Below are 144,179 nucleotides of genomic sequence, written 5' to 3'. Positions count from 1 at the left end.
CATATTTTAACTTTACAGAAACATACAGACACTGGATGTTGTCATCAGTGATGTCATCAGTGATGTTATTTGAGATGTCATCAGTGATGTCATCAGTGATGTCACTGACCATGTCATGAATGATGTAATATGTGACATCATCAGCAGTGGATTGCGGGTGCACGATATATAGTTAGTGCAACTAACTATATATGGAATTTCAATGGTTTTGTGTGAGTAAAATAAGGTTTTGTAAATGCGAATTCCTAACTATATATGGTCTATAACCTATGGTTTTTTCAGTGAATTTTCAAGGTTTTGTAAATCCTAATTCCAAACTATATATGGTCTATAACCTATGGTTTTTTCAGTGAATTTTCAAGGTTTTGTAAATGCTAATTCCTAACTATATATGGTCTATAGCCTATGGTTTTTTCAGTGAATATACATATATACATACATATATAAACATATATCATCTGTATATCTATATAAATACAAACATAAATGCATGCATACATATACTTATATGCATACAGATGCATGTTATTTACATGGAAGTTGAAAAAACACTAATAAAAGCAAAGCTAAAAAGCCACCTCATTACAAACAGAATGGCTTTAACTTAAACGAGGGCGAGATCTATTGCATTTTCAATGCTTGTTTACTTTGGTTCCATCAAGAAGGCATTCAGATGTGTCACACATTTGCCAAAAATTCTGAATGTTAGCACTCTAGTTGCACATTAGATCACTGTAGTAAAGCTACTGCTCACCAGGAACGTCTGCTGCTGGTATTCAAAGTGCATGTTTCAGTCTGCATGTCAGAATTTTTTTAATGAAATAGAAGAGGATTTGAGAAGTCACTCAAAATGATCCCAAATTTTTCTTTCTGAAGCACTAATCATACTTTCTATGGCAAAATTAAGCCCCTCATGTTGTTCCTTTTTTAATTGAGTGTTTTCAGACTTACCACTTCATTCCAATCAAGATGGCTTCTGGTGTGCCATACTTTTGTCATAAGTAAGACTGTTAGCGCTCTAATTGTTCTTTAGAACACTCTGGGACATTCTGTCATTGGGCTATACTTGGGGTACATCTGGGTGATATTTGGGCTACATTTAGGCTCTTTTGTCTCTGGTGGCCATCTTGGGAGACTGTATGTCAGAATTTTTTAATGAAATTGAAGAGGGTTTGAGAAGTCACTCAAAATGTGCCCTAATTTTTCTTTCTGCAGCACTAATCATAATTCATATGGCAAAATATACCCCCTCATTTTGTTCCTTTTTAAATTAAATGTTTTAAGAGTTACCACTTTATTCCAATCAAGATGGCTTCAGGTGTGCCATACCTTTGTAATAAGTAGGACTGTTAGCGCTCTAGTTGTTCTTTAGAACACTCTGGGACATTCTGTCATTGGGCTATACTTGGGCTACATCTGGGTGATATTTGGGCTACATTTGGGCTCTTTTGTCTCTGGTGGCCATTTTGGGAGACTGCATGTCAGAATTTTTTAATGAAATAGAAAAGGATTTGAAAAGTCACTCAAAATGTGCCCTAATTTTTCTTTCTGCAGCACTAATAATACCTTCTATTGCATAATATACCCCCTCATTTTGTTCCTTTTTAAATTAAATGTTTTAAGAGTTACCACTTTATTCCCATCACGATGGCTCCAGGTGTGCTATACCTTTGTAATAAGTAGGACTGTTAGCGCTCTAGTTGTTCTTTAGAACACTCTGGGACATTCTGTCATTGGGCTATACTTGGGCTACATCTGGGTGATATTTGGGCTACATTTGGGCTCTTTTGTCTCTGGTGGCCATTTTGGGAGACTGCATGTCAGAATGTTTTAATGAAATAGAAAAGGATTTGAGAAGTCACTCAAAATGTGCCCTAATTTTTCATTCTGCAGCACTAATCATACTTTCTATGGCAAAATATACCCCCTCATGTTGTTTCTTTTTAAATTAAATGTTTTAAGAGTTACCACTTTATTCCAATCAAGATGGCTTCAGGTGTGCCATACCTTTGTAATAAGTAGGACTGTTAGCGCTCTAGTTGTTCTTTAGAACACTCTAGGACATTCTGTCATTGGGCTATACTTGGGCTACATCTGGGTGATATTTGGGCTACATTTGGGCTCTTTTGTCTCTGGTGGCCATTTTGGGAGACTGCATGTCAGAATGTTTTAATGAAATAGAAAAGGATTTGAGAAGTCACTCAAAATGTGCCCTAATTTTTCATTCTGCAGCACTAATCATACTTTCTATGGCAAAATATACCCCCTCATGTTGTTTCTTTTTAAATTAAATGTTTTAAGAGTTACCACTTTATTCCAATCAAGATGGCTTCAGGTGTGCCATACCTTTGTAATAAGTAGGACTGTTAGCGCTCTAGTTGTTCTTTAGAACACTCTAGGAGGCTGCAGTAGAACACAAAGGAATCAACTGACAGTCTCTGTCCTTGTTGGATGTACATGTTTTACTGAGAATGTCAGACTTCATTTTCACATGACTGAGAAAGATAATGTGAATTTACAGAAAATATGCTTTCAGTTTAGCTTATAGATCCCCTTCCAAACCACTGTGGGAAAATCATGAGATATTAGTTTTCTTTCAAACAATATTCATGATATCACAGCAGAAGGTTTTTTCACATGGTAAAATCACCCTAGAACCCACCACAATTCCTAAAACGAGTATGGTACCATCAACAAATGATTTATAATGTAACTAAAGTCCTAAAACCCTCTATTAACTACAATGCTTTTCAATGAGGTGCTATCATGTATATTGGTCCCAAGATGGCTGCCAACACTTCTTGAATGAAGTGCTGACAGCCAATCAGATCAGATGTGTGGTTAGGCTCCGCCCAGATATATATCTTTTTTTGAACCTAAATTACTCAAAATCCATGGGAGCACATATATTGAGACCTAGCAAAGGCACATCGGGCTAACAGTCCCTACAATTTTGCCAAGTTTCGTGCAAATCCATTCAGCCGTTCGAGCTAAAAGTGAGGCCAACCGCCCTATGGAAATTAACATGGGAAAAACGCGTTTTGGGACCCCCCTTTTTTCTCGGCCCCCCTTGATGAAACCCCCCCAAATTGTCAGGGGCTGCTCAGAAACAAAATGTTCCATTTTCCTGAAAATTTCAGCCAATTCCGTCCACAAATGCCAAAGTTATTAGACATAGAATTTTCAAAAATCCCATAGAGAAAAAATCCTAACTATATATACCTACTGGCGATCGCCAGTAGGTAATATATATATATATATATATATATATATATATATATATATATATATATATATATATATATATATATATATATATATATATATATATATATATATATATATATATATATGGGAGAGGTGACTTCTGCATTGAGTACTGGGGTATAAGGTTGCTCCTTTGCACTTTATTCAAGTTTTTCTTGGCATCTTGCTTGGTTTTATGACTTTACAACACATGCCTTTAACATGCATCATTTACTGAACATGCCTTTACCACACAAGGTAAGTAATTTAAAATTATTATAATTATTTTTGGGTGGGAGATGCCCCATCTTAAAAAGATATATTTATATTACATATATTTTTTCTATTGGCATTGGAACCCCCCACATCCCCTTTTTGTAAATTATATAATAAAGTATCCTGCATTTGCAACAAATAACAAACTAGGTGTTCAAACTTTAATATGGATCTGCAATTGTGCACATAATGTCTATTACACATTGTTTAGTCAACTTTCTTTTAAGTTCCTACATCCAAAGTTAATACAATAATAATTATTCTGATAATTGATTTTTATTTCACTAAGAGGGTATTGAGTCAAATTTTACTGTCACTAATTCTATTATGAAGCAATCCAGAACTTCCTCAAGAAAAAATTCAGGTTGGGGATAGATTGCACTAAGGCATGTCATAAACTTTAAGTATCATTTGAAGGAATTCAGTATGATAACTGAATTAAAGATAATGGCTCTTTTATCAAATTTCTGCAGCTGTGTGGTTTTCAGGAGTTTCTGGTTGTCAAAGTATACACCCTGTACAAGCAGGAACCACCACTCTAGTCAGGGTAAGCTAGATACACACTAAAAGTTAACCTATGCTCACCCTCTGGTAGCGTAGCACAGAGCAGACAAGCGTATCTATCTAAAGAGGCAATGTGTATGTAAAGTATTTATGCAAAACACAGACACACAAACAGAGTAAAACTACAAAAGTAGGACCAGAGTTATGAATTTTTAAAGAGTAATTCAAAAGTAGTGCTTAGAAGCAAATAGTGCTTACAGGTTACTTGAGATTGCGCTGGATTGGGGTAAATCCGAAGTTCAGTCTGACCATGATAGAGGGTAGGCCAGCTACAGGACTCATGCAGGTCCCACTGAAATGGCCTTGCATCGAGCAAGTGTCGACGTTGGGGACTCAATGCGTCAGATCCAATCCATGGAGCAGATGGAGGCGTCGCCGATAAACTTTTTTATGATGCAGGCACTGCATCATCATTGAGTTGCGCTGTCTACCATGGAGTTCTGGACTTTTTATTAAGGTCCAGAGGTGTCAGGGACAACACCCGAAGACCCCTGAGTTCTACCTGTCTTGGTGCACAAATAAACAGAAACACGGGCTTCTCGATGGTGGCGTCAAAGACCAAAGGTTTATTACTGCAGGGACACAGAAGTCACAGAAACTACACACGGGCAGATTCTAGGAGCCTGTTCGATTTGCACACAGTGGGTTGCTCCTTAAATACAAATTTTTTAGCTGGGGGCAACACTCTCCACATACTAGTACGTTTCTTAACCTTTATGTCCTAAACAATAAATATTTGGCGTTACACAGGAATCGTCAACAATATCTGATGTCAAAACATTACGAACGAGAGGTTCCCACTGTTCCATCATAATCCCATGTCATCTTTTCATTCAAGAGCCGGACCGCCTCATCGTAAATTTCGTTGCCTCCCCCTAATAAAGGCCCAGAAGGAAAGGAGCAGAGCCAGGTGCGGAAGATAGAAAAACAGGATAAGAGATGTTTGTGGGTCGTAAATGGGCAAGGCTACCAACTTCAGCCGCCTAATCATGATCAGGCCAACGAACACGAGAACCAGTATAGCAGGACTGGCCTCAGGCAGAGGAGGCAACCTTTGCCGAGTCATGCGGCCACAGCGTTTCTGTCCTAAGGTGCACGTGTCACTAGCAAGGTGAATCGCCGGCTAAAGCCTACGTGTCCTTAAGTGAAATGAATTGATCAGAGGTCACTGTGTGTCCATTGACTATGTGAGGGCAAGAATACAAGATGGATGCCATAATCTAAAATGGACACCATGGGTGTATCGGAAATGTGGTTATAACAGAAGTGCTCTTGCTCGTAGCATAGCGAAAACACCAGGATATACTATATGGATCATTTGCGGTTCACTGGTACCAAAATTATGAGTTTACGACAATGTTGAAAACACGGGTTCAAATCGTCACAGAACCTCAGACCCTCCTTTTGCCCTTACATAGGCAATTACTCAGTCTATGTCAGAGTCTATCTCGATGTTCATTAGGTCAGTGATATGTTGTTGCAGCATCATCCTTTCTCGCACCTTGTCTTCAAACACAGGCGGTTTTCTAAAACAGGTTGCAGCACAGAGGCTACATAAAGCGGGACCACATTGGATAATAAGGCAGCACGAGAATAGGAATACTAAGATAACACCAACGACCATCAGAACCTTCCATCCCCACGCTGATAGTAAATTCCAAAGCCATTCCATTAAGGACCAATTTCCCTTGTCTACGTGAATAGAGTCAGAAATCTTGTGTAGCTTAGAAATTGCTTCGTATACGGTCGGATCATTATTTGGGATATAAACACAGCAGCTCCATTGGACCCTTCTGCATACCCCACCTCGATCTGCAAGTATTACGTCAAGAACCATACGATTCTGTAACGTCCTGAGACGATCCGCCTGGAGCTCCGCTGTTAAATTACTAAGGGCACCAGCAGTTTCTGTAATAGTAGACTCAACTACCCGTGTTAGTTGACGTAGATTTCTACTATTGGCCATAGGCCCCCAGAACGGAAGGAAACCTTTGAAAAAGTCTCTGGCTTCCTGACCAGCGGTATCTTCTTTGCTGAAAACACCTCTTGCTACTCTGGTCTTGTGATAATCTGAGGAAGCAGTGTATGTCGGAGGCAACAGTCGAGCAATATAGCATGAACCTGAAAAGTCAGCAGGCAACCATGTGTATGCCCTGTCCTGACAGATGAAGTAGGTACCCTTAGCAGTTAGGAAGGCAGGGGAAGAGTTTGACGGATACACATAAGTCTCAACACAGTCACTCTTCCCTAGCCGAGCTCTTGGATTTCTCCCATTACCCTGCAAGCAGAATTGACCTCGGTGAGGTACGACCCAGACTGGAGTGGAGCTCTTACGCTTGCTTTCACCCAAACTAATGCTATACTCCGTAGAATTCCAACTCAGATAAACTCGAAGCTCATCTCTAGGGACAAATGGGGAGTTATTGACGTCTTTAATCATGTCAGTTATTCCCTTTATCAAGGCTTTATTAACGGAACTATACTTAGCGGAACGTGGCGGACGCGGGGGATAGGTCTCGAGAGCATAGACAAATACAGTCTGGAAGGCCCGACATGATCCATTATAGCTAAAAGGCAAGACCAGGTAGGGGATGCCTTTATCCATAGTGTGTGGTATCAAGCCACAAACTCAGCAGTTTGTTGTGTTAACTACCAGTTGGTGTTGATGCAAGAGCTGTACAAAAGTGTTATTTATGAATTCCGAGCGTCGAGCTTGCTCATGTTCAGGGAACGGATGAAAGGAATGAAAAGAAGCAACAGTAGAAGAAACAAGATCAAGGGGAGGTACTGTAGTTGTTATCGGTGAAAAAATTAAATGGATACCAAAGACGATTCTACCCACCAACGTTATTAAAACAATCAAAAACGTAATTGCACATTGCATCAGAAAACATTTGTTATGAAGAATCTTGTAGAGTCTATTTCTGCGAACATAAATTACATTCTCTCGGTGCAGCCCAGGAAGCTCCATTTTCTACAACCGCTCACGACTACTGATGATATGTACGTAGTTGAAAATGCCTCTATCAGCCCTGGGAGTTCCCAGAACTGACAGAAAGACCGACCTTGTGTCTGGCCCCCGCAGATTCAACTAGGCACAAAGCCACGACCCTACGGCTACCCAGACGGCAAGGTAATAAGAACAACAGAAATACACAATATTCAGCAAGCTTCCTGGCTGGAGGCAATGTATCAGATCAAAATATGAAAAATAGGCAGTTTCCTGCTTTATTAGTCCTTAGAATGAGAACGTAGGTTGTATCTCAATTTTCCTGGAGTAGTTTGATCCGGAAATAGTCTATTTTCAGCAGGAGTTACAATGTTTGAGTTCGCAGAGTACAAATGTTCATTTGATGCAGTGTTCTGTTCAGTGATCAAAGGAGCAGCTTCAGAAGGGGAGTCAGAGTTCGGCGAATCAGTTATCAGTTCTGCATCACTGAAAGGGACATATCTAGGAACCGGTTCTGTGTCAGAGGCACCAATTCCTTGTCTCACCCAATTATCATAAGGGAGTGGAAGGGGTACACGCTTAGTATGTGTCACGTGGACCCAGTTTTTCCTTCCAGCCACACGTACAGCAGTCCTTGTTGCCAACAGTACTTGAAACGGGCCGACGAACTTGGGTTGAAGGTTCCTGGTCCGTCCAAAGTTCCTGATAACAATGTAGTCGCCGGGTTTCAGCTGATGACCTGGACTCTCCGGAGCCTTTGGTAATGCATCGAAAACCTGTTGGTGAATGAGACTCAATTTAGCAGTCAAGTCAAAAAGGTAATCAATTAGCATTGGGTATTCCAGTTGTTTGAACTCCCTAGGTCTAGGTACCCCCCAAACATTAGCAGGGCGACCGAACACAATCTCATAGGGGCTAAGCCCTACTCGGGAGTGCACAGTCGCTCTTGTGGATAACAGGGCCAAAGGTAGTGCGTCAGGCCAGGACAAGCCCGTGGAAGCTTGTATCTTGGCCAGTTTCAGCTTGAGGGTGCCATTGTACCCTTCAACTAAACCTGCTGACTGGGGGTGATTCGCACTGTGAAACTTTTGCTTGATTCCCAAGCCTGCACACACACTCTGCATAACTTTCCCTACGAATTCACTCCCATTATCTGACCATTCAATCCGTGGCATACCATACCTGGGGAAGTATTCTTTTAGAAGGGTTTTGGCAGTGGACAAGGCAGTATTATCTTTTAGTGGATAGGCTTCGACCCACCTTGAAAAAGCACAGACTACTACTAGGACGTATTTAAGGTTGTTACATCGATCCATGTGAATGAAATCCAACTGAATCACTTCGAAGGGGCAAGAAGGAGGAGCGAAGTGACCAGCGGGTGTGGGGATTCCCTTGCCAGGATTATGCATCAGGCATATCATGCAATTTTTCACCACTCTTTCTGCACACTTACTAATTCCATCATTCTTCCAGACTGGAGCCAACATCTTACAAATCCCTTTAGAACTGATATGCGCTGCTCCATGCGCCATCGTTACCACCGCAAGCACATACGCATCAGGCAACATCCAACGCTGCTGTTCCGACAAATCAATCCAACATCCACTTGAGTCTAATTTACCCGTTTTCTCTTTCCATGCAAGCTTTTCCTCATCAGTCGCTTCTTCCTGAATTGCTTTCACGCTTTCCACTGTATCCTCACACATTCCTGATTCAGCAACCCATCTTGCAGACATTGCAACATACATCCCACTCATCGTATTCCTAGCTGTCTGTTTAGCTGTCTCATCAGCAAAGGCATTTCCGCGACCAACATCATCCGTGATTGCTCGATGAGCACTGCACTTCACAATCGCAACTTCCATTGGTAAGGTTAGAGATTCCAACAAGTCATTGACTAGCTGACCATGCTGGATCTTAGTCCCATGGGACGTAATAAAACCTCTTTCCTTCCACAATCGGCCAAAACTATGCGCTACACCGAACGCGTACTGACTTTCTGTGAACACATTCACTCTCTTTCCCTTAGCTAAAACACACGCTCTAGTAAATGCAATTAATTCTGCAGCTTGGGCAGAATTCTGACTCACTTTTGCAGTCTCCACAATCGCACTCAAAGTCGGTACTGCATAGGCAGCGGTTACATCACCATTCTCCAATTTAAAACAGGACCCGTCGACATACAACGTGCCATCTGGATCTGATAATGGAGTGTCTTTAAGATCAATCCGTCCTTTTGTTTCCTCCTCGGTTCTGAAACAACAGTCATGTGGTTCAGAATCACTCGACTCCTGACTAGTCGGCAACAATGTTGCTGGATTCAATACATTGCATCTTTTAATCTGAATATGACTTGCTAGCAGTGTCAGCTCATAGCCGGATAATCTAGCACTGGTAAGGTGCTGTGTCTTTGTTCGGTTCATGAGTGTATCCACGGCATGTGGAACCATGACCACTAGCATGTTGTTCATGACCAAACCAGCAGATTGTCGAATGGACGCTGCGGCTGCTGCTGTAGCCCTCAAACAACTAGGCAACGCTCTGGCTACCGGGTGTAATGTTGATGAAAAATACGCAGAAGGAGGTTGTTTATCACCAAATTGTTGCGTCAGTACACTCAACGCGCAACCTTCTCTCTCGTGAACATAGAGTGTGAATGGCTTACTGTAGTCGGGTGTACCCAACACAGGAGCTGAACACAGTGCATTGCGTAACTCAGAGAAACTTTGCTGACATTCGGCAGACCATGGCACCGGACTCGGAACACCTTTTCCAGTCAAGGCCACCAATGGTTTTGCCAAAAGAGAAAAATTTGGGATCCATTGCCTGCAGTATGAGGTAATACCTAAAACCGCACGCACTTCTCTCTGTGTGCTAGGAACATTCATCTGCGTAATTGCTTTTATTCTTTCTGGGGTCAACCTTCTTCCCTCCTTTGACAAGAGGTGACCTAGGTAGGTCACTTCTTGGCAACAATATTGCATTTTAGAAGGTGACACCTTGTGATTTAAATCAGATAAATGATGCAATAGGGAAATTGTAGCTGCTTTGCAAGTTTCCTTGTCATCGGCAGCCACTAGAAGATCATCGACATATTGCACTAAAGCAGAACCAGGAGGAAGTACAAAAGAATCTAACTGACTTTTTAATGCCTGACTGTAAATAGATGGGCTTTCACAATAGCCTTGTGGAGCACGTTTAAACCTGAAGCTTCGGCCTCCTAGAGAGAAGCCGAAAATATCTCTGCTTTCTTCGGCTATCGGAATGCTGAAAAAGGCATTCTTCAAGTCGATAACTGAAAACCATGTGGCTGTAGCAGGAATCAACGTTAACAATGCAGTAATGTCTGGAACCACAGGAAACTGTGGGATCACAATTTTGTTAACCTCTCTAAGGTCGATTACAAATCTATAGACTGGAGGCTTTGAAGGATCAGTGCGTTTTAGAATTGGCAGTACAGGGCTGTTACAGACATTTCCTCTAGTTTCCTCTACTACGTCTTTCTTGATCAAATCTTGCACTATCAATAAGAGTGCACGTTCACCTTCACTAGAGATCTTGTATTGTGGGATTCGTGGAAATTTGACATTTGCTTTCAAGGTTACTACATAGGGTGGAATTTCCAAAAGACCTACATCGTTAGGACCAGTCGCCCAAAGAGTATCAGGGAGAGAACGCAGCTCCGGTGGGAGCGCATCCACTGACAAGTACATCGGGGAGATGATTCTTTTACCCAATGTAAGCTGTACTCCTGACGGAGAACAGTACAAAGTCGCGTATAGGCGTTTTAACAAGTCTAAACCAAGCAGATTTTCATTACAACCAGTCGTCAAAATCAGGGGTGCTTTCAATTGACAAGGTCCAACAGAAATAGACAAAGGACCAGAAACGGGGTTGTGAACAGGGGCGCCTGAAAAACCTACTGAAACATTCGTTAAGCCAGACAAAGGTGCGCCAGGGAGTTTCGCATGTATGATAGAACTTTTTGCTGCACCAGTATCCAACAGAAACGGTTCGACTACACCTGATGTGGCTACTGCGACATAAGGCCCACTCTGATCTACTGGAACTGATACTACTCCCTCTCTTTGTCCATGGCTGTCCTAGTACTCATTTTGCGGAAATTCCTCACTAACTTCACAGTAATCCTCAACGTGATACTGTTGAGATCTAGTTGGTTGTGCAGATTGTCCATTTCGCTGATCAAAATAATTAGAGGGGCGATCATTCGTCTGTGGAGGCATAGCACCTCGTCCTCGACCTCTAGAATTTTGAGTAGAACCACCACGACCTCTCTGAGCTGCAGCAGCATTATTTTGTGCTAGTACTGGACACTCATTCTTATAATGACCTTCCTTTTTGCAGTAATTGGTATTGCGGTCTCTGAGAACCATAGTCGGTCCTCTGGTATGGCCCTTGTTGTGTGTTTGTCTGATTCGTGCGAGGCGGATATGCCTGCTCCAAAAGGACTTTAGTTTTTAAATCTTTTGTTTTCTTATCTGACTTTTCTTTCTCTTCTTTATCCCTATTTTCATAGTACTGGGCAGTTGCAAGTATTTGCGCAGTCGTAGAGACAGCCCACGCACTTTCAGAATCTTTTAATTTATTACTGAGCTCTGGTAACAGATTGTGCACAAATTTATCAACAAATAATCTCTGGCCTCCTTCCGTGCTCATATCCTGACCACTGTGATCTACGAAAGTTTCTTCAAATCTTGTGAAAAAGTCGGAGACGCTTTCGTCTTTCTTCTGCCTGCATGCGGACAACTTGTCCCAGTTAACGCGCAATGCTGGCATCAGAGTTTTCATTAATTAGATTATTCTACCGGGCAAATTAGCAATTAGAGGTTCGGGTTTAGAACCACCAATTTGTTGGCCATCTGCCGCTATTATAGCTGCCCAATCACCACCTAGGGCAACTGGATGATTTTCTTTACGAATTTTAGCCCAAATTGGTTGCGGTACTACATTGCCAAATAACATGTCAATGTCCGCTAAATTCATTACGCAAGCTTCAACTGTCTGGGCCAGCGGGATTTTTGCGCGGATCTGGCAGGGCCTGTTTTACTGCTAGCACTTCGGCTCGTTTCCACGGAATGTGTATCCACACTCTCTGGAACTGAGCCGGAGCGGCTGCAATACCATGGGCCGCATCAGCTTGTATAGCTTCGCGCCATATTGGCGGAACTTCTCTCATAGGATACTGGCGACCTTGTTTTGTTCTACGTTTCTCTAAATCTCTTGGTGAACGGAGGGAAGGATCAAATCTAAAATCTAAAATCAGTTCCACTGCTTCTTTTATCTCCTGACCGACTATCATACCCGCAGCAAATTTCTGCTAGACATGAATTAATTCATCCGGAACTTGTTCAGAATTGTTTCCCTCCCACTCCTCACGTAAAAGGGAACACATGACATCAAACACATAATGTTGTGTCGGTTCATTCCATTGCATAAATGTATCTAATACATCTCGTACATTATACCTTCCAACTTTCGAAATCCACCTGAGGGCTGTAGAATCTAATATTCCCCGTTCTTCAACACTAGGAAGCTGACTACGTCTCTGAACAAATTCAGAGGCAGGACTCCTAGTCAGACTTTTGTAAAAGGGAGATAGAATATTAGAGACAGATTCAGTGATTCTCCGAGGAACAGAAAGCGGAGTCACATAGCTTGCAGAAGTTTGAAGTAGAGTAGTAGTCGGAACAGAAGAAACAGCAATAGTAGGGGTAGCAGGTAAAGTAGCTTGTGAAACAACAGGTATCAGTGGTACAGGCACAGGCAGAGGAGCTGGCAACCCTGGAAGAGGGGGTGCCGGAGGAATATTGTTAACTACAGGGAGTACAGGAGCTTGATTCAGGGGAGCAAGAGCAGGTATACCAGGCTGTCCAGCAACCGGGAACAAAACATTCGGCAAAGGTGAAGCTGTAGCACCCTGTGCATACGGTGGAGGTGACCTCAGTAAGTAAGACAACAGGGGATCCTTCTCAGGGTCCTCTACTGTCTTAGTTGTACTTGATGGCAAGGCAGGGTAGCACTTATCTATCGCTAAGTTACGCTCTCTATTGGCTACCTCTATCGCTTTCTCAGATTCATTGAGTTGCAGCTGCTTGGCAGACTGTTCTAAAGTCAACTCTTGCTCTTTTTGCTCTTTCTTTAACTTTTTAGTCTCTCTCTGTTTGGATTCTTTTCGCCAGCAACGGAAAGAATCAAACATTGCCGGCCGGGCTTTCTTCCTAAACAACTTCATTTCTAAATTATCGAGAATTTCAGGTTCAAAACTACCATGTAGTGGCCAACTAAGGACACCATCTTTCTCCGTGTAACGGATCCATACCTCATTATAAGATATAGGACCCACACCGTACTTGCAATAAAGATCATAAAGAGGAGTTCCAATCGGAGGAACCAAACATGAGTCCTCCAACCGGGAATCCCTGTTGCAACCAAAACATGACAACATACAGTTTTTCCGACTTACCATTTTATAAACCGGAACACAGAACAAACACAAACAAAGGTGCGCACTCGAACTAAGAACTTAGGCCTACCAAAGTAAACAAATGTATCGATACCCAAACTAAACCAAAGGATTATCGTAACTAGAGCAACCAGTGATAATCTTACGAGACCAAACCAAACCAAAGAACTAAAAGGATTTATCCAAACAGGAGCAAACCCTTACGAAGTAACCAAACAACTAGCAACCACTTAATACTTAACTGAGGCACTGAAGACGTCACCAAGGAGAAACCCGTCTCGTCTCGCCGTACTAAGGTCTGCACCTCAGGTCCAAGACAGGGCGACAGTCAAGGCAGCGGACCACTGCAGCCGTCCGAACGGGAACCCTCGTGGAAGAGAACGTCGGGCCACTTTTGCGATATGCCGAGATCGATGAAGTGGGGCGCCTCCCTCTGGAATCTTCACACGAATCTTCTCGAACTCTTCAGGCTTTTGGACCGGTACCGAATGACGTCGCCCCACTTTGGGCGCCAATTGGAGTTCTGGACTTTTTATTAAGGTCCAGAGGTGTCAGGGACAACACCTGAAGACCCCTGAGTTCTACCTGTCTTGGTGCACAAATAAACAGAAACACGGGCTTCTCGATGGTGGAATCAAAGACCAAAGGTTTATTACTACAGGGACACAGAAGTCACAGAAACTACACACGGGCAGATTCTAGGAGCCTGTTCGATTTGCGCACAGTGGGTTGCTCCTTAAATACAAATTATTTAGCTGGGGGCAACATTCTCCACATACTAGTAAGTTTCTTAACCTTTATGTCCTAAACAATAAATATTTGGCGTTACACAGGAATCGTCAACAATATCTGATGTCAAAACATTACGAACGAGAGGTTCCCACTGTTCCATCATAATCCCATGTCATCTTTTCATTCGAAAGCCGGACTGCCTCATCGTAAATTTCGTTACCTCCCCCTAATAAAGGCCCAGAAGGAAAGGAGCAGAGCCAGGTGCGGAAGATAGAAAAACAGGATAAGAGATGTTTGTGGGTCGTAAATGGGCAAGGCTACCAACTTCGGCCGCCTAATCATGATCAGGCCAATGAACACGAGAACCAGTATAGCAGGACTGGCCTCAGGCAGAGGAGGCAACCTTTGCCGAGTCATGCGGCCACAGCGTTTCTGTCCTAAGGTGCACGTGTCACTAGCAAGGTGAATCGCCGGCTAAAGCCTACGTGTCCTTAAGTGAAATGAATTGATCAGAGGTCACTGTGTGTCCATTGACTATGTGAGGGCAAGAATACAAGATGGATGCCATAATCTAAAATGGACACCATGGGTGTATCGGAAATGTGGTTATAACAGGAGTGCTCTTGCTCGTAGCATAGCGAAAACACCAGGATATACTATATGGATCATTTGCGGTTCACTGGTACCAAAATTATGAGTTTACGACAATGTTGAAAACACGGGTTCAAATCGTCACGGACCCTCAACCATCATCAAGCCCCTCAGTCCGACGAAGCAATGTCCTCGATCAGCTCCTGTGTCGACATTGACAGGCATTTTATCAGTTCCAGTCAGTGCAAAGTCCTCACTGCATTGATTTTGATGCTTCTGTACAGCGGAAGTCACCTTTGAAGGGCCCAGGACTGGATTGGCGCCATTCGGCAGGGCAGAGCTCACAGATGGCGTAGTCCAGGTGCTGTTGCAGGGTTGAAGGAAGTCTTTGATGGCCCTGAGTCTTCAGAACAGGGGGCAAGCCAGAAAGCCATTAAGTCCCTCTGGGCTCAAGTGAGATGCCCTTTGTGTGGGAAACAAGACCCCGCCTTTTCGGGTGTATGTGTCAGCTTTCAGCTCTCTTCCTGCACTAGAAGGGCTATCAGAATGCAGATGAATGCAGATGAGTTCTCTTTCACACTCACCCTTCCTCTGTCTGTGGATGTCTAGAAGAAATGCACAAAGTGTCACTGTCACCCACTCAGACGTGTATTGGAGATATCTACAAGGCACACAGATTAGTATAATTGTAATGGTAATCCAACTTTACAATTAAAGAATATTTATCATTACAAATCATTACATTCCAAATATATAAACATGATGGAGCTACTCCTTTCTGATCAGGAATTACAGCTTAAAAGTTTATTAAGGAATTCCCAATGCCAGCCTATGAGAGGAGTAGGCCTCACAGTATTATAAAAGGAATGTGGGTGTTTGTCATTACTAGGATATGCAAAACCTAACAGAACATGTCCTACCTTTTACTTACACAGCACCTTGCCATTTAGGGCTACCTAGGCCCTACCTTATGGGGGGTTATGTGTAATAAAAGGGTAGTTTAAGGCTTAGCAAGAAGTTTTAAATGGCAAATTGAAGTGGCAGTAAACTGCACCCTCAGGTTCTGTAATGGCAGCCCAGAGACAGGTTGGAAAGGCCACTTGTTTGTGTGAAACAATCAGTGCTACAGGCCTACTAGTAGCATTTAGTTTACAGGCCCTGTGTTTATTTATAAGTGGCTTACAGGTAAACTAAATATGTCACTTGGGTATGCACCAATGTTACCATGTTTAGGGGAGAAGCACATGAACTTTAGCGCTGGTCAGCAGTGGTAATGTGCTCAGAGTCCGAAGCCCAACCAAAATATACAGCAAAAATTGGAGGTAAGCAGGTAAAACATTTGGGAGATGACCACCTTAAGAATGCCAGGTTTAACAATATATTTGACCACATGCAAGAAACTTTAGAAAGGCCACATGAGTCCACTGGGGTGAAAATAAATCAATGGCATATGCCATTCTAGTACTACCAGAGCTGGAAGAGAATGCTTCCAAAAAAGTCAGGGGGAGTAGCTTGGATATTACAGTTGATAGTTCTAATCAAACAAAAGTTTGGGCACTGGTACATATCATATTGGAAAGTTCAAATTAGAGTCAGGTCCAATTTTTATACATGTACTGGAGGTTTCTAATGCTTATAATTGTGCAATGTGGTACACTAAAGGAAGAGTGGGCAGGATGTCAGTAATTGCTTTTCAAAGCAATATGGTACCAGAGAGAACCAACAGTGATATTGCGTGCTGGAACAGTCTTTTTAAACCAAAGAGTTTTGATTGAATGAATTGGATTGATTTTAAAACTATTCTGAATGCTTTTAAGACAACCGCTATTTAAATACAACTGCTTTTAATAACAACTGTTTTAAAAACTATGAATTGAATTTGATTGTTTATTCACTGTGGGGAATCCTGACTCACGCCGAGCAGTAGAACAGCTGGCAGGGTGAGGCAGGACTAGTGAGCACAGTTGAGAGGACCTGTCCTCGTGGGGAGTGAGGGACAGGTCAGCGCTTTAGTTGTTAGTCAAACGCCTACGTATGGCGCCTGCAGCGCGGACAAGCTAAGGAGAAACTGACACAGATCAGCTACAGGGTACCAGAGAGAACCAACAGTGATATTGCGTGTTGGAACAGTCTTTTTAAACCAAAGAGTTTTGATTGAATGAATTGGATTGATTTTAAAACTACTCAGAATGCTTTTAAGACAACCGCTTTTTAAATACAACTGTGTTTAATAACAACCATTTAAAAAACTGTGAATTGAATTATATAATTTACTCACTGTGGGGAATACTGACACACGCCAAGCAGTACAACGGCTGGCTGGGCGGGGCAGTACTAGTGAGCACAGCTGAGAGGACCCGCCCTTATGGGTAGCAAGGGACAGGTCAGCGCTCTAGTCGTTAATCAAACATCTACTTACGGCACCCGCAGCGCGCCTAAGGTGCGCCTCAGGCAAGCCCGTCCGCGTCCAGACACGGCCAAGGGCCAGGTACTATGCTGGAATTGACCTAGAAAACTTTAAGCCTATTACATATGATCGTGCAGAGCTACTCTCATTGAGATACTCTGGAGGAAGTTTAATTCAGGAAAGGCTGAAGGGCTACTACACTCAGACAGGTCCACAAAGAGTAAGTAGTGGAAAATGGGACTTATTAACAGTAGATTCCTACTTGCACACCCCACAGAAATCAGGATGCCAATTGAGAATGAAGAACTTGACATTCTCTTCATGAGTGAAACATGGTTGAAAGCCTGTTCGTCCCCTGACATAGTCCAAGCAATACCCCCAGACTTCCTTATCCGAAAGCAAGATAGGATGGGAAAAACAGGAGGTGGTGTAGCAATCATATACAAAAACGATTTTGAATGCATGATCTCTCCCATCAGTATTACCAACAGTGAGGCAGTACAATTAAGTGTTAAACTCTCATGTAATAGCTCTATTTCAGGCACACTGCTCTATAGACCACCAGGATCCTCCACCCCATTCCTAGAGGAACTACCTGGTTTATTAGCAGACATGGTGGCCAGCAATGGTTTAATCACGCTACTGGGGGATTTTAATTTCCATCTGGATAAACCAGATTGTACCACAGCGATAAAACTAATTCATGACATGGAGGCCATGCAATTGAAACAATTGATAAATACAAGCACTCATGTGAAGGGTCAAATACTGAATGCCATTTTCTCGAACTATCATAATCTAAAGGTAGGGACACCAATACCAAGGCTATGGTCGGATCACTATTTCATCCCGATTACAGTTGAAAATCCACAGGCACGACACACTAGTCACAAATCAACAGGGATTAGGAATAAATGGCCAAAATCTCTACCTGACAATATGAGGAATGAACTGGAAGACCATGCCCCAGGCCTGACAGATGATGTAGAAGAGCCTGATAAAATCTGGGCCGAATGGCTTAACAAACTAGCAGCTCAGCACCCACAAAAAAACAGACAAAGTAAGCTCCATGTGAGGAATAAAGCGCCATGGTTCAATAAGCAATTAATCCTGATAAAAAAATCTTGTAAAAAAATGGAAAGGCTCTGGAGGAAAAACTATAATTCTGTCATCAAAAGCCAATATATCAGTTGGCTATCAGACAATACAATAGGGAGATGACTAAGGCTCAGGCCAAATACTTTGAAGAAAAAATCAATGCGGCGCATGATTGCTCAGAAGAACTATTCACAGTGGTTCGCTCCCTAACATCCACTAATCAAGAAATGAACCTCCAATATTCCTCCAAAGAAAGGTGTAATCAGATGGCGATTTGTTTTAAAAACAAGGTGGAAATACTGTATGTGAACATGCAACAAAGCAGAAACAAAAGTTGGTGCTTACCCCAATATTAGCGAGAACTTGCGAATTAAAACAGGGGGGACTAGATGATTTTGCGAATTTACAGTTCTACAAAGGATTAAATCTGGCTCTCCCCAAGATCCAATTACACCAGACATTTTGTTACATGCTGGTGCAATAACAAAATCAGCCACAGCAGCCTTGGTATCGCTTTCTCTGTCCCACAACCTGATCCCAAAATCATGGAAACGTGCTAACATACGGCCATTGTTAAAGAAACCACAGCTGAACCTGAAAACTACTGACCCATTTCACTCTTACTACTGCTAGGCAAAATTACCGAAAAGACCGTGAATCAGACCCTTTCCCAATATCTTGAAGAAAATCAAAAGCTACCCAATACACAAATGGGATTCCGTCCCCAACATAGCACAAAGTCAGCTCTGTTGGTGGTAACTGAGGAATTAAGGAGAGTTCTAGACCAGGGGTGCACAGCGGCTATCCTGCTCCTAGATCTGAGTGCCGCATTTGACACGGTGGACTACTGCACATTGATCAAGGGGATCAAGGAAGCAGGTATCACAGGTACGGCGATAAAGTGGTTAACCTCATTTTTGGAAGACAGGTCCTTCCAACTTTTGGAAGGGGAACATCTATCCGATACCCTCCAAATATCATGCAGAGTCCCGCAAGGCCCCGCACTAAGCCCCACACTTTTCAATTTGTACATGCAACCATTGCCAGGGATAGTACAAGAATTTGATCTATCCATAGTGTTGTACGCTGACAATACACAACTAGTATTATCAATGACGAATGACCCCCACTCCCTACTTAACAACCTGGGTCCATGCATTACCCGAATAGCTGATTGGATGTGTAAGTGCTCCCTGAAACTTAAAGGGGATAAAACGGAGCGTATATTCCTTGGAAACAAAATCGTTCCTAGGAATCTTATCAACTGGCGACTCAGCTTGGAGAATCCCCCAACCCCCAAAACTGCCATAAAAACCTGGGAATCTGGCTAGATGAAAATTTAAGTATGGAGACCCAAGCAAAGAAACTCTCAGGCACGTGCTTTGGTTTACTCCATATGCTCCAAAAAATTCTCCCTATCTTAGCTGAACAATCCCACAGAACTGTGGTCCAAGCATTAATTATGTCACAGCTGGAATACAGGAATTCTTTGTATCTTGGCGCACCCAAATATGTCATTAACCGGATGCAGGTAGTACAGAATGCTGCAGCAAGGACTTTGCTCCAAATCCCGAGACAGCAGTCAGCTAGGGCAGCCCTGAAGACACTACACTGGCTTCCATTCCAGGCTAGGATCAAATTTAAGGCAGTTTTTGGGGTGCTAGGTGGCGCTGGACCAATATGGCCACGCTTACGTGAGGCTCCGGCCCTTCCGAGCAGTTAATTATCCTCTCATACCATCCTGCTGCATATTTCCCTGCCATCCTTTCCACCGATTGAACCATGAAGTTGAGAGGTATCCGCAGATATGAAACATGCCCAATTACCTGTGACGGTGACCGACTAAACAGCACCGAAACCTGACCGTGAGCTGCAGCCCGTCCTTACAGAACCTGCTGCCGGCTGCTGACTCTACGTTAGGCCGAGGACTGGAGGCCTGCAGAAACATGACGGTCAGACTGAGGAGGAAAGCTGGCGGAGGACTGCCTGTTAAACTGCACTGCTTGCGGTGAGTGCCCGGGAATGCTGATGGAGGCGTGAGGGGAGAAACAGCCTGAACTTGAGTGCGGCCGCTGTGCTCACTGACTGCAGGCTGACGCCGAGGTGCACAAAGCCTGCCGCCCGGCTACCGCCGATACCAGAGGCCGAGGACCAGAGGCCTGGGGTTCCGGGGCGGCCTCAGCTTGCAGCACTGCCACTAAGGGGTGACGGCCTGAGCTGCCCATGAGCTGAGACCCGTGACTGCAGGCGGGAGATGGAGTGAAGCCCCGACCGGCGCTTATGACAGATATAGCGCTGTTTTGTTGTACTTGCGCGTTGGCGCTTGTGGCCCCCCTCCCCTCTCCCCAACGAAGAGATACGCACCTGGTGAAATGAGGGACTTAAGCTACACCGCAATGCCTGGACCTGCGGAGCTGTCTGTGTGACGCGGGAAATACCCTGAAACTGGCCAACTACGAACGCTGTGCACCATCCGGATCCTACATCAAAGGTGCTGGGGAGCTGGGGGTTGAGGCAGTGCATACCGGCAACTATCCAGCGGAGACGCTGCACCGCCTGCCACCAGAACCTCGCTGAAGGAGACAGAGTCATACCAAGGACATTGCAGGTACACTGGGAGAGGGGAACAATCAACCTGCCGCCACCATCTTGACTTGCCTGCCATTTTGAAGGCCCCCCTAGTCTGCACTTCTGTTCGAGCTTACCACGAACGAGTGCACTGCGGAGGCTGCAGTATATGCACTACCACCACACCGCGCAGTGACTGGGTTCTACATGTGCTCACTGCCCCATAAACCCACCAGACCTGCCTTTTTGGCGTGAGTGCCCGATTAGTTTCATTGCAGGGAGACACTATTACCTGCCACATCTGACCCTCTGAATGCAGCTAGGCCCACCGGCAGCTTGAGGTGGACCGCCCTCTCATACTATACAGCGGCGGCACTCATTCCTCATCGATACTTACCTGACGACGCCATTTAACCTACTTGCCTGACCATGCCAGTCTCCCCAAGAGTTATCTGCTGCGGGAACACTCCCTCCACGCAATATAACGAGTCCCGTAAAAACCCCAGATCCCAATTGGTGGACAACTTGGAGTCCGGAGCTGAAGCCCTGCCCGAAGAAGATTGGAAAACGCTCTTGCTAGGGATGAAACAAAGCCTTACATCAAAAGACTCTAAAATAGACGCGCTCAATATGAGGATGGACACTGTGGTCGCCAAATTGAGCCAACATGACACTCGCTTGAAAGAGGCGGAGGGTAGGATTTTGGACCTAGAAGACATGCAACAGCCAGCGGACGCCAGGTCACGCAGCTGGATAAGCTACTCAAGATAATAGCTGACAAAAACGAGAACTTGGAAGCTCGGTCCCGCAGAAATAATGTGCACATTTTAGGCCTTGCAGAATCTACCAACATGGGCCGCATGGAGGACATGGAGGACTTCATAGAAAAGCTTGTTGCGGATCTCTTCGGCAGGGACTCCTTTTCAGCACACCTCACTGTGGATAGAGCGCACCGTTCTTTAGCGGCCTGTCCTCCTCCCGGCGCAAAACCCAGGCCCATCATAGCTCGTTTTTTAAATTATCGAGACCAAGACATGGTCCTCCGCCTGGCCCAGGAAAAACAGCAGGGACCTTACGAGAACACGACCCCAGTGTTTTTTCCAGACTTTACACCAGCGGTGCAGGAAGCAAGATGGAAATTTGTTGGTGTTAAAAAGAAGTTGCAAACCCAGGAAATTCCCTACGCAATGCTTTATCCGGCAAAACTGAAAATCACACACCGCGGGAAGCAACACCGCTCAGCAGGTTGAAGAATACATAAAGCGCCATAAGAAGGCATCTTCCAGAAAAGCAGATCCCAGAGACCGCTCCAGATCACACTTTCCGCTATCTCAGCAGGACTGACACATGCTGGGACAGAAGCCCCCGGCGGAGCACCTTACCATCTCTCTATGACGTGGCAAACTGATCTGCTTTGGGGATGTATATGAATGACTTACCTTGTTTAAATATGCAATCACTGCCCTGCTCGGACACTCATCTCTGTCCGACGCTTGGTTGTCCGGCTTACAACTGTGGTACCAGTGGTTGAAAGTAGGGAGATGACTGGGCAGGTTGAGTGCCCCTAGTGGTCCTCTCACCCTACAGGGTGAACCCCTGACCTCCCCTTTCTTAGGGTGGGAAATTTCTGTTCTAAGATGTGGGTTGTTTCGAGGGCTGGGAACCTAATGCCCGGCAAGTTGGGGACGCCGGTGTGGAGGCGCGACGACATGTTGTGCAAATTACATGAATATGTGCCGAAGGGATGATAGTACCTAAGCTACACACGAAGTCTAGTATATCAAACGTATTGTTATGTGCTGATGGGGGGTCACTACTCACTCATCAAGGGATATGTGGCATGCACTGGTATTGGGTCCGCGGGTGAGACATGGGCACTGTGAACCATCAAGAAGACCTCATGGAATATACGGGGCCTCAACGACCCCAGGAAGCGCAGGCAGATATTAAGGTACCTGGACAGACACGGGATTGCCATTGCCCTCCTACAGGAGTCGCATCTGATGCCCAGCAACACCACACACTTTGCATCCAGATGGGCTACGTGCCGAACTTTTTCCTCCTACTCTAGCTACTCTAGAGGAGTTACCATTTTGATTAAACGTGGGGTAGCTTTCACGCCTAGGGGAACGGACACTGACACAGAGGGTAGATTCTGCTTGCTATGTGGGCGTCTGCACTCTTATGATGTGTTGTTTGCCAACTATTATGACCCTAATGTCGATAATCCTAATGCCCTGCTTCTATTATGGGGGAAAATCCAGACGCTGGCCATCACATATGTCATCCTAGGGGGAGACTTCAATACTGGTTTGCGACCACAGACGGACAGGTCCAGACCTCTCTCAGCACATTACACAGTCACGCAAAAGACATTGTGCGATATAGTGGATGGCAACGGCCTGATAAACATCTGGAGCTATGCACACCCCACTCTCAGGGAAGGCACGCACTACTCGACTATACATTCTACCTGGGCTCGACTAGATTACGTCTTTATGTCGGCAGGTATGGCACATTGACTGACCCACTTAGCCCGCACGATCTCAGATCACTCCCCTGTCATGATAGATCTCCAAATTCCTCTAGACTGTTCCCATGTTTGAGCTGGCGTCTTAACCCCGCTCATCTTTGTGATGCTGTGTTCAAAGCCGAACTGGAGCAGGACATTCAGGATTTCTTTGACCGTAACCTGTCGTCTGTATCTAGCATCACAACAGTGTGGGAGGCTTTTAAAGTTATGAGGGCCTGGTGTATAGCCAAATGTGGCGGAATTCTTAAGTCCCTGCGAAACGACCTTCACATACTAGAAACCGAACTGCGCAAGCTGGAAGGCTCCCTTAATCAGAGTACGGATGATGGTGTGGCCAAGTCCCGCATGCGGGACAAGCTGACTGAATACGAAACGGTGACAGATAGGGAATGCAAATTTCGAGGGAAACCGCACACAGCACGTATTTATGGGGAGGGGGATTGGCCGGGGATGGCACTGGCAAACTCAATCAAACCCCCCAGATTTGCCAACTACGTCACTGAAATACAAGATGCTCGGGGAAACACATACAAGAACCTCCCAGACCAGCTTCGCATTTTCCAAGAACACTATAGTGCACTATACTCCTCCCACAGAGGGGAGCCACTCGACCTGCCCACCTATTTTGAGGATGTGTCATTGGCTTGGCTAGGAGACACCCAGTTGAAATTCCTCAACTTGGAGTTGGAACTAGATGAGATAATAGAGGCTCTAATGTCAATGAAGTCTAGTAAGGTCCGGGTTCCGACGGCCTTCCAATAGACTTTTATAAAACCTTTGCTCCCCTCTTGGCCCCTATTTTAAAAAAAGTTTTTTATGCAGCACTGGAGGAGGGCCACTTCCCCAGCACTATGCGGGAGGCGCTTATAACTTCCCTGCTTAAACCCGGCAAAACCCCCACGCAATGCAACTCCTACCGCCCCCTGTCGTTACTAAACTGCGACACCAAAATATTGGCCAAGGTTTTGGCTACACGCCTCAATCTCCTGATGGAGCGCCTGGTCCTGCCGGATCAGGCTGGATTTGTCCCGAACCGAGCAACCTCACACAATTTGCGTACCCTACATGCGGTACTGCAGGACATCGATCCAAACTGTGAGGCAGTGGCCGTATTCCTGGACGCCACCAAGGCCTTCGATTCGCTGGAGTGGGACTATCTGCTGGGTACACTGGAGTACATGGGGAAGCCCTTCAGTTTGAGGTAATATGAATTTTTATGGTCAATTGTGTCCCCTAACGTAGACCCCAACGGCTCCATGTACGTGCTTCAAGTACATGTATGTTCCCTCCACAACCAGCTATGAAGACGCAAATACATTTGCGTCCAACTTTAACATGTCCTCTTTCAGATCCACCATGAATGGGTCGAATATTCAGTTCCTAAGTATGCCGTGCCACCGTCTTTACATGGTGCACTTTCACGTTTTCCTGGCTCTGGCGAGCTAGGCCCTGATTTCTGCCATCAAGCCTTTTCTGCCTTCAGCCTCTGAAAGCTGCAGCCTGGATCTGCATCCATGACCCTTACCCTACTCCCTGTGCGGCGAGCGGTGCCCGGCTCGGCCTGCTTGCCTGCCAAGACTGTATTTTGCCTTCAAGTTATCTGCTCCGCTCCTCGAAAATACATTCCTGTCTAGTGATTTAGGAAAACATCTCCCCAGCTGCGGAGCAAAGGGCCCGGCCTTACTGTCTCCGTGCAAGTAATTCATTGCTCCCGTTACCATGGTAGGCCCATGGCCCCCTCGTATTACACGTAGACATGTAGTCGCATACTAGCAGTCAGTATAGAATAGCCTCTGCCCGAGAGACCTTTCCTTCTAGATAATACAGTTCCTCAAACACAAGATATTAGATATGATTTGGGTTTAGGTTGTTCTGACACGCCAGACTCCTGTCTCCACGTATAGTGCTAAATGTCAAGTCCCCTTCACCCTCCAGTTCCACGTCAATCACACGTCATGCTGCTGCGCGCGCATCTCTGCCATATATTTCTGCTGACACTGCAGGATTCCTCTATGGATCCACCCACCTGTGACACTTTCATGTGACGTTGTCTAGCACACACCTCCGTGTACGCCCTCGTGCACGCCTTCTGTTACGTACATGTGTTCTTATCTCTTTTCTCTCAGCTGTTACGCCTTCTGTATCCATCACCATTACATGCATTTACTATATATATTGTACTCTGTTAATAAAGCATTGTCTATCCCTTCCTGAACCTTCGTGGTGATGGAACATGATACCTGGTTCGAACCAATTCCATTTTATGGAATAAAACCCTTATAAACTCAGATGCCACGGACTCTGCCTCTCATTTTTGATTGAGTTATTCTTATTGAACTTTACCGCATAGAAATTCCGCATAGGTAAATTTTATTTACCACATAATTTGGCGCCCGAACAGGGACCCCTCCCCCACCTTACGCGCCGGCGGTGCGTTGCAGGCCTAGTCCCCTGCCACAGCCGTGACGGACAATTACGCGTACCCGCAGGATTTCCTGTATCTCCCTCAGGCCAACGGAGGTGACTGAGGCTGCGATCGACACCCAGACGAGGCGGTGAGGAGTGCGGAGGATCCCGACCAGAGCCCAGCCGAGAGAGCAAGGTCCGAGGTGTTCAGAGGCCCACCAGTTCCGAAGTTCCGAAGTACCTACGTCACGAGTCGAGTCGAGTCCAGTCCGGTCCAGTCCAGTGTCGAGTTTCCGAGGCCTTCCGTTCCGTGCTTCCCGGTGAGTACCGTTGCTGGGGACACATCTAGACGGGTGCATTAATTTGTGTCCGGTCAAGACGGGTTTGGGTACACAGACCCGGTCTGCACTGTTTAGCAGTGTATCTGTACTGTTTAGCAGTATATCAAGTATCCAGTTATCAAGTTATTGTTCGTTTCCGAAATGTTTTAATGTGTTTTAATGTCGTGGTATGAGTGATTGTTTGACTTTCATTACTGTGTTTATTGTATTAGTTGTGTCCAAGTCCGAGTAAGTATCAAGTATCAAGTATCAAGGTTCAGAATGCCACTGTTTTCTAAATTGAGACAGATAGGAACTAGAAAAGGAATACTCGAGGAAGCTGTTCCCATCCCACCCAGGGACACTCCCGGATATTTTATGTACCACAAACACGGCTTAGACGCTGTATTATATCTCGACTTGTGGGTGGATTACACTAAGGATTTAGCAGAGAATCAGAGATGGCCCGCTACAGGGACATGGGATGCCGATTGCATCATGAGAGTAGAAGAAGCATTATGGAAAAAGAAAGTCAGACAGTCACAGAAAGATGCCATTGAACTATGGCGTAAAGAATCACACAGACGGACAGAGAAAGCACTCAGAAAAGCAGAGAAAAGTAGAGAGGATTCTGAAAAAGCCAAAAAAAAGAACTACTAGAAGAAGGAGAACGAGTTAGAATGGAACAACACGATAGACGGAGTAACGCAATATTGACAGGATTGTATCCAGTCCTGGCCGAGGGCCTGCCTAAGGCGACCCCGGAAATTCCGAAAGATCTGCCCCCTCCATTGGTTCCGACTAAATTACGTCACAAGATCGCAGCAGACATTTTTATTTCATCCTACTTGGATGATGTAGCTCCCGCATATGCTAGTATGCCAGCCCGTGTGCCACCTGCTGACGGTAACCCGCCCCCTGATCATCAGCCCCCAGGTCCGCAACAGCTTACCCCTCCCGGTCTGCTTCCTCCACCCTTATCTGTTATACCCCCTATTAATCCGATTAATCCTTTTGGGCCTGACACGGCCCTACAGACAGGTGATGCTCAAGCCTCCGCCTCAGGAGGTGCATCAGGAGGTTACCATACCCCGCCACCAGTACAGCGATTAACTATTAGAGAACTAGCAATGCAACGTACCCCGAGAGCAGTCCCAATTGAAAAGCTTAAAGAGTATCTTACAGACTGTAGATATGATCCGGTACCAGGCAAGGACGGTTGCATGATATTAGCCTCAATACGTATAAGACGTGCTGCAAACTTTTTAGTTCTATTTCCAGGAATGAAAAATCATCTAGACAGTATATATTGTTTTGTTCAGACTGGGGAAGGTCAGGAATGTATTCACGAGGCCATGGCACATCAGAAAGTAGACATTCAAAGTATGATTTTAAGATTCCTCATAAACTGTTTCATAAGAGAACGAGACCGGCCTGGTGTAAATAAAGAAGAGATGGAGGTTCTAACTACATGGGGTCAGAATATTGCAGACGGAAAACATGATAAACAGAAATGTATAGAGGCCATGTACAGAAAAATCCGTAAAGAAATAATAGTATTTCATGAAAGAGAGAATGCTGAAAATGAAGCAGACAGTGACAAGCCTAAATCCTCAGAGGAGGATGAGCTAGAAGAAGACATAGGTACAGTAGCATATGTAGGAAAGGGTAGACCCTTTAATAAAACGTTACGTCCAGAAAGCAAGAGACCTTTTCACTCTGCCATGTCAAATCCGAAGACTCCTGAACATCTATTTCAGGCTACCGATAAAATACTTCAAGAACGAATGGGGTACCATGTACTCAATTCCATGGATGAACAAGAATTAGCCAGGTCAGCAGTACAATGGGCTGACAATCCTGATAAATATAATGATGACGCATTAGCGCAAACATTTTTGAATCTTTCCCCAGACGAACAGCGACTAGCTAGTATGTACATGATACAACACCTCCTTATATTGTATAAAAGCCAACATTCTGATCCAGGTCCCCTACCTGATGTACTAATAGAGTTACTCATGAATAAATGGAGAGGCCTGGGTACCGATTTAATTAAAGTAATTTTAGAACATCGACACAGATATAGTGCCTTCCTGAATCCACAGTTTGTTCCAGCTCCACCCCCAGAAAGGAAAATGTTTTACATTGAGAGACAAAATCCTCTGCGAGAAGTACATCCAGTCAGGAATGATGATAACACCCTTACACGTGTGTATGTATACACGCCCATAACTAAAATGGAATTATTGGAAATGAAGAAAATAGTGCCCAGTCATGATAAAGACCCTGCAGGTTTCCACCGTGAAATAAAAGATATGTTACTCATGGGAGATTATACCTATCCCGACATTATGAAAATATTGAAAGTGTTATTGCCTGCCGGTATTTACGAGAAACTCAAAGAAAAAGAATGGGAGGTGGGAGATAAAAAGATTGATTGGGCTGCATTAGAAACAGAAGAAAATGGCCGAACCCCAGGGTTGGGTCTTGGGGACAAAACTAAAGCATTACCAGGATTGTTAGTACAGGTCTTGCCACGATTATTAGCAACTAAAAAGGAGGACTGGGATGCAACCTCAGCCTGCAAACAGAAACCCGATGAAGACACTAGTGATTTTTATTCCCGATTTGAGAAATGTTTTATTATTAATAGTGGCCTGAAAGCAAGTAGCGAGTCATACCCACACCTTTTTGTATCTAAATTAGTCGAGAATTCCCTGCCCCAAGTTAAGAATCGTGTACTGAAAGTCGAGAGCACATGGCAAGCGAACACGCCTTCCCAAATGTTACAAATGTTACAGTACCACCAGAACAGAATTAGAGAAGAACATGATCACGAACAAAGACGTATGAAAGACACGAAAATGAAAATGCTAGTTGCTCAGTCAGTTCCAGCTGACGGTCAGAAAAAGGGTATGCCACAGTCCAATAATTCAGCAGCTCCTGTTAAAGGGACATGCAACTATTGTAGACAGCCAGGTCACTATGTAAACGATTGTGCAGTCTTGAAACACAATATATCTACAGGTAAAACTAAAGAAAGACCACGTCAACCTAGACAAGACCAGGTCCAACAACACGTACCACAGAATGTACAGCCTATGCATGCTTCACAACAGACAGTACAGACCGTAGCGGTACCACAACCACAACCGATTGCCGCAACACAACATACCACTCAGCAGATGTACCAGTATGCACAGACTGATTATCCCGATTACCAGCGATACACATGAAACAGCCTAGAGAGGGAGGTTGGCTTGCCTCTTATTGAGGTTCCTGTGGATCAAGAGGGTCCTTACGTACATAGTCAAGTATTAGGAAAAGATAGAAAGTTTTTGATTGACACAGGGGCAAGCAGAACAACAATCAGTCACGACGAGGTTCCAGGGGCACCCCTCTCAGGCTCACAGAATGTTTCCCTTGGATTTTCAGGAAAGCCTATTGTAAATGAAGTATCGAAACCAGTTCCCCTTTCAGTTGGTCCGTTGTCTCGCACTACAGATTTATTACTCACGAAATCATGTCCAGAAAACTTATTAGGTATTTCATTTCATTTCATTTTGGAATTTTGTAAAGCGCTTGGTAACGCACACCGGCGTGTCCCCGCGCTGAAGAGAACCTGGAAGAGAGTCAGAGGATTATAACAATGCTAGGCGGAAGAGATAGGTTTTGAGGGTTTTGCGAAATTTAGTCTCAGAAGGTTCGAGACGCATTTCAGTGGGGAGCAAATTCCAATTCTTGGCTGCAAGGAGCCTGAAAGATCTACCTCCCATCCGAGATTTACGGATTTTGGGGACAACAGCCAGACCCATCCCAGAGGATCTGAGCAGCCGCTCAGGTCTGTAGGGAGTAATAAGGCTGTTCAGCGGGCCGGGTGCTTTGCCTCCAAAGATGCGATGGCACATGCAGAGAGCCTTGAAGGTAATCCTTTCCCGGATAGGAAGCCAGTGAAGGGACCTCAAGGCAGCTTTAGAGGGTGCTCTCCTGGGGAGTCTCAGTACCAGCCGGGCTGTGGCGTTTTGTAGAACTTGGAGACGGTTGAGACTTTTGGCCGTAATACCCAGATATAATAGGTTGGCATAGTCAAGTCTCGATGTGACCAAAGCATGCACAAGAGTTTGTCTGGCACCAATCGGTAATAGGTCAAGGACCTTGCGAAGGCTCTTCAGTATCCCGAAGCACATTCCAACCACCCGGTTAACCTGGGGAGCAAAGGATAGATCAGAGTCGAATAGAACCCCAAGATTTTTCGCCTGGTGGCTCGGCGTGGGGGTAGAGCCCAGAGAGTCAGGCCACCACGCTGAGGACCACACAGACGGGCCTCCCCCTACCACGAGCACTTCCGTTTTGGACCCATTCAACTTCAGGCAGTTGTTGGACATCCAGGAAGCAAGTTCCTGCATGCAGGCCCTGAAGTTGAGTGCCGCAGTATCGGGTGCCCGTGACAACGAGATGACCAGCTGTGTGTCGTCAGCGTACGACACCAGCTGGATGCCATGCCTTTCCACAATGGTGGCAACAGGGGAGGCGTAGAGGTTAAACAGGGTGGGGCTGAGGGCCGAGCCCTGGGGAACCCCTTGTTCGAGATTGAACACCCGAGAGTAGTGTTCCCCCTGCCTGACCTGAAAGCCCCTCTCAGACAGGAAGGACTGCATCCAGCTGAGTGCCATCCCGTTTACCCCGCCATTGTTCAGACACTGCAGCAAGGTGGAGTGTGCTACAGTGTCAAATGCGGCACTTAGGTCGAGTAAGATGAGAGCCATGGTATGCCCCTCATCTACACCCTGCCTAATGGTCTCAGTTGCCAGGAGCATCGCAGATTCCGTAGAGTGACGCGCCCGAAATCCAAACTGGGTCGGATGGAGAAGGTTGGCATCTTCCACAAAGGTCATCAATTGGAGATTGGCGATCTTCTCTGCCACTTTGGCCATATAGGGAAGGAGGGAGATAGGTCGAAGATTGTCTAGCCTATCCCAACTGAGGTTAGGTTTCTTTTGGAGCGGGAGCACAATCGCTTGCTTCCATTTTTTAGGTACGGTGCCGCTCATAAAAGAGAGATCCAAAACCTCTCTAATGTAAGGCGCAAGAGCTTCCATACTCCCTCCAAGGAGTTTAGGTGATGCCGGGTCACGGGGGGAGCCTGACTTAATCGAGCAGCAGATTTGCTGAAGCTCATTAGGTGGTGGAGTAACGAATTTGCTTAGGTTATTTGCGCCTTCTTCTGATGGTAAATTTCCACTGAACTCTATTGCCTTCTCCTTACCCCCTGTGAAGGCGGAATAGATAGTAGCCACTTTCTCAAAGAAGTAAGTGGCGATGCGATTACAGGATTCCTCTGAAACCAAGGAAGGATCAACAGAAGAGCTACTTAGGGAGATTTCTTTATATATTTTAAAAAGCTCTTTCGTGGAGTTGTGAGCTTCACCAATCTTATCAGAAAAATAGTTGGTTTTGGCGCGCCTAATTAGCTTATGGTATTCCCTGCGTTTGTCTATGTAGCTCAGTTTAGCTTGGTCGAGGTAGGCCACCCTCCATTGTCTTTCCAATTGCTTGCATTTAGTTTTGGCTAAGCGAAGTTCTGCATTAAACCAGGGGGCAGATTTGCGAGGTCTGCTCCCGGGTTTCTTATAGCAACGAGGGGCTGTGCCATCCAGGGCGTTGATAATGCGTTCATCAAGTCTATCAGATGCTGTGGCAGCATCCTCCCCTCCTGGGCTGCCACCGTTGATAAGGGCGGCATCAAACCCGGCTTTAGAAAATGCAGCCCATCTACGACTCAGATATTTAGTATTGTAAAATTTTTGGACGTTGCTGGCAGGAATAGTTATAGTAAAAGGTACTAAAAAGTGGTCAGTCCATGGGAGAGGAACTGGAGCCTGGACTTCTACGTCTGCCCAGTTTGCAAAAATTGGGTCTAGCAGATGGCCCTTGATATGGGTAGGGGCTCTAGATCCAATAGATAATTGGAGGGATTGAAGCTGCTGGTAGAAATCGGTGATATCTTTGTCTGCCAGGTTGTCCAGATGGATGTTGAGATCACCCAAGAGCAGAAACTTATCCCTACGCAGGGCTGTCTCCGTAATGCCTTCAGTCAGGCTGGTGACAAACTGGGTGGAGGGACCAGGCGGGCGGTATATTAATAAGCCATTCACCGTGTTTCCTGTATTAACCTTGATGGAAAACGCTCCTGTCTCGCTATCCGTGATATCGAGAGGTTCTATCAAGCAGCTCAGTGGCTTTTTAAAAATTATCCCTATCCCCCCACCTCTGCCTAGCGGTTAAGATGCTGAAAGCTCTAGGAGCTGTAATTTGTTGTTCTCCGGAAGGAGTAAGATTATTTTTGCGTGACTTTAAGGGTCACTATGTGTTGAGAGATATTGATTCCAGATTACAGAATGTTCCTGCACATTTATGGGCACAAGGCCCCACTGATGTAGGTTGTATGCACATCACTCCATATCGTGTCACACTCAAGCCAGTAGTAGTACTACCACGAATCCGACAATACAAGTTACCACCAGATGCTGTAGTGGCTTTACTGAAAATCCTTGACAAGCTCATTGCACAAGGAGTGGTTGTAGAAACCGACTCGAATCTATGTAATTCCCCTATCATTCCAATTCTTAAACGTACTGATCCAAATGCCCCTCCAGTTTATCGATTAGTGATCGATTTACGAGAATTGAATAAGTGCATTGTGCCACAGTACCCTGTGGTTCCAGACATCTCTTCATTATTGACAGCTATTGATTCAGAGGCAACGTTCTTTACTGTAATTGATCTGAAGAACGCCTTCTTTAGTGTCCCAATTGATCCGGAAAGCCAATATCTTTTCGGATTCTGTTTAAATGGCCGAAGCTTCAAATTTGCACGCGCACCTCAAGGATTCACAGAAAGCCCCAGCAGCTATAGCCAAGCATTGAAAAGACAACTTGACAGTATTCACATGCCTGACAACACTGCCCTACTTCAGTATGTCGATGATCTATTGATCACCTCCCGTAGTGAACCAGAATGTGAACAAGCATCACTGACAGTTTTACATTTCTTGGCTGACAAGGGACACAAGGTGTCTCCTTCGAAGCTACAATTCTGTGTTCAGCAAGTGGTTTACCTTGGGCACTTGCTGTCCAAAGGGGGGAGACAGCTAACACCTGACCGTATCCAGTTAATTGTAAACATGTCACAACCCAAGACACAAAAGGAGGTACGGGCCTTTATAGGCCTCACTTCTTACTGTAGACAATGGATCCCTCAGTATGCATTTCTAGCCAAGCCACTCATACAGTTGACAACTCAGGAGGCAGCGACATCGACTGTCCTCCCTTGGACTCAGGAACACACACATGCTTTTGACAATCTGAAGAAAGCCTTATGTCAAGCACCAGTTTTAGCGACACCATGTTACAGCAAGCCTTTTACACTTTTTGTCACAGAACGTGAAGGTACTGCATTGTCAGTACTTACCCAGGATCAAGCAGGTTCACACAAACCGTGTGCTTATTTTTCTAGTACATTAGATCCAGTAGCCCAGGCTCTGCCTGCGTGCTTGAAATCAGTTGCAGCAACAGCTCTAGCAATCAGACAAAGTGATTCCATAGTGTTAGGAGACCAATTGACAGTACAAGTTCCACATTCCGTGGAAGTCCTTCTAAACCGAACACAGACTCAGCACTTGACTATAGCACGACTGACAGGTTATGAATTGACATTGTTTCAGCCACACATAGAAATCAGACGTTGCAATACATTGAACCCTGCTACACTTCTGCCATTAAGTGAGACAGACCCTTTGGCACATGATTGTGTTGAAGTCATTACCATTACGACGAAACCCAGACAAGACTTGACAGACACTGCATTACCAGATCCAGACCTGACACTTTACGTGGATGGTTCATGTATGAGAAACAGTACAGGAGAATTAGTGGCCGCATATGCAGTAACGACAGAAACTGAAGTCATAGAAACGAATCGTATTGACACCCTGTCAGCCCAAGCAGCAGAGCTCATCGCTCTGACTCAAGCCTGTATTCGAGCCAAGAATAAGAAAGTTAACATATATACAGATTCACGTTATGCCTTCGGAGTCGTACACGACTTCGGTGTACTATGGCGAGAGAGAGGTTTCTTGACCTCTCACGGAGCCAAGATCCAGCACGGTCCCCTCATTCAAGCTCTGTTAGATGCAATACATTTGCCTACAGCGATATCCATCATGAAGTGCAAGGCACATACGAAAGTCACAGATACCATTTCCCAGGGTAATGACCTGGCAGATCGAACGGCCAAACATACAGCTCAGACTCAGACTCACGCAACTGACCTGACAAAGACAGTAGTCCCGACACCGACACATTGCATGACAGTTAGGGATCCCGCCCTAGATGTAATTGACATACAGACACATGCTACCCCAGACGAAATCAAGAAATGGACTGAACTAGGAGGGATCCAGACAGAACAGGGATGGATGACGAAGGGGAAAGCCACATGGTTTCTCCCCGACTCTATGGTTCAAGTTATCATTAACACAGTACATAGTCCTGCACATTTAGGAGAAAAAGCCATGTTAGACAGTATTCAAAACCTTTGGTTCAATAAGCATTTACGAGCAGCAGCCAAACAGAAAGTGCGTACTTGCATGATCTGTTGTCAGTTCAATCCAGGTAAAGGCATTCCCGTAGAGCAAGGTGGATTTCATCCTCCCGATCACCCTTTTGAAGTCCTCCAGATGGATTATATCCAGATGGAACGTTGTCGAGGATTCAAATATGTCCTCGTAGTTGTATGTGCACTTTCCCGATGGACAGAAGCATATCCAGTCCCAGATTACACTGCTCCGACCACTGCCAAGCAGCTGGTACGTGAATTTTTCCCCAGGTATGGTTTGCCCCGTATCGTATACTCAGATAATGGTCAGCCATTCTCGTCCGAGCTTATGAAGCAGGTATCACTCCTGCTAGGTTATCAGTGGAAGTTCCACTGTGTCCGACATCCCGAGGCAGCAGGTCTCGTGGAACGTCATAATCAGACCCTGAAAATTCGCCTTGCCAAGATCTGTAGAGAGAAAGGCGTTGACTGGATAGTAGCTTTACCAGTTGCACTCTTTTACATGAGAATGATAGCACATTCAAGAACAGGGCTATCCCCGTATGAGGTGGTCTTTGGTAGGCCACCGAATATGTGGGGGACGCCTCTGCCTCGTAAAATAACAGATGTTGACTGTAATATGCTGACAGATTACCTTGCCTCCTTGATGTCTGCACTACAATCATGTCGTTCACAGGTAGCTGCAGCCTTTCCCGACAACACCGAGGTGAAGCCACACAAGATCGTCCCTGGAGAATACGTTTTTATCCGGAATTTCGACAGGAGGAGTCCGCTGGAGCCCCGTTGGCAGGCGTCGAAGCTTGTGTTATTAACAACAAGGACAGCAGTAAAAGTGGAGGGCCGCAAGGGCTGGCTCCACTTGAGTCATGTGAAGAGACACTATGGACTACAGCCAAAACTAGACTCCCAGCCCTGCCCCCTTCCAGAGACTGATACTAAACTCCCCCTGGTAGAGAAAACTCCTTCTCAAGAATTTCGCATGAAGTTAAGGTCTAGCAAGTCAGACAGTTTAATTGTTTAAGTCCTCCCCTAGGTGAATCGGTTAGACAAGTTCCTGACATGTACCGACTAGACCCCAATAGAAAGAGAGATAGACAGAAACAGATCAAGAAACATGAATATTGTAAATCTCTCCGTAGTCACTGCATTGTGACATTATTGATTATGTTTTTTCTGAGTCTTATGATTATTGCTGCAAGTATATTGCTACACATGTACTTTCCTATTTTCACACGTGTGCATTCTTCTTCAAATAACACTGCTGAGCATACTTTCAGTGAATTGCCCCCGCACGAGTTATCTTACCGACTTGCGCTGCGCAACAATACATTCATCAGTATGTTACATCATTCCCATCAGACCAGCAATGCTACCAATTGTTGGATATGTGGCCGACTCCCTCCCTATCAGAAGTACAAGGGAGTTCTGCCCCTCTTTCCGTACCCGTTCACACATAATGGTTCCTGTGGTGCATGGTTTAGTCTAATGAATTCTTTAGATTCCGATTCCGTGGTTTACCAGGGCAATTGGGTATGGGGAAATCTGAACACAGTTTTGCATAAAGTATGTTTCCCTGACAAGGAGGGTCTTCCCCAAAGGACAGGGGCTGATCTAGAAAACGAAGTATACGGATTAGGTAATTTTACACTTAACCTCATGATTCTGAATGTCCAGTCCGAAGCCGAACCAGTCCTGCCCGCAATGTCAGTATTACCAGTCAAAGGTGAATTATGTGTCAGAAAGAATGGTTCCGTACACCTAGGTCATAGTCAATGTACTACTGTGATCGAATTCAGTGATAAAGGCAAGTCTACATTCAAAGCTTCCCGACATTCCTATTTCATTTGTGGTCATACAGCATATATACGCTTACCTTTAGATTGGGATGGCACTTGTTACATTGCATTCCTTCTGCCACCTGTTTTCCTAGCTCCACCTGATTATCATAGGGAACACCATCTAGTATACAATAGATCCAAGAGAGATCTCCCGATTGTCGACTACACTGAAACGGCATGGGAGCAGTATACCGACTTCAATAAAGGTTTCTTTCCCTATTTAGGTGCTGTCTTTAATAGTAAACTGATACGTAAATTAACCAGAACCCTCGAAGCAGTAGTGAATGAAACTACTTCCGCCCTAGGCAACTTAACAGAGGAGCAGTCTGCTAAGCGGATTGTTGTTCTTCAAAATCGTCTTGTCCTTGACGTCATCCTGGCCGATAGGGGCGGAGCTTGTAGAGTCATCGGATCGAGTTGCTGTGTTTTCATTCCAGAAAACGCACCATCAGTATATAGAGCCATAACCCGTCTTCACAAGATTGCAAGTCAGATACACCAGAATCCAGGCACCTGGACTTGGTCCGGTTGGTTCTGGAGCGTGTTATCAGCCTGGGGATGGAAAGTCCTATACTTCCTCGGAATAGCCCTTCTTATAGTGTTCAGTTGTTGCCTATGTTTGCAATGTGGGCCAGCGATTTGCGGCTTGTGCGCCACATCATGTATTCCCCATTCAAGTTCACATTCTAAATCCCGCCAGAAAAAGGAAGAGCAAATGATGTTATATGAACAAATTGATGGATTAATGAAGATCGATATATCATGAAGGGTCCCTAGGGGACAAGGAGGGAATGAGGCAATATGAATTTTTATGGTCAATTGTGTCCCCTAACGTAGACCCCAACGGCTCCATGTACGTGCTTCAAGTACACATATGTTCCCTCCACAACCAGCTATGAAGACGCAAATACATTTGCGTCCAACGTTAACATGTCCTCTTTCAGATCCACCATGAATGGGTCGAATATTCAGTTCCTAAGTATGCCGTGCCACCGTCTTTACATGGTGCACTTTCACGTTTTCCTGGCTCTGGCGAGCTAGGCCCTGATTTCTGCCATCGAGCCTTTTCTGCCTTCAGCCTCTGAAAGCTGCAGCCTGGATCTGCATCCATGACCCTTACCCTACTCCCTGTGCGGCGAGCGGTGCCCGGCTCGGCCTGCTTGCCTGCCAAGACTGTATTTTGCCTTCAAGTTATCTGCTCCGCTCCTCGAAAATACATTCCTGTCTAGTGATTTAGGAAAACATCTCCCCAGCTGCAGAGCAAAGGGCCCGGCCTTACTGTCTCCGTGCAAGTAATTCATTGCTCCCGTTACCATGGTAGGCCCATGGCCCCCTCGCATTACACGTAGACATGTAGTCGCATACTAGCAGTCAGTATAGAATAGCCTCTGCCCGAGAGACCTTTCCTTCTAGATAATACAGTTCCTCAAACACAAGATATTAGATATGATTTGGGTTTAGGTTGTTCTGACACGCCAGACTCCTGTCTCCAAGTATAGTGCTAAATGTCAAGTCCCCTTCACCCTCCAGTTCCACGTCAATCACACGTCATGCTGCTGCGCGCGCATCTCTGCCATATATTTCTGCTGACACTGCAGGATTCCTCTATGGATCCACCCACCTGTGACACTTTCATGTGACGTTGTCTAGCACACACCTCCGCGTACGCCCTCGTGCACGCCTTCTGTTACGTACATGTGTTCTTATCTCTTTTCTCTCAGCTGTTACGCCTTCTGTATCCATCACCATTACATGCATTTACTATATATATTGTACTCTGTTAATAAAGCATTGTCTATCCCTTCCTGAACCTTCGTGGTGATGGAACATGATACCTGGTTCGAACCAATTCCATTTTATGGAATAAAACCCTTATAAACTCAGATGCCACGGACTCTGCCTCTCATTTTTGATTGAGTTATTCTTATTGAACTTTACCGCATAGAAATTCCGCATAGGTAAATTTTATTTACCACAAGTTTTCTAGATTGGGTGTGGCTACTGTATTATCTGCCAACAGCCACAGTACTGCTGAATGGAGCTAGGTCCACCCAATTTAACATGCATAGGGGTACACGCCAGGGATGCCCACTATCCCCCATTCTTTTTGCGATAGCTATGGAACCTCTGGCTGCGAAACTCCGACAAAGCCACAATCATCATGTTCTCATTTACCCTGCCGGACAGCTGCTCATCTCGCTATACGCAGATGACATGACGCTATATATTAGGAACCCCAGGAAAACCTGAATCCAGTGCTGCGTGAAATCACCAAATTTAGGGGCATCACTGGTGTGCAAATTAACTGGGCTAAGTCCGCAATATTCCTGCTAACGGACAAAACGCAACCACACCAGCTTGACTACCCCCTTGTATGGGATCTTGAGGAATTGAAATATCTGGGCATACAAATCACTAGGCAGAGAGACACCATGAAGCGAGCTAACTAGGGAACGGCAATAGATAAAATCACTGCTAGTATTACCAAATGGATACGTCTCCCACTCTCAATGGCTGGTTGGATCACCCTTACTAAGATGGTGCTACTGCCGAAATTATTGTACCTTTTCGTCAATATCCCGTACAACCCAGGGAGATACTTTTTCCGCACACTAAGGACCCAACTAACGAGACTCATCTGGGGCGGGAAGCAAGCACGCCTTAGCCTTGACACACTCATGCTGCCATACCATCAAGGTGGGTTTGAGGTTTCCAACTTCGAGTGTTACTATGATTGTGCTCAGGCCCACTTTTCCACGTATTGGTTCCACCCGCCACCATATATGGCACATCTGGCGGTGGAAGATGGCTACATGACCCCAGTGGTAAAGACCGGCTATATATATACACAGGTAGGAGCTAGGGAACGAGACCCTTCCACGGTAGATTGCAATGCAGCGGCTTGGTACCGCATAGCTCATGCCATGGACAGCCCGCTCTTATATTCACCCAGAATGCCACTGGCAAATGATCCCCGACTGCAGGTCACCTGTGAAGCGATTTGTCATAAAATGTTGATAGAGCTGAAGTACAATTTGTGGGGAGATCTATATGTACAGGGGCGATTTCACACCATAGAACAGTTTTTTGGGGAACGAACACCCTCAGTAATGGATACCTGCTTATATACTCACCTCCGAGAGGGTGTTCGAGCAATTGCTCCCTCATTTCCAGCAGAGCCTGAAACCCTTGCGCCTCTACATGCCATGTTGCAAGCAGAGGCCCGCGTCATGTCATATCACTACTTTATAAACATGTACAGAACACGCCACGGACAACCTCCCTTTGGGCTCGACTAGAATGGGACAAAGATCTTGACATCCCACTGACAGATGCGCAATGGGAGACTAGTTGTACACAAACTAACGCAATTACAGGCAACGATAGACTACGTCTCATACACTACTAATTTCCACACCGCCTACACCACACCCCTACTAAATTACATAAGTTTCACTTACGTGAGACGGACTGCTGCCTACGCTGTGGTGAGGCTGGGGCTGATTTCATTCACCTGTCTTGGACTTGCCCTAAGGTTGCTTAATACTGGACGCTAGTTTTCGCGGAAATTCCTTTCCCACTGAAAGCACTGCTAGGCTTGACACATACCATATAAAAAGTTTTTGACAATGAGTTTGCTATTGGCTAAAAGATTGGTGGCATGCAGGTGGGGGAGGGTACGTGCCCCCAAGTTTAAATGCTGATTACTGACCATGGCCACATGGCAAGATCAATCACACTCATATGCAGAACTGCTACCGCTGAGGTCACGGCCGAAAGACATCGGGGGGCCTTTAGCGTCCTACCTCCTTCGGCAGCAGGCAAATGAGGAAGAAGTGTCGGAAGTGGTGGAGGGTGAGGGCAATGGAAACTCCCAGCCCGCAGCCTAGTGCTGCATCTTGGGAACGACAAATGCGCTACCATTCATCGCAAGATGCTGGACTGTACATACTGCCTCGGGGATGCATGCACAATGCTGGGAAGCATGGGGTTCGTAATGAAACTGTGGCTCGAGAGTGAAGCAATGTAAGACCTAATGGACAAAGCCAGATGGTACCTGTGGCATGCCAGACTTGTCATACACGCTGTAAAGTCCCTATCAGAGTAATTACTATTGTTGCTGACTTCGGACTTAACACTTACCACGGTACATTGTGCGCACTGTTTGGAGGGAGGGTGGGGAGGGGAATGTTTCTATTCTTTATCTGAGTTCCTATTGACAAATGTAAGCTGCCATGCACGAGAAAATGCTACTATTTTGCATGAATATTTGATAGGAATTTGCCTAAATCCATTGCATTGATGTATCGTGCTTTATACACAATAAAGGTTTTTGAAACTTAAATAAAATCAATAATAATAATTTAAGGCAGTTTGTATCGCCCACAGAGCCATGAATGATAGAAGACCTGCCTTAATAAAGAGATTGGTTGCTCACTATACCCCAAGCAGGGACCTAAGATCCTCAGCAGATCTTCTCATGCAACAGGGCAAATAAAAAGAGCAGGATGGGGTAGAAGATCTTTCATGCACTTGGTTCCCAAAATGTGGAACTCACTGCCCAGGGATATAAGCATGTTATCCAACGAATCAGCTTTCAGGAAGAGACTCAAAACAACGCTCTTTCCCTAAACTCCCACCTTTAGGTGCCTGACCAAGCTCATCATTGTTATGTTTTCTCCTAGCGCTGGTAAGCCTACGGCATCTACGTGCTTTATAAATCCATAAACATAACGGCTTGAAGAAGGATGGCATACCACTCTATGACCTGATGATGATCCTTTGATCTTCTTGAAGATCGAAATGTCATTGACTCTATAAGACTCAATAGTAAAATGTTGATACTGTTGCACAAATGAGCATTGGTAAATGTTGTTTTTAATCTGTCACAATTACATGCCTGAGCCTTTGAAGTTAAAACAGACTATTCATTTTGGTTTTTGTTCCCACACTTTGTCTTATATTTATGCACAACAAATACTTATGAGCTGTCAATTGGACAACATATATAGGTTTCATTGCATTCCCATTTATATTCAAGTATTTATATGCTTTGCATGCGGGACCCGTGTTACTTTACATATTTTGAATCATGTGAAGCAGTTCTAGGCTTGAAGACGAGTGAAATAGTAAATAGGCAGTGTCTTGTCCTCCTAGGATTATTTTTCTTTCTGGCAAAGTTTGGGCAAATTAAGCTTTCAATCATCAATCTTGAAAGTGGAATGGGCAATTCTTGTTACGGTGATGGTCCTCATAATTGCTGTCCAGGAAGATGTAGACATTTGTGTCATCAATATAAATTTGAAAATATATGTTGCACTGATTGAGTAATATGAGTGTTGGGAGAGCGCAGAATCTAAGGAGCTTCACATAACAGTTCATGGAAGGAGGACTCTGCAAAATCCATCTGCACTTGGGTCCGAACATAAATATATGCATCATTTTTATGTTGCTGGATATGTCAAACCACTCTCCCAGTCTGGACAGAAAAATGTCATGATCAATGGCATCATAGGAAACACAAAAATCAAGAGGTATCAAGGTTACGTACTGGTTACTTGTTCTCCTTTGTCAAGTGTAGTGAAGAACTCTTTTCTGATATTAGCCAATGCTAGTTTAGTCTATGTAACAGATTAACAACTTGAGTGGACCACAGGGAAACGCTGCCTTTCTAATTCTACCCTTATAAATTATTGGCTACTATAATTTTGCTTTGCTATTTTAAGTTCGAGAGTGAGAGGTTTTTGTATGGCTGTTTTGTTTTTACTTTCATGCAGATGTAGGACAAGAATCTAATGGCATATTAGGTACTTTAATATTGGAAGATAGTTTGACTATCCTCTCCACAGAAGACAATCAAATACGTATAACGGGAGTTATGGATTTTAGAAGGAAAAGTAAATCAGTGCAAATAAACACTGCAAAACTTCAACATTGCGGTCAATGGTAAAAATCACTAATGACAATTGGTCACTTACAGATTGAGTTGCATGGGACCCACTGGGGGTTAAGATGATGTGGGTCCAAGGACCAGACTATGGCAGTCAGTTAAGTTTTACCTGACTCATAGGGCCTGGATGCAAAGTGGCTCTGGCTGTCCCTGATGCTGATGCGGGAGCTGCAAGCGAGCTGGAGTTACAGCTTAGACAGTGCCGGTGAAAAAACAGATGCACAAAGTTGAGAACTGGGCCTTGAGTGAAGGTGATGTTAGGTGATGTTAGCCACTGTTAGCCACTGGCCATCAACAAGTATTGGCACTAGTAAGGTCAAGATGAAGATATTTGGACTTTTGGAGGACTGGGGGAAGATAATAGCCACCTGGAACTTGCTGGAGGTCAGGACTACATTTCCCACAATGCACTGGACTATCTACTTTTGGGCAATCCATTGGAGGGCCCAATGGCCACTGATTATTTGGTTCAGGGACGTAGTTTTTACCTTCAGGGGACTAGTGCCTTGGCCCCTGAGCTGAGGAGGCCTACCCTAGGGGTGACTGGTATATATTAAAAATAGTACTGCCATAAATGGTAAGGGCAAAGTAGATTTTGAGCAGTTTACACTGCAAATATGCAGTCTGCAATGGCAGAACTACTGTCATCTGTTTACTTGGGTCACTCAGGGTTGCACAAACAGTGCTTCTGGCCCTGGTGACCCCTATAACTCCCATTCCTTGGGTACCAGTTGTACCATTTACAAGGGACTTATAAGGGAGTTAAAGTCCTTGCCAATTTGAGTTACCAATTCACAGGTTTCAGTTTCAGGGATAGAGCACTGAGGCCTGTTTAGCAGATGACCATACAAAAACAGCACTTTCCTACAGCTTAATTGAAATGTTTGACAGAACGTGCAGCTATCATACTTAGATGAAATTAAGAGTATACATGAAAGTGGTTCCCCAAGTTCTGGGAATGAAGGATAATGAGAAAGAGGTGTAAACAAATTCGAGAAAGAATTTGAATATTGTCACTGTTGATGTTATGAGCGAAAACTTGATTGAGCTTGCTTGATGGTTTGAGTGAAAGTCGGTGCATGCATACTTTAATTGAAGCTTCTATAGGTGTGTGGTCTGGTGTATCAACCTAGGTGTTGACATTACTAATTAGTATATATTTTGTTACTTATGTGTGTAGATGTAATGTGCAATTTAGTATATAGTTTAGGAATTTGGGGATGTATCCAGCAGACCATGATATAGTTGCACTAAGAAAGGCCCAGTTAGGGATATTCATGCATAGTGCAGATTTTTGAACAGGTAGTTTGGAATGAGTTTTATTCTTACCTGTCAGATTTTGTCGGTAGATGATGGTGATCTCTCTCCTCTTATTTCTTTTCTTTGTTTTTATCAGTCATTGTAAATGCAAATGAAATTAGGTCATTGGGAACTGTTGAATCAATTGCAATGATAATGATTGAAGATAATGAGATCATGTCTATGGCATGACCAGTGCAAAGGTTTGAGGTAATCGTCAGGCAACATAAACCCCACACTTAGAAAAATAGGCTACCCCTGGAGCTTTGTCAAGGTCACTAGTACTTTACAAAGGGAAAAGGAAAGAAGCAAAGCACAGGCAGAAGGGTGATCTTATTTTGTCACCATTTGGTACTGGGACAAGTCAATTCTCAGTTCCAAGTGGGTCCTCACTGTATCTCAGTTGGTAAAAGGAGCACCATGGGACAAACAAATGGAATTCAGTATTATGCAAAAAATATCGAGGAAGTAAATACAGTATAAACCACACAGCTCAACTTACCAGAAAGCTCTTAACGACTGTGTTAAACCCCATGTAAGTAAGTAATTTATTGTATAAATTAATAAAAACCTTGACAAAAGAAATTTGTTCAAGACGAAAATTCATAAAAGAAATACACTACAATTTCATCATTTATGCAAACAATAAAAGAGGGGGCTGTGGGACAGTTTTGTCTAGCCCACGTTTCCTTTTCAACAAGGTTGTGCCTTCCTCCGACTGAGTGTCTATTTCATCTAATCAGCTTTGGTTGGCCCTTAATCCCAAACATGTGATATAAAATCATGTGTTTAAAAAGAGCTTATGTCGTGCATTTATAAAAAATAGCTAAATGAATAGTGTAATTTATCAGATTAGTGTCAATTATTGTAATAGTGATGCTTGAGGTCTGTGGCCTTTCAAATGTCCAATTGTTTCCAATGTGGTGAAAGGAAAGTTTTTAGTGTCAGGCGTTTCTCCAGTTCAAGAAGCCAATACCAGGGAATGGTGAGTCTCGATTGAGCTGTTTATGGTGCCCCGGATCTCTTCAATTTCGCCTCTACTGCCCCGATGAATTGAACGAACCGGCATGCCAGCTGTATGTCTCCTCCTCCAAGGCAAGCCTTCACTACTTCCCTGCAGGCTCTTATCCTCTTGATGTTAAAGATTGATTTAAAAAAACAAACGTTGTTCTGGGTCCAGACCGCAGCAGGTGCATAGAAGATGCGTGATGCTCTCTTCTGCTTCCCAGCAAAAGCGGCACTTAGATATTTCTGCAGGTCACTTCCATGGAGGAAGGTGCGGCAGGACAGGAAGAATTCCCAGTCGGAACCGGAGATATTTCTCTTTTAGTCTTCTGCTGAAGCAAGCACACAGAAAATTTTGCGGGCCAGGCTTTGTGTAACTCTGCAGCACGCACCAGCCATGAGACCTTCCCCTGAGCGCTTCTTTGTCTTCCAGTGCTGACAGCCTTTTTACTGTCTTATTTACCAAAGACTTAAAGCTGTTCTGCGTTCCCATAGTTGCCCAGAGTTCCTCCTGGCCTAGGCGGTTTATGGATGTGGTCAGGTAATCTCTTGGGGTGCAGACTTTGCTAGAGTTTATCTCTTTCCATAGAAGGAAATTCAGTGATCACTTATAGGCACTTCTGATCCTAAACCAGCATTTCACATAGGGGGCGTTGGGAGATGTTTTTGGGGACTGTAGACCGAGCTCCAGCCTGATTTGTGCGGGAGTGACATACTTTGGTAGATTGAAGATTATTCTTGCTGATATCATCACAGTATTTTCCAAAGTATCCTCATCTTTTCCCCTGAGGCACTCGCTCCCGTAAGTGATGTCTGGGATTAACTTTGCTTGTAGAACTTGTAGTAAAGGATAGAAGCTTGGCCCGGCAGTTTTAAGTTTCAGAGATTTTAGAGCTACTGCTATGGAGTTTCCTCTCCTTTTTATGGCTCCTTTTTGTGGTTTGAAATTAACTTTCTCGTCAAGTATCACCCTTAAGTACTTACATTCCGTCACGACTTCCATGGGTGCACCTGCCAAAGTCCAGTGAAACCCAGTTGTGTTCTTTTTTTGGGTTGAAGCGCATAATCTTTGACTTGTCTAGGTTGATGTTTAAGCCTTTAGAAGCTGCGTGATTGACAGTTGTATTTAGCAAGTGCTGAAGCCCGATTGGGGTTCGGCTAATTAGCATGACGTCGTTACCATACAGTAGGTTAGAAAGTGACTACCAACTAGCCTGGGTGCATGTGAGGTACTGTTGTTTAACTCTGATGTAAGGTCTGCCATAAACAGGTTAAAAAGCATGGGGGCCAGCACCCACCCCTGCTTCAGTCCCCTTGCAGTTGGTATTCACATTGACAGATATTCACCGGTTCCTAGCTTTACTTAACCCCAAGTATTGGTATGTAGGTGGATTATCTGCTTTAATAACGCTACTGGAATTTCCATCTTCACTAGTTTAGCTCCCAGTTTATGCCTGTTTATACTATCAAAAGCAGCAGAATGATCAATGAAGCAGAAAAATAGAGGGAGATTCGCTGTTTTGATGCCATCCATCAGTAGCGTCAGGGCAAGCAGGTTTGTGATGGTCCCTGTCCCTTTGGAAAAGCCTGTCTGGTTGATGGGGATGAGGGCTTTTTCATTTGCCCATGCTGTGAATTCGTCCAGAAGGAGACCAGCATAGTATTTTGCCTCAACATCAAATAGGGATACAAGTCTATAGCTGGTTGCTTTATTCTTGTCTCCCTTCTTGTAAATTGGTGATATTATGGTGCCTTTCCAGGAATCTGGAATTCCGGCCCCTTCTCCTATGGTATTATACACTGGTAATAATGGGGCTGCCCAATAGTTCGGATCAGACTTAAATAGTATTGGGGGAATGCCGTTGGGGCCAGGTGCGCCCTCTAGCCTACCTTTGGCTACTCGGTTTTTAATCTGCAGAATTGTGAAATGCAGATCTCTTGTTGACCTCCTGTTTGAGTTTCTGTGGGGGCTCAAGTTGTCGGGCTGACTTGACCATGGTTGAGCAGTATCGGGGCTTTCCTGAGGTTCCGTGACAATTGTAAGTGATGTTTTCGACTCGCACGAATATGGTCGAGTCTGGTATCTATGAACCGCAAATGACGTGTTTAGTGGGTGTACGCGTTTTCGCTATGCTAGCCTAAACCGTTCGTTTGTTTCGTGGGTTTCTTCATCTGAACCCACGGGTTCCATCTTAGATACGGCATCCATTTTGTTTCTTGCCCTCAAGTAGCCAGCGAACGGACGCTGTCCGCTTCGCGACCCTGGGATTCCCAATCTCTTGCGGAAGACACATTTCCTTTGAAGGTGTCTTTATGATGAGGGGGACGACACTGTAAGGCAGATGGCCCCGCTCGAGGCTCATCTTGCCGTGCCGGTCTATTGTCTTAGTTGTGCATTCATTAGGCACGTCCCCTTTGATGCCTGCAACTCGTGTTTCCTGATACCACCCCTTTTACACCCTTTTCAATCTGTTCACTTTCCTCATCTTCCTTTGCATCTGTTTCTGTCTCTTCCTCGATTCGTTTACTGCTGATTGGAATGTACTAATGGTGGGAAGATGTACTTTTACAGTTGGGAACTGCCAAATGCTACTGTAATTATGTTCCGGGCCCTGAATACATGAAAGCGACCCCTTATGATCTTTACAATGGGAACCAGGTTGTAATCCTTTGTGCACCATGTTATCCTATGCTCAAAAACGGTATAAGAAGCGCGATCCACGGATACAATTGGAAGCAGTCTCCGTGAACTTACATGCTATGTACTTCTCGTGACTTCTGTGTTCCCTGCAGTAATAAATCTCGAATCTTTGACGCCGAAGGAAGTGTCCTGTGTCTCTGTCATTTGTACGCCGGAACAGGTTACCCACGAAGGTTTTAGGTGTTATCCCTGGCACCGCTGGGTCTTAGAAAAACCCAGTCCTTCAGTTGGCGCCCAAGTGGGGCTGCATCAGCGGTACCGGTCCAAAGCCCGACGATCGTGAGGAACTTCGTGTGAAATCTCCGAGGGAAGGTGCACCCCGCTTCATCGATCCTGTTGTCGAAACAAGTGGCCCAACGACTTTTCCCGCGAAGATCCCCGCCTCCTGACGGCTGCGATGGACTGCTGCCCTGACTGTAGACCTGTTTTGGCGCCTGGCGTAGACCTTGGTACAGCGAGACGATTGACGGGCCTTCCTGGTGACACCACTGATCTTTGAGTTAAGTATTTGTGGGTCGCACCCAGAGTCCTTTGTTGTGGGTGCTTAGTTGTTGCATGGTTCCATTGCATCTGTGGTTCTTGGTATTTTGCTCTTTGTTGTGATATTTGACGTCTGCAGTCACCAAAAACCGAGGCTTTTTGCTTTTTGCAGGGACATTGTAATCCTATAACCCTTGACGTTTGTGATACTCGGTTAGTGTGCACGATGCCTGGCCGTAGTACTTTGTTCAGTTGCTTTAGGAGTTGTGGTGCGGATTCCCGACTGGAGGACTCGTGTCCGATACCTCCGGTTAGAACTCCAACTTACGAGTTGTACAGCCGACACGGTTTGGGTCCAATTACATTCAATGAGTGTTGGGTTCGTTACACTAAAAAAGACGGTGTCCTTAGTTGGCCACCTCATGGTAGTTTTGAGGCCCCGATTTTAGATAATCTTGAAGCTAAATTGTTCCAAAGAAAAGCAAGGCCGGCCATGTTTGATTCCTTTCGGTTGTGGCGTAAAGAAGCCAAGCAGAAACAAATCAAGCAGATTAAACGTAATAAGAGAGAAGGGATTGTTACAACGGTAAGAAATGCAGAGCAGTTCCAGCGAGATAAGGAGGAAAAGGAAGTTTTTGATAGATTGCAGCGCATGACTGTCGATAAGTGTTACCCCGCTTTACCGACGGGTATGGATAAGAAGGAGGACGTAGTAGAGGACTCCTTGTTATCCTATCTCTTGAAATCACCACCTCCGTATGCGCAGGGTACCGCAGTTCCTGTGGTTCCCCCTGTCCCTGTTCCTCAACCTGCTCCTGTTCCTGTTCCTCCACCTGCTCCTGTTCCCGTTCCTCAACCTGATCCTGCTCCCTTACCTGCTCCCGTCCCTACTGCTCCTCCGCTTGTACTTCCTCATACTCCTGCTCCCGCTGCTTCTACTGTTCTGGTTACTCCTGCTGTCCCTTCTGTTCCTGACACTTCTCTTGTTACCCCGTTGTGTTACTCTTCTACCCCTTCTGCTCGACGTCGTGTCCCTTCTGTTGCTGCTAACTTCTTCACTTCTCTTGGACCGATTCTTGAGTCCGCTGGTTCTGATGGTCCCCAAAGGCGAATTCAGCTTCCTGGTGGTAGGGAACGTGACTCGCTATATAATATGGCGATAGGTTGGATTAGATACCCCCTTAGGAATCCTCCACGTGTGGTGCTTGATACGTTCTCCCAATTCAACGAACCAACACAGAAGTTTGTGTTTGAGGAAATGCGCAAGCTTTTACGTGATCAAATATCGGCTGATGCGTCCGACGATGTATTGGCTGCTTTAACTAATCTTCAGCTCCAGTTTGCGAGCGGAATAATGGTGGGTAGCAATGTTCGACGTGCTGTCGAGCAGTTGCTATCTTTTCGTCCTTCTATAATGCCTCGGGCATTGTTTTTAGAAGACATTGAGGAACCGCCAGCAGCGCCTGGTCAGTATCCCATGCGCGATGTTCCACCGGTGTGGATGCCTGGCGATCCAAATGCTAATCCCATTATTTCGCCGTATTTCCAGAGAGTGTGGATACATCTTCCGTGGAAACGGTCAGAAGTTTTGCAGGTAAAGCAATCTTTGCCTGACCCTCGCAAAAACCCTGCAGGGTACTATAAAGAATTGTCGCAGCTCGTGGATGCTACGGTAATGAATCTTGCTGACATTGATATGTTGTTTGGCAATGTCGTGCCGCAACCGGTATGGGCTAAGATTCGCCAGGAAGACCATGCGGCAGAATTGGGCGGTGACTGGACTGCACTTCTTGCTGCGGATGCCTTGCAAGTTGGTGGGGCTAAGCCCGAACAGTTGATTGCTAATCTCCCTCAGAGAATAATTACACTTATGAAAACGCTTATGCCAGCTATGAAAGTGAATTGGGATAAGTTGTCCGCTTGCAAACAAAAGAAGGATGAGAGTGTCTCTGACTTCTTTACGAGATTTGAGGAGGCATTCATTGATCATAGTGGTCAAGATATGGGTACTGAGGGAGGTCAGAGATTGTTCGTGGACAAGTTCGTGTATAATTTGTTGCCAGACTTAAGTAACAAATTAAGGAATTCTGAGAGTGCGTGGGCTGTTTCCACTTCTGCTCAGATATTGGCTACGGCCCAATATTATGAGAATAGAGAGAAAGAGGAAAATGATCGTGCAGACAAAAAGACGAAAGAGCTCAAAACTAAAGTGTTGTTGCAACAAGCGTATCCTCCGGGTTCAAATCAGAATGATTCGCAACAGCGGAATCGATCGCAGTCTCAGTCGAATAGGTCGCAATCACGAAATGACTCCCCTTCGCAGAGATCTACGTTGGGGTACAATCAGTGTGCCTATTGTAGGGGAGAGGGTCATTTGAAATTCGATTGTCCAGTCTTGCGAGATCGAAATAGTGGTAATTCATCTAGAGGAGGTCGTAATGGTCCTCAGCAGGCATCACGTGGTAGAGGCCGTGGTACTCAAAATGATCGTTCTAATAATTCTTCCGATTCTAATAATTGTTTTGACCAGCGTGGATTGTCGCAAGGCAGATCTGCACAGTATAATGTGGATGATTATTACGTCGATCAGGGCACTGCCGACGATAATTACTAGGACAGCCATAGACAAGGAGAGGGAGTAGTATCAGTTCCGGTTGATCAGAGAGGGCCTTACGTCACAGTTGCCACCTCGGGCGTCATTGAGCCTTTTCTGTTGGACACTGGTGCAGCGAAAAGTTCCATCATGCATTCGAAACTCCCTGGCGCACCTTTGTCTGGCTTAACAAATGTTTCCGTTGGATTTTCTGGCGCCCCTTTTAGCAATCCGGTTTCACGCCCATTGCCCCTTTCAATTGGGCCTCGTGAGCTGCAAGCTCCTTTGATTTTGACTACTGGTTGTGGTGAAAATCTTTTGGGCTTGGATTTGCTGAAACGACTATATGCGACTTTGTATTGTTCTCCTGCGGGAGTGAAGCTTACTTTGGGTGAGAGAGTTATCTCTCCTATGTACTTGTCTCTTGATAAGCTTCCACCGGAATTGAGTTCTCTTCCTGCATCTTTGTGGGCAACAGGTCCCAATGACGTGGGCCTGCTTGATATCTCCCCTTATGTTGTCCACCTGAAATCTAATGTGCGTTTGCCACGTATTCCCCAGTATCGTATCTCCCTTGATGGTGAGCGAGCGCTGTTAGCGATCATCTACGATTTGATTGAGAAAGATGTTATCGAAGAGACTCGGGGAAACGTGTGCAATAGCCCTGTGCTGCCCATTCTGAAGCGCACTGATCCATCAAAGCCTCCTGTTTATCGTTTTGTCATCGATTTACGGGAGGTGAATAAAATTGTGATTCCTCAGTTCCCTGTGGTGCCTGACATTACGGCTCTCCTGACTCTGATTCCAGCATCTGCGTCCTGGTTCTCAGTGATCGATCTGAAGAATGCTTTCTTCAGCATTCCGATTGCTGAGGAGAGTAGGGACCTTTTCGGTTTCTCTCTTGGTGGCCGCAGCTTTAGGTTTAAACGCGCTCCTCAGGGCTACTGTGAGAGTCCATCGATATACAGTCAAGCCCTGAAAGGCCAACTTGATGCGTTTGTGTTGCCGGCCGGTTCGGCCTTGATCCAATATGTCGATGACTTATTGGTGGCTGCGGATACTCAGGACATTTGCAAACTTGCTACGGTGTCGTTGTTGCAGCATCTCTGTGAATTACATCACAAGGTGTCACCTTCTAAACTGCAATATTGTTGCCAAGAAGTAACCTATCTGGGTCACTTATTGTCAAAGGAGGGAAGAAGGTTGACCCCAGAGAGAATTGCAGCAATTGCTCGAATGAATGTGCCAACAACTCAGAGAGATGTGCGTGCCTTTTTAGGTATCACGTCATACTGCAGGCAATGGATTCCAAATTTTTCGTTGCTAGCGAAACCATTGGTGGCTCTTACGTGCAAGGATGTTCCAACTCCTTTGCCATGGATGGAAGAGTGTCAGAAAAGTTTTTCTGAACTGCGTGATGCGTTGTGTTCGGCCCCTATGTTAGGTACTCCTGACTACAGTAAGCCGTTTACACTATACGTTCACGAGAGGGAAGGTTGTGCGTTGAGTGTCTTAACGCAACAATTCGGTGGTAAGCAGCGTCCATGTGCATATTTTTCCTCGACCTTGGACCCCGTAGCTAGAGCATTGCCGAGTTGTTTGAGAGCAACAGCGGCAGCTGCGGTGTCCATCCGACAATCTGCAGGATTGGTCATGGATAATATGCTCACTGTGATGGTTCCGCACGCAGTTGACACTCTCTTGAATCGTACGAAAACCCAACACCTGACGAGTGCAAGGTTGTCTGGGTATGAGTTGACGCTTTTGGCAAGTCACATTCAAATAAAACGCTGTAATGTCCTGAACCCGGCAACTTTGTTGCCAATCAGTATGGAATCAGACGAAGTAGCACCTCACAACTGTTACTTACGAACTGAGGAGAAAACAAAAGGTCGTGTGGACCTAAAAAACACTCCTTTGGAAGACCCTGATGGTACCCTGTATGTGGATGGTTCGTGTTTTAAGTTGCCGAATGGTGATGTGACTACTGCGTATGCTGTGGTAACATTGAGTACGGTTGTGGAGACTGCGAGATTGAATCAGAATTCTGCACAGGCGGCAGAGCTGATTGCCTTGACTAGAGCGTGCGTGTTGTCGGAAGGGAAACGGGTGAATGTGTTTACGGACAGCCAGTATGCATTTGGTGTTGCTCACAGTTTTGGACGATTGTGGAGAGAGAGAGAGGCTTCATGACGTCGCATGGTACGAACATTCAGCATGGACAACTTGTGAATGATCTTTTGGATGCACTTACATTGCCCGAGCAGGTGGCGATTATTAAATGTAGTGCACACCGTAAAGTGACGGATGATGTTGGTCGTGGCAATGCGTTCGCTGATGAAGTTGCTAAGGAGACTGCCAGGAACCTTAGCACTAAAATGTATGTGACGAGTTCGGTAAGGTGGCCTGCAGAAACTGGTATGTGTGAGGACACTATTGAGAGTGTGAAAGCGATTCAGAACGAGGCCACTGAGTCTGAAAAGACGAAGTGGAAAGAGAGTACGGGAAAGTTGGATGCGAATGGCTGTTGGATTGATTTGTCGGAGAATAAGAGGTGGATGTTGCCGGATGCGTATGTGCTAGCTGTTGTGACGATGGCGCACGGCTTGGCACATATTAGTGCGAGAGGCATTTGTAAGTTGTCCCCTGTATGGAAGAATGATGGTATCACTAAGTGTGCTGAGAGATTGGTTAAGAATTGTATGATATGTATGATGTACAATCCTGGTAAAGGAACTCCTACACCCCCTGGCCATTTTGCTCCCCCTTCATGTCCATTTGAGGTGATTCAGCTAGACTTCATCCATATGGAGCGATGCAATAACCTGAAGTACGTTTTAGTTGTGGTTTGCGCATTCTCCCGATGGATTGAAGCCTACCCTCTTAAAGACAGCACTGCCCTGTCCACTGCAAAAATCCTACTGAAGGAATACTTTCCTCGGTATTGAATGCCACGGATTGTATGGTCTGATAACGGAAGTGAGTTTGTGGGGAGTGTGATGAAGAATGTGTGTAAGGGCCTTGGAATTACACAGAAGTTCCACAGCGCCAATCATCCCCAGTCAGCAGGTTTGGTTGAAGGGTATAATGGCACCCTTAAATTGAAACTAGCGAAGATTCAGGCTACGACTGGTCTCTCGTGGCCTGACGCTTTGCCCTTAGCTCTTCTGTCAACCAGGGCGACTGTGCACTCCCGAGTAGGGCTCAGTCCCTATGAGATTGTGTTTGGCCGCCCTGCCAATGTTTGGGGGGTCCCTAGACCTAGTGTGTTCTCTGATCTTGAGTACCCAATGTTGATCGATTATCTTCATGATCTGACTGCTAAACTGAGGTTAATTCACCAACAGGTCTTTGAAGCACTGCCGACGCAGACGGAGGGTCCAGGCCACCAGCTCCAGCCCGGAGACTGGGTGGTGACGAGGAATTTTGGCCGAAAGTGCAACCTTGAGCCTCGTTTCACCGGACCCTACCAGGTGCTCCTTGCCATGAGAACTGCTGTTCGTTTGGAAGGGCGTAAGAACTGGGTGCACGCTACCCATACCAAAAAGGTACCTATACCTTTACCAGCGGACTCGTGGGTGAGGAAGGGCATCGCCTCGTCTGAAGCTGAAACTGTACCGAACTTTGTCCCATTCAGCGACGCTCAGCTTGTCGGAGATGCCTCAGTGCAGCAGAACGATATTGTTGAACATTTGTCATCACAGAACTCAAGATCTGAACAATTGACTGGTCAACAGAGCTCTGTGTCACCATCGGACCAACTGTTTGATGATCAGACTCGTCCGGGGAGAAGCCGATATTTTCTTCGCTCCAATACCAGAGACTAATAAATAAATATCTTTGCTTTCTCCCCTGATATCCACGTAACCCCATTGTCGCTATCCAGTTTGAACACACTTGCATAATTGTGATTTTGTAACTTTTGAGTGTTTTTCCACGCATGTGTTTTTGTTTCCACAGCTATGGGATTTTTGTATATATTATTGATTAAAATACCTTACATCCGGGTGGACCGTAGGGCCGCGCGGGTACTTCCTTCTGGTTAGTAGGTCTTGACACTAGGTCAGAGACCGTCGATTCCTAGGAACTCCTGGGGATTGACTACTGCTACACAGAACGAAGTTCGTCAAGAACGTCGCGGACGGTTTTAGAGGATGGCTTTCTCGAAGCTGTAGGAATTGGAAAAGGCTCAGGCCCAAAGATTCGAATTGCGCAGAATTGCACGTACAAAATGCTTCATGTTTCAGGTGTTCCTCTTATTCCTAACTGTTTCTTTGTTATTGGTGGGTGGGGTGTATTACATGATACAGTCATTGTTGCCTTCTGCCTCACCTACCCCTTCTTCTGAACCTAAACCTACCTCCACTGTTTCTCCTCATTCTTTCCATATTCTACCCCAACACGAGCAGGTTAGACGTGCGGAATTTATGAACAATTCCTTCGTTCAGCTCCTTCACCAGCATCAGTTGGTGGTGAACACTACAAATTGTTGGGTGTGTGGGTTAATGCCACATACCACCGATAAGGGAATTCCGTACTTGGTCCTTCCTTACAGTTCCCAGGGTTCAGCTCGAGCATTCCAAACAATGTTTCGAAGCGCACTAGATTCTTACCCCAATCGAGAGCCACGTTCTCCACACTTTGGTCCCGGTCCGTACCATAAGTCTTTGGCAATAGCGATTGCGGATTTAGATAGGGATATCTATGAACCATCGCACATCCCAGAGGAAGAGGTGCGAGCCTATAGGGATCTGAGTGAGGCTGAATATAGTGTGCTCGTGGGCGATAGACAGCTTAGAAGCTCGTCTCCAATATGGATCGTACCCCACCTTGGTAATTTCTGTCTGAAAGGCCGTGGCCGAAGCCCGAGAGCTCACCTTGGGGAGAGTGCTTGCTCTGAGACTTATGTTTTACCAATGCTCTCTTCCCCTGTTCTCCTGACTGCCAAGGGTACGTACTTTGTCTGTTACGACCGTGCATATACATGGTTGCCCCTTGACTTTGCGGGCACCTGTTATATTGCAAACTTGTTGCCACCGACTTTTACGGTTTCCTCAGATTATCACAAGACTAGAGTTGTGAGGGGCGTGATTAGCAGAGAAGACACCGCCGGTCAAGAGGCAGGAGACTTTTTCAAGGGTTTCTTGCCGTTTTGGGGACCTATGGTCAATAGTAGGAACCTGAGACAGTTGACTCGAGTGGTGGAATCGACTGCTAATATCACTGCCAGTGCCCTTGGCAATATTACAGCAGAGCTTCAGGCGGATAGGCTTATGACGTTACAAAATCGTATGGTTTTAGACGTTGTCTTAGCAGATCGAGGTGGAGTATGTAAGGTGATCCATTCGAGTTGTTGTATATTCATTCCAGACACGCTCCGACTGTCTACCAGGCCATCTCGAAGTTGCATAAGATCTCCGAGTCCATACACATGGACGTAGGGGATTGGACGCTACTCGGGTGGTTTTGGGGCCTAATGTCGACTTGGGGTTGGAAGATTCTGATGATCATCGGGGTTGTTGTAGCATTCCTGTTCACGTGTTGTCTTTGTGTGCAGTGTGGTCCTGCCTTATGTGGCCTCTGTGCTACGACGTGTATAAGGCGGACGCCTGTTACCAAAGGAACTCTGATGAATAGAATTATGTTGCAGCAGCATCTAGATGGTCTGATGAATATCGAGATCGATTATGATTCCGACTAGTGCTTGCCTACAGGAGGGCAAAAGGAGCGTCTGAGGTTCCGTGACAATTGTAAGTGATGTTTTCGACTCGCGCGAATATGGTCGAGTCTGGTATCTATGAACCGCAAATGACGTGTTTAGTGGGTGTACGCGTTTTCGCTATGCTAGCCTAAACCGTTCGTTTGTTTCGTGGGTTTCTTCATCTGAACCCACGGGTTCCATCTTAGATACAGCATCCATTTTGTTTCTTGCCCTCAAGTAGCCAGCGAACGGACGCTGTCCGCTTCGCGACCCTGGGATTCCCAATCTCTTGCGGAAGACACATTTCCTTTGAAGGTGTCTTTATGATGAGGGGGACGACACTGTAAGGCAGATGGCCCCGCTCGAGGCTCATCTTGCCGTGCCGGTCTATTGTCTTAGTTGTGCATTCATTAGGCACGTCCCCTTTGATGCCTGCAACTCGTGTTTCCTGATACCACCCCTTTTACACCCTTTTCAATCTGTTCACTTTCCTCATCTTCCTTTGCATCTGTTTCTGTCTCTTCCTCGATTCGTTTACTGCTGATTGGAATGTACTAATGGTGGGAAGATGTACTTTTACAGTTGGGAACTGCCAAATGCTACTGTAATTATGTTCCGGGCCCTGAATACATGAAAGCGACCCCTTATGATCTTTACCATGGGAACCAGGTTGTAATCCTTTGTGCACCATGTTATCCTATGCTCAAAAACGGTATAAGAAGAGCGATCCACGGATACAATTGGAAGCAGTCTCCGTGAACTTACATGCTATGTACTTCTCGTGACTTCTGTGTTCCCTGCAGTAATAAACCTCGAATCTTTGACGCCGAAGGAAGTGTCCTGTGTCTCTGTCATTTGTACGTCGGAACAGGTTACCCACAAAGGTTTTAGGTGTTATCCCTGGCACCGCTGGGTCTTAAAAAAACCCAGTCCTTCATTCCCCTTTGGAGTTAAAGTGTTCCAGAAGGTGGCCTGCCCAAATTTGTTAGGTGAGAGTTGATACCCTGCATATTGCCATTACCTAAGCTATTTATTGTTTGCCAAAATGTTGCGCTTTGATTTGGCTTTGCGTCAAACGAGAGCTTAGCCCACAGAGTATCTTCTGCTGCCCTTTTAGCTTGGCAGATAATTTTCTTCTTTGTTGATTTTAACTGCGCAAGGGTTTTTTGTAAAGGTGTTTTGTTTCCCTTTTGTCTTAGCATTCGTAAAGTTTTGTTTATTTCTTTGTTGAGGGCCCTCAAATTTGATACGTTGGAGATTGGTAGATGGTTAAGTTGGTTTCTAGATCGTGATCTTACAGTCTGGGTGTTGGGTGGTCCCCTGTCTGATGCAGGGCCTCCTGTTCTTTTAGCAAATTGTTCCCCTAGTTGTTTGGTCAATGTTTCCCAGCGGGGTTCCGCGTTGCTATGTTCCTCCGCTTGTTTCCCCCAGATTGACTTAGGTATGGTTTGCAGTTTGTGTGGTTGGCTGGTTTTGCAGTTGAGCCTTCTGAAATTCATGGTGTAAATGGTTGCTGGATCCTCCATTGGTAAGATCAGGGGCCTCCCCTTTATACAAATTGAGATTTCCTGGGACTGGTGGTCTCTGTGCTTTTTTGTTCCAATCCTAAAACTAGAAATCCTACTAAACATTTGCTGTGTAACCAATGAGTAGTATATTGTAGAACTTGCCATAGCTTTATGGTAGGTTGCTTCAGGTGGTTGATCCTCTGGAAAGCGATTATTTAATACCACAAGGCTCAAGTGTTCCATGTCCTGTATAAAGTTCCTAGACTGGGCTAACAGTTTTATCCTTTTGCCCTGTACCTGGATGGGAATCTTCCCTGCAGTAAGTTGTTCCTCCAGCTGGTTGTCTCTTGTTTAAGGTCCTAATAGATGCATGTTAAAATCCCCGGCCAGTACAAGGTTAGTTGTTAGCTCTTCCGAGAGTAGCCTTGTTATTTCCATGCCCACCATTTTCACTCCTCTGGCTTTGTCTTGTGGGTGAATATAAACGTTTAGCACTATAATTTGTTGTTTAACGTTGCCCTCCTCTAAGTCCAATGCAAGAATTGTGAGCCCATTTGTTGTGGTTAAAATGGAATCAATTTCTCTTGTCCCCCTTATGGTGGTATTTGACAAATAGATGGATAGGCCACCCTTCAGGTGGCCAAATTTGGCTCCTTTGGGAGGTAGTGAGTTTTATACTCAAGTAAGTGCTGAGGTTCTTCCTGCCACGTCTCTTGCATTAGAATTAGGTCAAAGCCTTGGATATAAGAGAGAAAGTCTGTGTCCAATGACTTGTCAAGTCAAAGTATGCTTTATTCGAGGTTTCACTCGTAAAAGCAGAACATTAAACATTTTAAAAATACAAATAAATTTACAGTTAATTATATTTAGGAGTAAAGCATTCATTTTACAGTTATTTGACTTGGGTTGCAATTCCAATTTTAAGAATTTAGAACAGTGCAAGATAAGCAATTTGTTAAAATTAGTACAAAAGTTCAAATTTACCAGTTTAAAACAGTTATATATATAAAAACATAGGCATAGAATACAGATAAGTTAATTGGTCAGAGAATAGTCAAATGACTAGCAGTCTCTGTCTGATCGACCATGCCCATCCAAGATACTTGGCAGTAGCTATTAATATCCATGTCAGACTGTTAGTGTGTGTAATACGCAAGGTAACAGTATTGCTAGTGGTTCCCAAGTTCTTGCACATCGGTGTTAGCCAAATACGCCGTGGATCAGAATAGGCTGTGCAAGAAAATAAAAAATGACCAATTGTTTCTTTGGCGATACCACAAGCAGGACAACTGTCGCTCGCTCCGCCATCCCATTTTGCTGTCAAAACTCTAAGGGGGAGTGCACCAGCTCTTAATTGGAAAAAGAGCTTTCTATCACCGGGCCTTGTTATGATATCCCAATAGGGTTCTAGGCAGGGATAAAGTTTAGCCTCTAGGAATGTTCCGGCCATAGATCTTGTATTCGAACTACCCCAGCCCCTAGAGGCTACCTTCTCCCAGTACATTTTTTTTAAGACTCTTTTAGACGGAAAAGGAGTTCCCGCTGGGTCTTCCCAAAGTGAACCCAAACCAAACTCATTCAAAATTGCACTGAGTGATTTGAGCCACTCCATTTTGTGAAATACATCTGCCTTAATAATGTCTCGAAACCCCTCGGCATAATGGGAAAGCTCTGGAGTCGTCCAGAGCCTTCGCCAATACAGAATCGGTTGAAGCCTGACCAAGTCTGTGACAGCTTTTCTGCCCAGATCATATCTTAGGGGGAGCAAGGGAGTACTTTTGGGTACACCAGTTATTGCCCGGAAGAACTTATTTTCTGAGATTTGAAGTGCAGCTACCTTCTCAAACCCCCATAGCTCAGCACCATAAAATGCTGAGCCGAGAGCCTTTGCTTTATATAACTGGAGGGCTGGCTTTACAGGTTTGGTCAGGGATTTTCTATGCTCTGAACTAATAGCACCTGACAGTTGTCTGTGTCTCATTGTGGCAAGATCTATATGCTGTCTCCATCTGTTCTTGCTCGATATATGAATCCCTAAATATGTGAAAGCATTGACCATCTCTAGGGGGCGGCCATTCATATTAATTTTAGATTTAAAACTGCGGTGGGGGTTGAAAGGCATAAGTTTTGTTTTGGCCACATTGACCTCCAGGCCATGCTTCTCACAGAATGAATCCAAGATGGACAAAGCGCTCTGGAGTCCGCTCAGAGTCTTTGATAGAATGAGCGTGTCGTCTGCGAACATTAAAATAGGCATTTTTATGCCAGATAATGAAGGAGCATCCACCTTCGCAGACAACATACGGGCTACAACGCCATTAATGAATAGTGTGAAGAGGGTGGGTGCCATTGAGCAACCTTGCCGGACGCCCCGCTCGGCAGGGAAATCCTCAGTCACCTTACCATGTCCCCCCCACTGAATCCTAGCAAAGTGTGTTTCGTGGAGTCTTATTATTAATGACAGTAATTCTGGAGGAACACCCATAGTTTTAAGGACTGACCACAGCTTGGACCGTGGCACAAGGTCAAAGGCAGCCCGCAAATCGACAAAGGCTGCGTATAAACTGCCCCCGCCCAGTACCACGGTCCTCCATTGCAACAAGGTAAAGCAGAAAACCTGGTCCACCATACTTGTGGACCTACGGAATCCGGCTTGGAAAGGTGACAAAGCGTTGTTCTCCTCTGCCCAGTCAAGCAGCCTGTTTACAATCACACGGCCCATTACCTTTTGGATGGTGTCGATAAGGCTTATCGGCCTGTAATTGCCAGGCTGTGATCGGTCACCCTTCTTGAACACTGGTATAATTACCGCACCCTGCCAGGAAGTTGGTACCTCTGCACCCTGGGCAATAGCGTTAATAAGGAGGTAGATGTACTTACACCATTGTTCCTTATCGTTGATAAAGACATCCGCTGGAACTCCTTCTAGTCCAGGAGCGCGCCCGCTGGACACAGAGCTCAAGGCCGCCATTATTTCTTTTGAGCTGAAGGATTTATCTTTAAAGTGGATTGAGCTTATACCCGCTAATGTGGTGAACTGTTTAGGCTCAGCATACTGCGTTTTAAATATTTTACCCACTCCTCTTCTTGAACGTTATTACCTGGGGGCTCGGGTTGCCCCTCACTACCCCACTTAACCATGCTCCAGAATAACCTAGAATAATTTCTATCACAGGCTACTTTTAGCTCAGAACAGTGATGTTCGTCCCAGGCATTCTTTGCCTTTGCTATACTAGCCTTATACTCCTTTTCAGCAGATTTAATAGTAGTGGGCTGTCTCCCTTTTATGGCAGCTCCTATGGCCAGTCATGCTTCCCTGCAATGGGCATTGAACCATTTTGCTTGTTTGGGGGCTCTCGCTCTAGTGACGTTTATGGGCTTCAGAAGTGGTTTTTAATTGCACAAAAGAGAGTGTCATGAATTTCAACCACAGTACTCGACCCAATACTAGAGGAGTTGATGTGTTCTAGGGCTAGTATTGCTTTATCTGCCTCACAATTAATGTTGGCTATGGACTGTTGGTTGGTTGCTATATTTACCCACCTTAGCCTGCGCATGTCATTTGTAGGGACTATTAGGGGAGGAATAAGGGCATTAGAGCCTATGGGCCCATTGGTGGAAGTCCACCATTTATGCTCTGTGCACAGAGGATTGTGGTCACTCTCACTCCTCCACACAACCTCTATGTCACAGACCAGCGGCCATAATTTCAGGCTACATAAGACATAGTCAATTCTGCTTTTATGGCGCCCGTTATCAAATGTACTAGACCCAATTTTGTCACTCAAAGTCCTCCCATTTAACGCTCTTAGGCCTTTTTCCTAACATAAGGCATTCATACTAATGACATCCTCGGTCCAGCGTACAACTGGGTTCAGCTCTAATTTAGGGACTCCCCATTGCATATCTTCTTCGTCCCCAAGAAAATCATCATCTATGGCTAGGGGTTCAAATGTTCAATTAAAATCACCTGCAATGACAATGTTATGATCTTGTGAATGAGTGTCAAGGAGAGAACCCAAGGCCGCTAAAACCTCTGACAACCCACCCTTATTACTCCTTACATAAACATTGTAGATGTCAAGTGACCCCAGAGTGGCAGAGCTCATTCTGATTAGTTGTATGTCTCTATGGGAGGTATCTATTACCTTGACAGCTAGTTTTAGAGTCAGTCAGACCCAAATGGTTAAACCACCCATAGGTCTCCCCTTTGGACCCTTTAGTGCAGGTACAGAGTAATTCAGGTATCCCTGTGCAAAGGGTGGATCACATAACCATGTCTCCTGGAATATACATAAATCATAAGAATTAACAAAGAAAAGGCAGTCGCCAGAGTCCAGTTTAGAACCCAACCTAGCATTGTTCCATGAGAATAGTTTGCCCACATTATCCACAATACCAGCTGGGGGCATCAGTGAAGATTTCACATGCTTCACCATAGACGAACCTTGTTCCATTTCCTTTAGCAGACCTTGATGTTGATCTGAAGCAGTATCAACCCCACTCCCAAGGACCGGCTCAATGTTAGGGCTTACTAGGATGGTAACATCACACTCTTCAGGACTAGGTGAGTCGTTTCTTGCCAGGCTGAGCATACCTTCCCTTTCATTGGCTCCCATCCAGTTCTCAGTGCATTCTGTCTGTGAGTCCAATGATTGTCAGTCATTATTGTCTAGCCCAGAGTTAAACCTGCTACCTAGTCTTTCAGAGGGTGCAGGGGTGGACACCAAGGTGTAGGGGCATGTTTTCCTCAGCTGAATCTGAGAAGGAGATGGGGCACTACTTCTAAACTGCAGTGCGAAAAGGTTTTCTGCAAGGGTTGGGGATTTCAAAGTTAACTCTATAGAGTCACCTAGAAGATTTGGAGAACTCAATCTCTTCGCCTCTACAATATCCTCCCTAATCACCGATCGGCATCCTCTAACATGGCGCAGCCAGTGGATGGCTTTGTTCGTTAGGGAATCCGGGGGCTCGCTATTACCAGACTTTCCCTTCGTTAATTTCGGAACATTGGTCATGTATATTTTATTCTTAGAGGAGTATACTTTATTATAGAGGCTGCTTGGTTTGGGACCCAGGTTATTTGTCCCTAAAGTTGGTAGACCCTCGGAGACTTTAGCTGAGTATAAATGGGGATCAGCTGGCCCATTAACAGTTTGACTTCTTATTTGGCTGCACCCCCATCCTCTAGAGTCTCGGGAAAGCTGGTCTGTGTTCCTCAGTTTTGTGGCTAGGCATCCGGAGTTTGATCCAACTGTTTTCCCCTGTCTCTGGGTATTTGATGGGTTTGGGGTTTTAACAACGGGTGTTTTGCTTGCAACGTCAGTACGAGTTTGGGATGAATTATGTACTGGCGGCGGCACTTTGCTTATTATTTTTGGGACACCTTCGCGTTTGTCAGTGATCATAGAGGTTAAATTTACGATCAATGACCTCAGGGCCTCTATTTCATCCCTTAGTAGAATAACTAAATTGGACAGAGTACCAGCGTCCATGGGCAGTATCTTATCCCTTCTACTATTGTCACTAGAGTGAGAGGGAAGCTCTTCATGGACCTCGGCCAGAACTGCAAACCTATTTCCCGTAAGAACCTGCGGGGCTGAGACCAATGGTTCAGTCTCACTCTCAAAATCAGGGGGAGTAATCCTGCCTGCTACGCTAGCAGACTCACTTCGTGCAATTATACAGTCCTCAGTAGGGTTTGCCATACTTTTCTTGGGTTTGCATTTCCTTTTTGCCTTGAACATGGCTGGTATTTTAGGATGATCATTTAGAGCATTTGATAGATTCAAAGTGACCCCAACACTATCGGTATCAAAGTTCTCTATTTGCTCATCATCAAGGATTTCTCTACACTCGTTCACAAGGGTGTCGATACGATCCATACCATTACTATCTGCTGCTTGGCATGCCTTTTTAGATGCTCTCTTCCCCTTGTGAAGCTTTAGTGCATTGCCTGCTCTGTTCCCCCCTCCATCGATTTTCGTTCCCCCATGTAACTAGGGTATACGGGGGATTGTCTTTACAGTGAATACAATGTGTTGCCCCTAAGGTAAAACAGTCACGATACAATAATACGTTCCTCTTATGTTTTTTTCTGGTATCGATGATCCTTTTTTGGGGAGGATGTTAGAGATGTGGCCCGTCCCGTCCCAGGTCGTCCCCGCGCGTGTCCTCGACGCGGAGGGAGCTGTCTGAATTTGAGCGCCTCCAGTCGCCTCTACAGGAAGTGGGCGGTGTCCTCTCAAAGCAGGCTGGGAGCTGTAGTCTCAACCCTGCTCCGCTGCCGAGCATTGCCACCAGCTCGGCGGCGGGGGAAACCACAGCGTCAGGGACCCAGCGTTGTTAAGCTGCCCAAGATGGTCCAGTGTGGCAGGTAAGCTTTGTCGCCCCTCACTGTGCGCTCTCTCGAATTAGTTAACGACTCCCTCTCCTCCAAGGGAGCTGTCTGAATTTGAGCGCCTCCAGTCGCGCTCTACAGGAAGTGGGCGGTGTCCTCCCAAAGCAGGCTGGGAGCTGTAGTTTCAACCCCGCTCCGCTGCCGAGCGTTGCCACCAGCTCGGCAGCGGGGGAAACCACAGCGTCAGGGACCCAGCGTTGTTAAGCTGCCCAAGATGGTCCAGTGTGGCAGATAAGCTTTGTCGCCCCTCACTGTGCGCTCACTCGAATTAGTTACCGACCCCCGCTCCTCCGAGGGAGCTGTCTAAATTTCAGCGCCTCCAGTCGCGCTCTACAGGAAGTAGGCGGTGTCCTCCCAAAGCAGGCTGGGCGCTGTAGTCTCAACCCCGCTCCGCTGCCGAGCGTTGCCACCAGCTCTGCGGCGGGGGAAACCACAGCGTCAGGGACCCAACATTGTTAAGCTGCCCAAGATGGTCCAGTGTGGCAGGTAAGCTTTGTCGCCCCTCACTGTGCGCTCACTCGAATTAGTTAACAACCCCCGCTCCTCCAAGGGAGCTGTCTGAATTTGAGCACCTCCAGTCGCGCTCTACAGGAAGTTGGCGGTGTCCTCCCAAAGCAGGCTGGGAGCTGTAGTCTCAACCCCGCTCTTCTGCCGAGCGTTGCCACCAGCTCGGTGGCGGGGGAAACCACAGCGTCAGGGACTCAGTGTTGTTAAGCTGCCCAAGATGGTCCAGTGTGGCAGGTAAGCTTTGTTGCCCCTCACTGTGCGCTCACTCGAATTAGTTAACGACCCCCTGTAATGGCTGGATTTTCTGAGTAGGTGAGATCAGCCCCCAGGGGCCCCTCCAACCCAGCCAGAACGTACTCACCTTCCCTCCTCAGGACCACCTATCCAGGCACCTGGTACCTACCTGAGGATGGGGAACTCGCAATATACAAGCTCATATTATTAAAAACACCACTAAATCTATAGGGGTACTAAGAATACTCACTGATTACTAGGGATATCCATACCCTACACCACACTTATTCACATCAGTTGGTCTCGCGGCCACCCTGACCCAGACCGTTCTACCCTAGGGCAGATATGACACACAATCCGGTGCGTCTACACACGGGCCTGCAGAACCCAATGCTCTCTTCTCCAAAGTGTTTGCAATCCTGCAAAACTACACACTGATCTCCCACTCAGTGCTCTCATTTACTCAAGCCACAATCCAGTGGGTATCCACACTGGTAATCCTCCCCAGTGCTCTCATTAACGCCGCATATCAACGACGACCACATTCCTATGAACACCTATACATATATATATAATATATTGGGAAGTCTCTTCACTAAGGGTCTGCTACTACAATAATATTATGGGATGGTGTACTAACTTAGTCCCTTGGTTGCAAGTCTCCTCTCTCCCTCACTATTACTTACCTGATCAGGGGTAGCATCTGTTCAAACAGTAATACCTACCAGGAGTGATTACCCTCACTGTATGGGGATAAAGATATACACACTATGTGACTGAGTTATTTCTTGATTTAAGCGCTCCTACCCCCTTTTTGATCCATCAGTGGCTCAACAGCAACTGGCTTGAAGCCAGGATAACTTTATCATAAAAGAACTCATGCACACTAATTCACTAATTAATGGGGTCATTTATTATTAGTACAATATAAACCTTTACACAGAACTGACAAAGACTATAGGTAGAACACACCGCTGAAAGAGAAGGATTAAACATAACAGGAACACTCCGCTGAAAGGGAAAAGATTAGACATAAAGTGTAAGTGTAACTAATTCAGACTACCTCACCTATTAGAAGGAAGATTTCTCTCTCTGCCTCTGGTGGGATTAGGGCTCTCTCTCTGCCTCTGGTGGGATTAGAGCTCTCTCTGTCTCTCCCTCCTTCACCACATCACCACGCCTCTGGTTCAGTTGCTCCAGCTGACAGCCTTCTTTGATGCTCTCTGCACTGCTTTCTCTCTCCTCATCTTCAGCAATCGTCTGCCTTCTTTCTCCATTCAAGAACTGCACTCTATTCTGCAGCTCCAGCAGACATCCTCTCTCTCTCTGCAAGCTGTTCTGAGCTCCAAGCTGTTCTGAGCTCCCAGCAGTTCTGTGCTCCAAGCTGTTCTGAGCACCACGCTGAACTGCACACCACGCTGGACTGACCTCCAAACTGAACTGAACACCAAACTGAACTGAACTGAACACTCCTCCTCTCCTGTAGCTCACTAATATGGAAGCTTGTCCTTTCATGGAAAGCTACGGCCAGTAACCTGCCGCCCACCAAATTCTTGTGCCTCCCCGTACCAAGGACACGTTCCCAGCTGGCCAGCCTGAAGTTGTGTCTTCGGAGTGGAGAAAAATACATTCCTTCGATAAGGGCCAGCCTGAACCGGTTCTCTCCAAGCGAACAACAGCCTTAACTATAAACTTTGCCTTTGCCCTGAAAAGCCTCTCAGCTTCATCAAGATGGAGTCCCTCTAGCTCTAGGCCTGTAGGCCTGAAAGGGGTGAAATGCTCCTTAGCTCTGTCAGAATACCTACATAAACCATACCAATATGTCTAATATGTCAAAGCCAATAGGCAATAGACAGGTTAAAGTCAAGAATAAAGGCATATTAAGCAGCTATCCTCTTCTAGGTCTGGAAAAAGGGCTTAAAAGGGCCAACACAGGCTATGAATACCTATACTAGATGCGAGCAAGATTAATGATCTATATCACTGCTAAATAAAGCCAAAAAACTCTGCCATTACATTGCACCCCTAGATCCTTATCTTGCGAGCATCAATAAACAACAACAACCATCTAAACAAACATCAACATAATCTATCCAACATAGGCTAAAAATACCTATCCTAGATGTGAGCAAGATTAAGATCTATATCACTGCTAAATAGAGCCCAAAAAACTCTGCCATCCACCCTTAGATCCTTATCTTGCGAACATCTTATAAACAATAACATCTAGATAAACAAACATCAACACAATCTATCAACAAATCAAAACCTAAAAAACTCCCTAAAAACAATGACAACTCAAGGAAATTCCACCTGAAACTCAATTGTAGGGAATAGAAACCTAAAAACAAATCAAAGCACCCTTGACTTCAATGCTGAAACATATCTGAGATTGGATCTGATAACAACAGAAACTAACCAAAGCATCCTCAAACTAAATGTGCCTCAACTTCTAATGATAACTGGTGAAATCTAGTGATATAGGGACTTATGTGTTGAATGAAAACAGCAAGGGGCCTACTTCGGACAACTTAAGCCTAAATGAGGCCTACCTACTGACATATGTCAATTTAAAGTGAAATCTGAGAAGTAGACATAACAAACTGTTACAAGGTCTGGGCAAACATTAATACATAATCATACTAAAAGACACACCACCCAGAACAATTCAAAGTTTAAGGTAACCACCCTTTGATCAATCAATCAAGGTGAAAATGTAAGAACAGTAAAAAAAAAAAAAACAACCCCATTTCTACAAGATAGCTGGTGTAACATCAAGCTTTTAAATCACACCGTGGAACACATGTGGGCACCACCATTCAAAAAAAAAAGTCCTTCATTGGCAAAAACTGTTTTAGGTGACATGTTTTTTTGCTTTAAAAGTGGGGCCTGCTGGTCCAAGGGATTATTCATCAAATCCTTTTAAAATTCTGTAACAAATAAAACATGTTTGTGGGTTTTTTTTTTTAAGTGGGGCCTGCTCGTAGTGATGTCAACAAAAAATGCAGGCCAAGCAATTATGTCCAAATTCTTCAGTGTAGGCCACCACCCTGCATCCTCGGTATCCGGACACTACCTCCAATGCGGCCATCCATCACCCGGTCTGGTCAGGTCTGGTCTGGTTCCATCATCCAAAAATAATAAACTAAAATAAAAACATGAAAGTAAAAAGCTAAAACAAAAAAAGAAGTGGAAGGGGGAGGGACCCACGCACAACCACAACTTCAGCAATCCTAGGAACAAGAGAACAAGTATCATTATTCTTGTAAAATAAAATTTTCCATTTAAAAAGCACCCCGGGTGCCTTTCATTATTGAAAAGAAAATATCCTAATTAATTAAAAACATTCAAAATTTAACTTTTAATAACATTAGCAGGGCCTAACATACCCTAATCCTTACTAAGCCAGCCCCTCCCTTCAGAGCAGGAGCCACGCTACAGTATGAAGCTACTTGAAACACTGCCATATGATGAGCCTCTCTAAACCAGCCCCTCCCTTAAATAAACAAGCCATCCGCGGAAGAAAATTGGATTGTAGCCAATCATAACGAACAGGGACGTGATCGAAACTTGCAGAATGAAGGAAAAAAACTCTTCTGCACAAACCAGCTGGTCTGCCAAGGTCGACAAACAAATACCTTTGCCTGTTCTCATGCCTGATTTGTGTTAACCAACGAAAGCTAGCATTTTAAAAAAAACAATTCTGTTACAGTGTACTGCCAATTAAAAAAGCTCCAGTTTTTAAAAAGACTTTTGTCCAACTAATTCAGCTAAAGGCAAGACATTTAAAATATGGGCACTTATTTAGAAAGGGGCAACTAACTTATACACACAAGATTATACATTCTGCATTTGGGAAAAAAACGAATTAACATGGTCCATTTGTCAGCTGCTGAAAAGAGAAATTTGTAAAACAACATAAAATGCAGATACATTTCAACATTGTATTAAATTTAAGGTTTTGCTGACACATTTATAAAAGCATACATTTTAATTTACATTTGGGAAAATAATAATGTTACATTTTAACATTTTTTTTCTCTTTCAAAGGCACATGGTTGCCTTCCACTAATTAAAAGCACATGTTACCATGCACTGTCGGGCAAGATTGATTATTCTCAACCTGTAATCATTGCAACCAGCACATTCCTATCTAGATGGAAACCCCTCAAAGAAATAATTAATGAAAACAGCCCGTAGCATGCATTCTAACGGGCCATCTTTTTAACATTTCACTCATTTTAAAAGAACACAGCTCTCTCCGTAATCCGACTGGTTGATTTATAACCACATCAGTTCCAAGGCAAACCCACACAAAAATTCGTAGACGCATTTCAAAAAGAATATGAAATGAACAGAACCCTTCGCAAAACACAAGATGGTACCTTTCCGTCAAGAAACTGACAAAGCACATAGGCAGACCAAGGAATCAAAAAAAGTCAAAATCAAACCATCAAATAATCCACTGACTTTTATAGTCAGGTCAGATAACCATGCATGTTGACAGCATGTAAAAAATAAAGACTGCCATCTCAACTCAAGATATTAACCCTTTGGCAGCTCAAGCAGAATCATTTCCCAACGACTGCAGATACATGGGAAAATAATGAGCACATTTCTTCACGTTTACAGATGACACGTACACATATTTTCAAAACGTTATCCCCAAGCACCCGAGAGAGATCCAGCTCTCTCCTGCCTAACGTAATGATAACATGCCCTGTCCAAGCCATGACCACATGGCGCTATTCACAAGCCATATTTACAAGACAAGCCTTTCACAAACAACATTTCCAAGGCGCAATGCACAAGGAACACAACAGATCAACATAAGAACATGCACCTCACAAGCCACAATAATATGACGCAATTCATAAGCCATATTTACAAGACAAGCTTTTCACAAACAAGGTATCCAAGGCGCAATGCACAAGGAACACAATAGATCAACATGAGAACCTGCACCTCACAAGCCACATTAATATGGCGCTATTCACAAGTCATATTTACAAGGAGCTATATTCAAAGAACTCCACAGATCATATTACAATGAACACATTTCACATTGCACAGCATAAGCAAATGCAGCAAGCAATTCAATGGGCAATTTAAAAGCATTTTTTACACACATTTATACAATTGGACCATCACATAGATGTAACTGGCTTCCTCATGTAATGCCATCCTTCAACTCTGACAGTTTAAACACCAAGATGAAAACCATTCCTTCCACCCTGAATAAACCAAATGCCATGATGTAATGCAATCTCCTCACGCTGCAACTGTTCAAGCCCATAGATCTAACAGGCTACATAAACTGCAACATTACGCCAGATGGAACCAGCGTTCAGGGCACTCCCTCAGAACACATGGGAAACTCTCTAAGCACATGGCAAGGTCACACAGGCTTCGTAAGATGACGACTACGCCAGATGTAATGTCTGGCGCTCAGGGCACTCCCACACAACACATGGGAAACTCTCCAAGCACATGGCCAGGCACACAGGCTTCGTAAGATGACGACTACGCCAGATGTAATGGCTGGATTTTCTGAGTAGGTGGGATCAGCCCCCAGGGGCCCCTCCAACCCAGCCAGAACGTACTTACCTTCCCTCCTCAGGACCACCTATCCAGGCACCTGGTACCTACCTGAGGATGGGGAACTCGCAATATACAAGCTCATATTATTAAAAACACCACTAAATCTATAGGGGTACTAAGAATACTCACTGATTACTAGGGATATCCATACCCTACACCACACTTATTCACATCAGTTGGTCTCGCGGCCACCCTGACCCAGACCGTTCTACCCTAGGGCAGATATGACACACAATCCGGTGCGTCTACACACGGGCCTGCAGAACCCAATGCTCTCTTCTCCAAAGTGTTTGCAATCCTGCAAAACTACACACTGATCTCCCACTCAGTGCTCTCATTTACTCAAGCCACAATCCAGTGGGTATCCACACTGGTAATCCTCCCCAGTGCTCTCATTAACGCCGCATATCAACGACGACCACATTCCTATGAACACCTATACATATATATATAATATATTGGGAAGTCTCTTCACTAAGGGTCTGCTACTACAATAATATTATGGGATGGTGTACTAACTTAGTCCCTTGGTTGCAAGTCTCCTCTCTCCCTCACTATTACTTACCTGATCAGGGGTAGCATCTGTTCAAACAGTAATACCTACCAGGAGTGATTACCCTCACTGTATGGGGATAAAGATATACACACTATGTGACTGAGTTATTTCTTGATTTAAGCGCTCCTACCCCCTTTTTGATCCATCAGTGGCTCAACAGCAACTGGCTTGAAGCCAGGATAACTTTATCATAAAAGAACTCATGCACACTAATTCACTAATTAATGGGGTCATTTATTATTAGTACAATATAAACCTTTACACAGAACTGACAAAGACTATAGGTAGAACACACCGCTGAAAGAGAAGGATTAAACATAACAGGAACACTCCGCTGAAAGGGAAAAGATTAGACATAAAGTGTAAGTGTAACTAATTCAGACTACCTCACCTATTAGAAGGAAGATTTCTCTCTCTGCCTCTGGTGGGATTAGGGCTCTCTCTCTGCCTCTGGTGGGATTAGGGCTCTCTCTGTCTCTCCCTCCTTCACCACATCACCTTGCCTCTGGTTCAGTTGCTCCAGCTGACAGCCTTCTTTGATGCTCTCTGCACTGCTTTCTCTCTCCTCATCTTCAGCAATCGTCTGCCTTCTTTCTCCATTCAAGAACTGCACTCTATTCTGCAGCTCCAGCAGACATCCTCTCTCTCTCTGCAAGCTGTTCTGAGCTCCAAGCTGTTCTGAGCTCCCAGCAGTTCTGTGCTCCAAGCTGTTCTGAGCACCACGCTGAACTGCACACCACGCTGGACTGACCTCCAAACTGAACTGAACACCAAACTGAACTGAACTGAACACTCCTCCTCTCCTGTAGCTCACTAATATGGAAGCTTGTCCTTTCATGGAAAGCTACGGCCAGTAACCTGCCGCCCACCAAATTCTTGTACCTCCCCGTACCAAGGACACGTTCCCAGCTGGCCAGCCTGAAGTTGTGTCTTCGGAGTGGAGAAAAATACATTCCTTCGATAAGGGCCAGCCTGAACCGGTTCTCTCCAAGCGAACAACAGCCTTAACTATAAACTTTGCCTTTGCCCTGAAAAGCCTCTCAGCTTCATCAAGATGGAGTCCCTCTAGCTCTAGGCCTGTAGGCCTGAAAGGGGTGAAATGCTCCTTAGCTCTGTCAGAATACCTACATAAACCATACCAATATGTCTAATATGTCAAAGCCAATAGGCAATAGACAGGTTAAAGTCAAGAATAAAGGCATATTAAGCAGCTATCCTCTTCTAGGTCTGGAAAAAGGGCTTAAAAGGGCCAACACAGGCTATGAATGCCTATACTAGATGCGAGCAAGATTAATGATCTATATCACTGCTAAATAAAGCCAAAAAACTCTGCCATTACACCCCCCATGCCTTGTTTCCCAGACCATTTACATTCTAGGAGCAATTATCGAAGTTGCGGGCTGCCCTCAGGGGCTTTGATAGAGCTAAGTCAAGTGCCCTCTCCTTGTGAGTTTATTGTTCTAGCTAACCAGGTCCATTCGTCCTGTGAGGGTTCTTCATCCTGGCTTTTCCTGCCCGATGAATGCACGTCCGTGCTCCACGCCCCTTTGAGAACTGATTGGATGCTCCTGGGATGTGGATACACTGAATGAACCGGCCTGTTGGGTTTAAGAGGATCAGGGTAGCCCGGTTGTTGGTGTAAAAGTATTGGGATTCCCCATGCTTCTAACTGGACACCCTCCACGAGGATCCTCCTTGCTGTTTCCTCTGAGGCCAAAGTTGCCTTGGTCATCTCTCTTCTTGAAAGCTCTTCATTGGTTTTCAACTCAATTGCTTCATGATCAGCTGAAATGAAGTCTGCCAAGCTCTTGTTCGATTGAATCGGATGCAGGATGTTCCCTCCATTAAGGCTGTCCCCCTGGCCTCTCGATAAGATTGAGCAGCTCTTCTGGTTCATGGTATTGATGGGGGAATGCTAATTGTGGTTTAACTGGCCTGCTGGAAGGGGGCGATCGGTACCACTGGCTGTGACCCCAATGGCCTCCCTTTGCCCGACAAGCGAGTGGGCCAGTTTGTTGTTGGTTATGCATGCCAGATTGCTGTTGCTGTTGACTAGCATACCTTCTCTTCCCGCACTGCAGTTTTGCTTGGGCTGTTCTATTCCAGGAACTTCCGCCTCTGGTTCTCGAGTCTCCTGCGATGTCTCGGTGGTCTGCTTGTGTCCGGCGTGTGTAAATGCCAGAGTGCTATTAGTTATGCAGGCCACATTACTGTATCTGCTGGTCGATGTTCTTTTACATCTCATGAAGCGATTTTGCTTGGCTCGTTCTACCGCAGGATTTTGCACCTCTTGTTCATTCGTCTCCCTAGATAACTAAGAGGACGTATCTGGGAAGACTTCATGGTTAAACGGCTCACTTTATTTTCTATTTTTAGTGAGGAAGGTTCAGAAGTAGCAGTGTAGTCCGTACTTATTGTCTCAGAATCCAGTCTATTAAGAGGAAAGTAGTCCGTTATGTCCTTCTTCTTGTTTCTCCCTTTCCTCTTTTTCTTGCGGTTTTGGGTCCACTGCTCCTTGCCTTGCCCGTTTACTGTGCCTTGGATGTTAGGGGCTTGGGCTAACAATGGTTCCCATTCTGGCTGCTGCATGCGATCACTTTGTTCTATGTTATTGCTTGCTCCATTTTCTTTATTACCATCCCTGGTTAAACTTTCCGCCCAGGATAGCTCTGTTAGCTGGCCCTCAGCGGCAAATGATGTGTTAAGCCTGCGTGGACTTGGGTGGATACTCGGACAGCCATCCTTGGTCTAGGCCTTTAAGCGGGGAACGCCCCTACACTTGTCCTCAGGGGCTATTTCTTTGCTGGTGAATGCCTCCATATTGTATTTTTCAACGATTCTTGGGGGTTTCTCCTGGCAGTGTTCGTTAAGTTCCTAATGTCGCTCACCAAATCCCCCATTGCTGCAGGGAGTGTGACAGTTTGTCCACTATGTTGTAGCAGGTACAATGTGCTTGCATTATTTGTGTTCCCTCCTGCACCCTATGTATCATTTCAGCCATGTTTGTAAGTCTATGATCAATATTAGCGACATGATTAGCAACTGAGTTGAGAATAGATAATTGTATATCCATTTAGTCTGAGTGAATTTGCATTGCCTTGATGGGCAATTGCAACAGGGACGATCACAGCCTACCTGTGTCTAGGCCGTCTGATACCTTGGGATGGATTCAGTGCCCACTTTGAGCCTCAGGGTGCCTAATACAAGTAGCGTTTAATGAGTCATATCGCTCTTGTTTTAGGTACGTATAAGGCCTGCTGCTATCAGGATCAGAGTGTGGCACTTCTGGTTCATGGGTCAAGATGTTTCCTGTTGGCTTTTCAGGAGATTTGTTCGACACATTGCCTGAAGATGCAATTGTAGTGTTACTTTTAGCATCAGGCCTGTTCCGCTGAATTCCTCTTTTTGCCTCACCTCGTCCTTCCCCCTATCCTCCAGGACTGCATGAAAGGAACAGGGCAACCAAAATAGGCTCCAGTATTAAGGAGGTTTGTTCTGAGGTTCCCTGTACCCCTAGCGAAGAAGGATGCTCTTCAGCCATTGATAATTGTTCCTCTCGTATTATAGTGCGCTGTACAGTACTCCCTTGTGCAGTGTTAGTGGCCTCCGTAGTTGAACTTAAAGAAGAAATGTCCGTAGCAGTAGTCGTTTGCCCTCTTTGATATTTTGCTAATGCTTTGAGTTTGAATCTTCTCTTCCTGTCACTACTGTGAGCAAGGGTTCAAGTGGTTGGACTGTTCTTGATTCAGATGGTGCCCCAGAGACTCTTGGCGCAGCTTGAATTGAAATGACCAATGTTCCTCCCACAATGGATTTTGTGGGAGTCAGAGGTCTTGGTTGGGTGGGGTTGCCGTTGGTGTTAGTAGAATTGGCGCTTCTTCTAGATGGACCTCAAGGCACGGGGCGGCCCATTCTCTTTTCTTAGCCTTACCCTCAGCCTCTTTATCTTCTCTTTTTTCTATGTGCTGTTCATTCGAGTAGGGTGCTATCGGTGGGCGGAGGGGGGAAGAAAGGTTGCTCAAATTTTCATTATTGAGAGCCAAAACTGCCCCTGCATCCTTCAGAAATTAAAACTTTGAGTAGATCTTAGGCTGAAAGCCACCCCTGCACATTGCGTGGTTCTGCGTCTGATTGTCATCAAGTGCCACCAGGCTGCTATGTAATGTATTCTCCTCAATAGCCTGCTTCTCTTTGCTTGAGATCTCACTGAGGCTTTTACTCTTCTTTGTCCTCTTGCTGAGTATAGCTGTAATTGACCGCCTCTCTTTCCTTTATCTCATTGATATTGTATTCCTTAAGTCTCTTTAGGTCTCCTAAGGTCACCTTAATTTTTTTATTTGGTGGCCTTGAGATGACCTTAAGTGCTTAGTCCTGCTTAGGCCTACTTGGCCCCCTGACCTCCTGGGGGCTGTTGGCTAAGGTGGCTGCAATGGCCTGTTCTGTTGATGTAACTAGGCCTTATGTGATACAGTCACAGGGAGTGCAAAGGGTGGAGGGGGGAGGAGCAGGGCTCACAGTCGGACCCCGCAAGCTATACCCAGCCTAGTTAGGTTGCTTCTACAGGTCCGCTAGGCACGCACTCTACGGCCATCTGCTAAAGATGGAGGCGCTCGCTCCTTTGCCCTCTTGCCTCTCTGCTTTTCCCCATACTAGCTGTCAGGGCTGCAACAGACAGGAGCCCTGTCCTACAGACTTTATTGTTTGTTGTTAGCTGTTTTACTGTTTTACTATTGTGCTGCTTCCCTTTGCTATTGCCGCCGTCTCCAGCTGCCGTCTCCAGTCCTGACACCACAAGCAAGGCGAGACTGGGTCGGAAATCACCCCGAAATGGATAGCGCTAAAGAACAACCAAGCCCAAGATAGGGTGGAAATTGTCTGGTGCTGGTGCTGGTGCTGCTGCTGCGAAACTCTGCACCAGCTCCGCTCTCCACAATCCACTGCCAGCGATCTAGTGTCTGAGGTGCTGCTTCTTAATCCCCCCTCAGACCCCAGGGAAGGGGAGCTCGGGGAGCAGGAGAGCGAGTGGGAGAGGAAGCGGCGGAGCCAGAACCCCAGTGCTGTAGCGGCAAAGGAGCAAGGGAGCGGGGGCGCGGGGAGCAGGAAATTTGCAGGGCTGCCAGTCCAACCTGCTCCACCGACTCAGCCCGGCTTATCAGGATTATCAGCTGGCACTGCTCTGACCCCCAGTACCTCCAACCGCCGATATCTCACTGGTCTCGCAGGTCTCAACGGTCTCGCCGATCTCGCCCGATCTTGTCCGGACCTCCGCCCTGCTCTGCTCAACCTGCTGTTGAACCTGCGCTCCAGCTCACAGCGAAATTTATTTATTTTATTTTATTTTAGTTTCTTATATCGCGCTGGACTCAATCCTGTAAGGGTATCTCCGCGCTTTGCCAGACAGAACATTAATAGAGTCAATAAGATTGATTAATAGAGCTAAGATGCTTCCTGGAAAAGAAGAGTTTTTTATGCCTTTCTAAAGGACAGATGGTTGGTTGTCATTCTCAAATCTGTTGGAAGTTTATTCCATAAAGCAGGGCCGACTGAGGAGATGCTCGGTATCCCTGTCTGGATTTTTTTGTTGCAGGGGGTTTTAGAAGAGCTTGGTTACTTGAGCGGAGTGACCGGGTGGGTTGATACAGCTCAAGTGATTGAGAAAGGTATTTAGGACTATCCCCATATAAGCATTTGTGGACCGTACAGCATATCTTAAAGCTGATGCGCTGCCGTATAGGGAGCCAATGCAGCTCATCCAACAAGGGCTTAGAGGGAGTCCTGGCCGGTGCACTCATGACCAGTCTAGCTGCAGCATTCTGGACTACCTGCAAACGGCCTACTGCATCTGCATTAGCTAATGTCAGCAGGCCGTTGCAGTAGTCCAGGCGGCTAGTTACCAGGGCCTGTACGAGAGTCTTCCTGTAGGTGTCAGGAAGATACGGGAAGACTCGTCTTAGAAGGCCAATGGTGTGGAAGCATAATCCTGCGATGTGATTGGTGTGTTCCTTAAGGGTCAATTTTTGATCAATTTTTACCCCTAGATTTTTAACGTGAGGCTTTGATGTTGGAACTGGACCCAAATCCAGCGGCCACCAATCTGGAAACCAAAGAAGACTTGCTTTGCCGAAGAGCATAACCTCTGTTTTTGCAACGTTACATTGGAGGCAATTTGCGGCCATCCAATGTGACACTGCCCTCATACCCTCGGAAAATTTTCCATGACTTTAGGGCCAAGGGAGCTGAAGGGGTAGAGGAGCTGGGTGTCATCAGCGTAGGAGACCGGTGTGAACCCATACTTCCGCACAATCTCAGCAAGGGGGGCCACATATACATTAAACAATGTAGGGCTAAGGCATGAGCCCTGTGGCACCCCCTTCGTGAGCCCCTTCGAGATGGAATGGTAGGGGCCCAGGCTAATAGATTGCGACCTCCCGGAGAGGAAGCTCTCCAGCCAGGAAAATGCTAAGCCTCCGATCCCCACTCCCTGCAAACGGCTGAGGAGGATGTTATGAGACACGGTATCAAAGGCCGCGGACAGGTCCAACAGCACTAGAATCATGGAGCCCCCTCTATCCTGTGACATTTTGATCTTATCAGTCACCGAGAGGAGGGCCGATTCAGTGCTGTGGTTGGGCCAGAACCCAGATTGGGATTGGTCCAGGCCCCCTGTCGCCTCGATAAAGCTGGAAATGATGGTGTTGACGTGTTTCTCAGCCAGTTTGCTAATAAAAGGGAGGAGGGAAAAAGGGCGGAGGTTGGAGAGCTCTGACCAAGGTAGGGTGGTGTTTTTACGTATGGGGTTCACTACCACTTCTTTCCAGGGTTGTGGGAGTTGTCCTTCAGCAAAGGAGAGATTCATTAGTTTTTGAATAGTGGGGCCTAGAGATTCCGTCAGGGGGGAAATTATTTTAGCAGGAATCAAATCAGTAGGGGAGCCGGTCTTCATTTTGCTAATAAGTGTGGTCAGATCTTGTAGAGTTATTTCCGGGATTACATGAAGGGTATTCCCAAGGGTCACCGTTGGGAAAATTTCAGAGGCCTCAGTCTCTAAGGGACCTGGGACTTTCATGATTTTCTTATATATCCCCTCAATTTTATCTTCGAAAAACTGGGAAATTTTATTGCAAAGATCTTGGGTAAAAATATCCGGGCTCTCACAAATTACTGGGTTAGTGAAGGCCTGTATAATTTTAAATAGCTCTCGGGTAGAATTGCCTGCCTCTGTTATTTGGGAGGTGAGACTGATTTTCCTCGCTTTTTTAATGTTTTTATAGTAAGTGGTCATAGCTACCAAGTATCGGTCCTTGTCTTCCCCCTTACGTGTCCGTCTCCAACGTTTCTCCAATTTCCTACACCCCTGCTTTTCCGCTTTGAGGGCCTCAGTGTACCATGTTTCTCTCTTAGCTATGGTTGGCTGTTTAACAGTTTTCTGAGGAGCCAGTGTGTTAATGGCTGTCATCAGTGTGGAGTTAAATTTAGAGAGAGATGTCTCAACGTCATCCGAATTTAAAAGTACTGGCTGCTTCCAGACTTGTGCGAACCTGGCAGGAGTGACTTTATGCCATGGTCTGCGTTTGATGGGCGGCGTAATAGGGTGATTAGTAGGTTCGGGTAGATGCAGAAAAGAAAAGTCTAGCATTTTATTTATTTTTATTTTATTTTATTTTAGTTTCTTATATCGCGCTGGACTCAATCCCGTAAGGGTATCTCCGCGCTTTGCCGGTCAGCGGATTAACAGAGTCAGAAGGAGATGATTAAAGAGTCTGAGATGCTTCCTGAAGGAGGAAAGTTTTTAATGCCTTTCTAAAGGACAGATGGTTGGTGGTCATTCTCAGGTCTGTTGGAAGTTTATTCCATAAGGCAGGGCCAACTGAGGAGAATGCTCGGTCTCCCTGTCTGGATTTTTTTGTTGCAGGGGGTTTCAAAAGAGCTTGGTTGCTTGAACGGAGTGACTGGCTGGGTTGAAACAGCTCCAATGATTGAGACAGGTATTTAGGTCTATCCCCATATAAGCACTTGTGGAACGTACAGCATATCTTGAAGCTGATACGCTGCCGTATAGGGAGCCAATGCAGCTCATCCAACAACGGCTTAGAGGGAGTCCTAGCCGGTGCACTCATTACCAATCTGGCTGCAGTATTCTGAACTACCTGCAAACGGCCTACTGCATCTGCATTTGCTAATGTCAGCAGGCCGTTGCAGTAGTCCAGGCGGCTAGTAATCAGAGCCTGTACGAGTGTCTTCCTATAGGTGTCCGGAAGATATGGGAAGACTCGTCTTAGAAGGCAATAGTGTGGAAGCACTGTCCTGCGATATAGTTGGCATGTTCCTTAAGGGTCAATTTTTGATCAATTTTTACCCCTAAGTTTTTAACATGTGGCTTTGATGTTGGAATTGGACCCAAATCCAGCGGCCACCAGTCTGGAGACCACAGGAGACTTGCTTTGCCGAAGAGCATAACCTCTGTTTTAGCAACGTTACATTGGAGGCCGTTTGCGGCCATCCAATGTGACACTGCTCTCATACCCTCAGCAAAGTTTTCCATGACTCTAGGGCCAAGGGAGCTGAAAGGGTAGAGAAGCTGGGTGTCATCAGCGTAGGAAACCGGTGTGAACCCATACTTCTGCACAATCTCAGCAAGGGGGGCCACGTATACATTAAACAATGTAGGGCTAAGGCATGAGCCCTGTGGCACCCCCTTCGTGAGTTCCCTCGAGATGGAGCGATAGGGACCTAGGCTGATAGATTGCGACCTCCTGGAAAGGAAACTCTCCAGCCAAGATAGTGCTGAGCCTCCAATCCCCACTCCCTGCAAACGGCTGAGAAGGATGTTATGAGACACGGTATCAAAGGCCGCAGACAGGTCCAACAGCACTAGAATCATGGATCCCCCTCTATCCTGTGACGTTTTGATCTTATCAGTCACCGAGAGGAGGGCCGATTCAGTGCTGTGGTTGGGCCTGAACCCAGATTGTGATTGGTCCAGGCCCCCTGTCGCCTCGATAAAGCTGGAAATTATGGTATTAACGTGTTTCTCAGCCAGTTTGCTAATAAAAGGGAGGAGGGAAATAGGGCGGAGGTTGGAGAGTTCTGACCAAGGTAGAGTGGTGTTTTTGCGTATAGGGTTCACTACCGCTTCATTCCAGGGTTGTGGGAGTTGTCCTTCGGCAAAGGAAAGATTCATTAGTTTTTGAATAGTGGGGCCTAATGATTCCGTCAGAGGGGAAATCATTTTAGCAGGGATCAAATCAGTGGGGGAGCCGGTTTTCATTTTGTTGATAAGTGTAGTCAGATCTTGTAGAGTTATTTCAGGGATTACATGAAGGGTATTCCCATGGGTCACCATTGGGGAAATTTCAGAGGTCTCAGTCTCTGAAGGACCTGCGACTTTCAGAATTTGTTTATATATCCCCTCAATTTTGTCCTCGAAAAATTGAGAGATTTTATTACAAAGATCTTGGGAAAAATATCCGGGCTCTCACACATTACTGGATTAGTGAAGGCCTGTATAATTTTAAATAGCTCTCGAGTAGAGTTGGCTGCCTCTGTTATTTGGGAGGTGAGACTGATTTTCCTCGCTTTTTTTATATTTTTATAATAAGTGGTCATGGCTACCAAGTGTCGATCCTTATTTTCTCCCTTACGTGTCCGTCTCCACAGCTTCTCCAATTTCCTACACCCCTGCTTTTCTACTTTGAGGGCCTCAGTGTACCATGTTTCCCTCTTAGCTGTGGTTGGCTGTTTAACAGTTTTCTGAGGAGCTAGTGTGTTAATGGCTGTCATCAGTGTAGAGTTGAATTTAGAGAGGGATGTCTCAACGTCATCCGAATTTAAAAATATTGGCTGCTTCCAGACTTGTGCAAATCTGGCAGGAGTGACTTTATGCCATGGTCTACGTTTGACGGGCTGCGTAATAGGGTGATTAGTAGACTCAGGTAGATGCGGAAAAGAAAAGTCTAGCATTTTGTGATCAGACCAGTAAATGTATTTAGGAGGATGACAATAAACGTTAGGGAGGGAAGTAAAAATTAAGTCCAGGGTCTGGCCACCTATATGGGTAGGGCCAGTGTTACGAAGGTGAAGGCCCAGCAAGGCAAGATCTGTCAGAAGTGCTTTTGTATCAGGATGGTCTGCAGCATCAATATGAAAATTAAAATCTCCGAGTAGGATAACATTTTCATTGGTTTTAATGTAAGGAGCTAAGAGTTCAGCCAAGGCTAGGGAAAACCAGCATTAGGTCCGGGTGGGCGGTATACTAGTGCCCCTTTCCAGTGTACCTTAGGGATAGCTTTTAGGTGAAAAATCACTTCTTCCATAGTAGGTAGCATTACTTGTTCTAATATTCTGATATTCAGAGTGTCTTTATATATAATGGCGGTCCCGCCTCCTACTTTCTCAAGTCGGTCCTGGCGCAGAATTTTGTATCCCATAGGTATTCCTAAGGTGATAGTGGGGATGGTGTGGGGTTTAAGCCAGGTTTCAGTTATGAAACAAATCTCTGGTTTGATGCTTTGTATCAAGTCCCAGAGTTGTATGTGATGTTTTGGGAGGGATCTTACATTTAATAAAAGCTTTTTCAGCCTTTAGGAGTATCTAAATTATCACAGGGGCACCCGACTATAGTGTGAGAGAGGGTGGCTTGAAACCCGCATGAAATACAGGAGAATGGCCCTTCAGGGCATGCAGACAGTCTGTTAGTACATCTGAATTTGCTCTGAGGTTGTAAGGCAAGGAGGGCATTTCAGGTATACCTGATACGAGGGGGAGTTGTGGGGCCATCCATTATACCAATAGCAGCAGAGTTGCAGGCCCCTGGCCCCTTCCTATCGCGGTCGGGCGCAGGCGGGCAGCTCTTTGGCGGGTCTTCGGCGGGACTGCGCGTGATCGCTGCGCGCTCAGGAAGGTGCGAGGGCTATATAGCCCTGGGTGCAGCCACTAGAGCGCTAACCGCTCCTAGTGGGACTGGAAGTGCTGCAAATGCCTACCACCCCCTTGCTACGATGGGAGTTGGGAGGCGGCAAGCAGCGCTATAATCAACTGTGGAGGCACGACAGTGAAACTAGAGGCAAGTGTTGATGAAGAGTAGTGCGTGCAATGCGTTTTTCAATTTTAAAAATAAAACACAATTTTATACAGTTAGTGCTAGTTCAGTTCTAAAAAGTGACACAATCACTGTCACGTCATTTTAAAAGCCCTCAGGAGCACCACTGCTGCAGAGAGGCCCACTTAACCACAGCAGACCCACAGGCTCTAACAATTTGGTCAGCCCTACATGGCAGCGAGGAAGCGAGAACGGGCAGCAGCGAACCCGGCAACTGCAGCCTCTCGCACCAACGGGGAACAGTCAGGGGAACAGTCAGGTGAGTCAGTCAGGTGAACTTTAGGCAAGTTAGGCAAGTTGGAACCACGTGACCCCATGTGGTACTAGAAAACATCCTGCAATCCTAGTGTCAATGGAACATAAAACACAGTACACAACAATCAGCCAAAATAGGTTAGAGCAGGAAGGGCTGGAAAAAGTGTGAAATGCGACAGAGCTAGGTGGGAAGCAAAATCATAAGGCGAGGAAATGCAAAGCAGATAAACAACTATAGTGAATAGCAGAAGGCTACAACAACCAAAACACAATGTTGCCAACACCATGCTCATAGACTTCCGTTTCTGTATCTGATACTGCAGAGTTTGGCCCGGAACTATTGTGCAATTTAGGTTTTTTAAAGGGCATGTTGCCCTCAAAGTGATAACTGTCCCCTACATGCCACTGGCCTGTCCTTCACAGGCTCCACTCTCATAACCTCTGTGCCCTTCAGCTTAGTTTGTGCTACATGTAGGTATGCTTCTTGTTTTACCCTCCTGACATTCTGATATGTGTGTTTGCCTCCTGTTCTCTCAATGTGTGTGTGTGTGCTCTTTGACTCTGATCTCACTGATCCCTGACAGTCTGCTAACTGATTGATTTAAAGCAAAATAGTTATTGATGTGTCCCAGTTTAAGCATTGGAGTTGACTTTCTGACATGCTTCTGGATGTTTGGAGATACCGGGATATCTTGATTAATTTCTTAATAGATATGTAGTAAGGTTTTCCATGAGTGGCTGAAGTTCCATGCTGTTCAGTTGGTGTGGTCCGTATTATTCTGAGCAGCTTTGCCAACATGATTAGTGTTACTTATAGTGTAATTGTTGGGTGGATTCTTAGATGGAGCTTCGATTGCCTGTCAAATTTTGCTTTGATGGGCAGGTGATTGGATCCATGTATTGAGGGTTACAGTGCGAGTATTAATTTGTGTGACACTATGGGTGTCTCCATGCTTATTAGCTTGCGCAAGGTAATGGCGGTAAATAATTGAGGGAATTAGAGTAGATGGAGAAATACTTAGGAAGTATGGTTCCTGGTAAAGATGCAGTAGAAGAAATTGTAGTAGGTCCAGGAAAACTCAGTTTTTTGGTTTTTGAGGTTAGTAACTTAAATTCTTGTCATTTGCTCGGATTATGATTGGAATGTTAAGATAAATATTAATAGTGATGTTTCTAGGGATGCCAATATAGATATTGTAGCCAAGACTGAATCCATCTTAGTTTTCTGAGAACTTATTAGAGGTAAGATTAGACTGGAATGTGCATTACACTGCATCCAGACTGTTTGGGAAGAAAACATGGTCAGTCTTAGCAATTGTTTCTTCAGACTGGTGATGGTTTCTAGGTTTGATTTCATTGTGACTTCATGTAGTCTTATTTTGCATTTTTGGATATTGAAGTCCTGGCAGCGGAACATATAAACATTCAAGACTCACAGTTTGCCAGGGTTCTGAAATTTATTTTATTGTTGTTTGAGCTTTCACAGTTAGATCGTTGTGAATGAGAGAAAGCCTTTCAGTATAAAAAGATATCTGGGGGGGCGTGGCCAAGATGGCGGCGGAGTAGGACGCCTTTCCGAGCCGCTCCGGCGCTGATCCGACGAAAGCATCTAATAGCACGGTCCTGATGGAGCGCCCCTGCTCCAAAAGTGGTGTGGAAGGCTCCCTAGCGAGGCGGAGTGGTTTGGTGCCGTCGGTGGGACGAAGAAACCCCGAGATTGTCCACGAGATCGATTGAACTCCACGGCCTGTGCATCCCCGGCCTCTCTTGATCTCGGCGGCTGGTGTAGGAGGAGGGCGGAGCTCCTGAGAACCCGCTTGGAGACCTCGAGGCTGGCGAAAGGTGGAGTGTCGCGTTGAACCGGCGAAGCGGAAGGTTTTGCTACGGAGGTGGCTTGGGATCCCCTGGCTTGTGAGACGCAGCAGACCCACGGGGCTCGACTGAGAAGGCTCCACAACAGCCGGCGGTGGTCGCCGAGAGGTGGCCCGAGACGTCTGAACGCCGGAGGCGATGAACCTGGGCGGTGGCGATTACCCTGGCCGAGACCGGGGGTGGTGAGCGTGCCAGATCAGCGGATCCCGGTGGAGCCCGGGCCACGTGTGGGACGGAAGCGGTTTCGGGGATAGCGACAGCACTCATGCATGGCCACCATTGGACCTCTGCTCATCTGCGGGCATGAGCTTTGCCCCGTGCACCTGTGACGACTAAGGCACGTGCTGCTGGATATGCTGTGAACGTCGTCTCAGACGGGCCAGGGGTGCCGCGGACTATAGCTTGAGGCTTGGCACTTGAGATCGCAGGCACCAGCTCTAGCCTGGGCCGAGCGACACGGCCCGCCATCTTGTTTGGCCACGTGGCGCTTGGGTGGTGCGCTGCCCGCCACCATGTCTAACGCACAGCGCAAAGGGCGTCCGGAAAAGGATGGCACTTCGAAATCCACCCAACAGCCGGCGTCCTCTGGAGCTAGTGGATCGTCGAAGCAATCGGACGATGAAGCCCCGGCGACGAAAGCTTTCATGACTGAACTCTTTGCCTCCATTAAGGAGGATATCTCCGAGCTCCGGGCGCAATTGGCCTCTGATCTGCGGGAGGTGCGGAGAGATGTAGACGGTTTAGGCGAAAGAGTGGCGACCCTGGAAGACCATGATCTAAGTATGGCCAATGACATGCACTTGCTGCAGCAGGATATCATTCGCCTCACCGAGCAGAACCTGGACTTACAGACGCACACGGAGGATTTGGAAAACCGTTCCCGCAGGAATAACATTCGTATCAGGGCTGTGCCCTGGGATGGTGAGGCAGGGGACCTGCGTGGTTATGTCCAGGAGCTGTTCCTCCAAATACTGGATGAGGAGGATACACGGGAAATCCAAATGGACAGAGTACATAGAGTGGGGCTGCCCAGGCGCGGGGGGGGGCCCCCAGATATCCTTGTGTGCGTCCACGACTTCCAGGTAAAAGAGCGGATCCTCCGCAAGGCCAGAACACTCTCGTCATTGCAATTTCGGGACCACCGCCCCCAACTGTACCAGGATCTAGCGGCCTCCACCCTGCGGAAAAAAAGGGAGTTCCGCCCAGTGACTTCCTTTCTGAGAGAACGGGGCATCGCTTATTCCTGGGGGCATCCATTCCGGATCATCTTTCGGTGGCAGAATCAACTCGCACAAATCCGCACGCTTCAGGCGGCAAAAGACCTTCTGGGCCTGGAGGATGTGCCGCCTTCGCAGGACACAGCCACTTCTCCGTCCCGGCGGCGCCACCGCTCGTCTTCCTGGCATAGGGTGGGCGCTTCACCTGACCGGCAGCGGCCGGACCTCACTACCAGCCTGCAGGAGCGGGGAAGCGCTGTGGCATCGGTGGCTTCGGCCACATTGGCTGATACGCAGCAAAGCTCCGGAGCGGCGTGACCTCCTTATCTTGATGGATCGGCGCCGGAGGGGTTCGGGCCTTCCGGTCTGGGGGTATGAATGTACTCTTGGAGGAGACACCCTCGACTGTGGCCATGGGGGATAGTGTGTTAGTCCCCCCGGCCTGCTTCCTGGAAGGAAGGCCTCTTACGGACTCCGGCCTTCTGGACATGATGAGTACTGTCTTTGCTTTCACACTTTTGCTTTTGCTCTTGTTTCTGGTTGTGTTTCAAGTGAGGGAGGGGTGGGAGTTGGGGAGTTTGGGGTGTTGGGGGGGGACCTGTGACGGTTGGAATGGGGGGTTGTTTGCTGTGTGGATGCGGGTGTGTGTGTATAATGGCATTGTAGATATCATTGCAGTGGTTGGCCGGCGAGTGTTAGACGTCTCTTGTGTGTGTATGGGCCTAGTTGTGGAGAGGGGGACACTTGTAGTGATGAGAGCAGTTTTTTGGGTCCGCCTTTGTTATGCCGATTAGCATAGGGACATGGAATGTTAAGGGAATGAATTCGCCACAGAAGCGGCAGAAGGTTTTGAAGTACGTAGTGGACCACCACCTTGACATTGTCGGGTTGCAGGAAACCCACCTAGCGCGGACAGATGAGATGCGGCTCCGCCATAGGGCCTATCCCATTATTTATAGATCTTCCGCTGCTACGAAACACAGGGGGGTGGCACTCCTTTTCCCAGCTACGCTGCACTTTCAGCCTGTGGAGGTCCGTCACGATAAGGAAGGCCGTTGGTTGATGGTCAAAGGACTTATACAAGGTCGATTGTGCACCTTCGTGGTGGTGTATTTACCCAATGTTGGTCAGAATAAATATCTGCAGGATCTGTTGGTGAAGGTGGGGGACTTTGCAGAAGGTCAATTATTCCTGATGGGGGATTTCAATCTGGTGTGGGACAAGGATCTGGACAGCTCAGGGGGACAGAGGGCGGGTACTGGAGTGTTTTCTGATTCGGCACAGCAAGGGGTGGGGGAGCTGGGACTAGTTGATGGCTGGCGATTTTTCCACCCTACCACGAAGGATTACACATTTTTCTCACACGTGCATCATTCCTACTCCCGTTTAGATTTCATTTTCCTTAGCCAGTCCCTGCGCGGGGACGTGATGGATGCCGCCATTCTTCCAATCTCTGTATCAGACCACAGTCTCTTGGTGCTTAATCTTCGTTGGTCGCCACCTGATGCATCGCACCGAAAGTGGTATTTTCCGGCGTCGGTGGTCAGGGACGATGTCTCTAATCAGGCCTTGCGCCTCGCTATCCGAGAATTCTTTGACCTCAATCCCCCATCGGACACCTCACTGTCGACCACGTGGGACGCCTTTAAAGCTACGATCAGGGGCATGTGCTTGGGACTCAACTCGCAGATTAACGCATTGCGGAGGAAGGAACGTGAGGAATTGGAGGCTGAGGTGGTCGAGCTCGAACAAGCTCACAAACTCAACCCCTCGAGAGTGACTCTTCAGCCGTTGACAGCAGTGAGGGGTAAATTAAAGGCACATTATGCCAATAGGGCCGAGCTTACTCTTCTGCGACTGGGGCGTCAATCGTATTCTTGCGGCAACAAAATTGGTAGACACTTGGCGCGACAATTGCGGGAAAGGAGGGAGCGGGAATACATAGGAGGGATCAGAGATGCCGCAGGAGTGTTGCAACATCGGGATGGAGCGAAGGCGGATATTTTTGGGCGCTTTTACACCGAGTTGTATACGGGCGACGCTCTAGATGCGGAGTCGCAACGGGAGTTCCTACGCCGCTTGCCGTTACCCCGAGTGTCTGAGGAATGGAACGAACTGTTAGAAGCACCGATCTCGAGAGAAGAGGTTCTCTCCGCCATCAAAAACTTGAAATTACACAAGGCCCCGGGTCCGGATGGTTATACAGCGGTCTTCTACAAGACGTACGCTACTGAGTTGTGTGACTTTCTGGTTGCCCTCTTTAATGATATGGCTACATCCGGGAGGAACGCAGGGACCCTGGCGGAGGCGGTGATAACGGTCTTGCCGAAACCAGGGAAGGACCCGGAGCACTGTGCTTCGTTTAGTCCCATAGTCTTGCTTAACATTGACGCAAAGCTATACTCGGCGATTCTGGCTGGCCGTCTACAAGATCTGCTGCCGGCGATCATACACCCAGACCAGTCTGGCTTTATTAAGGGTCGCCAGACGCACGATAATACCCGTAGAGTGGTTCACCTCATCAAAAGGCGGACAGGTTCCGCATTCCGGCTGTGTTGGTGGGTCTGGACGCGGAGAAGGCCTTCGACCGCGTGGATTGGGGCATTCTGTTTAATATGCTGCGAGCTTTCGGCTTCTCTGATAAATGTATTACTATGGTGCAGGCGAACTTTTGCAGCCCGCGTTCGAGGGTGGCAGTGAATGGCCACCTGTCGGCCTTCTTCCCACACTCGCGGGGCACTAGACAGGGGTGTCCCCTCTCCCCCTTGTTATTCGCGCTCAGCATTGAGACTCTGGCGATGGTGGTGAGGGAACACGAAGGGGTGAAGGGCATACCGTTCACGGGAGAGCAACACAAAATCTCCCTCTTCGCGGACGACGTCCTGCTCTCGGTGGCTGACCCGGCTGGTTCTCTGCCCTGCGTTAGGGACATTTTGCTTGAATTTGAGGGTGTGGCTGGATTTAAAGTAAATTATGGCAAGTCTTACATTTTGAATTTGACTTTATCGCAGGCTGATGTTGCTCAGGTGCGGGCGTTGACGCCGTTGGCTTGGGCTTCTGGCTCGATTGTCTATCTGGGAGTCCACCTGACCCCTACTGTGGGTAAGCTATTCGCGGCCAACTTCCCGCCCCTCCTGGCTAAGACTCGGGCGGAATTGTAGAGGTGGAAACCTAAATTCCTGTCCTGGTTGGGTAGGGTGCATGCGATTAAAATGGTTCTGCTCCCCAAATATTTGTACCTATTCCAGGCCTTGCCTATTCCGCTGGATTGCGCTTACTTCCGGCAACTCAAAACGATGGTATTGAAATTTGTCTGGCAAGGGGGCCTGATCGCGTCTGTCCTTCGTGCTTCTTCGCCGTCCACGGTCAGAAGGTGGGGTTGGTCTCCCGGACTTGCGCCTCTATTATAAGGCTGCCCAACTGAGGGTCATGGTGGAATGGTCGCAGCAGTTCTCTGAAAAACACTGGCTGCATATGGACCGGAGCGTGACGGGTCGGTCCATCTGGGATTTAGCCTGGAAACCGAAGAGGGATCGCCCCATGAATGCTTACATCAGTACCCCCACGGGCACTACACTGAAGGTATGGGACACCTTGGCTGGTGATGAGAGGTGGACGACCTTCCCATCTCCGTTCACGCCATTGCATTTCAACCCGGCCTTTCCGCCGGCGCTTGCCGAGGGGCCCTTTGATGCATGGAGAGAGGGTGGATGCAGGGCGCTGCTTCACTTGTTTCACGGCCCTGACCCTTTGACCTTTGCTAATTGCGTGCGGGACTACCAGGTGCCGCAAACTGATAGATATAGGCATGTTCAATTGCTTCATTGGGCCACGTCGCCGGGGGTGCTGGAGGCGGCCACGAGGCCTCCTTCGAAATTTGAGGCTTTTCTGCTGCGGACGTCCACCATGAAGGGAGCCATCTCCTTCCTATATCAGCTGCTGCTTCAGTCCGAGTTGTCACCCAGGCCACGCTATATGGAGCAGTGGGAGGAGATGGTGGGGAGGGACATCGCCGACGCCGAATGGTCGATTCAGAAAAGGGGGTGGTGATGGACAGAGTATCTGAATTAAACAGAACACTCATACCCAGTCAACAGATCAGGGCTTGATCCATCACCATTTTTTAGCTCACTGCACCATCCCAGCTCAGAACCTGGCTAATGGTCAGCGCTGTGGAGAGATATGACCCAATTCAATTACTCGATCCACTTACGGGAGGCTCATTTAAAGACTCTCACGCAGTGGTATATGGTCCCGACACGGCTCCATCGTATCTACCTCGGACAAGTGCTGGAGGGGTCGTGGCCTTCTGGGGGACTTCCGCCACATTTGGTGGGATTGCCCAATAATCAAGCCGTTCTGGGATGAAATTCTTTCCCATATCAAGGATATCCTGCGATACCCTATTGAGAACTCTTTGGCCTTTGTGCTCCTGGGCCTACGGGACCCAGGTCTTGAGCACCAGACGCGCGCGGATAAGAAAATCTTATGGCTGTGCTTGGGAGCAGCCAAGCTTACGCTAGCGGCGGCTTGGAAACGGAAGGAGGCAACGGCGATTTCCATTTGGCACGCGAGGCTCTGGAGACTTCTGAGTCTGGAAAGAATGGCGGACATCTTCCTTGGTAATTACAAGAACTTTAAGCACGTGTGGGGTCCCTTGGTAGCCTTCCTGCCTACTGGCCTACCTTCAGCGGTTTGCCCGGCATCATTGAGATCCTTACACCTCTTCCAACTTTAGTGTGCCTGCTGAATGACTGTGGTATGTTTGTGTCGCCGTCACGGGGGGAGGAGGGAGGGGGGGGCTGGGGAGTTGTATTTTTTTTTCCTTTCTTTTCAGTGTTGCAACCGGGGTGCCTAATTTCCACGGATGGTGCATGTTTGTGATCTTTGGGTTGCTCGAAGACCTGCTTGAAGGGACAATTTGATTTCGCAAAGACTTAGCTCCTAAGGAGCACTATTTTTGGGTTTTGCTTTTTCTACTTGTGCTTGTCCTCATTGCCTGATTTTTCTCTTAGCATTGTGGCATTACCACCGTCTTAAATTGCTTCATTTCCCACTGTGTGGGAACATGTGTGTCGCCCCGGTGCGGCTTATTGTGTTTTCTTTTCCCTTTTGTTAATTGCAAAATAAAAATTTTACAAAAAAAAAAAAAGATATCTGGATGGTCACAAAGTGTCTACTGGTGGGCTGGACTCGTAACCCTGGGCGGAGTGGGCGGAGTGGGGCTTTGCGGAGCTACGCGAAGTGGGCGAGAAACTACGCCCACCTCCGCACTCCGCGTAGCCCCACTACGCAAACACCACTGGCCGCCAGCCCCGCCACCCGCCTCCCTCCCGCCCTCCCTAAATACTTTCAATTAAAGGAGTCAAATAATTAAAACGCACTTACCTTGTCCGCCGCTGCCCGCCGCGTCCCCGGGGCTCGCTATCTTCCGTCTTCCGTCTTCTTTACTAATGCGCATGCGCGTGCCGCCCCGCATGCGCATTTTCTCGTGAGAAATGCGCATGCGCGGCCGCCCGCGCATGCGCATTAGTAAGAAGACGGAAGACGGAAGATAGCGAGCCCCGGGGACGCGGCGGGCAGCGGCGGGCAAGGTAAGTGCGTTTTAATTATTTGACTCCTTTAATTGAAAGTATTTAGGGAGGGCGGGAGGGAGGCGTGTGGCGGCCAGCTACGCTCCGTCTGCGGTGCGTGCGTAGTGCCGCCTGGCTACGCCCGCTCCGCAAAATGCGGAGTAGGCGGCACTACACACACTCCGTGCACGGAGCGTAGCTGGCCGCCCACCCTTAGGCTGGAGCATAAACCCCATAGCTGCGATTAATTTATTAATACAGGGTACAATATACATGTAGAACTAAGGTTCTTGCCATTATGGTTATGTACCACAATCTAAAAAACTCTGAAATTCCTCAGTTGAGGTAGGACATACAAGCATGATGCATGCCCCAGTGCAATGCACACAATCTAATACATGACCACAACAATGAGATCACAAATATAACACCCATTTAAATTATGTCTATTGAAGTGGTAAGGCATATCTTTGTGCTTAAAACTGTATTTGTATTTCCACAACAAATTTACAAATGTTTCCAAAATCTAAAAAATGCACATCATTTATTTGTGGATAGTTGGTGATAGGTATATAATCTCATGATGCCAACAAGTTACTTCTCTTATGCTTTATATCTGACACTGGTTGTAGCATGAATATTCGGTGGTGTTAGTTGATTCTTTTATTTGGATGAAAAGAAAATGACACAGTATTCATTAATTAGCTGGAAGAGGAATTAAACTTAAACAGCTCCACACGCAGGGTGTTAAGGGTATATTAGAATGTACTGACCTTTACTGCCTTTCAGCATTCATAATAAACAGGTAGTGGGCACCTTTTTACAGTAGTATTTACCTTATTTTGGAAGTATAATACATTCTTTATGCATTAATCATGGGATCATTTATGAATTTAGGCTGCCTTAGGACACTTAATACATCCTTAATGAACTTATAATGAATTAATATTTAATTCACTTGATCACTTAAGAAGTTTTATCCACTTTATTCTCTTGATTGCACTTTCATTGCACACCACATATATGAATACTAAATGTGTTTATGTCGCTTGTTCAATCAAATTGTTTTAAAATGACTTTTTGGCACATTCATTTAGCATTTTTGGTTTAATCCTGTAAGTGTATTTCAGCAACTATGAAGTAATTGTGAAATAGACTGCTGAGTTTTCTCTATCCTAGTGATCGCCTTCCTTCTATGGCTGTCCCTTTTCTAATTTCTTTAATCTCCTCCTTTCTGTTTTAATCTGAAGTGATAGTTGATGATGTAAGCACTTTACAAAACTCCTCAAATAAGTGAAATATATAAATATCAATGTAAATAATAAGAAGTGGACATTATTACAGAATATATACTGTTGCTTGTTTTGTTACTTTGTGATAAAGAGCTATCTCTATGTACATCACAACAGTCCCAGGTGGCACACTACAGCATGTGGACTCAAGGGAGCTGCATTTGAACACACTGTAATATTTGACAGCTCTAGGGTGTATACGCCTTTACAGTGCAGTAGTCTCACCTGCCTCTTTAGCAGGGTGCAGGTAGAGCTACACCATTTATAAGGAATATATAGGGGAGTTCCACAAGAGTGTGGATACTCCTTTCCATAGTTTGGTTTATCTATATTATCTAACTCATCCTAGAGCGGCATATGTTCAGCTTAGCACATATGTCATTATCTCCACATTACCTGCAATAGAATACAGAATATGGAATAGGGCTGTCACTGGTTAGCATTCTCAGACAGTATAGACCATGAGTAAAATGCAAAAAGCACAGATATCTTCAGCATCTTTAGTGGAAGTTAATGCATGCACATTCTGCAGATATAACAATTGGATATGCTTACCACCTTAAAAATATCGTGCAGCTGGGAACCTATGCGACAATCAGCAAAGAATCTGGTACAGCAGAAGATTTAAGCCCAGGTTGCTCTCAATCCTAGAATCAAGATGGTTAGAGGGAACAAGGCAAAGCAAAACAACATTAAGTCAAAACAGAAACTAATCAAGGTCAGAGAGCGGACATTATTAAAAAACTGAGGGAACCGTGGAAGGAAGGAAAACAAAAATCGGGAGGGACAAAACAGCAGCAGGAACACCAATGCAAATCGGAAATGTACTATACTCCTTCTTAGAGAAAGTTTTGAACATAAAAGCTGCAGTCACCAACATTGCCCCAGGAGTCGCACCCCTTGACATTTTTTTTCAGTTTAGTAGCCTCAACATCCCAGCTGCCACACACCACTTCAACACAATCTAGTGGGAAAATTCCCCACAGTTCTTCTTGCTGATTCCCAGCAGCAAACCAAGATCTTGAATTCCTGACAGTATTTTAGACAACATTAGACCCTATGGTAATTAATAATGTCAGGGTGACCAAATAAACCCTTGGAAGGCCTTAGCCGGGAGAGTTTAAGTTTTCTACATGTGAATCATAGCTAATCATCGGGTCTTTAACACATCGGAAATGTAAGTCTTCTGACTTTCAGTTTGCATAGGGCCTAAAATATTAAAGGACGCTAGCCATTCTGTGTCTCCGGGGAAATTTGCTGCTTGATATATAAGAACCTCCATTTTTAAAATTAAATCATACGGGTCAGAATAAAATTCTGGGCAACAGATTTATCGTATCTACATTGTTTCTGGTCCAAAGATTAATAACCTGCTTATGCCATCTAGGACTACCAAGATAAGCTTAAATCTGTAATTTTGATAATGTGATATGAAGTTGTCTATACTGCTGGTCAATATTAAACCAGGAGGGTTTATTCTTTGCGGTGGCAGCTGGCTGCAATCTAATGCATGTAAAATAATCTAAATGTACATTAAACTTCAGATCAAATATTTGACCTGAAACTGCATCTATCCTTGTAGCTAGTTCACAAAGAACAGTAGGAATCAGTGACTGTCAGGATCATATTGTCTGCAAATAGAATCACTTTGTGTTGTTAACATGGCCTACCTGAATTCCTTTAATGTTATTGTTCTTTTTGTTTCCTATGTCTAACGTTTGTAAGGCTAGATTCAAAAAGTATAGCTAGAGAGGTCACCCCTACTATTAGTACCTTTGCCTAGGGATACTTCATGGAAAGTTGAGCATTAGGAGTTTACACGCACTACTGAACGTAAACTAAAGGTATTAGGCTAAACAAAAATGTTCACATAGTCCCATTCAGTGACATATTTCACATAATTGCAATGAACATTGTGGAAAGTATTTTCATCATCTAGACTTAACTGTGGTGATCAAATCTGTCTTTGCTAACTTGCATGTGTTTTCTTACTACCTGTCTTATATTGTTGGCACTGTTTCTTTTCCTAAGGAAACCTTAAAGCCCCTGAACTTTAAGTTCTTTTATTACCAATTTCAATCTTTCAATACAGATCTTTGAGAGAATAAGTTAGAGGTCTGTACTCCCAAAGACCAGAGAATATGTATCCAACTGGGGCTGGAGAATAATGTGAGACTCCCTCATTGACCTGAAAATGTTCAAATTAATATAATAGAGTTAAAGACCTTAGTCAGGATTTCTATTAAATCTTAAGAAAAATAAAAATGGGATCTGAGCGCATCATTTCCAGGTGAATTTCAGCTATTTAAATCTCTAATAGCAATAACTTCAGATGTTGTGATAGACATTTTGATGATCTTATTGCTTCCTACAATGAGCTTGCGTATTTGTATAATGTCAAAAGATTATTTTATACTATTTAGTGAGGCCACTTTTTGGAGTGCAAGCCACTCAAAGAAAGTCCTGAATATAAAGATTATGGTTTAGGGCAAGAGTGAGTCCATGCGTACTCTTCTTTTAGTGTCCTGCTATTATTTTAATCCTTGGGTCTGTGTGCTGGAGGCTTACCACACTCTACCATACCTATCAAATCCTAGGACAATTCTGCTATACATTTTATTAAGTTGTTTTTTTACTGAGATAATGGATCGCCTCAAGTCAGGTGAGTCAACCTGAGATTTCAATATGTCTTCCAGTCCATTCAAATGCTTACTCTAAGCTTTTTTTGTCACAGTTCTTTTTGTGACCTAGAAGTCTCAACATCATTCGTGTTCAGCTACAGAAAACGTGTTGCGTCATATTTTACTTTTTTATGGTCTGCATTTTCTAACATACAATTATCTAGTTTGCATATGAAGATTGCATGCTGACAATATTATACAAAACATTTGCTTCTGTTTGGTCACATTGTGGCAAATTAATAGAATCGAGGCATGCTGAGGGAACTTTCTTCGTAATATTCGAAGCAATCAAAACAAAGTCTTTTTTAGAGTATGAATAGTTGGATGCTGAAAAAAAAGTGTACGCCCTCTCAGTATTTTAGGTCACGCCTATCTGACAGTTTGTCATCACACAACTTTCCCTACACAACACAACACATAACATCATAATACAGAAAAGTACACATGCCTATATGTACATATGTGGGGCTTTTGCCCAACATTTTTCATCCAATAGCTACTGTGGTTTAGTTGGATTTAGGCATTGGCTCACAGGGGGGTCCATCAGAATTTATATAAGTACTTGGTATTGAACATCGAAGAACTAATGCCTTTTCTCATTATCACAAACAGCAGTGCTTGAAGATTTTCCTTCACTGCTCACTTTAGTAAGCAAATATTTTACAGCACAAGATGTTCTTTTAAAGTCTCTTTGATCTATGGGCGATAATTTAGAGCCTGCTGGATGCTCATGGAACACGACAACACCTTTGTTAGCTGACAACCACTAAAGCAAATGTTAAGCACAACGTTTCACTCCTATAGGAAACACGGCCCGGCTGACTCAGAAAATATAGGTAGGCTTAAACATTTTCAGAGTACAGACTATCTCTTAACATAACAATACAGTAAGACCACCAAATAAGACAGCCATTTCACACTGTCATCTCAGGCCTTCCATTGATGTAGACATGAGCTCTCTTATGAAGGTGCTCTACTCTCTGTGGACTCTTCACTTCAGAGTATCATGTTTCACACTTGTGTGTGTGTAAAAACTCAATTAGCTAGGAAAGATTCATTAGTATTTTGGAAGTGTGTGTGGAGCTGAGCTCTTGCCGTAAAGTAGGCTTTCTACTTCCATGTATGCCTACTTGATTTAGTATTCAATATCTTGTTAATTTTACTTGGGTATAAAAGTATAGAATATATTGTTTCAAAGATCCATTGACTGTGTTTATTCTCCATTGGCAAAACCAGTCTTCCCGACACAGTTTAAGGAAAATTCTCTTGGAGTCTCATGACATCAAGGCAGGACTGCGTAGTGCAGACATCCATTGTTTCAGGAGTCTGAATCATAACTCATACCAGTGCTGATATGAGAGAGGTCAACCGGGTACTGGAGAATCAAACAGAAATGACTTACATTAAAAGATCATGTAGACTAGCAAGGTGGAGATGTAACTCACAGAGACGTCCAGACACTAATTGTGGTGAAAGCTAACCAGGTACAACTGGTGGAAGCAGCATAGCTATGGATAAGTGGGTGCAGCTCCCTTAGAAGTTATTCACCTTGGCAAAAGCACTGGTAGATTCTCTGGAGTTTGGGGGAAGGCATCAAAGGCAGACACAGTCTCAGGGCACTGGAGCTGCACACTCATCATAGACTGAGACAAATAGAACTAGCTAGAGGAGTAGAAAAAGCTGCAAGTGGCTCAGGAGGGAGTTCTGATCTTGCAAAATGGGGGCCTAAGGTGCGGCAAGAGTGCCACAGAGACTCTCAATCTCCCTTTGGCTCATTTGACTTCAGAGCTTGAGATTACAGGGGAATTTTTGATGCATGTCAAAGGACGGCACTGTTGCAGTCTTGAAAGGGGATGCTAGGATGATGTATGGATTTTTTGGGCATATTTTAAAAGAGTCATTTTCTAAAATTACCATTGTTTGTCATGATTATTTCATACACACTACTACCAAGGCAAACGATAGTGATGGATGTAAGATCCCAGAAATGTATATGTATCTATGAATGAAGTAATGAACATATGCACTCAACATATTTTTGTTCTTAATCCTTTTGAGAGGACTAAGATGCCCAAACTCATCAGGGCATAGGGCAAGCATCCAGAACCTCAACTGCAAGGTGGGCACAACTATCAACAAGCAGTGACGAGAAAGTGAAACCTCCCACCTGAGACAAACATGTTTGACCACCAAAAGACTCCATGTGCAGGTTGTTGAACCCATGGCAGGGTGGGAGAATTGGACACCCCCAGCAGAAGGAGGTGGACAACATGGTGAATCCTGACTTTGACACTTCTGTAGTGACTGAAGAGCAGGACCCACCATCATCTGGCCCTGCTTCAAACCCCTCCTGAAATCCAAAGGCCCTCATACCATCAGGCCTAGATCAGTACCCCTGCTTGTCCTTCTCCTCCTTCTCCTAGTAAAATTCCAGAACATCTACAGCTATCAATCTGCACAAAATGTCAAGTGGGACTCATTCAAACCTAGAGAGCTCTACCGTAAGTATGAGGGCTCTCTAATTTACTTGACCTCATTCTATTTCAACTTGATTATAGAACTGTGACAAATTAAAAATTTCCATCATACATGTAGTGTATTTGTATTTATACATATACAAGCAAGATGCACAAATGTGAATGTGTAGTGCAGGTGACACAGTGCTCATATGGTGATTATTTTGACAACATTTAGTACACAAAGATACAGTACAATACCCAGTGGCTGTGTAGTCAGTCAGTCTGACAGTGGCTGTGTAATTTTCTAAGATCAAACAAACATTGGGAATTCAAATTAATTTGCAATCCTTTCTTGTTATTTGTAGATGTCAAACAATTGGGGGGGGGGGGGTTTCTTGATGTTTCGCCTCACAGTATTTGTGGGGTCTACTGAGGACGTCGCCATCCAACTACCACACCTGTATAAGAAGGGAACAGAGAATGGAAGACCCTAAGTACCAGCACTAACCACACATAGGTCAATAAACACAAAGCAGAATGGTAAGCACAACCTCTGAAGTTAGTCATCACCTTGGTGTAAGAAGGATGATGTCAACAATCTGTCAACCATTCATTCTGAGACAGAATCAAAAGGCTACAAATTATTCCAAGGCAGTTCATCAACAAATGTCCCAACTCCGTGCATTCACTACTGTGAAGGCATACCAAACTCCCGGGACCAATGTGCAGGAGTGGCTGGGTACACCAATATCATATTCTGTTGCACCAAGTCCAAAATGTGGTGAACCTGCACTTGATACCAAACCTCTATTATGGTGGTCAATTTGGCATGTGAAATACTCTACTAGACATTAATGAGATATTGGAAAACGTTTATAAATCTATGCTGACCATTGGTGCCATTCCATGTGAAACCCAGATTATTCTGTGATAACCTAAACCAATATGAGAACAAATTTAAAACACAGAATGGTGCTTCTCCCAATTTTCACAGATAAAGTTAAGCACACAATATATAATCATCGAAGCTTACAACTCCAGAAGTCTTGTATTACAGTCAATTACCACACGGTCACACCTGTCTAACCATTTGGTGAGTAATACATCAACTGATCAACATAATATTACAGCAGATACAAACATGGGAGGAAAACCCCCATGTATTAATGTCAAAGTTAACTAACAATACCTCTAATTCAGATAACAATCACAGAACGTGCAATTACGTATAGGTGGGAGACCTCAGTGCTCCTTGCTACAACTTCCTGCTCACTCCCCCGATACAGAATGAAGAAGTGGAAGACACTGTCCTGCTATCTCTATTCGTGTCAGGCTGAATACTAGAGCGCTGATCTCACGGCTGCCATATTGGAGGTCCGTATACTAAGCAAACCGCGGTTGAGTCAATCGGGGATGCAGAAAACCAATCGTATCTAAGGACACCAGTCATATATACCTTATCAAAAATACATAGAATTTGTCGTAACCACCCAGTCGCCTGATTGTATCTGGATGTGGCTTGGTACTTGAACATCTCTGTTAATTTATTGACCAATACCTCAATAATGATGCCCCAAAGATGCAATCATATGTCCAGAACAGTATGCTATTCATTAACATGGTGGATGGATTGGATTTTGAATGTGGCTCTGAAAGTCTGGTGAACTTGGATGTTGAATCCCTGTACACAGACATTCCCCAGGAGGAGGCAATGGAAGTCATTAAGAAATTTATATTACGAGTAGGTTTAGATGGGGCACTTTGTGAACTCATCACAGACGTAGCAGGGGTTGCCCTAAAAAGGCACTACTTTTAGTTCAAGAAAGAATTGTATATACAAAAGAAAGGAGTGGCTATAGGAGCCTGCTTTGCATAACAGAGGCACACTTACATTATTGTGCAAGGGTGCCTTCATTGGGGCTAGGCAGCACACAGTGTGCCAGCACAAGGAGAGAATAGAAATGCTCCATAAGTTGTAAATATGGAACATTGCAGCTCTGTCCCTTTTACTCAATGCAACACAGCAACTTTATATTGAGTGAAAAATGAGTGAGTATGCCTCCCAGATGTTTCTGGTCTTACCTAATCAATGGATGGTAAAAGGCATATTTGATTAAGGTAGGAGGTCCTCTGATATGATCTGCAGTGTTGGATGCAATGTAGATATAAGCATCTGATTGTAACTAACAGGAGGGAGAGAGAGTGAGAGAGAGATAGATGAATATGTCATGCAAAACCATACACGATAATTGCATGGTGATGGGTTGAATACAAAGTATGAGAGACATACAGATTATTTTCCTGCAAGTTAACACAACCCACCATTCAGACCGATTGTTTCTACCTGAGGTTCCATTCACGAACCCACCGGAAAATTCATCGATAAATACCTGCAACCGCTTGTCACCAAATCCAAAAGTCACATCAAAGACACGACAGATTTCTTACTCAGACTCTCCACCATGCAATTTCTAGATCATGAATCATACATCTTATGTACAGCTGATGTCAACTCCCTATATACATCCATACCCCACTCAGGGGGCATCGATGCAATTGAAGCAGCCCTTCTAAATAGCACCATTGACCCACAATTACAATCTTTCATCTTGGAATTAATGAACTACACTCTATACCACAGTTACTTTGCGAATGAATCCAAATGGTACTTACAGTTGTCCGGGATGGCAATGGGAAACTGCGCCGCGCCCACTTATGCAAATATTTACATGGACAATTTCGAACAGACACACATCTATTCCAATCAAGTTTTCCAAGATAACTTGAAAATGTATGTTCGATACATTGACGATCTATTCCTTGTGTGGAAAAACACTAAAGAGTCACTCCATGATGCCTTAACGCAACTCAATACCAAGGATGACAGAATCCAATTGACATGGGAAATCAGCGAAACGCAAATCTCGTTTCTTGATGTTAATGTCTCCATCAACCCTCAGGGATTCAGTACGGACCTATATAGGAAACCCACCGACCGTAACAATACCCTCCATTATTCAAGCTTCCACCAGGGATCCCTCAAAAAACACATGCCATTTTCGCAAATGTTTGTGTGTCAAATGCATTGTCTCAGATGATAACACCACTATCACACGGATGAATGAAATGCATGAACGTTTTCTCCAGCGAGGATATCCAGAAACTATCCTTAAAGAGGCAGAATTCAGAGTATCCAAAATTTCAAGACACGAAAGTCTCACCAAAAGACCCAAAAAAGATGCTCAACGCATTGTTCTTGTTTCAAAATTTTCCACTTCCAGCACCATGTATAAGAGGATTATTCTTAAACATTGGCCCATTCTCCAGATGGACCCAGACTTTCGGGACATTTTCAATCAACCACCATTGTTTGCTTACTCTAGAAGTAAAAACATTCAAGAGATTCTATCTACCACTTCCACTCACCCCATTACATATAAAGGTACTCAACCATGTCTCAATTGCAGTCACTGCCATAACATCATCAAAGGCAATACTATCAGACATCCGATGAAAGGTCATCCAATCAAACTTGCAGTCAATGCTACTTGTGACACTTCGAACCTCATCTATGCACTAAAATGTCCCTGTGGTAAACTATACGTCGGTAAGACCGAACGTAAGATAAAAGTTTGTTTGAATGAACACAAATCTAACATACGGTTGAAATACGACAAGTCCAACATCGCCACACATTTCATTGAAGCAAGACACACCATCGCTCAACTTCAGTTCATCATCCTTGAAACTGTCACCAAAAAAGAGGGCATCAACATGAACAAATTCCTCCTTCAACGAGAACTTGAATGGATTTATCGTCTTCAGACCACCAAACCTCATGGTCTCAATGATCGCATCGAATTCAGCTGTTTCCTCTAATTTTCAACATTGTTGTTGTTATTATTGTACCTGATATGCATTGCTCATTGTTTCTTTCATTGTTTCCTTCTTTACTTTCTTTACTTTGTACATCTTTCCAATATGGCCGCCACAGCACTCGCCCCACTCACGCACGACTTTTAGCTTAGTCCTTTTTCACTTTCTATCTTATTCACTTTCATTTATTTAGCTCCCGTAATTCACCGCACTCAGGCGTCTCAGCTTTCCGGAAGTAGTGAGCCTCACTACATGCGCTAAGAAGTAAGTTTTAGACAGCACCGCCTGTGCTCACCTCCCCTGCGGCCCGACTCCTTCACCGTCCATTACCCTCGTCACGCGCTGACGCTACCCGACTACCCTTCACTCCCATCACTACCCTTGTTGTTACATCGGCCCTCACCATTGATAGACACTGTAATTGCCTAAACCCGTTTTTCTGTTTTCACTTCCTCCCCCTCACTATAGTTTGTCTTCTCTCTAGCGCTCCTTGAAAAAGGGCCACCGGCCCGAAATGCATCGGAGGCGTTCCCCCCGCATCATCGCTACTTTACTTGCATAAGATTAATATTCCTGATATGATTGACTATATCGATGGATTGATCTCTACTTGAAGAATAAAATCATTTAAATGAACTTTTGAATCATTGTCTTGTACTCCAACGTTGTGCCTCCTACAGGGGATGTATTTGCATCACGGTGCATACACCACTTTTCATTGAATCTCCGTGGTTTGACGGAACCACGACCCTCGAGAGCACACGAATCCTATTACCTTTATCCAACGGATTTTTCACAAACCAGCTGTGCCCCTCCTTATCCTTTCTCTTCGTTGATTCTATTTCCGCCATTAGGCGGGAGCACGCTAACAATATGCAATTCGACGAGATCAGTAAGAGTACTCCAGCCAGAGCACACACTCTGGCATATGATGATGACGAACGCAACCGCATCTATTCATTAATAGAGGAAGACATTCCCACCACTTCAACCGCACGCAACAAGGAGCAATGCATTAAACAACTTCTTTACTTATCCAAAAGACACATCAATCAGAAACTCCATGCGAGTACACTGTTAAAATATCACCGGGCCCTCAGAATCCCACGAGGCCTACGGATTTCTTTAAGACCATCTTTGTGCAAAAACTCTAAATCATTCAAAGACAAATGGGATGGTATCCTTAACAAATGCAGTCTAGACCTGATTCTATTAATTGTGGAGGAACTATCTGGCATTCTCAAAGAATTGGAAAACGAAATTAAAGAGGTCGATGAGGAATTGAAAAAGATGCTTACTTCAGAAGAATTAACCAAAACCCTTGAAGACACCGAGAGCATTCTCGAAAAACATCGCAAGGAAATCCATGACCGCAAGCTTAGAAAGTTTCGCAGAGACACTCTCGACTATAAACTTGACGAGGTATATACCTGGGCCGACATCTACGCCCAACGACGTCGTAATAGACCACCTAACCCTCAATCTGATACTTCTTCTTCAGCCAGCGATTCATCATCTCGCGCCAACCGGAGACCTACTACCACCTCACCTGAAAACCAAGAAGCAGCCACCTCCACCGCCACATCTTCTGCGGTTCATTTTTTAGAATCAGGCCTAACACCACCCGAAGACTCAGGCGGAGCCAGACCAAAAGAAAAAGACAAAGAAACCAATCCTCCCAATACACGCAGCACGGCCAAGATCAGAAAGAACGTCTCGTAATTAACATTTCCAACACCATCATTCCTCAACAACAGATCAATCTCCTTGAGAAGGGCACTTCATTTATTCCTGTAACCTCCACCAACCTCTTGGAACTAGAGGTTAGTACCTTCAAGTTTACCAGGAAACTCAGACTCCGTCATTTCTTTGATAACGTTCTACCACCCACTCCCAAAGCCAATGCAGATGAACTACTGGGATTACGACCCACCAGTACCTTTCAAGCGCCTTGCAGCCACAAAAGTATCGATCTATTTGAAAACCTAGTTCGCAATGATCTATCTAAACTCAATTTTTTCAAAAAAACCAAACATCAGAACCTTACCAGAAAAGATCGTGACACTCTCAAGTCTCTTGCCAATAACGAATCAATCAAGTGTATCAAAGCTGATAAGGGCGGCGCCCTAGTCATCTTAGATTCATCTCTGTACACCCAACGACTCCAGGAGCACATACAAGATCATTCAATATATATGCAATTGGATAACAACCCCACCCGGGAGTTTCACAAAACCTTACAAAACATTGTTATCAGTGCACACCGCAATGGTATCATAGAAGATCGCACCAAAAACTTCCTTTTAATTGAATTTCCCAGGAGTCCTACCATCCACATGAGTCCCAAAATCCACAAAAATCTTCACAACCCACCATTCAGACCGATCGTTTCTACCCGAGGTTCCATTCACGAACCCACCGGAAAATTCATCGATAAATACCTGCAACCGCTTGTCACCAAATCCAAAAGTCACATCAAAGACACGACAGATTTCTTACTCAGACTCTCCACCATGCAATTTCTAGATCATGAATCATACATCTTATGTACAGCTGATGTCAACTCCCTATATACATCCATACCCCACTCAGGGGGCATCGATGCAATTGAAGCAGCCCTTCTAAATAGCACCATTGACCCACAATTACAATCTTTCATCTTGGAATTAATGAACTACACTCTATACCACAGTTACTTTGAGAATGAATCCAAATGGTACTTACAGTTGTCCGGGATGGCAATGGGAAACTGCGCCGCGCCCACTTATGCAAATATTTACATGGACAATTTCGAACAGACACACATCTATTCCAATCAAGTTTTCCAAGATAACTTGAAAATGTATGTTCGATACATTGACGATCTATTCCTTGTGTGGAAAAACACTAAAGAGTCACTCCATAATGCCTTAACGCAACTCAATACCAAGGATGACAGAATCCAATTGACATGGGAAATCAGCGAAACGCAAATCTCGTTTCTTGATGTTAATGTCTCCATCAACCCTCAGGGATTCAGTACGGACCTATATAGGAAACCCACCGACCGTAACAATACCCTCCATTATTCAAGCTTCCACCAGGGATCCCTCAAAAAACACATGCCATTTTCGCAAATGTTGCGTGTCAAACGCATTGTCTCAGATGATAACACCACTATCACACGGATGAATGAAATGCATGAACGTTTTCTCCAGCGAGGATATCCAGAAACTATCCTTAAAGAGGCAGAATTCAGAGTATCCAAAATTTCAAGACACGAAAGTCTCACCAAAAGACCCAAAAAAGATGCTCAACGCATTGTTCTTGTTTCAAAATTTTCCACTTCCAGCACCATGTATAAGAGGATTATTCTTAAACATTGGCCCATTCTCCAGATGGACCCAGACTTTCGGGACATTTTCAATCAACCACCATTGTTTGCTTACTCTAGAAGTAAAAACATTCAAGAGATTCTATCTACCACTTCCACTCACCCCATTACATATAAAGGTACTCAACCATGTCTCAATTGCAGTCACTGCCATAACATCATCAAAGGCAATACTATCAGACATCCGATGAAAGGTCATCCAATCAAACTTGCAGTCAATGCTACTTGTGACACTTCGAACCTCATCTATGCACTAAAATGTCCCTGTGGTAAACTATACGTCGGTAAGACCGAACGTAAGATAAAAGTTCATTTGAATGAACACAAATCTAACATACGGTTGAAATACGACAAGTCCAACATCGCCACACATTTCATTGAAGCAAGACACACCATCGCTCAACTTCAGTTCATCATCCTTGAAACTGTCACCAAAAAAGAGGGCATCAACATGAACAAATTCCTCCTTCAACGAGAACTTGAATGGATTTATCGTCTTCAGACCACCAAACCTCATGGTCTCAATGATCGCATCGAATTCAGCTGTTTCCTCTAATTTTCAACATTGTTGTTGTTATTATTGTACCTGATATGCATTGCTCATTGTTTCTTTCATTGTTTCCTTCTTTACTTTCTTTACTTTGTACACCTTTCCAATATGGCCGCCACAGCACTCGCCCCACTCACGCACGACTTTTAGCTTAGTCCTTTTTCACTTTCTATCTTATTCACTTTCATTTATTTAGCTCCCGTAATTCACCGCACTCAGGCGTCTCAGCTTTCCGGAAGTAGTGAGCCTCACTACATGCGCTAAGAAGTAAGTTTTAGACAGCACCGCCTGTGCTCACCTCCCCTGCGACCCGACTCCTTCACCGTCCATTACCCTCGTCACGCGCTGACGCTACCCGACTACCCTTCACTCCCATCACTACCCTTGTTGTTACATCGGCCCTCACCATTGATAGACACTGTAATTGCCTAAACCCGTTTTTCTGTTTTCACTTCCTCCCCCTCACTATAGTTTGTCTTCTCTCTAGCGCTCCTTGAAAAAGGGCCACCGGCCCGAAATGCATCGGAGGCGTTCCCCCCGCATCATCGCTACTTTACTTGCATAAGATTAATATTCCTGATATGATTGACAATATCGATGGATTGATCTCTACTTGAAGAATAAAATCATTTAAATGAACTTTTGAATCATTGTCTTGTACTCCAACGTTGTGCCTCCTACAGGGGATGTATTTGCATCACGGTGCATACACCACTTTTCACTACTATAGTGCTGCCACTAAAATGCCCAGCCTAACAATAAATATATTTGGTAAATATATTATAATCATCTGAACCAATAAATAGGAACATATAGGGATGTGGGAGAGAATGCATACACCTAAGCTGACACTTACAAATAGAAATATAGGTTAGACCGAAACCCAAAGGATTACATGTTATACTTACCATTCTCTACCATTGGTCTGCTCTGTGAAGCCTGTCTCAGATTTCTTTCAGGACTAAGAGCAGACTTAGAGGTGGTGGCAGTTAGTGGGTGGAACAGCAAAACAGGGCCTTAAAGGTGGATACAAAATATAGTGGGAGAAAAAAAAAGGTAAGAATATATGTTTTTCAGGCATATAATATTGCTTTTTGAAATATCATTGTATATAATAACATTTACTTTAATATAGTTGTATTTAAATATTGTTTTTAAATTATTGTAATATATATTAATTAAATCAAAGTCTATAGTTGCTAGTGTTATAATATTTGTTTTAGCATAGTACCTGCTCACCACATGGGAACAGCCCAGTGCACCAAACACAAATACTCTAATGAACTACTCCATCTATTCAGGAGCACCCACTGACTTTTTAACCTCTGAAGAGACCAGATAAGCCACCAGTTCACTACCATCCTCAACACCTTCATTGCCACAGCCACCTTTCCTGATGTCTGGAAAAATGTAGTGGTCGGACCCCCCCTCCTCAAGAAGGCAGCTTCAGACCCCAACAAGCTCCAGAACTACCATCCCATCTTACTGATCCCATGACCCCAAAGTCCAGGAGAAGGTCATCAACCTCAAATTCACTGAACACCTGGAGAGAAATCACCTACTGGACCCTCCCAATGAGAATTCAGAGGAAATCACAGCACAGAGACAGCATTGATCGCCGCAACAGACATCATCCGAACCTTACTAGACAGAGGAGAATTCTTCGCCCTGATCCCGCTCAACCTCTCTGCAGCATTGAACATCGTATTCCACCACGCTCCCATTGATCGACTGCGGCAGATCGGAATCACAGTTGACACACTCAAATGGATGGCATTCTTTCTCACAGGGCGCATCCATAGAATCCGTCTCCCTCCTTTCACCTCTCAACCCAAGCACACCATCTGAAGCGTCCCTCGAGGCTCATTATTCAGTTCAGCCCTCTTCAGGATATACATGACACCACTCACGGACATCATCAGAACTCATGACATCAATATTGTCTCCAGCGCCGACGACACCCAGCCTGTTGTCTCCCTCAGATCAGACCCCACCACGATGAAGACCAACTTCTACAACTATATGAAGAATGTCTCAGCCTGGATGAAGATCAACTGCCTGAAGCTCAACATGTACTGACCTTCAACAGATGTACCTCCCTATAGAACAACTCCTGGTGGCCATCGGAAGTTTAACCCACCTCAACTCCAAACGATCACACCGGCATCTCAGTATCATCCTGGACAGTGAACTCTCCATGAAAAGTTAGGCCAATGCCTTCTCCTTCAGCCTGCTTCCCCACTCTCCACATGCTCTGCAAAATCTTCAAGTGACTCCCCATCAGCACGAGGAAAATCCTGACACAGGCCCTCATCACAAGCCAGTTGGACTACAGCAGTGCACTTAATGAAGGCACCACCACCGAACTAATGAGATGACTCCAAATGATCCAGAATGCAGCAACCAGGCTGATCCTCAACCTGCTACATAGGACCCACATCACCAGGCACCTGAAGGACCTCCGCTGGCTCCCCATCCAGAAAAAATGCCAATTCAAGGTCCAGATCCATGCCTAAAAAGCCCTCCACGACCAAGAACCTGCCTACATGAACCACCATCTAAATTTTGACCTATGACCTAGGAACATCGACTGCCCGCATCTCGCTCTTTCACAGATACCGCACATCCATCACCGACGCACCCAAGGACACTCCTTCTCCCACCTCGCCTCCAAGTCCTGGAACACCCTTCCTCTCCACCTCTCTACTTCACCCTCGCTGACCCACTTCAGGAAGGGACTCAACACCTGGCTCTTCGACTGACACTGCAGCACTGCGCCTGGATACCCTCTCGGGTGATAAGCAATGATATGTAAGTACCGCCTGATTAATTGATTGATTTATAATTTGTAGATTTTAATATGTAAATATGCTTTTTGCTTTTAATGAGTCATTTTAAATTTAGTAGTGAATTGGTGGGTTTGTAGGGGTGGGAAGTTCTTTAAATTACATACTACTATTTTTTATACCTTAGTTTTTTATATTAATTATATATTTAAGTGGTCATTAATCATGTAACTTATTTAATTGATTCATTGTTATTTTAGCTATTTTAGTGTAGTTCACTTTAATGGTTTTTAAATGAATTAGTGTTTTTTTATTTAGTAGCAGGTTGGTGGATTTCTTCATGATTAAGAATGGTATTTATGTTAAATATAAATCATTGTTTTTTATTTTTAAATAATGATTTATTAATTAAGCATTTATTTCTAATTAATTATGTTACTTATTTAATTAGTGAATTGTTATTTTAATTATTGAAGTATATTTTGTGATTTTGTAATGCATGATTAATATTTTCTCCAGTTTGATTACTAATTCATAATTTAGTAGTGAATAGTTGAGTTTGCAGGGGAATAGTGTGGGAACGTATTGAAAATTTACATTATTGTTTTTTATTTGTAACAGGTTTTTGAGATTATTTAAAAGGTTAGTGGATAATTATGTAATTTGATTAATTGAGTACTTGCAATGTCAATTATTATTTGTATTTTAATTATTTTTTAACACCATTATTAAGCATATTTATTATTAAACATTTTCAAATGAAGTTAACCTTTATTGCTTGTATTAATTTATTTTGGTTTTTTTCATGATTATTTTTTCATTATATTTATAATTTTAAAACATTTTTGTTGATAGTTTTTTTGGGCATGTATTAACTTTGGTTTATATTTTTTACATTATTTTTGTAACATTAGATTTTATTTTTTTCTATTGTACTTATTTGTATTGCATATATTTTTAATTTGAATATATTTTAGTACTTTAACGTTTATAGGTATTTTAAATGTGTTTTAAAAAAAAATATGAATTGATATGTATGGTTAAACCCTTTAACAGTCCAAACCATTCCCTGCTGTTACTCAGATAGGAGTGGGAATAGTACATCTAACTCCTCAGGAGGTCAACTCTCTCCCTGCTGTTCCTTAAATTGCAGTTGGAATAGTAAATCTAACCCCTCCAAAGTCCACCACTTTCCCGGCGTATGCTTAAGTTGAACTGGAAATAGTAAATCTAGCCTTCAGGTAAAGACTGAGGAAGCAGGCATTTGGTTGATGGACTGGTACCTGAGGCATTTGCGGGCTAACTTTTTTTGCTTAGTGGTGCCCATTTTGAACAGTTTTGGGATGCATTGTGTTATCTGTGTGCTCCAGTGGCTCTGTAGGGCTTAAGAGCTCTATCTGGAACCCTACAGCAGGAACAGATGGGATCTTGCTGCATCCCTACCTCCTAACTGCACCTGGCAGTGTCCATACCCATCCCCATTTCAGCTGTCCCATTAGTCTATGGGGGTGGCTTGATCTAGCTATGTAACACAATAGTGTGAGCAGATTGAGCCCGGCAAGGAGAGAGGAGTGAATAAGTGCTCATGTATGTGGCTGGCGGTGTCCTTCATCTAATCCCTCCTGTGCCTGTCGGCATATGGTAGGAGTAGGGTGGGATCATGAGCAGCCTCTCTGGAACTCAGGTATGGTGGGCCAATTCACACCCTGATCTTCTTTAGGAGATCGGCATTGTACTGTCCTGGTGCCTGTCCTGTTAGGCTCTCCGTACATGCATGGGACCCTTCAGTGCTGTTTATGCGATCCCATAGACTTTGGGACTACCTGAGGAGGAGGCAAGAGAACATTGAGAAAGATGCTAGCAAGTAAGGGGGCAGAAAAAAGGTAGAGGAGAGTCTGAAGGGGAAGAGAAAGACAGAGGGGGCGAGCTGTACAAAGATAGAGCTAAAAGGGAGGAAAAGACAGTGACGGGCAATGGAAAGAGTAAGAGGTACAGAACGACAATAAGAGCAAAGATTATATAGAGAAAATGCTGCATGGAGGGTGTGCACTATTGTGGTAAGGGGTGAGAGAAAGTTAGAGAGCGAGAAACAGAAATGAATGAAAGAGTGATTAAGACATTAGAGATGGGGAAAAGGGGAGAGAAGAATGAGAATTAGAGGGAAAAATGGTGTCTGAGGAGGTGGAAAGTAGAGAATTATGTGTGTGGATATGCGAAAAATAGGGCAATTGAGTGATAAGAGAAAGGGGGCACTTCTAAGGGGCATGCAGCAGGTGCACTTTATTTTTTGTGATGCAAGCTCTATAGCTATGAATCGACTTTATATTCATTATCTGTAGTGTTTATTTGTAGAGTATGGCTGAGTGCTTTCCAATAGCGCTTTCACTTTACAATTTTCTAGGCACTGTCTACAGAAGGATCACTTTTACACAGTTTAAAATAATCAATAATCCTACCTCAGATGGATGGTTTAGTTTTACCTTTATTATAAGACTTCACATGCAGGTCACAGCACATGTCAACAGCAGTCACTTATGTCCTAGAGCTCAGCAGCAAACAAAGCAAAGCATTCCCCTTCCACCTTTGTAGTGCACTACAGGATTAATAATATTTTCATTATGTTCAATGTGTACTGTCAGTTCTAAGCGGGTGCTACTGGCTGCCATTTTAAACTGGCTAGGGGCTTCTAATAAGGCAACTGTGACACTTATTGGTAATACTTTCATGGGTGATGTTTGTGGTGCTCACCCATTCCCCAACATTAAAGGACATTCTGGATTCTTACCTCATCTCCTTAGAGCTGGGCCGCTTTTCTCACTCTGCAGCCTGCCAGAGCAGGAATACAGCCAGAAATATTTTAAGGAATGGGCAATGTAGACAATTGCAAAGGTCCACACCTTCAAAGGTTCCTCCTGATAAAATTGTCTCTCACTCTCTTCTTTTGTACCTCTGACTCATTAAAACAACCTCTTCTCCCTCTCTCTGTCCACCTCTGTATATATGTCTCTTCCTATGTCTACCTCTCTTTTTCTCCTTACCCAGCACTTGATCTAGCATCTCTTGCTATCTGCCTTCACCCTTCTTTTCTGATCTATACAGTTTTTATTTACCTCCCTCTAACTTACTATTCACATTACCTTCCTTTGTTTATCTTGCCCCTCTCTCTCTTCCTCTCCCTTCTCTTTGTATTTAACCTTTTGTTGCCTCCTCTCCCTTTCTACCTATCTTTTTGGGATTTATTTCTGTCTATCTCAACAGTCACTAAATCCATGCCCTTATTTATTTACTCAACTCTCTGACTACCTTTACGTTTACCTCCCTTTCTCTGCCTCACTTAATTTTCGGTTTCAGATTTCTCCCCTTAATTGACTCCAACTTTTCTACATGATCCCTTTTTTTCTGTCTCTCCTCTAATCTTTCTACCTTCAGTTTTTAGTTAAGTCCTTAACACCACATTTTTGTCTAACTCACCTCTCCCTTCAAACACCCGGTATCCCAGCTGCCCCCACCTCTCTCTCCCTCCAACTACCTGTACCTACCGCCACATCTCTTCCTCCCTCTACCCTCTCTATCCAATCCCTTTCTCAGCATCTTGCAGTCTTTTGCATCTCATTGCCCTGTCTAATTCCTCCATCTATGTTAACTCTTTCTAAGCCTCATCTGTGTCTTTGAGTCACCACTCTACCTCCAATACTCATCTCTCTCTATCTTTCTCCCCACTCTCTCTACCACATCACTCGCAACCTCACATCTCCCTACTTCACATCTCACATTCGGCCTCATATTTCTCCCGATTCAATTTCTCTTACTACCCAATCTTTTAATTTCCCTCATTTAATCATTGTCCCACCTCTTTCTACCTCTATTCCCTTTACATCATCTCTCTCACAACCCTACTCCCTTATCACTAACCTTCTTTCCCTGAGCCCTTTTTTATGCTATCATTGTCTTTTTTCTCTCTTTCATTTCTCACCTTTCAATACACCTTCTCGGACAATTTCTTTTTACATCTTACAGGCTTTTTGTGAAACTCTCTATCGTCTTCCATCTCAGTTTCCCATCTCTTTCTCTACCTCACCTCTGTCTCTCTACTTCTCCTCCTTCTACTCCTTTCTCTACACATAATCTACAACTAATCTCTTTTCTATTGTTCACCCATATCAATCTACCTTTCTCTCTCCTTCTATTGTTCACCCCCAAATCCACCTTGCTCTCTTCTTCATTGCTAATTTTACCTAACCTATCTTTCTGTACCATAGTTCTCATTCTGCCCCTCTCGCTACCTCTCTAGCTTGCATTTTTCTATATTTCTCCTGCATCTTTTTACCTGTACAGCTCTGCCTTTCTAGCTCTTTCTAACTAAAATGTTTTGTCACATTAACGTTCTCTATACCTCCCCTTTCTGTGCACCATACCCCTCTCTTTACCTTTGAATATCACTAGGTCTCGCTAGATATCTACCTCTGTACCTCACTACAAATTCTATCTATCACTTTACCTTCCTTGTTATATCTACCTCCTCCTCTGTCTACCTCTCCATATCTTTCTTTCTGGCCACCTCACCATTCTCTTTTTACCGTTTGTGTCTCCTTATCTTACCTATCTCCCTCCATCATCCCTGTCCCTACCTCCATTCTCCCCCCTACTTCACATCTCACTGTGACATTCCAACCTCATTGCTTTCATTTTTATTTTGCTTTCTCAACAGAGCTGGAGATCACTAACTAGCTAGAGAAAGAAAGGAGAAGGACACAGGCAGGGCAAGAGAGTGAAGCGGAAAATTATTTTATTTAGCCTAGCATTGAACATTTCAGAGACGTGCTTTGATTTTCACTATTGCATCAAGAGGGACAATGGTGAAGAGTGATTGATTTGTGACCTCAAATATTCACCCATGAAAACTGCAATCTCAGGCACCATGTGCATATGCTTTAATAATATGCACTGGCCCACTAAGCATTCAAGTCACCTTTACTGTACCTTTCGAACAATGATCGGAACTGGCTTGTTGGACACTGATTTGTACATATAATAGAAACAAAAATGGCTTTATCAATGCTTGTTCAAGTATTACATTGGTACTATTTGACTATCATGTGTTGGCAGCTTCGGTTTTTGGCTGTTATTGTATGCTCCCATTTCTGAACAGGGAGTCCTCAAATAGGTTTTGCCTGGAACCCCAAACCCTTTAAGATGACACTGAAAACAGCATGACTGGGGGGTTGCCTCAAGCTTCTAACCTCACCCATTCTCATCCAGCCAAGGGGTTCTGAAAGGAAGGGGCATGATCATTTACAGATTTTTTATTTACCTCCTGATTTCCATGCAGATTTTGCCAGGTGAGAGAGATAAATTGCTGGATCTACAATGCCCGCTACCAGCAGGATCTCATCCAAACGTAGTAGCAGGAGGCCAAAGCAAAGAGTTAAACAGCCCAGAGGTGGACACAAGCCAAACTTCAAAAGACCAATGTTGCAGACCACTTCTTCAACTCCTTAGATTTCAGCCTTTTCCTGTCCTGCCCTGCCTAAGAAGAAGGAATCCTGGCCAAGACCAAGGCCTTCAGTGGTCCAGTCTAACTCGTGAGGCCCAAATGGAAGACAGGCCACATTTTTCCCATCCAAAAGCAACCATGGAACCCAGCCCTTTGTTTTCTGTTAATTAACTCTGACAAGCCAGTAGGATATCAGGACCATAACACAAACTCCAGAGGACCATCTAGTTCACCTTTCAACCCCACTCCCCTCCACCGAGGACTAACCAAAGTATGATGACCTAAACTCTTCCAACTTGGCTTTTGACTACATGTCTGTGATAAACAGAGTCCAGAACATAGTTGGTCGGGGCATCATATCTCACTTCATTGTGCAAGATATTGACACTGCAAGCAAGTATTCTGTTTTTCCAAGTTGCAGTGTTTCTAATCTTGGCCAATATTACTGACCCTTATAAGCTTTAAAATACCACATACATGTGCACAAATTAGTTCCTTGATATCAATTTAGCAGTGTTTTAATAAAGGTTACAACCCGCAAATGTGGACCTCTGCTTTTGGGATACCCAGGCCTATTTTTGATCCCAATCTGTCCCTCCTAACCCCGCCAAAATGTATCTCTTTCCCCACTTTTGCTTAAAATGGCATGTGAATCATAAATCTAATCCTTCCAAAGTCCAAAACTTTCCCTAATTTTACTTTTGGAGTAGGAGTAGTAAATAAAATTCCTGCAAAATCCAGTACATTCCATATTACTGCCCAGTTTGGAGCGCCAATAGTAAATGTAACCCCTTCAAAGTCCTACACTTTCCTTGCTGTTGCTTAAATGTGAGTTAGAATAGTAAATTTGACGTCTTTAAAGTACAACACTGTTGCTGCTATTGTTTATTTAGATTGTGTTTTTTTCTTTTTTTCTTTATTGTTTATATTATTTATAAAATAAGACTTCCAATTTTCCATTTCAAATGTAATATACATTTTTATTATAGATTTGATCATTTTAATTTTTAGTTGCTTGTTAATATTTTCAGTGTAATTTATTTTAAAATTGATTTGTGTCTTTCTTATATGTGTGTGTTAATTTCAACGTAAGTTATTGTGAATAGTTTAAAGTCATGTTTTTGTACATGTTTAATTATTGTTGTTAATATGTTTGGAGTTTTGTATATATATATATATATATTCAATGAAAAAACCATTGGTTTTAGGCCATATATAGTTAGGGATTTGCATTTAGAAAACCTTGTTTTACTCGCATAAAACCATTGAAATTCCATATATAGTTAGATGCGCTAACTATATATCGCGCACCCGCAATCCACTGCTGATGATGTCACATATTACATCATTCATGACATGGTTAGTGACATCACTGATGACATCACTGATGACATCTCAAATGACATCACTGATGACATCACTGATGACAACATCCAGTGACTGTTTGTTTCTGTAAAGTTAAAATATGTCTTACATATTGAAGAATGAGTGGATATATAAGTGTCTGGATGAAGGATTTACTAGGTGCATGACTGACTGATTGAGTGAGTGATTAAATGTGTCTCACTGAGTGCATGGGTTAGTGACTAAACTGTTTTAATTTGTGCATCATTATATCTGTTGTTCTACAAACTGCTGCATATGTTGATCAGTAGCTATATGAGTAACTGTATGGGTTATTGATTGGTTGTCCAAGTATTTGTATGGGAAACTGAGTGTGTGTGTATGGGTGGCTGGGAGGTGTGTGACTCTGTACATAGATGTGTGAGTAGTTGATTCACTATATGTATGGATTCAAAAGTGCATGTGGAAACAGCTGTATGGGCGGTTGACTGTGCATGAGTGTATTAGTGAGTGAATGGATATCTCAGTGCTACATGTCAAAGTAAGTACATATGTAAAACACAGTACATGTGAAAGTTGACATCTATAAATAACTGTGCATAAGAGCCAGTGAATGTGTGAGTGGCTGTATGGATCATTGTGAACATGTATCAGAGATTGTATAAGAGAGTAAAGTACATATGTGTTAGTATATGTTTGAATAAGTAAGGTGTGTATAACTGTATAGTTGAGAAAATGGAGGTGTGATTGATTTTTGTCATAACTGACTAGGTGTGTGAGTAACTCCATGGATGAGTGACAGTCTGTGACTGTCTGTTTACACTGATTGTATCTAAGGTTATATTAGAGTCTGAAGAGGTTCATGGTATTATCACATGAATGATATCATCAGTGATGTGATCAGTCATGTCAAATGAGATGTTATCAGTGATTTTATCAGTGATGTCATTTGAGATGTCATCAGTGATGTCATCAGTGATGTCACTAACCATGTCATGAATGATGTAATATGTGACATCATCAGCAGTGGATTGCGGGTGCGCGATATATAGTTAGCGCATCTAACTATATATGGAATTTCAATGGTTTTATGCGAGTAAAATAAGGTTTTCTAAATGCAAATCCCTAACTATATATGGCCTAAAACCAATGGTTTTTTCATTGAATTTTCAAGGTTTTGTAAATGCAAATTCCTAACTATATATCTACTATAACCTATGGTTTTTTCTGTGAATTTCAATGGTTTTTTAATAGCAAATATCAAAAGCTGTCAAATGTCAAGTACGTGATAGGTAAAAACGTTTTCGTGTTTATGCACGCTGATGTGCTTTGAACGCTGCCCCCCCCCACTCCCCTCTTTTCTCTTAGTAGTACTCTCTCTTTGCAGATAGTGAACGGTAGTTAACGCAGACCTTTACCCCTGTTGTAATCCGTCGTACCTGCTTGTCTCTCCATTTGATTGATTATTATCCAAGCATTTACTGTTTTCCAATTGGTTCTCTTTGGATCATTCTCTATTTACAAACAAGCACAAAGTCGCAATACTCTGTTTAGTCTTTGCAGATAGTGAAAAATCGTGTAAAAAAATAAAAGTAATCGAGCAAAATCAGTAGACCACTAATTTGATCTCTTTTTTACCTCAGTAAAATACAAACATTAGGAACAACCCTTCATGAGAAATACGAAAATAGTGAAATGAACTGAGCTCCACACCATGAGGGCTGCAAGACAGCTCGACTCCGCCACCCACCCCGCCCAAAATAACGACAAACCCTATGCAAATATTATAAATATAGACAACACACCAGCAAAGAAACAGGGTAAAACATTTTATTAAATAACTATTTACATAACTATTTTATACTTTTTATTGCCCGATCCGGCTAGCTCAATCGATCGAGCATGAAACTCATGCACTGATAGCAAGCGTTGAGAGTTTGTAGAACGATGGCTTCAGATTTTCCACATACGGTGTAGTGGCGCGAACTGGGAGGGGGCGTTTGGATTCTACCCCTTCCCCAAATAAGATTTTCATACGTGAATGTTCGTTCATGCTTTTTGTCCCTGAGTTGCTTCCATGTCACTGCCTTACACAAATGGCATAAGTCCTGGTTGTTGAGTGCCATACTTCAGAGTTCTAAGCAGCTCTTGTAACACTGTTTAAACCTTATTTGCACCTGCTGCAGCTTCACTATTCAAAGTAAGTGGGGTCCATTTGTGGACCTGACTGCATTGGAAAACAATGTGATACGGTGCCTCCCTAAACCGCTTGACGGAGGCCCCCGAGGGGCGGTGAGATGGCGCGGACTGAGAGGGGGCGCTTGGCTCCTGCCCCCTCCCCAAGTCGTGTTGCCCTGGTGTGGCCTGAGATCGCCCCCGGCATAGGCGGCCGGCTCCCGGGGTCCGGCGGAATTTTTTCCCTTTTGATGACTCTTCCATTCTGGACCTTGTCCCACAATCCGTTTGACCTGAAGACACGCTGTGGTGGGGCGCCCCTTTACAGTTTTAGTTGCCATTCCGCCCGCTTTTGGTACTCTGTGCCTCTTCCGCCATTCAGCTGTTTACCGCCCGCTCTTGCGACTACAACGTCTCGCTCACCATGTAGTTGAGTTGCTCCCGCTCTTAAGATTTAACCGAACTTTTTGGACTGCTGAAAGCGGTTGAATTGAGAGCACCACCATCTCGTAGCTCCGTCGTGGCCATTCCGCAAGCAATCATGGCAGCCGCTCCCCACCGGAAGCCTGCGGGAGTCGACGGCCCCCAAGACTTTTGTACAATCTTCAAGGCTGAGGGGACGCTTTCGAGAATGGAACCCAAGCCCTGGCAGACAAGCGTCCGAGTTCCAAGGTGTCCCAGGGCCATTTTACTGGACCAGGCCCAAATCCGAAGAGCCGGCCGCCATTTTAAGAGTCCTGTGGAAGCCGCCTATCGCTGCACCGCAAGAGTGGGAGCAACTCAACTACATGGTGAGCGAGACGCTGTAGCCGTAAGAGCGGGTGCTAAACAGCTGAATGGCGGAAAAGGCACAGTGTAGCAAAAGCGGGCGGAATGGCGACTGAAACGATAAAGGGGCGCCCCACTACAGCAGACAAGCCTCCGCCATGTGCTTCAAAACTGCATATGTATCTCGTGATATCAAGGTTGGGCAACCAGTACACAACAAGCAGTTACGAGTCCCATTTACACCGGCACCATTTTGGGCGCGGCTGGGCAGGTCCAGGATCTAGTCAAACATAACATATGAGGCTGACGTCTCTGAAGCAGTTGACGAACAGCAGGACATAGCAAATAAACATGAAGTCTCTAAAGCTGTTAACTCACTGCAGGACAAAACAAGTAAACCTGAAACCTCTGGAATAATTGTCGCTCAAAAGAACAACACACAAAACTCTGTAGAGCCTGAAGAAAAAAAAACTGAAGGGCACTGTAGTTTCAGACACACTTAACACTAATGACTAAACAAAGATATCGTCTGTTTATGAAGCAGTTATCATCTTCACAGAATTGACAAAGAAGTGTGCAGACACCAATGCTATTAAGAAACACAAGGAAATCCTAACGCATCAGCATTCTCGGAAGAGGTTGACACAGATAACATCTTAAGGAACAAAGAAACACCTGTTCACTCTTGACACCCCAGGTGCTGTGTATGTTGCACTATAGTGCTGCATCGAGAAAACGGACAACCCTATTGATGTGGATTTTTCATTATTGATTATTGTAAAGAAATGGCGACTCCCCCCTTTAGCAGATTAGCTAAATGTTTGTGTAATTTAGGCATAAAAGTTATATTATTGTTGTTGTTGTTGTTATCGTTATAGTTCTGGTTAATTTCAAAAAATGGTTAAATATATTTACAGTTTTTGTTGCGTTCGTTATATTTAAAAGTTAATAAAGTTTTAAAATCTAACTTTGTTGGAGTGCTATATATGTTTAAAAAATCGGGTGAATGGGGCCTTGAATCGGGTTATTGTCATGTGTGGGCTTTGCAAGTGTACTGCTACAAGATCGGACATTTCAAACTCAAATGCACGTTCTTTTTCTTACCTTTCCGAAGCATAGAGCGCAATAGCAGGCAGAGAAAGGGTGATGCACGTGTTGAACACTGCCTGGCCTGGCAAGTTGCTGGCAGTGCCCCCCCACCCGCTCCTGAAAGAGGGCACACACACACCGCCGCCCCGAGTACTTCACAAATCTTTAAAAGACCATGCGCTTGTTCATGAGGCTTAAATGGTTTATCACCCCTTCTAGAACCCGTGCATCGACCCTCTGACGTTTCCTGGAAGAATTAGCACGTAACACAATGCCAAGCCCTGTCAGCTGAAACCCCCGAGAAATCATGGGGCATATTATCAAGGGGGTTTATTTCCGCTTTTTTGGCTTGACCGGGACATGTTTAAAAATTCCATTACGGCCCAACTCGAGGGACTACACAAGGTAGCACAGAACCCCGGGGTACCTCCCACAGAACGACGGGGATTTGGACCCCATCCGTCCGGAATGCAGTTGCAGAAATACGTGCCAGGGGAAGATCCCGACGCGTTCCTACTAAACTTTGAACGAGCAGCTAGAGCATGTGGATGGCCCGAGGAAAAATGGCCATTCTTTTTGGCTCCGCTACTGTCAGGTGAAGCACAAGCAGCATACCAAGTGGCCAACCATGCGGGAATAACTCCCTATGCGACCATAAAGGCCGTTATCCTGGACCACCTGGGGTTGGACACAGAGGCCTATAGACTGCGTTTTAGAAAAGAAAAAGGGGTAGCAGGGGAACACCCCAAAACCTTGTACTTGCGGTTAAAAATGGCCGCCGACAAGTGGTTGAAGCCAGAAAGTAGGAGCAAAGAGGAAATCATGTCCAGCATATACCTGGAACAGTTCATGGAAGCCTTACCATACGGCACTCAGCGTTGGCTCAGACAACATTCAGGCCTCACCGCTGAACAGGCCATAGAGATGGCTTCGAACTACAACAGAGCGATGCCACGAGCCTTACCATGGGATATGGACAAAGGCAACAAAGGACCAATAGGGGCGGCAAAACCTGAGAAAAAAACAAAACCAGCACAGGAACAGTGGAAACCTCGCCCCATAAGATATGAACCTCCAAGCCAAAGAGGTCCTCAGTGCTTTGACTGTGGAGAATGGGGCCACATAGCTAGAATGTGTCCCCGGAAAAGATCGACCGAGGAGCCGATGGAGGTTGGCTACATACCAAAGGCCGTGATGTACACAGCGGAGATGGGACCCTCCTTCTACGCCAGGGTAATAGTGAACAGTAAATGCATAAAAGCCCTTTTAGACTCCGGTTGCAAACAATCTGTTATAAAAGAGATACACGTACTGCCCTCCCAGGTGGGCCCTGACCTGACCGTACACATTAGATGTGTTCACGGTGACGTGAAACCGTACCCAGTGGCTCATCTTACTCTTAGGCCCATAGGTGGTGAACCTTGTAGAGTGAAGGTGGGAGTGGTAGAGTCATTACCTGAAGACCTAATCTTGGGGTTAGATAATCCTGATTTTTTGAATCTCTTCCGCAAACAGTTGGAAGCACCAAGAGAAGCTTTGTTATCCACTGAACCCTGGGAGACAGACCGGAGTTTTAAGTTTGCCCAGAGTAATGACCCTACGCTCCTGAATGCATGGGAAGCAGCCCATATCAATGAAACCACACCATCATCTGGGTATCCTAGATTTAAGATCATTAATGATCTGTTGTACAGGGAAGGGAAGGCAGGTGATTCCCCACAGCTGGTAGTCCCAAAGGACTTTAGAGACCAAATTCTGTTCTACGCACATACCCACCTAACTGCAGGTCATAGCGGTGCTGAGAAGACCCTACAAAACATCACAAGACTGTTCTTTTGGCCTGGCATTTATAAAACCTCCGAAGAGTACTGTAGACAGTGCGAGGTATGCCAAAAGAAAAACATGAGCAGACCTCCGGCAGTACCTCTCCAACCATTACCCATCATTGGCAACCCTTTTGAAAGGGTGGGCATGGACCTTATTGGCCCCCTACCTCGCACTTCTAGGGGACACACTTATGCCCTGGTTGTCGTCGATTATAACACCAGATTTCCTGAAGCTTTTGCTCTCAGTGCTCCGACAACCCGGAATGTGGCAGACAAGTTGATAGAATTATTTTCAAGGGTTGGGTTTCCAAGAGAGATCCTCACGGATCAGGGGACGCCCTTTGTGTCTAGAATGATGGCTGAGGTTTGTAAAACTTTAGAACTGAAACACATACGCACCTCTGCGTATCATCCCCAAACGGATGGGCTGGTTGAGAGATACAACCGCACTCTCAAATCCACATTAAAGAAAATGTTGGTAGCCGAAAACAAAGACTGGGACAAGTTGTTACCGTTGGCCCTCTACGTGCTGCGGGCCCAAGTACAGAGCAGCTTGGGATACTCCCCGTTTGAGTTGTTATATGGCCGCCAACCTAGGTCCTTATTAGAGATCACGAAGGAGGCCTGGGAAAAAGAAGGGGAGGCGGAACAAAGGTCTCTATTAGAGTATACCAATCAGTTGAAATCCCGGTTGGGTAAACTCAGGGACCTGGCATACTCAAACTTGGAAAGATCCCAGGTGAATCAGAAACACCAGTACGACAAAGGCAAGAAATGGCGGGTGTTGAACAAGGGAGACTGGGCACTAGTGCTTCTTCCTTCATCAAGTCAAAAATTCAAAAGTGAGTGGAAGGGACCCTACCAGGTCATAGAGACTATAGGCAAAACCACCTATCGATTGCAAATCACACCGGGAAGGCAACAAACTTTCCATATAAATTTGTTAAAAAAATGGATAGGACCCCCACCCAAGGCAGCAAACCTGACATTGCCGTCGGGGAGAGAGGGAACAACCCTCGATAAACTGCCCCTCAATCCTGAACTAACAGACCTTGAAAAGGAAGAACTAGTACAGGCTTTACACCAGTTCGCTCCGATGTTTTCGGATGTGCCAGGTCGCACTCATTTAGCCGAGCACTGTATAGAAACTGAGCCCGGCAAGGTGGTGAAACAGAGGGCCTACCGCATTCCGGCGGCCAGGAGAGCTGACGTAAAAAAAGAGGTCTTGGACATGCTACAATTAGGGGTCATCCAGCCGTCACACAGCAACTGGGCTTCCCCCATAGTGATGGTGCCAAAACCGGATGGGTCTACCCGGTTTTGTATGGATTTTCGCGCCCTAAATGCCATCTCTTCCTTTGATGCCTTTCCGATTCCACGAGTTGATGAACTTATAGAGAGAATCGGAGAGGCCAGATATATCACAACTCTGGACTTAACTAAGGGGTACTGGCAAGTGCCCCTACGAGAAACAGACAGGCATAAAACAGCATTTGCCACGGATGATGGGTTGTTTGAGTTTACAGTATTACCTTTCGGGCTACACGGAGCCCCAGCAACTTTTCAGAGACTTATGAACACTGTTTTAGCTCCCCACACCAAGTACAGTTCCGTGTACCTCGATGATATAGTCATCTTTAGCAAAACCTGGAAGGAGCATCTTAGCCATGTAACCAACATTCTACGGGCACTACAAAATGCGGGCCTGCACGTAAATTCAAAAAAAATCGAGGGCTGCTTTCCCTCGCGTAAAGTATTTGGGATTCATGTTGGGCGAGGGGGTCATCGCTCCTCAGGAGGAGAAAATAAAAGCAATCACCAACACCCCCTTTCCAACCACAAAAAAAGAACTGCGTGCATTCCTCGGTCTGATTGGATATTACCGACGGTTCATCATGAATTTTGCAGAGACCGCGGCTCCATTAACTGACCTCCTAAAGAACAATGCTAAAAACAACCTAGGGAAGAATCCTCCCTCAGAGGCCTGTTTAGCCTTTGAACAATTGAAAACAGCAATCACATCCAGTCCTGTATTGATACCACCGGACTTTAACAAACCCTTCTCCCTGGCCACTGATGCCTCTGACGTGGGGATCGGGGCCGTGCTATCGCAAACGGGGGATGATGGTTTAGAACACCCCATTCTCTTTATCAGTCGAAAACTGCATCCTAGAGAAAGTAAATACCCCACAATTGAAAAGGAGTGCCTGGCAATCCGTTGGTCTGTAGACAAGTTAAGGTATTACCTGGAGGGCAAGCCTTTTACCCTGTTCTCGGACCATGCCCCGCTTCAGTGGATGCAGCGGACCATGTCGCAAAACTCCAGGGTGTTGAGGTGGTTTCTATTCTTACAACCCTTTTCGTTCACCCTAGTACATAGGAAAGGGGTACACAACGGCAATGCAGACTTCCTATCGAGAACACCCATTCTCCCCGATCGGGAGAATCCTAGGGGGGAGCAGTGTAACGGGGTCGGGTTGGGCTACCAAGAGGAGTGGTGGAATCCTGATTGTACCCCTTCTGCTTCACAGACTACAACTACGAGGGGGGCCTGGGACGCGGAACGGAGTCGTCCACAGTTCCCTTTAAGTGGGCGTATGAGGACTTCCCGGAGGGCCAGCCTACCTCTGACGTCGACGATCCTGGATGGATGAAAACGGGGAAGGCCCTATACGCGGCGTGTGACGTCACCAGCGCACCGAGAGACGGAGAACGCGAGGAGAATCGAGCGGAGGAAGAAGACGAAGGAGAGGACGGAAGACGAAAAGAAGAAGGAGAGCCAGGAGGCCAACGACCCCGTGTTCCGCCGTGCCACGCTCCCGAGGGAGGAGTGTGGCTCAGCCAGGTACGGCGGCGTTGGGCGGCTTGGGTGGGGAGGAAGAGTTCCCCGTGTGAATAGCGTTAAAACCCCTGTACGTAACTTCCCTCTGTGTTTCCCGTTCCCTTAAAATACCTAGTCACCTACCTGAATCACACCTTCCCCACACCTTCCCCGCTCTCCTCACTCATTTCCCTTTTCCCCCGTCACAGCACTGAGTCACTTGCGTGTTTATACTATACACCGGTGTCCTTCACTATCACGGGTCCCATTAGGTGCAATACCTTGTCAGATAAAAAGACTAACGGCGTCCCTCTGTCCATTTCCTTTCTTACATGTGGATATAACGGGAGAGCAACGCCACAGTCTGGAACCCTACGGGAGTGACGACAACCGGCTTTCCAAGACGACATCACTTCCCTGACGACCAACTCTGAACAGCGGGACTTTCTCTGCCCTGCGTGCCCCGAAGATCACCACCACGGATAAAATAGAGTTTGCAAGGGAAAGACTGACATTCCGCACAAGACGCACGTTAAAAATAAAACCTAGTCTAAAAAGATATACGGGTCTCGTATCTGTTGAGCCAGAGTTTGTTACCACTGCAAGTGTTCCCAAACCCCCTGCCCAGCCTACAATCACTAATGACATGCAAAGTGGGCGTGCCAAGATTTTAGCGACTGGAAACAGTCCCTAACCATCGCTATCTCCTATTACCAACTTTTGGAGATATTCGCGCTAAGCGCAAATATCTCCAAAAGCTAACACCTGCCCTGAGCAGTTCTTAGCCATGTTATCCAATGGGAAGTGGATAACATGGCTAAGAGCATTTGCTGGATAATGCATGAATATCGCTGACTTTTCAACAATATTCATGCATTGCGGCCGTTTTTTATCGCATTTGCAATAAACCTTGCTAATAGCAAGGTTTATGTGCGATAAAATTCGCCGATGTGCGGCGATAATTTTTGTCTCTAAACAAGTTAGAGACAAAAATTATCGCTAGTTGTTGGTAATATGCCCCCGGATTTTTCCTTGCAGGAATCGGGAGGCGAAAGACTAGCACTGAAATCAGTAGTCTCACGCCTGAATCGGGAAGGTTGGCATGTCTGGATACTCTACAGCTGGGGCCATAAACTACATCCGCAGGGCTAGGTGATAGCCTAGGTCCGGCCTGGACAATCGGACACAGAGGAAGAGGAGTGTCAGAGGGTGCGTTAGTGAATAGGGTGAAAGGGAGGTGTCGGGCGGGCACAGGGTGTGATTCTCAGAGAAGAGCAGCGCAGATGGGGGGAAGTATATGGCCCATGCATGAGAGAGAGAGCGGGGGTGACCAGTGCGTGGGGGAGATGCTTGCGAGGGTGGGGAGCCATGCTGAGGATCGGCGGCGTGCAGAGAGTGGGCCTGGTCAAGGCATCTAAAATGGCTGCCGTGCACGACAAAATTGTGGCATTGGACAAAAAGGCAAGATGGCGCAGACAATGTTTATCAATAAGGATTCATTTATAACAAAATATTGACTCGCAGTGACAAAATGGTGGTCAACACTTCCTGATTTCCATCGAATCGAACGTTAACAAACGTCACGCAGCAAAAAAAAAAAAAAGCTCACGCACAGCCGCTGGAAGAGATGTATCAACATATATGAGCCTCCTCAGCCACCCTCAGGAAACATAGGGGATTAGGATACGTCTCCCGCACCCCCTTATACTTAGTAATTTAATTAAAACGAAGCACAAAATGGCGAATTACCGTTTCGCTACCAGTTTGCGGCCCAGTTCGCGGCCCGTGAAGCGCTTCTACCGTGAAAAATCATTTTTTTTTTATTTTCCCCACGAGACCCTTTAATAACCCCAACAACATTCCTAGGGGGTCAAGAGGGGTATACCTTGCCCCCTTTCAATAAATTCCCCCTTCGTTTTTCACCTCTTCTTCTCTCTCGATCCTACCGAGAGATAAGATGGCGGCCGCTCCGGACTGTTTAGAATGTTGACAGACACCGGAGAGCCAATCAGCTTTCTGCGCGCAAAGTTCCGTTTCGCGAAAAGTAAGCGAACCGGACCGCAGCCCGGAGCGCTGTTACAGATATATATCTTGTTTTGAACGTTAATTTCTCAAAAACTACTGGAGCACATATCTTGAGACCTACAGACAACTACTCCGGTTTCCTTCATTATGGAACTGGCAGAAATGGCAATGAAAGACAATTACTTTAAATTTGAGGATACCATCTACCTCCAGACCTCTGGCACCAGCATGGGCAGTGTTTTTGCGCCTAGTCTGGCGAAACTCTATGTTCATGCACTAGAGGAAACAAAAATACTGCACCAAGACAACCCATACTATGTATCGCTCCGCCTGTGGAAGCGATACATAGATGATGTCTTTGTTATATGGAGAGGATCTGAGGCCAGTCTGTTAGAGTTCCACAATTGGCTTAACAACTGTAATGAATTTCTGAATTTCACCTTAGAGTTCAGTAGAAAGGAACTACCTTTCTTAGATCTCTTGATAGTGGCCACAGAAGAGGGGTTAAAAACGGAACTGTACAGGAAACCAATGGCACGCAACGCTCTTCTGAGCTACGAGAGTTGCCACCCTCGGGCGCTCAGGGATAACCTGCCCTTTGGGCAATTCCTGAGACTCAGGAGAAACTGTTCGACAAAAGAGTCATTCGAAAAACACTCTGAGACACTCTCGGAATACTTACGAGAAAGGAAATACCCAGCCAAAATCATCCGCCAGTCGAAGAAAAGGGCCGCTAACAATAACAGGGATGCCCTATTGGAAACTATTCCGAAAGAAAGATTCAACAGAATGACCTTTGTGAACACTTTTCACACAAGATCCAATGATGTGCGAAAAATAATAACCAAACATTGGTCTATTTTGAATTCCAGTGGAGAAACTTTACCACCACCACTGTTTGCCTTCAAAAGAGGACCGAACACAAAAGACCACCTAGTTCACACTCGTCCCAAAACAAAACAATCTAGACAAGTGGGAGCACTTTGGGACCTACCGCCGGTACAAGGACACCATCCGTGTGGCAGTTGTTCGGCATGTCCACAAACCACCAAGTCCACCAGTGTGGATATCGGAACTATGCGCCCATGGCAACAGCGTAAGTTTACGAACTGTAACAGCGAGAATACAATTTACATGATCACTTGCCCGTGCGGAAAGAGGTATGTGGGAATGACAACCCGTAAAACCAAAATAAGGATTGGCGAGCATAAGAGCACAGTTCGCTGTCGGAAGCAAGCAACTCGCCTGACAGCCCACTTTCTGGAAAAAGGCCACGGTCCTAGTGAGTTCAAGTGGACAATACTCGAACAGCCGACAATACCCGAACATTGCCCTGATGTCGGAAAGTTTCTGTTTAAAATAGAGCAGAAGTGGGTGTACAAATTAAACAGTGACAAGGATGGCCTGAACGAACCTATACTATGGATGTCATTATGAAACCATTGAGCCATTATCCATCTTTTCCAAGTTTCCTTGTCACCAAAACTACGACTCCCAGAATGCACCACACTGGCTTCAGTCATATACCCGCCCTTTTCTCTTGTTCGGTGCCTCCCCAGAACAGTCCAGAGGGACGCTTGGAGACACCGACGGAGAGGTGAGAGTGTGGTTACGTAATCTAGTTTGACAACCCTGATCGCTATGAGCACCTAACCTGACAGCGTTAGAAGTCTATACTTATATAACTACTCCGGTACGGTACCGATGACATTTTGAAAACTTATAAGCTGTCTCTCATGTTATCGGAGACACACATGATAGTTCTTTTGCCTTGTTTTTAACGGAATCGGTTGAGTGTCCCTGTGATTATGTTTTGCTAAACAGAGCGGTGCTCCTATTCTACCTGAGCTGCTGCCAGGTGAGGTGAGGCGCCATCCCCACAAGTTCTGGGTGAGTGTTATCACGTCTGTTTAAATGTTAATACGTGACCACTAGAATAGCACGATGTATTTAGTGCATTCTCTAATATGTGTAATGTTTTTCTCTTTTCTTTGTCTCCTATGTGACTTTTGTAGACTGTGGTGGAGATTCTACACCTGCTTTTCAGGTGAAATTTTTCCCTTTTAAACTTCACTTATTAATTTGCAAGCAGTAGCACCATCTAGGTCCTGACGAATGCATAAGGAAAATCTTCCGATGGTATGCAGAAACATGTTGACCTCCTGCTGGTAGATATTCTGTCAAATCTACCTTTCACTTGTTTTTAACCTTGGGGTCTGAGAGATACTAATAAATCACTTTTCTACTCAGTTTCACCCAATTTTATCCACTTATCACTTTACACTCACTGCACTGCTTTCCCTCAGGTGTACAAACTTTTGCTTAAAAAACACCATATTTTGATACCATCACACAAACATTTTACATCGGTCTCCCCACTATTCACACCTGTTAAAGTGTGATTGATCTTGTATACTAACTCCTGGGTAAGGAGAACCCACATGATGTAATAATGGTGGTACAGAACGGCAACTGATGGGAAAAATTCTTACCCATGTTGCATGCCGTATATATGAGTAGTTAAATGTTTTTCACATCTGAGTACACACAGTCTACTTCATATAGTCACTGGTTGAAAGGTCTAGAGTACAAACATTGAGTGGCGACTCCTGGACACCCTTTGTTGTTATAAGCACATATCTTGAGACCTAGCAAAGGCACATCGGGCTAACAGTCCCTACAATTTTGCCAAGTTTCGTGCAAATCCATTCAGCCGTTCGAGCTAAAAGTGAGTCCAACCGCCCTATGGAAATTAACATGGGAAAAACGCGTTTTGGGACCCCCCTTTTTTCTCGGCCCCCCCTCGACAAAACCCCCCCCAAATTTTCAAGGGCTGCTCAGAAATAAAATGTGCCATTTTCCTGAAAATTTCAGCCGATTCCGTCCACAAACGCCAAAGTTATTAGACATAGAATTTTCAGAAATCCCATAGGGAAAAAATCCTAACTATATATACCTACTGGCGACCGCCAGTAGGTAATATATATATATATATATATATATATATATATATATATATATATATATATATATATATATATATATATATATATATATATATATATATATATATATATATATATATATATATTTACATTAATATTTACAACACATGAATTTTAAATCAATGATTATTTTATGTATTAATATTTATTTTTTTAAATGACAGATAATATACATTACATAAGTAAGAAAGTAAATTCTTTATTGTTCGGTTAATTAAAACCATTACAATACGGGAAAGATGGCGGCCGGCTGCTGAGTCCGGTCGGGAGCTCCGTGCCTGAGCTCCGTATGCGGCTTTATGTACAATAAGGTTGCTGACGAATTTCTTGATGCTGAGATTTTGAAGAGTCCGTGATACCCCTGCGGCACCCACATATTCTTGATGTTGGACTGAAAATGCAAGGCTTTGCGTGACCTTGGAAACCCGGTTGCAGCTATCGAGGGCTGTCGGCTTTAATGGGCTTTAACGGGCGGGGTGATAGACGCGGAGGACGCGGTAAATGCAGCGGATTCTGTAGCGGAGTTTGCTTCTTTTCCTTTTTTTTTTTTTTTTTACATCTTTCCTCACGTTCCTCACGTTGTGGGCAGATTACAGACAGCAGATAAAAAAAGAAAATCTGAACTCGACGATTACCTGCTGTGTGTTTACCGATGCTGACTCCACTCAGCGCCAGTGCTTTGGATCCCCATTCAGCCTCCGCCATCGGGACAGAGAGCTCCGGTGAGAGGCACCTATCAATCAGTGATTCGGACCTCGATTTAGAGTTCTCAGCTGGCTCAGATACTGTAAAGTGGGAGGTAGCCCTGCGTGCTCGTCGAGTCTGCAGGAAAGTGGCGAGCCGATTTTCCTTTTGTGCCGGAGGTAAGGTGGGGACTGCTGCAGCGTTTAGAAACAGGGCATATTGTTCAGTGAGGTATTTTGATTTCGAGACATCCGAGACTTGCTCCTGTTCCTCATTTGACAATTCGGTTAGGGGGGCTCTACATAAAAGATACAATTTAATTGACTCGGCTGACCTATCCCAGCTGACTTACCAACTAGGAGCCTGTGGGAGTAGAAAAGTGTTTCAATCCCTTCAGTCACAACTGCAACTGCAACTACAATTTCAATTACAATTGCAGCATATCGCTATAGAGAGATTGACTGGAACAAAAGTGGAGGGTCAGAAGGAAAGCACAATTTGCGCTGTCACACCCCCAGTAATCCCAGAGCTAGCAATACAGTCTTTACAAGCAAGAGTTCTTTTCAACAAATCCCCCTCAGGTGCAGACAGAATTGAACCCGTAGTTGCTGACATTTCTGATTTGGATACTAATACTGACCATCATACTGATTTGTGTCAGGAGAAGTCCTCCTATTGTTTAAGGAATAGGCTGTTCCTTAAAAAATCAGCTCTCCCGGTTGTTAAACAAACAGTAATCCCGCGAATTACAAAGAGAGTTTCGCGCAAAGCCCCTAAATCAGATAAAGGGTTACCAATAAATAAGAAAGGAACATCGGAGGCTAGGCAGGAACTAGCGGAAAGAAGGAAAAAATCTGCAATAAAAATTACACCCTCTTTGAGGACTTATTTTAAAGTGCAGGATAAACCTCAAGATAGAACACACTCTATATCTGCCATGGAAAAGTCCGCCTCACCAGAGCTACCAATGTTTCCTCAGCCACTAATCGAGGATATAAGTGATCCGGGAATTTTTCTGTCTGAATTCTCAATGAAGGAAATAGAAAGTCAGGATCTTGGGGAATCCGATATGATGGCTCAACCTCAGAATCAAACTGCTAGTCAAAACCAGTCTCTCATTACGAATACTCCTCTAGACCCCTTTGGAAATGAATCTGTCTCGGCCCCTGGTTGTTCCACTATGCCGAGTACTTCGGAGCTTGAGAATGTTACAAATCCTGTATCCCCTGACGCTATCACTCTGGATATATGTAACACTAACCCTAACCCTGACTCTAACCCCGACAAAGCTGATAATTCCGCTAACTCTGCTAAAAATCTCTGTGAGTCTAGCAGCAGTAGTATGGAGATACTTATGGAAAAAATGTTTGCAGAGATGACATCCAGATTTAGGATATCAGAAGATAATCAAACCAGACTTCATGAAAGGTTTGAATCTCTGGACTCAAAGTTACTGGCACTAAACGAGAGAGTCTCTACAGTAGAAGCTGTAGCTGTGGGTCTGACGAAGAGAGTGGAAGCATCAGAGAAAAATATAAGAGATTTAAGAGCAAAGGACAAAAGTATGGAGGAAAAACTGGAAGCCTTGGAGAACCAGTCTAGGAGGTCAAACTTGAGATTTCTCAATGTGCCAGAAGGCAGAGAAGGCTCAGATGTAAAGAAATTTATTATCTCCCTACTAGAGGAATACTTCCCTTGGTGTAAGTCTTCAGACCTAGAAAATGACATCCAGCGGGTTCACCGTGACCCTTTTGGGAAACCTAAAGAAAGAAAGAACCCCAGGAAAATTCTGGTGAATTTCAAATCTTATAATATCAAAGAAAGGATTCTGAGTGAGGCTCTTAAAACCGGAACTTTTAACAGAGATGACTGGTCTTTTAGAATTCGATCTGACATTGCAAAGGTAACTCAAGACAGACAGTGGGAGTTGGGCCAAAAAATGCCCAAATTAAAATCACTAGGGGCAACAGTTCAGATGAAGTTCCCGGCCTCACTTAGAATAATGTGGAGAAACAAGATGTATAATATAAAAGATCCTCTAGAGGTTGATAATTTGATAGCTCTAATGCGGGACCAGATCCAAATACAATCTCAAGCCCATTCCAAGGCATAAAACTAAATGCACTAGTTGTGGGAGATCACATTTATAATGATTCTATGAAATCCAACTCTACATTTGAGATATACTGTTCACACTAGCATCCTTATCTAGTCTTTTTTCTTTTCGGGCACGGAGCTCAAAGAGGGCCATAATTAAGGCCCAAAGGAAAGGGAGGCTTTCCCAGGGAGGGTGTGTGTCTCCCCGCCCCTCCTTTTTTCCTTTCTTTTCTACACTTTTTGTAAATACTCACGAACACAAGTGGCTGTCAGCCACTGTAAAAGGGGAGGAAGGAGTGGAGGGGGAGCACATGGGGTTTGGGAGCAAATTAGGGAAAAAAAACAAAAAAATTTCCTCATCGCAAAATAGAGGAGAAAATCGGGAACCAGATGATCAATAAAAAGTGCCATATACCTTACAGAGTAGGATGGAAAAAAATTTGAAGAATACAAAAATACTTACCTGGAATGTTAATGGGTTAAGAGTCAAGAGCAGAAGAAGGAAAATCTTTGAATACTTAAAACTTGCCGACAGCGAAATATTAATCCTACAAGAAACTCACCTAATGAAAAAAGAATGGGAAGAGATCATTAAAACTCTATATTGGGTCGAAGATTACGTCTGTACTGATCAACAATGCGCCTCAAAAGGGGTTGTTATCCTTATTAAAAAATCCCTGAAAGCAAAACTACTATCCTCCGAGACAGACCCTAAAGGGAGATGGGCCACGGCCAAGATAACTTTTTTCAACAATACCTTTATTCTAGCCGGGTATTATGGCCCTAACATAGACGACCCCACCCCGTTACAATCTTTATATTCCCACTTAATCTCGGTAAATCTTCCTGTGATCCTAGGAGGTGACTTTAATATAATCTTAAACCCAAACACAGATCGGATACCAAAAGGGAAACATAACACCTTGCCCAAAATGAGAGATTGGCTGACAATATATAAAAGAGATCTAAATCTCATTGACGTATGGGACCAAAAGGGCTCCAAACAGGATAGATTTACTTTTAACAATAAAAAACTGAGAACACAATCAAGAATCGACTATTTCCTAATAGATCAGGGTCTTGTAGAGAATACTCATAAATTGTCTCGCCTCCCCGCTCATCTATCAGATTATTCGGCTGTTCAAATGACATTAAAAATAAATGATGTTAAAACTTTATCAAGATGGACTTTAGACCGCTCGATCCTTCTGGATACTACAATAATAGATTTACTTATACAAGAGACAGAGCAGTATTTTCACGATAATACTGGGAGTGCTTCACCCCAAATGATCTGGGATGCATATAAGGCAGTAATCAGGGGTAAGATTTGTAGCCTGGCAATACATAAATCAAGAGAGGCAAAAAAAGAGACCAAGAAAATGGAAGAAAATATAAAAAATTTGGACAGACAGATCTTGCTAGATACTTCCTTACCGAGATGTCAAGAATTATTGAGAGAAAGGCTCAATCAGAAGGAAAAATTATCATCACTATTGGAAAGGAAAATTAGAGAGAGATGGGAATGTAGTAAACTGGCCAATTACGAGTATGGAGAGGGTTGTGGAAAGATGCTCGCATGGAAACTTAAATCAGATCAAGTTAGAAATAAAATAAATTACATTCACCCAACAGACAATTCTCAAAATGGGTTTGAAGAGAAAATAATAAAAGAAGAATTCTCGGCTTTCTTCACAAAGCTCTACACTGAGGATTGCAACCCAAAAATTGAAGAAATAACTAACTTCCTGCAAACACAAAATATTCCGGTTTTAACCTCTGAGGAAAAAATAATGTTAAATGGTGAAATAAAATCAGAGGAAGTTGCCCAAGCGATTAAAGAGCTAAAAAGAGGAAAAGCAGCAGGGCCTGATGCCCTCCCTAACGAATTCTACTTAAAGTTAAAAGATACGCTGGTCCCCCACCTAACAACACTAGTCAACCAGATTTTTACAAATCATGCTAAAATTCCGGAATCATGGAACGACGCCATCATCTCCATCATATTAAAACCAGGAAAAAATCCAAAGCAATGCGAATCTTACCGCCCAATATCCATATTAAATTGCGATTACAAGATTTTTACACAAATCCTAGCAAAAAGGTTAGGGAAAATAGCGGGGACTTTAATAAATTCAAATCAGAAAGGCTTCATGGCAGGAAGGCACTTACAAGACCTCGCTCATGAGTTAATCGCAACAATTGACATTTCTATAGCAGAAAAAATTCCTCTATCAATAATTACAATAGACGCTGCTAAAGCATTCGACAGAGTAAATTGGTCCTATCTTAATGAAGTACTAAAGAAATTCAATCTAGGGGAAAACATCGTAAAGGCAGTAGGCAATATTTATAATTCGCCCAGAGCTAAAATACTAATTAATGGCCACCTAACTAATAACATCCGGATAGGTAGAGGTACTCGCCAGGGTTGCCCCCTCTCCCCTCTACTCTTTAACTTTTATATCGAGCCAATTGCAGAACATCTTAGAAATCTTCCTTTAATCTCCCCATTTTCTTACCAAGGGTGGCACAAGAAAGTCGCATTATATGCAGACGATCTTATGATCTTTACCGCAGACCTAAAGGAGGCTTTTAAAACAACAGAAGAGACCTTGTTACTTTGGAAGGATATCTGGTTATCAGATAAATCAAACAAAAACTGAAACCATAAGCTGGAATGAAAACTTCATATCCCCATTTAGTAAAGACAAAATAAGATACCTGGGTATTGATCTGGTAAAGGAGATAGACAAAATTACTCAAATAAATCTACATAGGGTAGAGGTTGAAGTAAAAAAATTACTGAATGTCTGGAGAGCTCTGCCCTTAACATTCCTAGGGAAATCAAATATCATAAAAATGGCAATCCTACCAAAATTCACCTTCATTTTTAACGCTATCCCGCTTGAGTTTAATAGAGATAAGATAAAAAAGATCCAGGGAGACTTATCTAGCTTCATATGGTCATCTAAAAAACCAAGAATTGCATGGCGTAAACTAAGAAGATCAAAAGAGCAAGGAGGAATAGCAAGCCCAGACCTACTAGAATATTGTAGAGCCTTCCAATTTAAAAGTAGTAGGGTATTGTTGGGTCCATATGAAAATTACCCATTATTCTTATGTGTATTAACAAACAACACCAGCCACTTTCTATACAAATTTGGCCATCCTAAGTTCTTTAAAAAAATTAAATTAAAGGTCCTGAAATCCGCCGCAAGAGCTTGGTACTGTATCAGATCTACGTTGGATATCCCCTTTTACAGTGAAAAGGCCCCGATCTGGGATTCTCATACCACACCAGACTGCCTTAAGGATAGTTTAGCAACATCGCTAAGATCAGCAGGAATAAAGGAATGGGGTCAACTCCTGTTCCAGAATAATTTGCTGGACTGGGATATATTATCTCAGAGTACGAACTTCACTCTTTCTAAATTTAAATACTACCAACTACAGAGTTGGAGTAAGTCTCTCAAAGAAACTAGAAAAGGTAATATGGTCCTGGAGAAGAAGATGCTGACGTCTAAATCATTTTTGAAAGAAACTTCCTACTGGTACTGGGCCTTAATCTCGGCCGGGGAGGAAGAGTTCCGAATTCCAGAAGACATCTGGGGAAAAGATCTGCCGACGCTGGATACAAGTAATATATGGCAAGTATCTATGAGCATGTGCTGGTCAATTGTAACATCTGCTGCTCTTAAAAGAAACCATTTGCTCACTGTACATAGAGCCTACTGGACTCCGAAAAGATTATCCAAATTTAACGGGGCCACAGTGAAGAATTGCCCAAAGTGCGGTCTGCAGAGGGCTGACGATTTACATATGTTTTGGCGTTGTCCCAGCTTGGATGCCTTTTGGAATGAAGTGGGTACTACTTTAGAAGGGGTATTTGGAAGACAACTCTCTGTAAGTATGGACTTAGTTATTTTTGGGATCTCAAGAACAATTGTGGGAAGGCCTCTTACTTAAGACCAAGAGAATTTACTTTTCATTCTGATTCTCTTGGCAAGGAGGGAGATCTGTGTAAAATGGATAACTCCGGTCCCTCCTACTCACAATGAATGGTTGGCCTCAATTTTGAAAGTGTTTAATTTAGATAAAAATAAGAGGTACGCCTCAAAAAAATATAGATTTTGGGATCTGTGGGAAGAATACCATAAGTAATGAAATAAAGAGTGTGGTGAATATATTGTCTATTTTGAAACTTGAAGGCATTACTCTTGGCTCTCCAAATCACCTCCTTTGTATGCGGTCCAATGATTACGCTATCGCAACAATGATGAGAAAGGCTTGTAAGAGTAGCAAAAATGGCTAGCTCAACCCACTATAAACAAATATGCCTTCTCCCTATAAGTATGTGGACGTAAAGGGTTTCCTCTCTCACGGGTGTCACGAATATCGAGAAGGATCCCTGAAAACTCCAGACTTTTAAATGTTGCGTAATGAGGACTAAAAAAAAAAAAAAAAAAAAATACGTAGCATTCTGAAGCATTTAAAACAAACTTTTAGGGCTGTAATAAGGAATAATAAATAGGAAAAAGGGGAAGGGAAAGAAATATAAAAGGAAAAGTGTGAAGACTATGTAGCAAAGAGTCTATCACCAGTTTCAGTAAACTTTTCCTGAGCACAAATTTGTCTTTCAGACAATGTTTTTAAGTCTCAATGAGGATCCGGCCTATTGCAGCGGCCCTCGTATTTTCACGAAACTGTCCAGGAATTTTACTGATCTGCAGATCAGTTGGGGATCGCTGAGCATAGAATCTGGACTATTGTGGATCGGCAGGTGCGGACTCCTTGCTCGGTGAATTTATCCTTAAGCCAGTACCGCCGACCTTGATACATAGCTGGACAGATGCAAACTATGTGTATAATGTCTTGTTTACCTGCACCACAAAGGTCGCATTCCGTTGTTTCTTGTGGTCTCCATTTAGGTTGGTCTAGTCTTGTGGGCAGAATGCCCAGCCTTAAATGGAGAAATTTACGTTTGAGGGTCAACGAGAATGCAGTGTCTAAATAGAGTGCTGGGGCAGGCCTTGTATACGATTTAATAGTCATCCAAGCGTGGGTTCGGGTACTAAAAATTATTTTGTCATTGAGGAACGAGTGTTTCTTAGCAATCCTTTTAACCACCTGGTTAAACGAAGGAACTGGCAGTTTTGTTTCCCACAATGTTCCCAGTTCAGTTGCCTCTAGTGAGAGCTTTAGGTACTTTGAATACTCAGAGTTCGGGCTTGTCTGGATCGCTTCCCAGAGTGCACCGCTCATTTTATTCTCCTTGTTCCTCCAGACATTGTACCAGAATTTGACGGCCTCGTATTTTTTCAGTAAAACTTGAGATTGTAATCCGAATTCTAGTCTAACTTGTGCTGGAGAAGAATTGTTCGATAACAAGAAGACCAGTTTGTAGACTTTGGTTTGTATTTTGTCCAGGAGGGTGGCGCTTTTCCCGTGGTGCAAAACACTCCCATATGCTATTGTAGGCAATAGTTTTGCTTTCATTGCGATTAGCAAAGGGGAGACAAGAGGACCCTTTAGCTCGACTGCCAAACTGGCGAAGGTGTGCAGTAGGGTGGCCCCTTTTCTTTCTATGACTTTGAAGTGCACTAGGAAATGTAAGCACATGTCTAGGTGTACCCCCAAATATTTGTAGCTGTTTACTGATTCCAGCTGATCATTATTTATTAGAAAGGTTGGCGGGTTTTCGCGTCGTCGTGTTATAAGCATTGTCTTTGTTTTTCTGATATTTATTGTTAACAGGTTCCTTTTTGTGTAACTGAACAGGTCGTCTAGCAGGCGTTGAAGGCCGATTCTTGTCTGGCTCAACAGTACCACATCGTCCGCGTACGATAAGTGCGTTAGACGAAGGGTACTTAACCTGGGCGGATGCGCGTTGACCTTGTCTAGGCTTTCTGCCAGGTCGCTCATAAATAAATTAAATAGATGTGGGGCCAAGACGCATCCTTGCATTAGTCCATCGGCGGTGTAGATCTTCCTGGTCAGGCGACGCCCATTATCGATTTTTACCTGCATCCAGGTTTCGGTGTGGAGGTTAATAATGGGCAAGAGGATTGAGTCCGGTAGGCCCTGGTGTTTTAGTTTTGCCCATAGCATTTGCCTGCCTGTTGACGCGGTCAAATGCCGCCTTGAAGTCCACAAAACAGGTGTAAAGCTCCTGGGAATTCTTTAGACTTTTCGCGGCAATAAGGCATAGGGACATGGCATTCGTCATTGCTCCCATGCTGCTGCGAAATCCGGTCTGGTTCAGTGGTATTTTACTGTTCGTCTCTGACCATTCAGCCAGGTCTGCTAGTATCAATGACGCATAGTATTTTGATTCGGCATCAAGGAGGGCTATCAGGCGGTTGTTGTTCGGATCCTTACGGTCTCCGCCTTTATAGATTGGATTTATGATCGCCCCCCTCCAGCTCTCGGGAATGCCACCTGTATTGGTTACCGTTCGAAACAGTAAGTTAATTTACTAGCCCAATACTGTGGGTCCTCTTTGTAGATGGCTTGTGGAACGCCGTTTGGACCTGGGGCACTGTCTTGCCTGCTTTTTCCGATTATTTTTGAGATGCTTTGTTCAACGTCTTGCCTGGGGCATGATGCCATTGTTCCATGGACCTTTAAGCTGTTCCCTTGGTGAGCTGGGGCAATGTCTTCCCGCTCTGGGTTACATTACATTACTATTTCAATATATATACCTTTTTTAACGATATTCTGTTCCATGATATTTTTACAAAATATTTTGGTAGCTTATGTAAACTCAAGGATTTTGTAGACAGTATTTTTGACACAATACTATAGTGTACCAATATTGTTGTTCTTGATATTCTGGCACACAACCAATAAGAGTATATGAGAATAATATTACTAAGAACATAGCTATTCAAGATATAGTTATCTACAGTTATAAGTCAAAATAAAACACCAATGAGAGCACAAAAAACAAAGATATGGAAATACTCATATAGGATGGCAGTGAAACTGGTTATCATAAGGACATACCTGTGTTTTGTCTGGCTGCTTTAGAGACAAGGCCTATGTGCTGTAATATTGCATTAGTAAGTATTCCAGGCCCAGCTGTATCAAACAATTTACTTGAAACAGTGATTGTAAGTGAGGAAAGACGTTTACAAGAAAATAGGTAAATACAGCCATTTATGGGTGTTTGAGGCTGTGTTTGAGTGGTCTGTGTGTGACGCTTGCAAAACAGTGTAGGTCAGGGAAAGAACAGAGTTTGGTGAGTGCTTGTAGATTCAATTTTAGGGACAGAGAGAGGGTTCAATTCATGTCTGGTGTAACATTAGGGTTGTATGCAACAGGCAATATTGGGGGGGTACACTGTAGAAAGAACATACTTCTCGAGTGTGGTAAGGCACAGCTGGAATCCAGATGTGCCTCCAGAATGAACTTTAGTGAACTGAATCATGGAGAACATCTCTTTCACTCACTCATGTTGCCATTTCTTCTAAATTTCCCCACGGTGCGTCCCTCCTTTGCCAATTCAATTGTAGAGTCTGTCACTTTTGACCACAAGCTTGCCTTCTGTGGTCCATTGAGGGCGAAAGAAGGAAGCACAGTTGGTTTGTTTGTAGTATTTTACTACAAATATCACTGCAAGGGCTGCCTCCTTCACAGTAACATTCCTCTTCCTCTTCAGAGTTGTTGTCTGCATCATGGAGGCAGAGTGTGGCTCCTGGGTGTCGACAGAGTCATGTAGTCCTATAAGAAAAAGTTGCACCAAAGCCTGTGGGCTGTATTTATGTGTTTTTCAGTGCATGGATGTCAGTTGTGTGTGATTTCGATCATATGTTTAAAATGTGCCTATTCCCTTTCTTTCAGAGGTCCCCACTTTCTTGGTGGAGGCCTCCATCTTCGTGGTGGAGGTCACTGCCCCAGTGGCAGACATATGAAGGCAAGTAGGTGAATCAGAAAATATGGTTGTAAATGTACAAATAGTAACTTTACTGCCATAAATTAAGCTTTAGGATATGATGGGATGGAGACAGGCAAGGCTACACCTAGATGTAAATCGAGACTCAGAAAGGATGAAATAGCAAAAACGTGTAGACTTACACATAGGTGCAAGAGTAGTTTTACATATATCTACGAATGTAAATGTACATTTGTGAGTAGGCCCCTTAATTTGCATATTCCGAAAATTAAAACATTTCGCTCCATAGGAGGTTTGCACAAAAACTCTTGAAGACCTCTGAACACGAGTATAACGAGAAAATAAGATACATATTATCATACAATTGAATGTCTTTCTTTCTATTATAAAGTTATTTTGCCCTTTGAATGGGTATTTTGAACCAGGCTAGTAACGCATGTGCTGGGTTGCCAGCAACGAACAGGAAAGTAATAGCCTGGCCTTTTTTTAGACCTTTTTTTCAGTCTTTATTGCCTCCCATGAGCCACTTAGGTGAAGGAGCAAACTACTTCAGTGCCAACAGGCCCACTTCCTTTTTACTCACGTGTGCCAAGAAGTGCAGTCCTCTGCACAGGAGGACCCTGCAAGAGTCCATGAAGATAGTGGCACCTTCTTTATACCCTAAATTAGAGGAAAGAATATCATTCTTTTAAACCAAGGCTTATGGTTTATACTGCAGCTTGGCTCCAGACTTCCTGCGTTTCTTGTTTCATTTCACTGCAGGAGTTCGGAGCCAGATTAAAATTCCCTCGGGGAAGGGAGGTGCCCTCTGGGACACTCACATATTTGCGTGGGGAAGCGGGAGATAAGGATCTGTAAAATGCTGTCACCCAAGTAGATCGTTTATTCAAAGCTTTGGTGTCCGTTTCTCAAAGAACAGCGACCAGCACACTTAAGGCTGCTATTGAGATGCACATATTAGCCTCAGAAGCAACATTCAGCTTGCTTTCGCTAAGTAAATGTTTGCAGGTTTAAATGGTAGTCGTTTTGTGTGACAGTTCTCATGCTTCACATAGATAAACAATATGTAAAGCAATATAACAACTGCATTTTAAATGTTGAATATTCTACCACGGTTGCCTTGTGCTTCATTTTGAAATGCTTTCACTTTGTGGTAATGATAAATGTAATTGTTCCGTTAAGTTTGAAATGTATATTTCATGTTCATGGGGTATGATTTACAGTTGGGGGAAATGGCCTTGGATGTGCTCATACGTGTGTTTGTGTGCAGGGGACCTGGTTGTGTGATGCGGCCTACAAGTACACATCTGTGTAAATGGGGGGTTGCATGATCTGTACCCCGGCCGGACCCCACGAACATCTGTTGCACTGGAGAAGGCGCTTATGTGCAAAAAAGCAGAATGTTGTGCAAACGCATTACTAATGGGATTTCATTTCGACTCCTGCTTTAGAGCACACTGGTTAAAACATTTCCGAAGTTACTAAACTGAAAGAAATTGCACGTATCCCATCATGTAATAGAAAACAAACACTTGTTTAAAACTCGTCGTTACTAAATAGGAGTTTCTCAGAGGTGTTGTAGCCGTCTGCAAAGCCTTTTGACCTCATTTAAATGTGCATTAAAAGCTACGAATATCACATTTAAAACATTATATATATATATATATATATATATATATATATATATATATATATATATATATATATATATAATTAATGTCACACGTTGGAATGGGAATTGTACACAATCAATGCATACCGGTACCATTGAGCAGATACTTTTGATGCACGATTCTGAGTAATAAGTATGAAAAACAATGTATTTGACTTATCGAAAAACACAATTAGTGCCCTATTGAAATACTTACTTGTAGCGTCAGATATCACAATTTTTCTTATTTGGCAATTCCTCATACCTTACACTATGCAATTTTCATCAGAAGCAGCCATTAAGCACCCCACCTATGGACAGAGTTTTGCACTTCAATTTATTCAGACATTTTCTGGGGGCAAACCTCTATAAATACATTTCATTAGAACATAAAGTGCACAACTTTTCATTGTGCCTGCTACTGGGTTGGCTTCCCCGATTTGCCCTGCCCTTTCCCAAATTCCCCATCTGAGCATATGCCTTTCTCTTCCTTTCCCTCACCTATCAATCATGTGCAAAGCTGAAATTTGATTTCTCTCCCTGCAGTAATCTTAGATGAAACATTACCATAGGGGTCAGGTCAGTCTGAACTTTACCATAGATAGTTCATTTGCTTTTTTAAGAGCAATATTACAACACTTTCATTGACACTTACCCCCATGGGTGAAAGTTCCTGCAGCAGTCTCTTGTTTCCAGTGAGTTGAGCCAGCTGTAATCTATTGCAGTTACATTTACAAAATATAGTCGTGTAAATCACCGAGAATATAATATTTTAAACACGTTGTATCACTTTGGTATTAAAGCTCGTTCACCGCTGCGATGTTGTAATGTGTACTTTTATCTGTTTCTGCACGGAAAAATACAGTGTTCTGTGATTTTCCTTCAACCAATTGAGAAGTTTATTTTTTTGCTGAGTTTGCTTGGATAAATGAGTGGTCAATTATGTGCATGTTACTGTTCTTCTAATAAGCTTCTGCACCCTGGACCTGAACAGAATACTCACTGTAACGCTTATTCTAATAAATCGGGTTTACATTGTGCCTGCTACTGCAGTTTAAGTCAAACCGTCTTCATTGTCCATATTTTGCCATAAAAGTGTAAAACATGTACACAATATATAATTGCACTTTGTCACTTCTTAGCACTTTAAATAAAATGTGCTACAATTTGCCAGGTGCATGCTACTTCTTTAACCTGGGCATCAAAAGGTGTCTCCATGGGCAGCAAAGGACGCTGAGCTGAAAAGAGAAGTGTCTGAAAACTGGAGCACCTGTTTTGGTGGAAAAAATCAGTCGGACCCCGGAACACTTACATACATTTGGTTGCTCTTGGCTAATGAGAATGCGGCGATGTACTGATTATTGCCAAGGAGGTTTGTGTTAGTTTTCCTTACTTGCTAAGACTAATTCTCTTATGCTTTACTATGTCCTCTTCCCTCTGTCTTTTGACAATCCTGTCTCGCACTCCTAAATTGAGCTATCGCCTCTCCCATCTACTATCTTTAAATCCACCCTTAAACTGGAAAATACATCATAGGCTGGGTAGGTGGCTCTGTTGCAGTTTCCCAAAACCTTCAGTTCTCTTAACTTTTTCCAAATATCCTCTCATTGCTAGTCTCCTTAACAGCCAGTTGGAGTTGACACTAAAATAAGTTGGATTTGATCACTCAACAGAGTGGATGAACTCTGCTATTTGCAGACAGTCCGGGTTGATGTTTGAGGTCTCTGTCTTAGCTGCAGGACCTTAAGCAGGAACAAAGTGATCCGACCACACAGCGGGCACAATAGTGCTAGTCCTGTCTGAGTGTGGCCACATAGCAGTTTTTTTTATTAGTCAGTCAATAAGTCTTTATTTCGATAAAATATCATAAAAGACAATGGCATTAAAACCATATTTAAAAAACGGGTCACAATACATTAATATTGGACATTAAAATTACTATAATTTCGTTCATGGTCATAGGTTTTTACCAAGTGAAAAGTCACAAGAACGTGAAATACGAAAGATAGCGGGCCACAGAAAAATGTTCATTAACACAATAAATAATACATTTGATTAAGAACTTTAAGAAGGGTTGTAGACTGTACTTAACACGGCAGTCATAAAAAACCAAAGCTACCAATACAATGCACTATGGTCAATACGGCACATCACATGACATTAATCGTCCATTGCATTATACACAGAAGGGACTGAATTATCAAACCCTCCTTTCTTTAGCCCGTATAACCCACATCCAACTTAGGAATTTGGCAACAGCAATAACAATCGATTAATTTGTGGAAGTTTTAAGAATCCAAAATGCTTCGCTACCCAGCCTAGTCCCTAAATTTACACATATAGGCTTTAATCATCTCAGCCTTGGGGCTTTATAAGCCGTGCATGCGAAAATAATGTGTGCCAATGATTCCTTCTGTGTGGGACAAAATGGGCAGTAGCTGCGGTTCGAATTAGTCCATTTGCTAGTAAAAAAAATGTGTGGGTAGCGATCCCACCCTAACTTGGTGGTACAGTTTCCTAACTTTTTTAGAGGCAATAAAATCCCAGTACTTTTCATATTTTACTTCATGCTTGTGTTCTAGAAAATCTCTAGATAGGGATGAACTTGTTATGGCAGAAAAATGCTTGGTCTTGATCATGTAAAGATTACTCAGAGACATTATCACACCTTTTATGAGGCCTATCTTGGAAATGAATGTGATATCCAGGAAGACCCAGGATGGCAACAATGACTTGGGAAGGAGGTAAGATCCTTAAATCCACTAAGGTTCAGTTGCTCAATGATGAGTAGGTCAATCAGCTACTCACAAAGGTTAGCAGGTGACCTATGCCCACATGCATCAAGGTAAATTTCATTTTTCGGCCGTTTGTGAATGCAATTTCCTGATTTGGGATGCACCAACCTTTTTCAGAAATTCGCAATTTAAGAAAACGCACAATTGCGATTTCTTAAATTGCAAATGCATTCAAGGAATCTCAATTAGAGATTCCTTAAATGCAATTCATCATACTTTTAGAAATTGCTAATTCGCAAATTAGAAATGCAAATTGCCATGAAGTTGACCTTCATGGTAATTTGCAAAAATCTAGAAAAATGCTTTTAA

This window comes from Lissotriton vulgaris, chromosome 12 (assembly GCF_964263255.1).
Source record: "Lissotriton vulgaris chromosome 12, aLisVul1.2, whole genome shotgun sequence".
In the NCBI taxonomy this organism is placed as follows: Eukaryota; Metazoa; Chordata; class Amphibia; order Caudata; family Salamandridae; genus Lissotriton; species Lissotriton vulgaris.
The sequence above is the reverse complement of the archived record's forward strand: the minus strand, read 5'-3'. Positions refer to the sequence as shown.